This window comes from Micrasema longulum, unplaced genomic scaffold, assembly GCF_059751315.1.
Source record: "Micrasema longulum isolate JH-2025_06_02 unplaced genomic scaffold, ASM5975131v1 h1tg000547l, whole genome shotgun sequence".
Classification (NCBI taxonomy): domain Eukaryota; kingdom Metazoa; phylum Arthropoda; class Insecta; order Trichoptera; family Brachycentridae; genus Micrasema; species Micrasema longulum.
Window position 1 is genome coordinate 1 of NW_028277743.1, and position 144179 is coordinate 144179.

The 144179-nt window shown below is 32.7% G+C and overlaps 3 protein-coding genes and 1 non-coding gene across 11 annotated transcripts; 2 read left to right on the forward strand and 2 right to left on the reverse strand.

The window, feature by feature from the left end:
• Positions 1 to 449: 449 nt before the first annotated feature.
• On the forward strand, positions 450 to 39720 carry LOC148280747 (hemicentin-1-like). Its single transcript, XM_088227871.1, is given in 34 exon segments — positions 450 to 976; positions 2276 to 2453; positions 3182 to 3276; positions 5049 to 5129; positions 5132 to 5198; positions 5783 to 5904; positions 7494 to 7637; positions 9574 to 9708; positions 9880 to 10004; positions 11463 to 11714; positions 11998 to 12148; positions 13357 to 13474; positions 14267 to 14492; positions 15230 to 15446; positions 16456 to 16779; positions 17580 to 17770; positions 19042 to 19287; positions 21222 to 21390; positions 21491 to 21661; positions 22613 to 22779; positions 23029 to 23204; positions 24545 to 24687; positions 24896 to 25014; positions 25411 to 25635; positions 26458 to 26617; positions 28350 to 28497; positions 29493 to 29587; positions 31164 to 31292; positions 31998 to 32123; positions 32849 to 33514; positions 33901 to 34027; positions 35421 to 35608; positions 37527 to 37608; positions 38215 to 39720. Coding segments are annotated over 34 exon segments (5805 nt in total). The 5' UTR covers positions 450 to 825; the 3' UTR covers positions 38306 to 39720.
• A 770-nt stretch (positions 39721 to 40490) lies between these two features.
• LOC148280748 (uncharacterized) lies at positions 40491 to 62812 on the reverse strand. 2 transcript variants are annotated; one of them, XM_088227872.1, is made up of 7 exons: positions 62259 to 62812; positions 57129 to 57247; positions 54606 to 54817; positions 51397 to 51449; positions 47447 to 47545; positions 45230 to 45333; positions 40491 to 40616 (listed from the first exon to the last, which is right to left on the reverse strand). In XM_088227872.1, exons 2-7 carry the CDS (start codon positions 57233 to 57235, stop codon positions 40514 to 40516), a joined length of 678 nt encoding a protein of 225 aa, XP_088083998.1. In that variant the 5' UTR covers positions 57236 to 57247; positions 62259 to 62812; the 3' UTR covers positions 40491 to 40513. The 2 variants fall into 2 exon arrangements, with proteins under 2 accessions (XP_088083998.1, XP_088083999.1); XM_088227873.1 differs by lacking the exon at positions 45230 to 45333.
• On the reverse strand, positions 41759 to 41831 carry TRNAV-AAC (transfer RNA valine (anticodon AAC)). The gene has a single exon. It is a non-coding gene; the product is annotated as a tRNA-Val (tRNA).
• Positions 60137 to 69040, forward strand: REPTOR-BP (REPTOR-binding partner). Of its 7 annotated transcripts, none has more exons than XM_088227875.1 (3): positions 60137 to 60669; positions 66436 to 66657; positions 68338 to 69040. In XM_088227875.1, exons 1-3 carry the CDS (start codon positions 60625 to 60627, stop codon positions 68428 to 68430), a joined length of 360 nt encoding a protein of 119 aa, XP_088084001.1. In that variant the 5' UTR covers positions 60137 to 60624; the 3' UTR covers positions 68431 to 69040. The 7 variants fall into 7 exon arrangements, with proteins under 7 accessions (XP_088084001.1, XP_088084000.1, XP_088084005.1 ...); XM_088227874.1 differs by having other exon boundaries at positions 60364 to 60669; positions 66427 to 66657; XM_088227879.1 differs by lacking the exon at positions 60137 to 60669 and adding an exon at positions 62965 to 63219 and having other exon boundaries at positions 66427 to 66657.
• The last annotated feature ends 75139 nt before the right edge of the window (positions 69041 to 144179 follow it).

Genomic DNA, 144179 nt, shown 5'->3' on the forward strand with positions numbered 1-144179 from the left:
TCTACAAAAGAGAAATTGAGTTTTGAGAGAAAAGTATTTTAACAATATTTATTATTAATATTAAAAGCATTAACTTTGTGGTCAAACATTTCAAACACACACGGTAAGTGGTTATTTACAAATATTTATTAACAATTTTTGTTTATTTATTTATTTATGTGCACAAGTGGTTGGTAAAATATATAAAAATTATTGCAAAAAAATATAAATCTAACACGGCACCAATTTTGTACCCAGCACAATATATTTTTTATTTATTTTTATTATTATTATTTTTTTTTTTTTTGCACCACAACAGGCCAGGAGGCTCAATTGCAGTGGTGAATTACATTACAGAACAACCAGGCTTGAGAAAAATCACAATTAAATTTTTTTTGTGTTCTCAACGGGAATCGAACCCGGAACCTTCCGTGAGTGAGTCAAGCGTCTTGACCACTACACCACGGAGGCCGCCATATTACATAATATAAATTTCTAACAGACAACAAGATGTAATGAGAACATGTTTGTGTGATTGTTTTGTGAGTTTGGAGAATGGTGTGTGGTATGTGGAGTGTGGTACGTGGAATGTAGTATGTGGAATGTGGTGTGTATGTTATATGAGTAGTGCAGATAAAAAACGGCAAATTATTATTAATGCTTCCGTTTGTAGCAGAGAGCTGAGTCGTTGAATACGTCAAAACCGCACATCTTCTAACATTTTAATAACCATGGATGTTTTGTGCACAAAGAACCAGGAAAAAGAATTTTGGATGTAATATCAGCATGAGTTCACTTTTATATTATAAGTTAGTTCACTTTACCTGCAAATGAGTTCAATTGTATATGTTTATATTATATCTAATTTCCAGGCAAACAAATAAGAATAATAATCTTGTAATAACAGAAGTCCGAGAGATAGATCGTGGGACATACAGCTGTGTTGCGACTAATCCCGTAGGATCACTACAAAGAAATTTCACCGTCAACGTTTTAGGTAAACACACTTTTTTTCTTTTCTTTCATACCTCACTTGAGATGCAATGTAACAAGCATAAAAACTTGGCTTAGCTTGGAGACTGCAACCTAAGTTAGATTATTGACATTACTATTATAAATACCTCCCTCCATTGATTCCAGCAAAAGGAAATACAGTATTGTTTTTGATTATTTTATTTATTCATTTTTATCATTTGTGAGGCTTTTACATAAAAGTTATACAGGCGGCCAGACACTCGAGATAGATCACCCTTAGGCATGTAAAATAGAGGTAAATCATATTCAGTAAATTGTTTACTGTTTTAAAGGTATTAATTTTTTCTTTATATTATGTTTATAACTTATAAACCCTCATTTTTGTAAATGTATAATACCTCAAGAGCGCTTTACAGAAGTGAAGTTTAAGTAAAAAAAAATCACTATTTTTATTTTATTTTTTATTATTTATTGGTTGAGGCAACCCATCCTAACAAGGATGATTTGTGCCACATGGCTATGTAGTTCGGTTTAAATGTAAAAAAAAAGTAAAAATATTTTAGTTTAAAAATTTATATAATTTAAAACAATGAATTTGGACAAGTGCTACTTCTGGGGATTAAACTGAAAAGACATCAAAGGATATGTACCAAACAACGCGTGGTCTATGTTTCTTTGAATCCCTTAAAATATGTATGTGTATATTTATGTTTTTCCTTTTTAAAAAATGTTATTATTATTTTATTTTATTTTTACATCTGAGCATGTTTTTCATTCTTTATTTTAATTCTTAACTTTTAATTACTTTCACAAATTTTCTTCATTTTTTTACTTTAATTTTAATTTTTAAACAACTTCTATTTATGTTTTTTTTTCTTCTCTTTTTTGTACTTTAATTAATAACCTTACATATAATTACTTTATAATATGGAAACTTCGCTGGTCCATTAGATTTAAGTCTAACTTGTGTAAAATATAAAACTTTGTAACTGTGCTGTATGTTTCCTAAATAAAAAAATAAATAAAATAAAAGTTCTCATCAAGCTCACACTTACACCAAGAACTGCACTATTTTGATTTTTAAACAAATGTTTATTTACAAAACAGTGGCCAATCCTCAGTCTGATAATATTGGAGACAATTGTTTTAGATTTTTTTGTGTGTATTAAGTTATCTTAAACATCACTTCATTTTCACAGTTTCACACTTCTGCTGGGAGAGCATTCTATGCCATAGGACCTGCGATCGCAATTTTTCACTGAATTTACTGCGCTGTTTGCATACAGGTATAATAACTTTTGCAATGATTTCCTCTTTGCAGTAAGACCTACAATATTGAACGAGACTTCTGACCCCGTATTACAGACAGTAGAAGGACAGTTGGTGGTTTTACCTTGCTCTGTGTATGCAGTCCCTACCCCGCAAGTTACCTGGATGTTCAACAAAGAACTTATCATACCATCCGATCGAATGCAAATGGATTCAGACAACACATTGAGGTATTTAAAACAGATATTATTAAGCTATAGACCCGGGCACAGTGCTTTGATCAAATTAAAGGAGATATGAATTATCCTAGACATGTGTTTTCGATTCAATGACTATAAATCTTTAAAAAATCAAGTAAAGATTAGTCAGCCTCACGGTTAAGTAGTTAGTGTAATTTTCTATCATGCCTGAGGTCCTGGGTTCGATTCTCGGTAAAACTAATTGGTTTTCTCATGGTTTTCACTGCATTTTATTTATTTATGCTTTATTAAGTTAGTTCATAACATCTTAAGAACTAATATAATATTTTAATAACATTACAACTTTTTTATCAGAATTTCTCCAAAACATATTTTTTCAAATTAATTTTAAATATTTAAATCTTTTCAATCTCCTTTATTTCTTCAGGTAACTCATTGTACAGCTTCAATCCCTTGTACAATGAGTTTTGAGATTCTGTTTTTCTCCTCATTTTTTTTATGGTCACCGGACCAACGGCTGAAGTGTAAGACTGATCATTTTACCTTCCTGTATATTACAGATGCTTTAACAATGTTTGAGTATGTCCAAATGCTTGCAGACTGGCTGGATTTCCTCCCTAGGGAGTTATTCATATTTAAATTTATTTCAACAGAAAGAAATAAATTTAAATTACAGATGCTCTTTGTTTGATACGCTGCGATTGGAGTGTCAATGCAGTGGAATGTTGATGAATATTAATAAATTGTTAAATTTTCAGATTTGTGGCAAATTTAACAGACTCGGGAGTATACAAATGTGAAGCAATAAATAAGGCAGGAAATTCAAGTCAGGACTATCTTGTGTTAGTTTTTGGTATGATAATTAATTCAAATTACTAGAAGTACGGAGTTGTTTGCAACTACGAGTACATATGTACGTAGGTACTAACTGTGCACGACACTCTCCGATTCCGCGTTTACATTCCTTAGCCAACAAATTTACTTATGATATAGACATTTTAATTCGACAATTATCCATTTTAAAACGTTCTTAAATGCACTGTTTGAAACTAATTATTAATGTCGTAATAAAACTTTCTTTTTCATACAATTTTTTCTCTGTTTTTGATGTGTATTATTATTTATTATTATCTTTTTCTGAAATTAATGTATCAAATATTTTTGTGTACCAGATATTATGTTACTATCTTATATATACTTACTGTAAACTAATTTTTATTTTTGTTTTTAACAATAATTTGTTAATACCATTTTTTTTATACATATGTAAATGTATGTATTTTTTTCTTTAAATTCTTTACAAGTTATTTACAATTTGCTTTTTAATTCAATTACTTTTCTTATATCCATATATATTTTTTTCCTTTTTACTATGTAAAGTTTCACTTTTATTTTGAATAGCAGTATGCTTTTTATTGTTTCTACATGTATACAAAAAAGCATTGTTTATCTTTTAAATTATTACTTCTATGTTTGTACTTACCTGTATATTTTTTATAAATGCCCCTTGGGCGTAATGTAAAATTAAATAAAAATAAAATAAAATAAATAAAATTAAATTGTATAAGTATATTTTGAGGTGTTTGTGATATCGATGGCAGCTATTTAAACTATTGTATGTTAAATAATTTTTCAGGACAAATAATCAAAGATGTTTAAAAGTGTTCCTAAATCCTAAATTTGGATGAAATGACTTAAAATTACAACAAAAGTCATTTTACTTGTCTAGAATCAGTTCTCCAATTGTGATAATTTCAACGTACAATCTTTTACATAGCTGCCATCTTGATAAACCATTGCATTAACTGTCCCGTATTACTGAATAGAAAGAAAGAAGAACTATTCAAATGAAAACACCTCGATTATTATTTTTTTTACCTTTTACTTTGTTTTATTTAAATTGTAAATTTTGTGACCACTTAAACCACGCCCCTGTGTATAATAAATACTTAACGCGTTATCTATTCGGGATGTTTAGGTATCACTCAAAAATACATTTCCCATTCGGGATGCTTCGGAATCCACTTGAAGTGACTTTCTAAATAGCAGACTTGTTAGATGAAGATACCTGACGCGTTACCCACCCCATTAAAAATCAAAACACACCAATTCTTTTATAAGACCTTATGACCTAGCCGTGATACTATTGGGTGTTAACATTTTTGTCGTTTTTTTCCGAATGAAGAGAATACAAGGACACAACAAAAAAAAGTTCAACAAATTAGTCGATAATTCATAGCATCTTCATTGTATACTGCGCAAATATTGCGAGCTGCTTTGTAGAGCGGGAAATTTCCTTTCAAATTATGTATAACTTTTACCATTTTGTTTTACTTTTGGCGCTCATTTTTAAATTTGTAAAAAACGGACACAACTTATCTTAACATCTAATGCAATGAAAACAATAATGTTTATGTTGGATGACGTTAGCAGGCGCTACTAAGGGGTGGTTTTGTAGCATTACAAAATTGAATAGTGCTAATTAAGAGAGACATAAATTAACAAGCGCTCGAGTGATTCGGAAACATCCTGAATGGATAACACATTCCCTACTCGCAAATGTTCTCCATCTCTGTTAGAACTTCTGCCAACATTATTTAAATATGTTTTTGTTTCATATTTTAGTTCCCCCATACATCTACCCTCCTGGAAATGAAGTGGTCAAGTCAACCAACGGATCTTACATCGTACTGGACTGCCACGCTATCGGTTTCCAGAACCAAATATTCTTTGGACCAAAGATGGGAAGTCAATCGACAATTCCAGCGACATCGTGTAAGAAATATTTTCTAAGCTGGGCCCAGATTGCAACGCCAACATTAACAGAGTTATCTTCTATGATTTAAAAAAAAAACATATTTGTTGATATGCTTTCAAAGTAAACCAAAATTTAAACAAATGTTTTGTATAACGTCGACCAATCAATACATAGGCGCTGAGCGCGAGTAAAATATTATTCAAAAAATTTGTGACACGAAAACGTATCCATAGTCACTGAGTCATGTGGTATGTAATTTTTTTTGTGTTTATCAGCATTAGTGGATTATTTGGTGGATCCCAATCAGACTCTTTTAATTACTAACAATCTCGATCCATTTATTTCTCTTCATATTTTTAAGTTTCTACGTTTTTAACATTTGCATTATCAAAAAAAATAATTTTTGTAACTTGTGGACAGTTACAAAGGATTATTGGCTCAGTTATATTTTGTTTTGCACATGTGTCTTTGTGAATTTGCTAGTAATTTGTTATTGTTTCAAAAAATAAATTTGAACTCAGAAATTATTGCAAATTGTTTCAGCTTATTTTTGCTTTCATTCACCTCAAGTCAGCTTAACTAACACTTCATGTTTTTTTAGATTAAATGACTCTGGCCGTCTGAATATCACCCGAGTAACAAGAAATAATTCTGGAACATTCATTTGCTCAGCTGAAAATTACGCAGGATTCTCTGAGAAGATTTTCTATGTAGTACTCAATGGTAAGTTTTGAAAAATTAAATCACCACCAAATTAGTAAAATTTCCTTGCTGAAAATGGCTGCTGCCCAAAATGTATGGGATAGAATAAAAAAATCTCCAAAAGCTAAGACTCTTAAGCGATGAATAAGGGATAAAAGAAATATAATATGTTAGTGTGCTACTTATCGGGTCCAAACTTCAGACCTTGCCATTCCAATGTGTTCCGTTCTCAAATCATTCTCTTCACAAGTTAGCTGCATTTGTGGACACTGCAGTAGGTGAAAATCTTCCTGCACCTCTCCATAATTGCAGCTCGTGTCATCTTTCTCCAGAAAACCCCACCTCTGTTGATCGCATTTGCATCTAGTCACCCCTACCCGTAGTCTGTTGAGAACTTTCCACACAGGGAAGTCCAAACTGTGGGGGGTGTTTGTGCTTTCGGATGGCATTATCCAGAGCCTACCGCCGAGTTCCTCTCGCTGTAGATTCTCTGGGTTTTTCTGAATTTGAGGAAACTCCTTTTCGATCCCAGTCTCGGAGTCTAGGGTCATGGATCTGTTTGTGGCTGCTACATTTCTTCTGCTGTTGGGTGGAGGGATTCCTATTAAAGGGTAAAGTTTGTGCACCGGTGTGGGCTTAAGGCAGCTGGACACCAGTCGCGCCATATCATTTATAGCAATATCCACTTATTAACTCGTACAAGCGTACTCTGCAGCAGAGACATACAAACCCACGGCAGAAGTGTGGAGTACATGTGGAGATGCTGCTTAAGATGAACCAGTGAGCTTTCGAAATATATTATTCCTGGCGGAGACTTTCTGTTTAGCAATGTTGCTTATAAGGAAGCGTCCTATCAGTGTCAGTCCTTTAGTGTTTCACCCAGATATTTGGGTGTTTGGCAGTCGATTCTCTCTCCCTTCTGCGTGACCTTTTGATTATCATGATAGCCAATGATGGCGGTTTATAAAAATAGTGAATAGTAAATTAATATAATGTGTATTTTGTTTTTTAAGTATTATAAAGAAATACTTGCCTTCTTATGATTTAAGCTCGTATCACATGTGTCCGCCGCTGCTTCGCTGGACGATGCGTATCTGAGAGGTCCAAGATTCGACCCTAGAAATCGGGTTCGGTATCATTGATAGCATTGTTTATATTGACTTTTAAGGGATCAAACGTCTGCGGCTTATTTGCATAGACCAGTGATTTAACATAGCCTCACAAGAAAAAGTCTAATGGCCTTAAATAACACAATCTCGGTTTGCCAGTTAATGTTGCCGAAACGCGAGATAACCATGCCGCAAAAGATGCATTGTTGCATGCCCTGTATTGTGGGTCAAATCTTACACAATATCTTGTACAGTTCTTGTTAGATGTTGATCCAAGTAAGCTTTAGTTTTGTTTTTTGTCTGATTCAAATCAAGTCCCAAGGTTCGCACCCCGCTCTATCACAAATTGGTTCCCATTTTCTAATAGTGAGTTATTTACAACTCGTTGAAAATGGCCTCCGAAATTGAAATCTTTGGGTAAATCATAAGAATGAAGAATGAAAATTTGGCCATGTGAGATGTAGTCAGAGCGAAATCTAAAGGTTCTTAATACATTTTTAGAAGCTCCAAATATATTACCCAGTGAGTTACCGGCAAATGTGCAATTGTTAGCCGGTGAAGATGAGTTTAATATTCCTTGCCGAGGAAGTGGGAATCCTAAACCGTATATTACCTGGATGAAAGATGGCAAATACATAATAAATGGTAAATATCATTCTTTATTTTTACATTAAGGGCTCCATAAACAAATTTACTTTCGATGAAAGTATATTTACCAGTAAAGATAACTCTTAAGTAATGGCTAAAGGATAAATCCAGACCATTTATATCGATTAAAAAATTTAATATTTGATTCCGCGGAGCTATTGACACTTATCAATTTTGAAAAAAGTGCCCAGACTAATTAATGAATTTAAAATTTACGTGTCACTAAAGCACACCAGCCAATTACAATGTAAATTCTTCTTCGTGGTCTCAATCCTAAGGATTAGTTTGCAGCAAAGTCCTGCATCTCATCCTGCACCGCACTCTATTCTCTGCAGCCCCCTTCAGCTCAACATATGAGGCGCAGTCTAAGTCCTCGCACACTTGTTCCAAATACTCCCGCCAGGGGCGCCCTCTGTGATTTGTCCCCTCAGCTATTCCCTCTATGCAGGAGACCCTCATGGCGCGTAATGTGGCCGATCCATTGGGCTCGTCTCTCTGAGATGGTTTTAATTAGGTGCCTCCCTGCTTTGATTCTACTGAGAACCTCGTCATTAGTGATGTGGTTTCCCCTCCATATATTATTCTGTAGCACCACGTCTCAAAGGCCTCTTGTCTTTTTCTATCTTTTTCGGTAAGGCACCATGTCTCACAGCTGTACATCTGTGGGGTTCATAGTCCATTGATCGATAACACACAGACGTGCAACCATTTCACCTAAAATATAGATCGACGATCGATTCGATATTTAATGCAATACTATATATTTGCAAGTCTGGCGGCCTCCGTCGTGTAGTGGTCAAGACGCTTGACTCACGCACGGAAGGTTCCGGGTTCAATTCCCGGTGAGAACACAAAAATTAAAATGTGATTTTTCTCAAGCCTGGGTGCTCTGTGATGTAATTCACCACTGTAATTAGGCCTCCTGGCCTGTTGTAGTGCAAAAAAAAAAAAAATGTAAAAATGTAAGTCTAATGGTATTGCACATAATGACGAGAACAACATCCTGTAGTATATTAAAATCGTTCCAACCATGGAGATATGAAGAACAAAGGAACGTGGCCTATAAAGAGACAACAGGGCGTGGTAATGTCCAGTCAGCCCAACAAGTCAGTTCAACTCAGTCACATAGTTCCAGCATGCAGTCCAAGTGCAGTTACTTCAACACCTCATCGCTATTACAATTCGCCATGCAATAAATACACTTTCAACAGCAACTTCGTGTCTTTTGTCAATCTCTAACTGGGGTAGGAGCTCCAACCCTTAACAGTCTAATTCCTACACATCAATCTGTGTCGCTTAGCTCTTAAGTAGTTGTTTACTAAATATAATAATTTATGCGCTCCAAAATGTTGAGATTATAAATTTACCCATTTAAGATTCGCTCAGCATCTCTATGTTATTACACCAATTCATAAACAGGTTATACTTGTTGTGGGCTACGAGTATGAAAATTATAAACAAAATATTGCTTGTAGAGCAGTGTAAACTTTGAAGGGTTTTCTCAAACGACCCAGTGTATTAAACCAAAAACTCCTGCTTTTGAAAATGCTCTCTAATGTTGACTGCGTCCTGTGGTCTCTTTATATACCATGTTCCTTTGTAGTTCATTTCTTCATGGTAGGGACGATGTGAATGTACTGCAGAACGATGCTCCCGATTTTATGTGCAATACTGTTAGAGTTGCATTATATGTTGTACTGGATTCTATAGAAAATGATGACATTGCTTTCTTCGGTCATCGCACTATTTCAGGTGAAACGTTTTAGCACGTGTGTGTCATCGATTATCAGTAAAATTGTTATTGCTTCGTGTTCATTATTTTTTTATGTGTCTATGTAGGGCCACTGTAAATTGTCTTTAAACTTTAATTGCAAATTTTAAATGCGTCAAAAAAAAATGCAACTGAAAATATCTAAAGTTGTATAAATTCTAGATTTGCATACAAAGGTTCATTCGGACGGTACATTATCGTTGAGATTGGTTACCGAAGATTTGAGTGGAAAATATACTTGCCAAGCTGCCAATACCGAGGGCTCTATAGAAATTGACTACAACATTCAAGTAATCGGTATGTTTACATTTTTCAGTATTATATTATTATTTTGTACAACATAAGTATTACCTAGATAATATTGTGTTTTTCATTATGTAAATCTTCGCGTGCAATTGAAAGCGTGTCCTTTATCATAAAGTGTTATAAAGAAAACTGTATTTTTTATTTAAAACCTTGTATTTTTAGCTCCTCCAAGTTTGATTGATAGTGAGGAGCATAGCAAAACTATTACTGCTGTAGAACATTCTACCGCTAACCTAGAGTGCCCCCTGAAACACTCAACTGTGATGCCGACTATACAATGGTACAAGGTAAATCATTGGAGTTATTTACCACGTAATATTGTAATACCAGTATCAGGCATAGAAGAAACATTCACATTTTATCACTTCTTTACAATATTTTTAAATAATCCCACTTCGCCTGTTTATCTGAGAGAGCACTTGCAACCTCTATCACAACGTGGACGATCTCTTCGTTCTGGTAATGAGAGAACCCTTTTAATACCCTTAAATCGCTCTAATTTTCTTGCCTCTTCTTTTCTAGTTGTAACTGCTCGATTGTGGAATAATCTACCCACTAATGTTAGAGATGCCCTTTTTTTACATTTAAATCAAGATTGAAATGTTGCTATCTAAATATTTGAGTTTTTCCTTTCTCATTCTTCTTTCATTCCCATCTCTTCTCCTCTCTTCGTAGTATAGTGTGAATTTTTTTTTTTTAGTTAATTTTTGCTTATAATTTTGTATAAAATTTTAAGATTCGGTATAATTCCTTAGAATATGTCCTAGTACTAATAATTTTCTCAAACTGAACGGTTTGGGTAGGTAGGAAGAAATTGCCTTAAGCAATATGCCCGCCCTTATATGTATTTGTATATAAAGTGTTAAATAAATAAATAAATAATTGGTGGGGAAAACATTTTTTTTTGCGGGTGCAGGGGCAAAGCCCTACGGCTTCTTTATTAGTATAAGAGCGGAGTGGACTGTAATTTGACTGATTATACTAGCAGCGATGCGGTATGTGGTGTCAATTGTAGGTCACAATCTCTAACAAGGAAGATGGACTAGGAAGGTAAGACTCTTACCTGTTCCAGTCGTTTCTCGTTCCTTTCTGCATATCGAAGCGTTTGAGGAAGAATATTTGTTGAAAAAGGCAAGATTTATGAAAAGATAACCGTCTTACACACCTCTCATTTTACGCGATTATTTGGCCAAAAACAATTGTATCGGGTTGTGGTCCTGTGGCTAGTGTCTCGGACTCACGGACCAAAGGTCCCTGGTTCGAATCCCACTGTACCCCAACTTGATACCCATTTTCTAATAGTGAGTTATTTAAAATTCGTTGAAAATGGGTAAAATATTTGAGTAATTTATATGAACGCAAATATTTCTTTTTTAAAAAAATAAATAAAATGTAAAAGTCGTTGCCCATGCACCAAATTCACTTGATTTGTCTCCGTGTGACTTTTTCCTGTCCCCTAAACTCAAATTACCACTTTGCGGAAAGCATTTGAGGTAATAAAAAAAAAAATTGCAGAGGGAGCTGAAAGCCATTCCGAAATCGGCCTATGATTGGAAGAAACGTTTGCCCGTGTTGCCTCTAATGTGTTGCCTCTAATGGTGATTACTTTTAAGGGAATGAAATAAATATTGATGAATAATTGAGCTAAAGTAGTTTTTTTTTTTAATAAATTCGGGTCATATTTAAACATAAAGTATGCATTTCATAGATTTATTTCTCCATTTTTTATTTAATGTATTTTTTAGAATTCAGATTTGATCAAGGACAACGTAAACAAGACAGTTCTGAAGTTGGTGAATGTCACACGACACGATGCCTCAGAATACTCCTGCCTGGCCTCCAACGCTGGAGGGAAGGTATCCGCAACCTTCAAGCTCGTTGTGCAGTGGCCGCCCTCGTTCTCCGGAGGCAATAGTCCTGACCAGGAACACGTACATTTCATGGAAGGCGATCCGATGAAATTGGCATGCCATGTAGATGCCAATCCAGCGGCTGATGTAAGAACCGTATTTAAAAATCTATTAATTTATTTATAAAAATTCATATTTCAGTTCTACTGAACTGCTTATTTGCAGTTTGTCAATAAATAATTTTATATGTTTTTTTAACTATAACACACCCCACCCTTCTGCTCCCCGCACCCTGTAACCTAGTTGCAAGCAGTCATATTATTTACTTCCTATAATTCATTAAATAATATGCCGAGATCATCAAAAATAGTACACGGTGAAGTTAAAACAATCACTTACGCAGTTATACAATATTGTGACTGATCAACAGGTCCAATGGCTGAGAGATTTGGAAATGATCGGAGACATATCACCCATACTGAGAAGGAATTTTGTAAAAACACACCACGCTGGAGAGCATATGTGTGTTGCTTCCAATCCACATGGACAAATTACCAAGAAGTTTATTGTGCAGGTTTCAGGTAAGAAAGATAAATTATTTATTAACAAATATTTGCGTTCTTGTGTTTCAAATGTTTGAATTTTGAAACCACTTTTGACCAATCTGAAATAATCAAAATATTTTTTAAATGACACAGTGCTGTCTTCTAAAAGAGTGGAAACGGAAGACAGATCCTCGCTGTATCTTAAGTGAATTAAAAAATTAGGCGCCGAAAAGAGTCGTAGACATCATGGATCGTACAGCGTTCAAAATTGCAGTGGGCAGGACACTCGGGGAGACAATATGATGACAGGTGGACACCCAAAATAATAATGTGAAGACCATGGGCAAACAAAAGAGGTGTTGGAAGGCCAAAAGAGGTGTCACAAGTGTGACATCATTATTTACCCCGCAAAGATTAGTTCGTTCAATTATAATAATAATCGAAGCTATAAAACATGCATAAGAAATGTGTTAATTTTTTTTGAAGGTTTTATTTTTGTACATTTTAGAGAGGTCCATGCACAAATCTTTTTTGGGTGATCCCATGTAAGTTGGATTCGTTCCAACATTTCGGCTACCATTGCAAGAGCTATCTTCAGGGTAAACTGTATGTTTAGTAGAAAAAAATGTGTTTATGTACTAGTAGTTTGTACCGTGTCGCAGTCGGCAGTCGGCAGTCACATTCCGTGTCATTTTTGTTGTGTGTTGTGCCAGAAACCTGTGCTGTTTAGTTTAATTTAAGGCCGTCATCTTTGTTTATGTTATTTGGGTGTCTGTGTATTTCAATCGCCTCTTCTATTATTCGTGCTCTGTAATTTATGGGTTTATGCAAAATTTTTGGTTCAAAGGCGAAAAGATGTGTCTATAAAGTGTTCCGTTATTGCGGGTTTTACTTTTACATATATTTTTTCTACATAACACATACTTTACTCTGAAGATATCTCCTGCAATGGTAGCTGAAACATCGGAACAAAAAAATCTACGCACCTATTAAATTAATATTGGTTCATTTTGTTAATGAAATATTTCCAATAAAACCATTTTTCAAATCTGATTTCTGATAGCACCACACCTACTTATTGCGTGCTGACTACAAGAATTTAATATAACAATGCTAGAGTTACCTATGGTTAGACAAACAACTTTTTGTTAAGTTATATGTATGAGATTTTTTATTGTATTACTTTTTTATAAAAAATTATAAAAATTGTCATTGTATTTTGTAATATATGAGTGTGGTTTCAGCGCCTCCCAGAATCGAGGGTCTGGAGAACGTCAGTATGGAAGTGAGGCTGGGTCAGGCGGTCAGATTAGATTGTGCAGTTTCCGGGTATCCAAAACCGGATATCGACTGGACTGTCAAGTAAGCTAGCATTTTCCTATGCTATTTATATGTTTTACTGTAAATTGAGACCTTAATAATATCATCGGTATATTGATAAAATCCTCTAAAGGCATTGTTGCCTGTTTTGAGAAAAATCTTTTTGAATGTTTTGACTTAATTAATTTGATTAAATTGTAAATAGGACCCCTGTCATAGCACGTCTGTATTGTTTATGACTGGCAAAGTAAAGTACAGTTTGGGGACTATAGAACATAATTTTTTTATAAATGAGGTGAATCCAGTAAGTCAATTCCATTTGACGGATTCAAGAAAACAAGTACATATTCAGAAAAAAACTAATATTGTGAAAAGATCTACCGATCTCAAACTATTTTTCTACAAAACTCTTACCATCTTGTAGGCCTTGACATAAGCGACACACGCTTTTGTTTTCTCTCTTCATGACTGTGATGTCAACTGAGTAACAACATGTTCTTTTACCTCGTCATCATTATTGAACTTCCTACCACCGATGTTCGATTCCGAAATTCTAGTTTTTCATTGAGAAGTGATTTTGAAATTTGGGTAAATTTCACCGAGAGAATAGAAATTGTAAATTTTAAGTTTTCTATTTTTTTTTCAACTGCATGAACCAGTTTATCACCACCAACAATCAAATATGGACATTGTCGTGTATAGCCATCGTAACAAGATGATCAGTCTCACAGTTCTTATGGTCTAGGAAGACCATAAACACATTGATCTTCTTGAATGGAACCTCAGATACGGCACTAAGCAGATATCTGATAATGAAACCTTTATCTATTTCAGATATACGCCTGATTGGGATGTGATCGGAGACGGGAGAGTACTAAAGTCATTCAATGTGTCTAGACATTCAGAAGGGATGTATTCCTGTTTGGCTAAGAACAAGGCAGGGAATGCTACTAAGCAGTTCAACATCACCGTAGTGGAGTTACCAAGGACTCCGATAGTTAGAATCAATATTACAGGAATACATGATATCACTGAAGGCGTAGGAAATATTTCTTTGAAGGTAAAAACTAAGATCTATCATAATAAAATAATACTTAGTGTTGCAATGAATGTGGATCATTATTTTAGTGAGTTTGAGAGTTAAGGACCTGAGTTTGGAGAAGGAGATGTAAATACGAGAGCACTCGCCCTCCACCCAGTAGCCCGGCTCTCTAAAGACCTAGGCATGGACGTCAAGAATTGACTTACGGGGACCTGTCACAATAGATTTAGTATGCAGAAATTTTATACATTTTTCGAAATATAACCAAAGTTTTTGTAAGTGTAGGTTTTAATCATATAAATAAAAAGTATAATGCTATTAATCACACTTTTTAAAAGAATTCCAAAATAAGGCTTTGACGAGTGTTATTTAGCGACATAGAAAACGCTTTATCCTTTAATGTATGTAAAAGCACTTTTTATGGAATTGAGATATCGACTTCCTCCACCCATTTCAAGCAAGTATTCAAGACAACACAGAGGTAGGGGGTCATTCGGATTATAGAGGCGTTCGGATTAGCTGGGATTCGGACTTTCGAATCATCGCCATTGTTGAGATGTCTGTCTATATGAAATTCTAAGAGTGTCAAATACAGTATTTGCCCACAAATATTTGGACATACACAAAACACTGTCATGCTGCATCAGCATTCAACAGATAATTCATAATTAAACTAGATAATCCCATGTCACTGCATCTCATAGTGTCTAAAGTTTATCGAGAGTCTGAATTCAAATCTGTCAACTTATTTCCAGGCCGGTACAAATGTTTCCATTCTGTGCGTGTCCTCTGGCAATCCTCCCTCCTCTGTGATGTGGATAAGGAACGGGCTGGTGCTGAACGACTCCGAGGCCCTGAACTCTACGCAACTCGTCTTGGATAATCTCCACTCTCGCGATGCTGGGAAGTACACTTGCATGTCCAAAAATAGAATAGGATCCGAGGAAACGGACATTAACATCGATGTTCTAGGTGAGTTTTCAAAATACTTATTTAAAAACAATTGAAGATTTGACATTTGTAAAATGGGATGGCTTAATCGGATCAATTCTCGCATAGGTATAGGTAAACCAAATGCAGCATATTTCGATAATTTGTTACATGAAGGTAAGGTCATCAGTCCTACGCTTCAGGAATAGTGAAATATTGCAGTTACACAACCTTTAACATCAATATTTCACATCCACACTATTAGTAATCGATCCCTGGATCTTGGAAATGTTAGGGGAAGACGCAACCACTACACTACGAGGCGGACTTATCTCCTCTTGATTTCCTTATTCTGGATTTTTGCCTGAGAGTAGTCATCGAGTTGAAAGCAATTGACCGGGGTTCTGGTTCTATTTTACATGCAGAACTGTATTCTATGTAAATGAAAAAGAAAATATGGTGCTAGATATTTATTTTTATTTTTTAAAAGGAATAACCCACTGAGCCTCTATTTTAGAGGCTTGTCAGCAGGTGGGAAAGAAAGGATATGGAAGTAAGTTATGAATAATACACCACAACACCCAGACCAATTGAGAAAATATCTTTGATGGGTTTTTTCTTGCAACTGGCGGGAATCGAACTTGCGATGCCAGTTTCACAATTACCTGTTTAACCAACTGCGCCACGGCGCCTGTCAATTTTAATTAACCTAGCCGGACCGAAGGGGGGATTCAAATCCCTCATAGACCGATTTGGTCAATTTCACTTTATGTACATAAGCATTTGGCAAACTAACAAAAATGAATAAAATACACAAATGAGTAAAATATGTGTACGCGAAAACATGAATAAATTATTGCACAGTCACAAATACTTCCAACGTTTTATTCTCCTGATGCCATATACAAGTAGGCGCTGGGGTCGTTTGCCCCCCCCGTTCGGATCATGTGTAATTTTTGGATGCTTAGTGAGGGAAGAGTGAACAATTCTAGAACCTCTTTTCCCTCTTAAATTTTGACATGATAAATTTATGTAGAATGAAAAATTTCAGCCTATCCCGAAATTTTGGAAGACGGAAACTTCGAAATAATCCTCAGCAACAGCAACAAAACCAAAAACAAATGGAAGACTATCGAAATCCTGGAGAGACAGTCCATTAGGCTGAACTGCCGCTCGCAGGGAAACCCGGTCCCCGATGTGTACTGGTTTAAGGACAAGAACTACATGAGGTTCTATGACGCCAACGTCATGACGGAGGATCACGGCCAAGTGATGGTGATCAGAAAGGTTTCCAGAGAACACGGCGGGAACTATACTTGCGTGGCGAGAAACAACATAGGAGAGGATAAGATGAACTTTAAGGTTGACGTTTGGGGTAAGATGTTTAAAATTACGTAGGATTTATGCTTGAATGATGCACGGGAGTTCCTATTCAGTTGGAAATTGACAGATGAAAATGATGTTATGCCTCGATGTGTTTTTTACATGTTGAATAATATAGATTAGGCAATGGAGTGTGAGAATTACTGACTGAACTGAGTGTTTAACCGATAGAGTGATTGAGTACTTTTGTACTAATAAATTGTCCGTTGATATCCCTTTACTTTCTAGTGGGTAATGAGGAAGTTCATTAGCTACTAAAAAAAAAAAAGTTAACAGACTGTCAAAACTAAGTTAGAACTTGTGACATCACCGGTGGAGTAATTTCACAATTACAAAACTTTAAAAAATCATAGCGTTGATGATATATTACGATAATAATAAGATAAAGTACTTTTTTTTTTAAATGGCGTAGTTTTATAGTCTATTAACAAATAAAAAAATAAAATGGGAACAGTGAACTTTTTCATTAAAATTGCGATTTATAAAATTAAAAATTTGAAAGAGTAACCTCGTTTACCTCTACCTAATAGCCAGATTCTTTAAGAACCTGGGCATGGGGGAGGAATTTTATGTAGCAATAGAAATGAGAGTACTCGCTCTCCATTACAGACCTAGGCTTGGAGGGCGAGAATCAACTTTCAGGGGTCTGTCACAATAGATCTGCACAGATCGTAGTGACGCCAGGAGCTTATTTAATACTGACCTCCGTATTGAACAATAATAATGGATCGCAGAGAAAAATCTGTGCTATAATATTAATGAAAAAAGAGTTTAAAAGCTTTATATTTCTAGTGAGTCCATTTGTGGAGCAGCAGAAGGACGGAGGAATGATGTACGTGGCCAAGCGAGGAGAGAATGTTCAGCTCGAGTGTCCCATCACCAGCAACCCTAAACCAGTCATTAGATGGCTCAAGCACCCGTACTTTGATATCGTCAAAGATAAATTTCCTAACATTGAAATCAAAGATGCTAACAGCACTCTTGTAAGTCAATAAGCAAACAAATATTATTGTAACAGATGCGGTGGGTCACTTTTCTCTTAGAAATCGCACCACTACAAGCTATTATATCACCACAAGTGTAGGTGTCACCGCAGAATGCCCGGGCCGTATGTAGTGTAATAACAATACTAGGGAGGTTGTCGCTGTCTAGAGACCCCTTGCAGGCTCGTTAGTAGTAGAGGTCTCTATTCTATCTAAGAACTGTGATGAATAAATTTGAGTAGGTGCTTCGTCACATGGTTTTGCACGGGTAACATTCGCCGTTTCTCTATGGTGCAGTACAATCTGTCACAATACACTTTCTTTTTTTCCATGATTTGTCATGCAAAGCGGCCGGACTTGCCAATGCCGAGCAAATTTTATTAAATTTATTTTAAATGCTCTTCTGGAAATTTAAATTCATTGATAATTATTTTGATCTGTATTTATATTTTAAGCTTTATAAATATTTTCCTAAAGGTCATCCAGATGCACGAATGTTTTTCTTAGAGGTTATCTTTTAAAATAAACCTGATAATATATCTGTACCTCAGAGGCAGTCGGATGCAAATCCAGAATTTGATAAAATGACATTTCGATTTTTGTATCTAGTTTATGATCATGTCTATTGATTTTGAAGAAATGAAAGTCTTATAATGAATGAACCAATGTATTAAGATACTAAAAATACAAATTAACGCTATCAATAAGTAGAAATCATTTAGAGAAAAGTTTTTTTTTTTCTTTAGGCTTTTGTTGAACATTTGACGCTAGGATTTGCATCCGTCTGCCTCAGAGGTACAGATATATTCTTTTCACTATATCTTATGATATGCTTTGGTAAATAAAAATATTTGTATTAAGAAAAGCTTTTTATTTAAAGGTTCGTCTTGTGTGCAATTTCACATGTGGTCGGAGAGTATATTTTATTTAAGGGTGGTTTTGGTCTCTTGTTTTACTCGACTAATCTGGTTGGTGGATGAAGAAGCTCGGGTGGGTGCTTCGCCCCCTGAATTTCTCCACCACAATACTGAAATGCGAGATATAAGAGCACCCGCTCTCCACTCAGTAGCCCGGCTCTTTAAAGATCTATGCTCGGAGGGAGAGATAGATCTACTCAGGCCACAGTGACATCAGGAGCTTATTAAGAACAGACCCCCCCCATCTACAAGAATAAGAATTAAAAACTGCGCAAAAGTGTATTGTTGCTCCTGAAAACCTGTAAAGATATGCAATTTTATTACTTTAGTGTATATGACAATACGTAATTTCAGTTACTCCACAATGTGACCGTCGCTGACAACGGCAATTACTCCTGTATCGGCACTAACATGGTGGGGATGGTAGAGATGTTGTTTGTTTTCGAAGTGGTGGAAGCTCCGACCATTCTCGAGGAAGAACAAGATGAGAAGAAGAGTTACATGTTTCCCAATGGAACAGTGGTAGCTAAAATCAGAAGAGGCTTCCAGCTGTCTTGTAATGCCGTGGCTCACCCGGAACCGGAAATCACATGGTATAAGGTAATCGAGCGCATTGAGTTGTAAAGAAAAACATTTCACTAACTCGTATAACACTTTTTACAAATTATGAAGCTACAAAAAATCTGTTTATAATTTATTTGCATTATTCTAATCTCAATGATTTCTTGTGATTAATTGTGATTATATTGTGATTATTAATTGTAAAAATTATTAGTATATATTTTTTTTTATTGGTTAAGGCAACCCATCCTAACACGGATGATTTGTGCCATGTGGTGTGATTGAGACTACACATTGAGATCAGCTCTTTTGGCAGCTTATTCCAACCATCGACAACCCTATTGCTCAGGAAATGCTTCCGTGAATTTAGATTGAATCTCGTTTTCTCCAGCCTGAGACTGTGGCCTCGAAGACGAGCATCTTGTTTAAGCTTAAACGTGGGATCCAAATTTGGGCAGCTATAGTGACTGTTGAGTATCTTGTATGTCTCTATCAGGTCACCCCTTTCTCGCCGTTCCTGCAGCGTTGTGAGATCGAGAGTTTCCAGCCTCTCCACATATGGACGCCGTTTTAGGCTCGGCGACAACTTTGTAGCTCGTCTTTAGACTCTTTCCAAAAAGTTGATATCCTTAACAAAATATGGATTACATATCTGAAACCCGTATTCGAGAGTAGATCTGATATAGGTTTTGTATATTTTTAGTAGCATATTCGTATTGTTATAATTCAGTTAAAAAATTTATATCATTCAAAACAATGAATTTGGACAAGTTCAAAACTACTTCTGGGAATAAGACTGACAAGACATGAGATGAATTTAAGGAAAGGGGAAGGTTTTGTATAAAGGATATGCATATGTAAGATTGGTGTATAAAGGATATGCATCCCGAACAGGGCATCCAAACAATGCGTGGTCTATGCATTCCTCGTCAAGTCGGCAGGCACTCACACCGAGGACTGTCCACAATCTTGATTTTTTAAAAATATTTATTCACAATACAGTGGCCAATCCTCAGTCTGGAAATGATTCTTTTAGACAATTTGTAGACATGATACCAGGGACAGGGTGGGATGAAATTTTGTATATTTTTGTATCGAATTCCCTTGTTTGAATTTGAAGTTTGCCAAAACTAATTCCAACCAACAAAACTGTATTTTTTTAACTGACTGAGTTGATCGCAATTTGAATGTTGAAATTCATTTGAATGTTGAAATTCCATTTAGCAAGACCCCCTTCCCCACTTCATCAGCTATTTTATTTCCTGAGATTCCTCGGTGTGATAGAACCCAAGCAATCATTACCTCCCTTCCGCCGTGAGATTGAGGAGGTCGATAGAATGATAGATTCTTTGATAGAATGTAAATTTGGTTATCAGAGAATCTGGTCAGGTTCCTAGAGATCAATTGATTGGAGCTAAGGTAGTCAGAAAATATAATGACTTTTTGATGTACTAGATTTTCACACAATTATTAATAATGATGAAATATAATATAAAATTTTATAGTTAATTTATTACGAAATTGTTTGGTTCTGAAGTGTGCTGTCAGTTTTTTTATTAGCATAAACATATTTCAATAGGTAACTGACAACTTTAATTACTTTAGTAGTGCAAATGAAATAACACAAAATGAATAAATGTTCTATCACAAAACATCTTATATAAATGATTAAGTGTCACTTTCACGTGGAAAATATTGTCTTGTACCAGCTCCGTGAACAACTTCAACCGCGCTGAACGAATGCTGGGACAAATCGCAAATTTGGCCGCCGCTCAGACGGCGTTTATTGATGTTACACAGCATGTAAAGTGGCCACTTAAACCAGCCAATGACAGGTCATAAGCCCTGTTAATGTCTAGACTTCCATATTACCTTCTCAAAAATGTTTTCACTCTCTAATATAAATTTAGATCTCGATTTTATCCCATTTAATATTCTAATTAAAGATATAATATAGTAAATAATATTTTCAGGATGGTTTCCGTCTCTATAATTCCTATGGAGCTGACCCCCTTCACTTGTCCAGAGATGGGAGATACCTGAACGTTATGGACGCCAGTCTGGGCAGTGCCGGAAAGTATGTGTGCAAGGCTCAAAATAAGGTCGGGGATGTTCAAAAGGAATTCCTCGTTAAAGTTTTAGGTGAGCATCCTCGTCTAATTCGTTTTCTGATTAAGTATAATTAAGAGGATATGCGATAGGTATGAATTTTCTCTACAGACACGTATTTTATTGTCGACAGTTCCTGCAGAGTGGAGTACTTGGTCGCAGTGGAGCGATTGCAGCGCTCCGTGCGGCTCGGGACAGAGCACCAGACGAAGAGAGTGCCATTTCCACGGAGACCTGGAGGCAGTTACTGGATATTCCCACAGCGTCTTGCAAAATGACCAAACAGACTCTGTCAACACCACAGGTATTTGTCCTATCCACAAAATTGACCCTTGAAGGTGATTTATGACAGAAAAACCATTCAGATAAGCCCTGTTAATACGATAGTTTTGTTGGTTTGTTGACCTTTAGTGTTGTGCATATTATAAACAAAATACAGAGTTTTGGAAAAAAAATGAGTCAACTTAAAATATACAAGACCTATGTAAGACCTTTATCGAATTATGGATATCAAGCTTGGAGTCCCTATTTTACTAAATACATCGAGGTACTAGAAAAAGTCCAAAGATGTGCTGTGAAAATCCCCAGATTACTCAAAAGCATGCCTTACCACGGTAAATTAAAAGCACTAGGACTTACATCATTGTAAGAACGATGGAAGAGAGAGGACTTAATAAAAACTTATAAGATACTCAATAATTACTGTGACTGCCCCCTGCATGAGATGTATCAATTGAATCCCAACACAAATTTACGGGGTCATAACTGGAAGCTCTATCGTCCCCGATTCCTCCTCAATCCCAAGAAAAACTTCCTTTCCAGCAGAGTAGTTTCAGATTGAAATAAATTGCTAAGCCTAGGCTTCCATTCCATTTTGGTCAACCAGTTCAAAAACCGTTTGGATGCTTTTTTGAAGGAAGAAGAACTTGGACAAAAAGCTGTACACGAGATATAGGCGCATCAGCAAAGGCTGCCTGCCTATAACGAATAATAATAAAAACACAAACATTGTCAGAATACCAGAGTCTAGGATAAGATCAGACTCCCATTTTCGAAAAAATATAATTTTATAAAAAAATATTTAGGACTAATTATTTATATGTTTGGTAATAATCTAGTTAATATGTAATTCGTTCCGGGCTCAATTATCGTAACTAAACATTGTAATTTTGCCTTTGTGGTTTTTAAAAAACAAACTGTTTTGTCACAGTTTGTTTGAAATTTGTATAAATTAACTGTTTTTATTTTATTTTAGGAAAGACCCTCAATGAAGATAATTCAACGAAGGCTGATGACCAAAGATTGAGAGAGGCTAAATTGACAAATAAAAGTTCTTGGAAAGTTCCTGAAGATATGTTGGACAAGAGTGCGTGTAGGGGAAACCATACAGAATCCAGGGAGTGTTTCATTGTTCCGTGCAAGGTGAAGATGGCGTTGTAAAATAGCATAAGTTTGCAGTTGTGTCATTGTTATAGTGGAACAACGTGGCATTGTATTAGGTGTTAACATAAGTTGTGTCAGTTTTTTTTCAAATTTAAAAATTGGCACCAAAAGTAAAACAAAATGATTAAGGTTTTACGTCATTCGAAAGAAAATTTTCTTCTCTACAAGATATTGTGTTTCCTATTGTGTGCATTTTGAAAACTGATGTAAAAACACACTGATTGCTAGGTGGACGGCGGTTGGAGCAGCTGGGGCGAGTGGACATCCTGCTCTGTGCTGTGTGGGGCGGGCTCGCGCCGCCGCTACCGCAGCTGCTCCGCCCCCCGCCCCCAGTACGGTGGCGCAGGCTGCGCGGGGGCCGACGCCCAGCAGGAGCCCTGCCGGGGGACCAACTGCTCCCGCTGGTCAGTCAACAAACAAGGATACCATATTAATACTATTACAAAAAATCATATCGTGGATGAAATGAAATACCTCTATATTTAGATAGAAGATGGAGTTTTAAAACACATTAACAATTTTATTTTTTATTAGTGGTGTTGGGGAGTGGTTTCGGTGTGCAGAAATACCTAATCCCAGGGGAAGAAAATTTAGAAAGTGGACAGTATTGAAGGGAAAGTTCTGCTGTGTTCTTCTGCTGTGTTACGGCGTGATGTGGTACTGGAACTTTCTGGTGAAGTTGGCAGTCTTGTGACGCTGGCACAGCTCGCTGAGAGCAATTCACTTGTATGATGTTATTTGGGTACTGGTGAAGTAATGTTTTGACCGGCACGCGTGATTATTGTTGCGTGGAGCTGCGTTACGAAAATCGTAAAGTGGGACGGATATGGATACATATGTAGATATTTATTGGAGCAATATAAATATCGTAAAATAGTAAATAAATATGTCAACATGTTTCGGAACACAACCAGTCAGCTTATCAATTTAGTTGTTTTAGACAAAATAAATATGTATTTATTACAAAGTTACTGCTTTAAATGTGAATTTTATTAGAAACACAAATATTACCCTTTGTGCAACATATCCATTCTTCAAAAAACTTGCTTCTTACTCATGCACAAATAATGTATTTTCTTACTATCAAAACATCAGAGGAATGAACACTAGACTTAATGTTCTTATGTGTAATCTATCTGTATACAATTATAGTATTCTATTTTTGACTGAAACTTGGCTACATGATAGTCTCATCTGCAGAATTAGGTCTAACAAACTTTTAAAAATTCCAATGTGATTGTTCTACTTTATATAAGTCAAAATAATCTTTACAGGCTAACACTTTGATTAGTCAAGTCGAAAATGTCTGAAGACAGTTGCCTCATATGGGGCTCTATTTTTCATACTGGCTAAAGATAGTTCCCACTGGGTTTGGATTAAAAGGTTTTAGTATTTATTAAGATGTTATAAACTAATTTAATAAAGTATAAATAAATATGTGGTTCTCAAAGTAGAGGAACAAATAATATGTAATGTTGCAGTTTTTATGCATAAAATAGTTAAGGAGTTACATAAAAAACTGTATAAAATAATACAATTTAAAGAAGTACAGTATAAAGTAAAGAAATACATTATTACGCGCATTTGAAACAGTTGAAATAATTATTAAAAATAATACATGCGTATACTTTAAACTATCAAGTATCCTCAGTGTGGGACATCCCAGCCAGGACGCATCCATTTTAAAATAAATATTGCCTCAACTTATTTCTCTGTTTATTTATAATACTACAATTTCATTTAGGTTATTGTGGTCTTCATGGAGCGAGTGCAGTGTTTCTTGTGGAAAGGGATTGCAAATACGCACGAGAAAATGTGACGGGCCTATAGAGACATGCATGGGGACCGACAGAGAAACTAGGACGTGCCTTTTGGCGAGCTGCCCTGGTAAATATGATATTATGCACTTTATACAAAAAGTTTATGTTTAACGTATGTTACAAAAATTATGCTAGGAATATTTAGGTCATAATTCTGGGATAAAGGCACAGGAAATGCTACCTACAATCTTCATTTGGATAACCAGCTACAATAAAACAAATACAAATTAGTCAAAAATCAATCAAAGACTGATATGATAACCGTTTAATTTTAGTTCGCGCCGTGTGGAGTGAATGGAGTGATTGGAGCCCATGTTCTGTTACTTGCGGAACTGGTCAGCGAAGACGCTGGAGAAAATGCCGCAGTGGAGTTTGCACCGGAGGAAACTTGCAAGTATGTTTCTAATTGAACCTAAATTTTTATTTTGTTATAATCTTTTAAAAGGGTTTTTTTATTTTACGTTATATAAATACAGTGGAATTAGTTTATTGTAATCACTAGGAAATGACGGCTAAAGCTGTTATTCCAAAAGACATTGGTAGCGAAAAGATGTCTATATCCTACGTGAAACTGAAGTAATTATATGGTAGAAGATATTGTGTCCCTATAAAAAACAGTCTGCAACGAAAGTGTCACAACACAATTTTCCTCATCTTTATTTCAAACCATCAACTTATGATACGTATCCATATGGATATGAGTGGATCCCATGAGAAAAATTGTCTTCGAACGAGTTAATTGAAAAATATATTACATTAATAATTTGACCAAACATTATTTTATTTCCAGATTGAGAAGTGTCTAGACATTCACAATTCATGTAATAAATACATCGAGGGCATTAATGACATCTATGGAAGAAATGGGCAGAACAAGCGAAACAAGGCATTGCTAAACATATCTGGAAAGTTGAATGGATTCAAATTACCGTCTAAGTTTGTGGAGGCAGATATATTGGAGAGAAATGGACACAAATATGTTCAGACATCCATTAACGATGTGCTATCGAAGAAGGTATTGGGTTATTCTCTATTATGTATATTCACAGTAAGATATGCGAGATATAAGAATGGATGACTGCTGGGAACTGTATGTTATATGTGAATGATGGATGTAAATGTAAGTCAGAATAATCAATGAAGTATGAGATGAATCAATTAAATCCTAACACAAATTTACGGGGTCATAACTGGAAGCTCTATCGTCCCCAATTCCACCTCAATCCCCAGAAAAACTTCCTTTCCAGCAGGGTAGTTTCAGACTGAAATTAATCGCCAAGCCTAGTTGTCCATTCCATTTCGGTCAACCAGTTCAAAAACCATTTGGATGCTTTTTTGAAGGAAGAAGAATGCAGATAAAAAGCAGTAAACGAAATGTAGGCGCACTCAGCAAAGGCTACCTGCCTATAATGAATACTAATAATAATAATATTATCTTGTGTAGTTTTTCAATGTGTTGTGTGTTATATTTTTTATCTCATTACATGTAATTTTGCTGACTTGTTTATTTATTTCTTCAAGTTAATCCGGTGTTGAGTTATGTACTGAGTGCCGATGTTTGGCCATCATATTGATAGTTTCTTGACTATTTTTTGTCTCTGTGAATTTTTAATAATCGTTGTCTATTTCTCATTGCTTCATACGACTTGCATCTGTCTTGAAAGAGGTATAGATTAATACAATACATACAAGAAAAACCATATTAGATGTTAGTGTACATATGTTGAAGTTTGTTAAATATACAAAAATGTACTTGCTTATTGATTACGTAAATGTAATCATAAATGTTGTATAAAATTGCTTTGCAAACATTACAATTTATTTAATTTTATTGCAGGATGACTATTTGCCGTACATGAGTTTTATGATTTCCCCAAAAGCACTGGAAACGGAGAAGGTGTATCAGAATAATCCACTAGCGAGCAGCAGAATGAGAATGCTGCCATCCCAGTATGAAGATTCTGATCAGGATGATTCTCAAATACAATTTTCAACTGGTAAAAATTATTTTATGTGGACTGAAATTTTTTTATTTTATTATTTAACTCTTTTACCGCTAAGCATAGAGTACATTTGCCGACACCCGTATGCGGCGGCATATTTTCAAGCACTAAAAATCATGGATAAGACTTTTAAATCATCTAGTTATAAGAGACAAAGAAACTCATATTTATGTTATTTTTATTGTTAAAATAAAAATACTTATCCTTATGATTTTAAGATTCTACATATAAAACAATAACAGTGAATCTATCATCGGTTAATATCTGAGTTTTCCGTGGCATATATATGCCACGGAAAATATATATCTAACAAATATGCTCATTACTTTAACATTGGTTGACATGTTGAGATATTATAGTTATTATTTTTTAAATAATGTATATTTTTAGAAAAACAAAACATGAACTAAACAAAATGAGGTTTTTCATGTAATTAAAAATAGTAGTTATTATTTAAAGTCGTTATTATTACAAATACAATTCTTACATCTTGTCAGTACAAAAATAACACAAGGTACTCAATAACACGATCAACACACAGTTCCATAGAGATTACGTAATACGACACTTGAGACAAGGCTTGAGGTCACTGCCGAGCGGGAATTTTAAAACTGTTGGGTTATTTTTTCGCCCGCTTTGATTAAAATCTTTTATAATATAAACAAACATAATCCTAGGAGTTATTTAAAGATGTCACTTAACAAATTTTCAGGAAATATTTCGATACAAACTTTTTGGCCATCTATCGTGCACTTATCAAAGTATCAGCCTGTAAAGTCGAAAATGTCTACAGACAGTTGCCGCGTACGGGGCATGATTTTTCAGACTGTCTAATGATAGTTCCCGCTGAGATTGGGTTAACTGGAAGCTAACAATTTGAATCACTACAGAATTAATTCGAGTGAATTACACTCCTATTATTTTTTTTAATTGTTTTTCTTAAAAATAACTACCAAAACTAAGACAAATTGTCAAAAGATCTGCTCCCATGGACAAATTACGCTTCCTAGATTCAGAAATAAACGCAGCAGAAGAGGGATCTCGCAGAAATGACTCCAAAAAACTATTTAAAATCAGGTGCCAAATATGTGTCAAGACATAACCTTCCCCTGGCCCTGTTCGGAATTCCTTTCAAGATTATTTCTGCTAAAGGTGTGAGAAAATCCTTTAATAGCAGTACCGTCCATTTCAACTCAGGCTTCTTTCAAAATGCATTCTACTCTATCTGGTTTTTATTTGGGCAGTCAAAGATTCTTCTTTCCAAAGAAGCATTTGCAAATCTGGGAGTCAATCATTCGGAGAGGTGTAATTTTATAGAATACTATCTGCATTTGATATAATACAAATTCTGGATGTATACTGGAACATTGGAACTGATATATGCGGTTTTTAAATAACACGTTCTGAGAATAACACTTCTAAACAATGCGTAATAGTAATATAGTTATACTGTTAATTATGGAATGAATGCCCTACATCGCTCTTTTATTTACTTGGCTTATAATATGCATTATGATAGTGAATAATCTTTGTTACGATTTTTTAAGGTTTTTCGATGTCATGTTATACTAAAGAAAAAATTAAGGTACAGTAAATAATTAACCATTTTTTTGTAACGTATCCACCGTTTAAAAAGAGGTTCCAGTGTATTTTTTATTTCATATAAAAAAATTATATCAGTTTTACGATATGTTATATATGTATGTATGATGAAATGTGATTTCAGGAGAACAGGTACATCTATACCACCGGAACCAGGGAGTGTCGGAAAGTGGAGAAATGCTGGTAGACATTATCATTGATGGAGATATCCCAGACTTTGTAAGGACTGACAAAGTGGAGCCTGTCCATCGACAGCCTGCCCCGGCAATGCTGTAAGTTATTTGTATGCATAAATGTAACTAGAAAAGACAAACAGTCAAAGTCCTTGATATTGTCAACCTTTCCAATTATCTTTGATACTACCAAATTTTGAAGAAGTTTTAAAACTCTTCAAATTTAAAAGAAATTTTAAAAATTATGCTTTCATCATCATTTCCCTATCCACAACTAGTGGTGCACAGGGCACTGCATTGACACTTTGACGAGGAAGTTTAGTGGTTTTAAAAAAATTATTTAAAGACTATCAAACTAAGCCAAAAAAAAAAGTACTATATTTTTATGTATTGTATTATTATCGCTATGATTTTTTTTAAGTTTCGTAAATTTTTAATCACTCTGCGCATGTCGTGACTAGTTATCTTTGCTGATTCGTCCTGATTGGTGGGTTGGGTCCTCAGAAACCGGAAATCTATCGCAACACTCTATCATTGGTCTTATTTCGAAGAACTTGTGATGTCATTTAAAGTCGTTCATTTTTATAATTTTTTTCTTACATTTAAAAAAACTTTGCTGTACAATTAATCTTCTAATTTTTAACGCAAATAAGAAAACATTTTTTATATCCGATTTCCCGTAGTGCTGAACTTCCTCATTGCAGTCTATCTAGATAATTTGTATTACTCAGTACTAGGCTTCAAGTCCAGGAACATTAAAATGTTGCATTGTAGAACCATCTTCAAAGCCAATATTTCACATCCACGCTGTCAGGAATCGACCTCAGGACCTCAGGACCTCAATAATGGTAGGCGAATGGCCCAACCACTTTTTTTTTTCTTTTTTTAGGATTTTTATCCGAGAGTAGCCGTGGAGTCAAAAACTCCCATCCTATTTCATACTCCGAACTGTAGTTATTATCCTCTTGGATACAGAATAAACAAATGTCCCAATGATTTTGAAATAACATAAACGGAAAAAAAATACAATTATTTAAGCACAAGGGGGAATGTTTGTTGAGTTAAAGCAACTAATCATAATTTGTTTATTGCAGTATTTCTGAAAGTAAGCAGTCTCCATTGACCGTTCTAACTGTCAATACGTGCACTATTGGTTACGCGTACCATGAAGACAATAAACAATGTCAAGGTTTGTTTTATTTATTTATTTAAACCCCTTGTTTGGCTTTTACATGTTTTACATATATAAGTATAAAGACTGACATGTATTTTACACTAAAGTAGAAAAAAAAATTAATGAAGAAGAATAAGAAAAATAAAAAATAGAAAAAACCATCTCTACATATTAGTAAAATATATATGGGTATACAAATAGTACATACATATATTGCAGTGGAGAGAACAGAAGTAATTTTTTTCAATCAAAAGGCACATAATTTAAATCAACATAGTATTATTTAGGTATTTACATTTGAAGGCAATAAATTGATAAACCGTCTTTTGAAATTAAAAAATGTTATATACAGGTCATCACAAACCCTGTCACATCCGTAACCACGATGATCAGTATGAGAAGAAGACATATTGGCACGTTAAAATAAATTTTTAGAACTAATAAAATTTACAAAAATAAAAATTTAAAAAAAACAAATGGTTGCTTACTTCAGCAGGGGAGAAACGAGAAGGGGGGGGTGTGATATACCGTCAACCGCGCGGCGGGGCCCCCCTCGCTTCTCCCCTGCAGAAGTACGCAACCATTTGTTTTTTTAAATATTTTCTTTTAAAAACATTTGTTTGTTCTAAATATTTTTTTAAATATTCTAATATGTCTTCTTGCCCATACTGATCATCATGGTTTCGGATGTGACAGGGTTTAAAGAACACCCTGTATAATATATATGTATATCATTTGCAAACGCATGAACTCTCCTTATTGGCGAGTGTGCGCTGTAGTTTGTTGTAGATACATTTACATACTATTGTGTATCATAATAACTTCTTCACTGTTTTTTTATTATTATTATTACTTTTAATATTGTTTTTTTACTTTAGTTTCTTGACTTTTAACTTATTTTAATGTTGCCTTCTTTAACTGTTTTTTTTTTTAATTACTTTTAATATTGCTTTTTTAACTTTTATCTTTAAACTGATGATAGTAAATATTAGTACATAACTATTTTCGTATTAAAAAACGCGTTTTAAAATATTATGTTCAAAACAACCAAATGTTTCATTAATGTTAAATACAGAATGTTTAATGCAGTTTTTGTAAGAAACCCTTCAAGTTTGTTCTAGCATTCTACATTTTAAGTTAAATTATTTGGTTTGTGTATAAATTATGTGAAATAATTACTGAAAGAAACATTATTTTATACCCAGAAAAAATAATTATTTATTTTATGATTCACAACTTACAAATAAAATTTAATTTGAGTAAAAATTGAGTTTGCTTTATAATAAATTCACTACATTAAAAAAAAAAAAGAATAACCCTCTAAGCCTCTATTTTAGAGGCTTGTCAGCAGGTGGGAAAGAAAGGATATGGAAGTGAGTTATGAATACCACAACACCCAGACCAATTGAGAAAAAAAAATTCGTTGGATTTTTTTCTTGCAACTGGCAGGAATTTAACCCGCGACGCCAGTTTCACAGTTGGCCATTTAACCAACTGCGCTATGGCGCCTGTTAAAATTCCCAATATCAACAGTTAAAAAGATAACTGCCTGTGTTTATTTTGTTACTAAATCATTTAAATGTAATTGTAGATGTGAACGAGTGTGAACTGCCAACTAACGGCTGTCACTCGACGCAGATGTGTGAAAATCTTCCCGGAAGTTACCGCTGCCTCTGTCAACATGGTTTCATGTCTATGGGAATTGGACAGCGCTGTTTAGGTAGGTAATTGTCCATCACAAATCATTCATATCATAAAACAATAAACTTACATCAAGGATAAATGAGGCAAAAGTAACGGGACCCACAAATATGTGGAACTAAAATTATCACGTTTAAAGTTTATCCATGTTCATAGAGGGCGTTTTAATTGGTAATGGCGTGAGCAGTGTTAACTATCAATGAGTGGAACCACTTCTATTTCATAAAACTTATGGTCAGGAACTTCTTCCAATGGTTAAGTCCGTTTATACCTTTTTGTGGGTTACGTCACTTCCGCGCTGACCACCTAAATAGATCCTACCAAGCTATTTTTTGGTGATTTGTGTGAATAAAAAAAAATGTTACTTTACCCTTTTAATCCAAGCGTATTTTGCGTCTAAAATAAACTGCAACTAAAAAAAACTCTAGTTTTAGAATCAACTTTACAAAATACATAAAGTTTTCAATGTTACAAATTATATTATTCTACACATAACTTGTATAAAATTGAGGCCAATAATCGGCCCCGTGAGATTTTCAGCATCAGGCCAGTTAAGGAATATTCAATAATTAATTAAGATTCTACTTGTGAAAACCTGTAATTGGCTTATTTGTTATTTGTTTTATATATAAGATAATTATAGCTGTTGGTTAACCAAATGAATAAATAAAATTAAATTTTGATAATTATGGCTACCCTTTGTTAATATTGCAAACAACTTCAGATCTTAATGAGTGCCTCCACGACACGGATGGCTGTTCCCACGATTGCGTAAATACTGCCGGAAGTTTCTACTGCACCTGTCCACCTGGTTTGAAGCTAACTGGTGACCGTAAGACGTGTGTCAAAGGTTAGTTCTTTTAATTTATTAATAAAGCAACAATGAAAGTATTAATAGCGTAAAATAGATACACAATAAAAATATAACATGTGCTTACATTTTTTAATTTAAAAAAAAGAATTACTTCGTTCTTATGACCACAATCGGATTCATAAGCATACAATTAATTTGATTTTACTAGAACTATAATGCAATGTCCATGATTCTAAATTAATAAACTGGCAGCAAAATATTTTATTTAGTTTTATGTTTATTTTTACATGTAATGTCTAAACGGCTTTCAAAGAGATTAAATTAAGACGCAAAAGAAAAATATAAGGAAAAAAAAAATACATGAACCGTTTACAAAATAAACTATTAAGATAAAGATGAAACTAAATGTAAATACAATGAAAAAAACAATATAAAAATAGTTACAATTTAGAACAATATGACTTGAACAAATAAACAATTTGTATTAAATAGATCAATATCCTTGATTAAAAAAATTAAATTTTCTTTGGATATGTGTATTTTACATTCCTGGGCATTCTGCAAAATTTTCAGCACGGACTCAATTAACTTATTGAAAAAACAAAACTATTTAAATGATTTAAAAAAAAGAGAACTTTTTGTTTTGTACGGAACCATTTTTCACTTTTTCATTTTGGTTTTTTTGTTATTTTATATTGATTTTTAATTCACATAAAATCTGTGTAGGACAGCAAAATTTAATGTGTAATTTTTTATTGTAGAAGACATAAATGAATGGCTTAAAGGTTTCGAAGATCCAGAGGAATTGAAACCAACTGTACAGTACACCGCTACACCTAAACCTCCAATCAAAGTACTGGGTAGTAATGATCAAATTGATCCGGATGATGAAGAAGAAAACATTCTTCTAACTAGAATCTCCCCTCCCAGGGACAAGTCGAAACCTGTTCACCGCAGAACAAGGCCACACAGGTATCATCCTATCGACGATTACGATTACAAAGCGCTATCACCGATCGACGAAGATGAATATACGGATAATAACGACGGAAAGGGCCAACAAAGAATATCCAAACAGTCCAAGTGGAGTCAACCTCCTGTCACAATAGTCGACGACGATAAAGACACATACGAACCTTTGGAAAAGAAAAAAAATGCCACGGAACAAAAAATCACACATCTCGCTGGACTAGATTCTTTTATCAATTTGAAAAACTCTGATAAAAAACAAAATACATCAGATGGTGATGGCAGGAATGAAAAGCGTAAAGTAGCAGAGATTAAACTTGTTGAAAAAGCATTTAACATTGGGAGTCGGGAGAATTCATACGAAGATGATGACTCATACGAAGATGAAGATAGTTATTCAAAATTGTTCAATGATACGTGTCCGGAAGGATATCACTCAGATAATAACAAGTGTAATGGTGAGTTATTAGTGTCTATATGGATACAAATTTATAAATGCACTATCAAAGTGCCCATTCTTTCGTAAAACTGGTTTATAAAGGCAAGTGTCTTTCTTCAGTTCTGTACGTACATCATCGTTCCATGTCCGCCCCTTAGTTGGAGCATACGGCGTTTATAATCAGCCTCCAGTCGACTTCGAATTCCTGTACGTGTTCCTCAGGTCTGCGTGCCGTAGTTTTGTTATAGACTGCCGATGAACTGTCAGCAGTGGATTCCAAGAACCTGATAGCATCCGCAGTATGTAGCCCAGCAAATTGAGTCGTCTTCGCTTGATGGTAGCACATGTATTGTTTTATTTTAAAAATACAAATATTAAATTAATGTAAATGATGTTTTTTTTCAGATATTGACGAATGTGCCATGAATATGAATTCATGTAACGGAGTGATTAATATGTGTATCAACACTCGCGGGTCATATGCGTGTGTTCCCACTGCATGCCCTGATTCCTATGAGAGGAATGCTAATGGGTAAATGTGTATCATTATATAAATTTAAATTAAAACTTACAATATAAAAATTATATTTGGAGAATCAAAAGTTTAAAATTGTATTAAATATTCATCTTTACGTCCTTTCATTATTTTCTTTAATGTTTATAATAGATTAAATATTAGCTTAATTAAAAACGGCCACAAGAGGCACTGGTTTTATTAAATAGTAAATAGGTAAAGATTTTCAATATTCACTTCTCATTCAACTATTTGTAACATGTATCCATATATTTATGTGCTTGATATTGTAATAATATTATCATATATCGTCGGTTATACTGAAACACTGTGTAGCCGCATTAAAAAAAAACTACATAAATTCATTCTACGGACTAAGAGCCATTAATTTTAAATTATTGAAAAAAAATTCTAGTGAAATTGTTCTAATACTCCAGTGGCATTTTTGGTTGGTGAAAATCGTAAGAAATATATATAAATTAACAGAACAGTTTTTAGATTCCCCTACAAGAAAAAATATATATATTAGTTATGCGGTATTGCAGCAACACTGCCGATATGCTGCATTATTAAAAATAATTATAATGTGCCTAATATTTTTTTCACAATAGGGTATTTTCACATTTCAGGAATAACATTAAAATATAATATTTATTTGGAATGGATTTTTAAAAATTTAATGATAAAATTCGGTAGTCAGGTGGCAGAAAGGACCATCTGTAATTTAAAAAAATGATCAGGAGATCTGAAATAAGACTCAATTTTAAGACTTTAATCCATAAACTAAAAAAAATAGTTTTTTTTTTCAATAATTAATTACAATTTTAAAGAATGCTGTTTTTTTTTATTTTAATTTATGTGTATTAACTGAAAATTAAAACTCTTGACAACTAAAAAACTGAAAAAATTACAGATGGTCCCTTCTGCAATCTGACTACCGAATTATTATCGATGTATTAAAAACAAGTTTTCATTTATAACTTTCGGGTTAAAAAAATGAACATTCAAAACGGCTTGCAGTTTGCGTCGCGTCATTTTGACATCACACGTTATTTATGCCCGCCAACTGCACTTCTAGCAAACATTTTGTACAACCTTAGTGCAATAATGTCATCCATGCCGTTTGTCCCATAGAGTGTGTAATGTCTCGTTTTTGGGTAATTCAAAATATACACATTTTAAACCTTTGAAAATTTGTGGGACGTTGCATTAGAAAAATAATAACTTAACATCATAATTTTTTGCTCATTTAAAAATAATTAAAGAAAAAATGTGTGAAATAACCCTATTACTTAAATTTATGAATTATGATGATTGTAGATACACATATAGAAACCCACTGATAAACATATTTATTATATGGTAGGTGGAATTTATTTATCTTTTTTTTAATATTCATCAAATTTGGTAGGTCCTGTGATCAGCGATGCGATGTCAGGGACATAGTTTGCTCAGAGGGGGCAGCTCTTCGTCAAAACATAGTCTTCATCATAATCTCCACCTCCATACACGAGAGTCCCCTCCCAGGATCTGTTCTGTACCTTAATCATGGAGGGAAAATCAACAATACTGTCTATAAGTTAGAGAGACAGCCCCAGGGTAAGCTATATCTTAATATTATCTTGCGAGTTTGTCACATTTATAATACCTAAACTTTCAAATTCCCAAAGAATGTCTTTATCTTTGTTGAAATATCCGCATACCCCAATTGTTTAAAAATCCAGTACTTGTCGATTTGTAGATTTGGACATCGACTTTTTTAGTGTACCGGTGCGCACTAGACCCACAACTTGTTTCAGATCGACATGAAATTTTCACAGAATATTTTGAAATATTGCAGGTACTTTGAGAAAACACAAAAAAATACAATTAGATTTTTTGAAAATTCTGACTGCCTGTATTCTCTTTACGCATTTTATGCGGGCTTCGCTACAGTGTAAATAAGTCAATGAAATAAAATCATCAAAAACAAAAAATCCCTCCATCTCCTAAAATATCAGTTATTTTTTATGAAATTTTCAATTCACACTTACAATATACTGCATATGATAATCTAATGAGAGATAAGAGTAGAAGTAAAATATATTTATATTACGACATATATGTCTATATTCGCATTTGCAGAACGATGAACAAACAACAATCCATATTATAAAAAATGCAATCCGAGAATGTCGCCATCCTGCTCACCAATCATTTAATAAAAATGTGTGAAAAGAAGGCGGATATAATTTATCAACTCATTATCTAAACAAATCATTTTACGCACAATCTCTCCTGTTTCTCATAAGAGCTGTGCTAGAGTATGTGTGTACGTAAATGAAACCACAGCTTATCTTACTTTTTATAGATGTGTGTGTGTAGTTTGTAAAGCAGTTTGAAGCATTTTGAAAGCATCTTGAATATTACATTATTTAAAAAATGTAAGGTTTTAGGTACAAAATTGCTATATAAAAAGAATTGTTTGCTTCAAATACATAAAGGTAAAATAAATAGTAGTATTTCTAGGTCTCAAAACGTAAGTATGCGACCTAGAGCAGGTGGTAATATCTCAATTCCTAAATTAAAAACAATTACTGCACTGCATCATCATACTTACAGAGGAATATTTTTATTTAATGAAATAAATGAACAAAGATAATAGAAAGTCAGGAATACAATATATTTAAGAAAGAAGTAAAAAATTACATCTACAATTCTTCTTTATGTAACACTGATTGAAAACATCGTCAATATCTTTTTTGTAATTTATATGTTATTTTAAAAATATTATTGATTAAAATAAAATAATCTATTGTAAAGATGTCACTCCTCATTATTTACACAAGAATTGTTTATTTCTTTTACGTAATGGGAAACGTTAGTGTAAATATATGTATTTGATTAATGTAAAAATTGTATTTAGTTGTAATATTGTATTTTAATTTGTTATTAATAAATAAAATTTAAAAAAATATATACTCGGACGAAATAATCAAGTAGATCTACCTTTCTGGATATATTTGAGCCGGCATAGCGGGTATTATACCCTTCCCGCCGATAAACACCATTCGGGCGGTGGGTAGAACTACCCTGCGTTTGAAACTGTTATTACAAATTTATTTCCATTGTTTAATAAATATTATGTATTTTCATGTCATTAAATTGTAGTGTAAATTTCAGATTATGCAGAAAGAATATAGTAAAACTAGATTCAAAATACACATACGTTTTACACAATGTTGTGTTCCTGTTTTGGTATTTTTTGTGATTTATTTTAAAACAGGCTTAAATTCATATTCACAACTTTTTAATTAGCATGCACGTTTTGTACATACAGAACCAGGAAAAAAAGTTTTTGAATTATTCTGATTACAGAAATGTAATAGTTTACTTCACTTTTAAAACATCAGTTCACTTCACCTGCAATGGGCTCATATGTAGTTGTATAATCTGCGGTTTCATGGAATTAAACATTTTGTCATTGCTACCAGTTGTCAATAGAATCGTGGTGAAACTAATGTTTTTATTGTACCAGGTGAAACATTTTACGTCACTTCAGATGATAAAGTTGGCATTCTACATACTCTAATGGTCCCATCTCTGAAGCGGATTAATAGGTATTTCATATCGTTTTTCACATTTTACAAAAAATAAACCAAAATAATTAAATATAATCTATTGTATTGTGCCTTAGGGTTTAAATTATAAAATTCTTCTTTCTTCATGTATGCTTTTTCCCACATCTTAAAAAAAAGCCATTTATGTAATGTAGATATATATTACTTATGTGGTTACGTCAGTAATACTGCGTAACCTTTTTTTAAAAATGAAAATGTTTTACTGAAATAATTTCGCTATACAGACTCGAGTCATTAGTTTTTAATTATTTCTATTTTTGTTCTAAATTATGATAGTTTTTATAATACTCTAGCGGTATTTTTGGTAGATTAAAATGGTAAGTAATATATTAACAGAACGCTTTTTAGGATCCCTTGCCAAAAAAAAAATATGGTTACACGGTATTGCAGTATCACCGACGATATGTAGTCTCGTGGAGTTGGGGATACACAACTTTATTTGTGCTGTATATACCATGTAATTAATAAATAAATAGATTTTAAAATCATCCCTACTTTCTAATTTACTCATAAATAGTTATTTCGTGTGTTGTATAATGTTTTATCTCATAATATGCTGTATTGATTGGTGGATTTATTTTTCAGGATAATCATCAGCGGAAAAGGATTTGATGAAAAAGGAAACAAACTTTTATACTATACTAAATTTATTATTTACCTCTACATTTGGGAATAGAGCTTACACTATAATAACGTTTATGTAGGTTTACCGTATAAATTATTTTAAACAATATTGTCATGACCGTAGAACGACACATGTGATTTTCTTAAATTTTACATGAATTTTTTTTTTTACATTTTTGTCACAACTCGATAATTACAAAAGTTTATCCTTTGACACTTGGGTTAGCTGTGTATATATATATATATTTTTAATCCTAGAATATAAAGCCTTTATAAAACCTTTTCCAGATCAAATTGTCGTGTTTCTGGCAGAAGTTGGTAACTAAAATTTCACTAGTTCTGAGATATTGCACTTTTAAGTTTTTGAAAATTTGTAGTTACCAACTCGTTCCAGAAACCCGACAAAATATAAAAAAGAGTCAATGTAGCATTTTTTGCACATCCGTCGTTGTTCTACGATCACGACGATATGTTTTTGTGTTAAGTGTTATATTATTATGTAAAGCATTATAATAAATATTTGAGAAATAACTAGAATTCCTATTTATTTAAAATTTAATAAAGTAATTCATTTGACAATGCCCTTGTAAGGTGAAAAATTATTCATCATTCTTTTTTCCACACCCAGTGGTGGCCATAGGGCAAAAAATCTATATTTCACACCAGGAATAAAACCCCGGACCTCAAGAATGGTAGGCAAATGCGTCAAGTACTACACACTGAGGCGGACTTGTCTCCTCTCGATATCCTTATTCAGGATTTTTACTCGAGAGCAGCCACCGAGAGGAAGACGCTCGTCCAGGGTTCTGGTTATAATACAACTGTATTCTTTATCCGCCCGGACACAGAGAAAAATTGTCAGGTATAATTAAATAAACACTGTATAATGAGGAAGTTTAGCGCTACAGGAAATAAAAAGTGTTTTCTTACGCGTGTAAGAAACTGCCGCGTGGCGTTTCTCAAAAATGTATGAAAAAATAATTTTAATAAAAATGAACTTTGAACTACGTCACAAGTTCTAACTATCCACCAATGATAGAGTGTTGTGATAGATTTCCGGTTTACGGGAAGCCAACTCACCAATCAGCAGAACTCAATAAAGACAACTTGTGACGTCATAGGCGGGGTAGTTTCAAAACTTTAAAAATCATAGTGCTGATAACATGATACATAATTTATTTATTTTTAATTTGGCTTAGTTTGAAAACCACTGAACTTCCTCATCAAACTCAAAATCTTGTGTTTTGATTTAAGTACCGTTTACAGGACAATACAATAGATAGGACAATATTGTCTTGTTCCAGCACCATGAACAGCCTCAACCGTGTAAGACAGGACGCTTGGACAATACGAAAATTCATTTAAATACATGATGTCATTTGTTATGACTGAATTTGCAAAAAATATTATACCAGATGTATTGAAGTTGTTAAAGAACGAACTAAACAATAAAATGAGTGACACGCACACGGTGAGTAAATCATTATTGTCATAATGTCCTGTCCATGCTGTCCACACGAGGACAATGCGGCCGTGTGCGGCGGTGGGGATAATAGCCTACCTGCTTATCTATCTCCGTGAAAATGTCTTGAAACAATGTCCTGTCGTACAAATTACTGTTTACAGGCAATGGTCGGATCCTGGGACAGAACAATATTGTATTGTCCACGTGTAAACGGTACTTAAAAACTAATTACGTATGTTTAATTTAATAAAAATGGAGTTCTATAAAATAAACACGATCTCTAATTATAATAAACTTATGTACAATGACTTAATTAAAGATTTTTTCAATCTTCAAAACAGTGGCTGTTTGGAATGAATAAAATTATATCTAATTATGATTTCAATCAAACCAATAAGAATTATTGTGCTCTTACTACTTTAGTACTTCATCTTATTTAAATCTTCAATAATTTTTAATTTTTTGGCCAAATCTTGAACATGCGTCTTGTTATATTTATAACACTTTGGTACAGAAAACTAGTCACATTTTCTGCCCCGAAAATGTGCATTTATAATATTACATTGAAGCAATTTTAAGACTATGGTTTTTACCTAAATTTATATTATTTCATTTTCAACACGTTGCTTCCAATTTAGAAAGTCATTATTACTAAAATAATCGATGTAAAAATATTAAAACAAAAGTTTAAAAAAAGGAGAAGGTAGATTCGTAATAGTGTTTGATTTGCTAAAATGTCTAAAAAAAATGGTATAAATTTTTTGATGGATGCTTTTTGTTTTTTAGTAAAATTATTTAAGGTGTTTTTGGCTGTGGTAACTTTTCCCGAGATACTTTCTGGTTAATCGGTCCTTTCTTCAAGTCTAATGTTCGCTTGCTGCCAGATATTCCACCATTTCTACAATTTTAAATTTACAAAATTATTTTTAAATATTGAAACATTAATAATACGGTCGATTGAAATGTTCCACTCCCGACCTGCTTCGAGTTGACCAGTCGCGCTGATTTGTAGGGTTAAGGCGCCGACAGTGGCTCAGGGCTGGTATTACAAATGCGCTTGCGGCCGTATTATCTCGTGTACATACAAAATACGCAAGAAAAACTGTTTTCTCGTGCCCCGAGAGTGGAGAGGTGGTTTGTGATCTACTGTACCCGAATTAGAGTACACAGTGGATCATTTCCCATTTTATAATAAAACCCAACGGAACTCTTTATATTGTTAGTAAATTTAAAAAAATATATTGCAGTTAGAAAATACGATAATCAAATTTTAGCTTTTGTGTTCAAACCATTACAAAACTACAGCCTTCCAAGAAAAAGCTGATCCACTGTCGGGACGCTGACCCTATGCATTATGTAGCCTAATACGCCAGTATGTAAAGTACCAAGCGACAAGTTGAAACCTGCAATTTTGATAACAACAGTCCACTAAATTTTACAAAATGCTGTTCGGTGCTATTTCATGAATAGGTAAAACTCTTTTATTATATCCTCGAAATGTTTTACATATTGCTAGCCCAAAGCAACAGTGAGATATTTCTGAAGAACATTTGGATTTTTAGGTGTGCGAAGTGTCTGACTGAATTAAATTATTTGAAGTAGATTATGAATACTATATTTTCGCCAAGGTTAAATATCTAACTTCAATATTTTATTATTAGAAATCATTAATTTATCAATGAATCAAATCAGTATATCTCAAAATGGGAAATTTCAGCTTTATCTCACTGTAGCCTGTAATAGTAGTGTAGTTTCACTGTAATATTTGATATTTAGTAAGAATTGTAATTTAATATTTATATAGTATTTACATTTTACATATTTCTAAATTAGGCTCAAAATTAAGCAATAAGTTACCCGAGGAAATAAAAGATAAGAATTATCTAATATATTTTAAATAATTTAAAAATATTATGTTTTTGATAAATGTTGATATAATATGTGCTGTAAATAAAGTGTTTATATCAGTTCTCAAAAAAGTATGCATTGATAATAAAGCATAAATAAAAAACAAAGACTAAAAATATCAATAAAAATTCATGTTTCCGCCCGGGATTGAACCGGGGGCCTTCCGCGTGTTAGGCGGATGTGATAACCGCTACACCACGGAAACACATCAGCGGTCGAGATATTTCCTAATAAAAGTGCTTATCACCTGAGTAAATAATAACGTTAATATCTATGTTTGATCAATAGACGATTACTGTAGGTAAACACGATTTGAAGATAAATTGTCGGCATTTTTATTGTCGATATTGATAATACAACTGGCAGACCTGTGGAATGGTCTACCTCAAGAATTGGCCACAACGCCATCTGTTAATGCTTTAATATTTTAATTTGTTGATAAGTGAATTTATGAAATAAATGAGGGTATTACAGTAAAATTTCAACTATCCAGATTAATGAGTGCCGGATTTCATTGCTTTTGAAATAATACAGCGAATAGGAATCGCATTAAAAATTTACTTAAACATGTTCAAACTTCTACTTTATTTTTTATTTCCTGATAAAGATCTGGATATTTGGCAATCCGGATGGCTGGAGTTTGGATAAACGGAGTTCTACTGTACTTGCGAACCTGACAAAATCCAAAATCTCAAAAAAGTGAGATATGAATCGAAACTTATTCAGAACACAATTGTTTACAATAATTATAACATTGTCAGTTCAAAATATGGCTCTATTTGTGAGAATCTGACTTTCAAATTATTGGATTTGTTGCAAAATGGCAACCTCTACTTGATATTGTAAAGTTGGCGATCTCCAAAATTAAATAAATCATTTCTCTATTGTTTCTTGACGTAATTATGATTATTTTATCACTTATATAAAATATTTTCTGGTTGAAAGAAAAATTTTAAATATTAAAAAAAAAGTTGAAGCTATTATTTTATCAGTTTTTTGGGATATGCTTAAAATAAAGAAAGACATATTTTGCCGTGTTTGAAAATGGTACCCTCAAATACGATATCAGCAAATGATGCACACATTCTATTTTATTTTGACAGATGATGTCATTTAAAAAAAGAGTTATAAAATTATTGAACATTAGCCGGATCAAGCTTTTTAAATTAAATTAAATTAATCATTATACTACAATATTTGAGTTTGTCCAAATGTTTGTAGACAAAAGACTAGATTTCACCCCCTCGGAAGTCATTAAGATTAACAAATTACAACAGGGATGGGAGAATACCTTAAGGAAGTGAAGTAAATAGGGAAGTCTAGGCATTTGCAGGGCTTATGACCTGTCATTGGCTGGTTTGAGTGGCCACTTTAAATACTTCATTTATTCACTTCTTTTAGGTATTCTCCATCCCTGTTGTAATTTGGTAATCTTAATGACTCCCGAAGGGGTGAAATCCAGTCTTTTGTCTACAAACATTTGGGCAAACTCAAATATTGTAATATAACTAACTGGTCTAAGAAGTTTAAAAATTGTAAAATTGTTTTCAGGCGTTGCCTAGTATGTGAAATAATTCAGTCAGATGACTCTCTTCACAACAATAAAGGTTTCAGCTATTTAACATTGGCAAAATGGTGAATGTTACACAGTGTGTAAAGTGGCCACTTAAACCAGCCAATGACAGGTAATAAGCCCTGCAAATGCCTAGACTTCCATATTCACTTCTTCAAGGTATTCTCCATCCCTGTTGTAATTGGTTAATCACTATACAGTTTACAAAGATTAACTTTAACTAGATCATGCAAACCTGATAATAAATACTAGTTAGGTACAGTGCGGTGGGATGTTTAATAAGCCGATGTAAATGTGTTAGTGCCTGTCGGTGAACCAAATAAAGATATAGATTTTGTTTGTGTTAGAAGGCACATGCACACATAAGCAAAGCCTATTAAAGATTTTAAATGACAATTTTTTTTTTATCTGTTGTATGTTTTTTTATTGCGATTATTTATTTGACTTATTTTAATAGGTGGATGGATAAATAAATTCTTATAATGAGGAAGTTCAGTGCCATAGAAAATTGGATTTAAAAATGATTTCTTACGCGCAGTAAAAATTATAGCATTTAATTGTATGGTGAAGTTTCTTGAAAATGAATGAAAAAATTAATACAAATGAACTACATACTTTGAACAACGTCTACTAGTTCTTCCGATTCAATCAATAATAGAGTGTTGTGATAGATTTCTGGTTTATTCTTTCTGTGCCATATCTGGTCCCCCTGACGTCGGCGATCTTTCTAGAGTAGGCATTCCAGTCCTGCGCCAACGGAACAGCTCCTTAACCCCGCGCACTCCCTTCCAGTCGCAGGTGTTTCTCAGTCAGGAGTGTCGCCTTCCAACTCCATACTTTCCCTCCATCTTCTCCATTATGATTAGCTGTAGAAGCGCATATTTGCTTCTGCGCCTGATTTGGCCTAGGTATGCGAGTTTTCTCTGTTTTATTGAAGACGGTGCTTCTTTCCGGCAGTGGCTCGTCTCAGCACCTCCACGGTGGTCGCTTAATCTGTCCGCGGGATTCTCAGCATTCTCCGGTGAAGCCAGATTTCAAAAGCCGCTAATCGGTTCATGGAGTACACCTTGAGAGTTCATGTTTCAACCCCGTAGAGCAGTATAGACCGATTTACGTGAAGCTAACCCACCAATCCGGATTACTCACCGAAGAGAACTTGTGACGTCACAGGCAGAGTAATTTAAAAATCACTTAACTTTGAAAAATCATAGTGCTCATAATACGCATAAAAATATATCTTTTTAATTTTAGCCTATTTTGATGTCTATTAACACACTTTAAGCGGGCTTCGCTACAATGTAACAGGTAAACGAAGCGGGTAAAAATCAGAGAAAGATGAAATAAAAACTACTTTTATAAAAATCATTCTATCTCCTAAAGCATCTGTTATTTTTTTACAAAATTTTAAGTATTTATTTAATACTCACCATATACTGCTTACCATGATCTAATAAGAGGAAGTAGAAGTCAAATATATCTATAATACGTCATAAAACATATATTCGCATATGCAGAACAACAAATAAACAACGATCCATTTGGTAAAAAATACAATCCGAAAATGTTACCATTCTACTCACCAATCACATGATAATAATGATTGATAAAAAGACAGATATAATTCATCAACTCATTGACTAAACAAATCATCTTACGCACAATCTCTCATGCAGAAGCTCTCATAAGAATATAAGAGCTGTGAAAAAGTATAAGTGTACGTAAATTAAACGACGGCTCATTTTATTTTTTATAGATGTGTGTGTAATTTGGAACATCGTGAAGCATTGTCAAAAAATACTTGGATGAAATAACCGAGTATAGTATACCTGCTTTTCCTGCCTTTAAAGAGGAGCCAGCGTAGCGGTTATTTCTACTTTTCTCGCCAATAAGCACCAGTCGGGGGCGCTGGTAGAACCTTTCCGGCGTAAAGTGTGTCAACAAATAAAATAATATAAAAGAACTACTCAACTTCCTCACTATGTACATGCTGTGTGTTCGCCTACTAATAAAGTAATTTGTATTTAACTTACTCCCAACGATCTATACCCGATGTCTTTCTTATATTTGGAGAATGGTTTGTTTGGTACAATGCATTTTGTAAATGCACCTTTTGATCCAAAATTCTTTGATAAACCTGCATTATCAATAACATTAAAAAATAAACTGTAATATAAACACCTTAGGTCTAATAAAAGTCGGATAAAAGTATTGTTATTATAAAATTGTAATGAATGAGGCTCTCTTTATTTCTAAATTTGTTGTAACAGAGAGGGAAAACATTTTCGAGAAGGGAATTTATTTATTTATTTGAATGTACAATATAGCTCTACTGCCAATTACAATGAACATAAATGATCCGAGGCATATCCAGAAATTAAGAGTACTGTTTGGCTCTCGTGCTATGAGAATTTTTTTTTCAAAAGTTGGCAACACTGATTGGTAGGGGGGGGTCTCCTGAACACAACGAGCATCGGCGACCCTTGTAAGTACCAAAACTTGCCTCGTAGTGTTCGTTTGAAAGTCAATAAGAAATCCCGCCAAATGCGCGCTGTCATAAGGTTCATTTTTGCGGAAGGAAAAACTCAGACTGAAATTTTTGCACGGATCAAAACTGTTAACCCATTGCAACACAAAGCCGGCGAATCGCCGGCCAAGGTCAATTTTTTTACTGACACACAAAGCCGGCGATTCGCCGGTTTGTCTTTGAAGTGATTTTTTTTAACATTAAAACTGAAAATAACTTTATTCATAAAAATGACATAAATAAGTATATTTCGGTTACTGATTTCATAATAAAATGCAATAATCTCAATTTATTTCACATTATTTATTACAAAATATTAATTTAGTCTGAATGTTATTGTAATAAAAAAATGTGTCTAAATTAAATAGTGTGTTGTATGAACAAATTATGTCATCTTTATTAGTGGTGCAATGGGTTAGTGGCGAAGGTGCTATGAACTGAACAAACGTATTTAAGTGGTGTCATGAGCTTAAGGAAGGAAGAACGAATATTCATGACGAGCAAAGGAGTGGAAGACCTTTAATTGTTTACTCTTACTTTCTGGATTTGCCTCGTTTGATTAGGAAACTAAAAAATTATTTAAAAAAAGCGCAATAGATTATTAGGTCCATAAAAGCAATAGTAAACAAAGATGAATAAGTCACTAATACACATTATGATACATACTAAAACTGGTAATCCCAGCATGGAAAAGATCCACCTCTCTCGGTGCGCTGTTCAACAGACCAATTATTCTCCCCGCAGGCATCATCAACAGTAAATTTGTTGGAATATGGAAGTCTAGGCATTTACAGGGCTTATGACTCGTTATTGGCTGGTTTAAGTGGCTGTTTTTCCTCTCTGTTGCAACAAATAAAGATCTAAATAACCCCCTAGGGAGGAAATCCACCTTGTTTACAAGCATTTGGACATACTCAAAACATTGTCTCTTTAATGCACTCAAAACCTTTTATTTTTTTGTATTTTGATGATATGAGGTTGTATTTTTATTTATTTTTGTATAAATGCTTAAGAATTTTTTTTATTTACATAATCTCAAATTCAATTTCATTCTGACATACTTAATATGTGGTTAATCAAACTAACTAGTATAAAAAGAAGTGTAATAATTGAAAATTATTTTCAAGTGTTCCATAGTAGGTGAAATAATTCAGTCAGATGAATCACACCCACATCGATGGAAAAATTGAGGAAATGTGGATGTTTAAAAATAGGCAGAATGGTAAATGTTACACAGTGTGTAATGTGGCCACTCAAATCAGCTAATGACAGGTCGTGAGCCCTATATAAATGCCTAGATTTCCACTGTCCCTTCTTTAAAATGTTTCCCTTTCTGTTGCAATAGATTTAAATATTGATAACTCCATGGGAGTAAAATCCAGCCTTGTCTACAAACATTTGGACATACTCAAAATATTGCAGAAGTTTTGTATCCATATACATATGAGTAGACACAGTTACACCATAAAATTGGATAATTTGTGATTGGTCGCTAGCCTTTTATATGTTTTTTATTTTACTATTATATATTAAATATTTTTTATATAAAATCAAATTATGAGTTTACTTACTAGCGAAACCTGATCCTACGAGGATTATAAAAAAAAAAATTCCAAACCTTTCTGACTTTTAAAGAAGTCATTCATGAGGAACATTCATTTGCAATTGGATTCATGTCCCGATTCTCCTATTTCATCAATGGTCAATATAAAAGTAAAATTACCTTTGATTCATTATCCAGGTACCACTCCTTGCTAATGAGAGCGCTTTTAAGGTCAGTTCTCATTCTTTCTAATCTTTTTGTCGTCTTAATGAGATCCACCTGTTACGTAAAACATGAATATGAGTATGTACATATATCGCTAAGAACCTCCATAAAAACATTGTGTAAAATAAAATATAAAAAATTGACAGTGTTTTAAATACGAATATTAAAAATGATGATATTTGAAAATAAATAAACGATGAGGAAGTTTAGTGTTACGGGAAATTGGATGTAAAAAATCACGTGGTAAAAATTACAGCGTTTAATTGTTTGGAGAAGTTTCTCAAAAACGGATGAAAAAAATTATTTTTTTTATTTATAAAAATGGACTTCGTCACAAGTCACAACTGATCAACTATAGCGTTGGGTAGATTTCCGATTTCCGGGAAGCCAACTTATCAGTCAGGACAACTACTCACCAACGACAAATGGTGACGTCATGGGCGGAGTATTTTCAAAATTACAAAACATGGACACATTGAAAATAATATAAAAAATGCCTTAGTTTGAAACACAAAAAAACACTGAACTCTTGTTTTTAAAAAAAATAATTTTATAGTTTTTTTAAATAATCAATTTTTGTATCTTGGCAAGTTGAGAATTTGACATTTTCTTTTCGCAGATATCTCGAAAGGGCTAAAGCGCGCTCGGACCATTGATGTATAGTAAATGAACACATTATTTTCGTATTAAATACATTTTAGTTTTAGCAAATAAACATTTTGAAAAAAAAGAGATCGCAAATCACAATATGCATGCAAATATTTGTGCAAGAAAGAGATGCAAGGAAGGAAACTACCCACAAATTGAAATGCCATATATTACGCGCTTGTAAAGTGTGTATTTAATTAAACATCATTGCCTAAGATTGCAATCAACTATGCTAACCGACTGCAGATTAGAGAATCGTAAGTCGGATAGATCTTTAGTCAAAGATTGAAAATGTTACTAATATACTTAAAAGATTAACGTATATATTCAAAACAATTCGAAATATAATTAATGTACATGAACTTTTAAAGATTTATTTTGCATTGTGCCAATCAATTTTGGAGTACGGTATAATCGGTTGGGGTGGTGCGAGTGACAAAGTTTTAAATAGTGTATTTGTTGCACAAAAATCCATCATTAAAATAATATTCATAGTCCCGATACAGACATCTATTGAAGAAATATTCCATAAATCACAACTTATGACACCAAAACAATTATATGCTAAAACAATACTCACTTATAGATTCAAAAACTACTCTTACTCAAATGAAAGACATAACCCCCACAATACATCACATACAAATAATATAATCACTAGATCCTCAACACATAGACAACTTAAACAAATACAAACTAATATCACTTTCGGACAAAGGAATTTTGAGTATTATTCAATTAAAATCTATAACCTACTTCCACTATCTATTAAAGCAAATAGTAATGAGAAAATGTTTAAAAAGGCTATAAAAAATGGATAGTGGAGCAAGGTAGAAGTAAAATGGATTGTCTCATTCGCCCATACCAATACTGAATCAACTGCTCCACAACTGTATGCTTATGTTAGGTTTTTGTTATTTTCATTGTGTGTTTTGTAATATAAATAATATAGATGTACATAAATACCTTGTTTTTTAAACTGTCTAAATATTTGTTAATTATCTTCGTTTTTTTAAGTTAGTCTTTTTTGTTTATTCTCTAATGTAATTTAAAAAAAATATATATTGTTAAGAGTCCTCGGCACGGGAAACCCCAGTGAGGTCACATTATTTTTATTATTAATTATAGTTTGTAAGCGAAAAATATGAATAAATAAATTAAATAAATCTCCACCAAAAATGGAAAATTAGTTATTGATGCCAAAATATACTATACATAAAAACCTACCTACCTAAATAATAGCGTAATTCAAAATCGTCTCAAGCAGATTTCAATTATACTTCTCGACACCGCAAACTTAGCATTCTCCATTGAGTTAGTGAAGCATTATTAGAAATCTCACAATTCTTTTTTCAAAGTTTTTTGTAAATATCTCAGTAACTGTTTCAATGGAGATTTCTAAGTTTGCTTCTAATACCCTCAAGTGTTATAATATAATGTAGGTTATAATAATAAAAATATGTATGTAGTTTTATTCCACATTTATTTATAAATTTTTACCAGTGACCGGGTGTACCATCGTCCGACTGGTGAACTGGTAAAACTGTATACCTATTTTTATTATTATAATGTATGTTTCAAAGGTAAGAAATGAGTTCATAGATTTGATTAATCATTGACATAAAAGCATTGTAAGTTTAATATTATTAACACTTTGTATCCCGGAGCCGTGTAAACACGTGATTATATAACCACGCGTTGTGTCCCGGTCCCGTGTTTTCACGTGGTTTACCAGCTGTCTAAAAAACGCATTTTGTTGACATCTAGAGACTTTCACTAGTACTTTTTCACTGCAGGTAAACCATGTGAAAACACGGGACCGGGACGCAACGCATGGTTATTATAATCACGTGTTTTCACAGCTCCGGGATACAAAGCACAATAAAAGGAGTGAGACCCTGTATATGTGCGAACATTGCAATAGGGCTCTCCATAAAGGCAAATGCTGGCAAAACCATCATACAAAAATGACTGATTAAATTGTTTAAAATAAATATGAGAAGTTTCAATTGATTTAACCCAGTGTTTTCATAACTATGACACTTTTAAGAAACCCTTGACGAAGCATGAAATTTCTTAAAATCGGGCAGGGCACAGGGTAAATTTTATGTGTATTCGGCCGGTGCTCAAAGTGTTGAAGTAAATGTGTTCTGCCGCTACATATTTGCAGAAGCTCAGTACATGGTAATTAGCAGCAACATAAATTGATGCTCTTTGGCCAAACAAATATCGAAATACTAAATGTTATTAAATATTCGTATGTGACCACTTACCGATTTTTCTGTCTACCGGTTTCGAGACGTACCCGTCTCTTTGTCAGGACACCAACTAAACCAACATGCAAACCAACATGCAAAACCCACTATACACCTTCACCATAGTTGTTGCATAAAAATATAATAACCGACACGACATGCATTTTAATAAAACATGCACTGATTAAATCATGAAAATATTCTCTTGTTTGAGAATTAATGAAAAAAGTAGAGAGGATGGAGGAAGGGGATAAGCTTGATAGGTTTTATAGGGTGACCATTACAGTGTAACATTGTATAAAGGACTATATTGGAAGTTTGTTTGATTATTGATCAAAGGAACATTATGTTTTAAAGCTTTCCTAATGTGAAATATTTCCATATTATTTACTTTTAACCCTTTATTATTAGCATGTAAGATTTAAACTCCAGTATTTTTATTAAAGTCATGATTTAAATTGATTAGGTGATTTGCGAATTCAGAGAAACTATTATTGTGAAGACACCTCATATGTTTTTTAACACGAATATCAAAATTTCTTGATGTTCTTCCAACGTAAACTGAAGGACAAAAATAGCATTTTAATTGGTAAACACCTGAATTATTTAATAAACTATTTTTTTCTTTATTATTAAGCAATAATTTAGCAATATTGTTATTTGTATAAAAGCAGGTTTGATATTATTTGGTAAAAGTTTAATAACATTTAGTAAAATGTTTGACCACAAAGTTAATGCTTTAAATATTAATAATAAATATCGAAATATTGCAATGTTTCGGCTTTTAGGCTAATGAATATCTCAGTAAAGGAAAAAGATAGAGCAAGATAGTTGATGGAATATGTCGAAGCCACGTATAGGAATGCACTGAGCTCTGTTATGCTAAACGGCCTTTTATACATTAGTATAGGGGTAGGTAGTAAAAAAAAAAAAATAGTAAACTTCCTTATTAAATTAATATTCAAAAACTTAAAATAATATAATAAAGTAGAATCACATTACCTCACTCATTGCATCCAAATTAATATTGAGATCATCATGTTTCATTTTGCAATCTGCAAAATACAAAAAAAATAAGAAAATATTTTTTAATTCGATTTTGAAAACATATTTATTTATTTGTTTTTTATTTTATTTTATTCAGAAAACATACAGTCATACAAAATAAGTATTAAAAACAACAATTTTTTAACATAAAAAGACCAACTAAGTTTTCATAAATTTAAAAGATACTCGTATTAACATTAAATGTGACAAAAAAAAAAAAAAAAAAATAAGAATTTTAAGTGAGAAAATAATAATTGTTGACATTTGCATTTTCCATGGAGGTAATAAATAAAAATACCGAATGTACACTCCGAGCCATCCACGCACACACATGAACGCACATATAAAACATACACAAACATATATACATTACATGCGGCACATATACATAGCATAAACCACTCAAGATACACATTCAGCAACTATCACAAATAATCGACCCTATGAAGAAATTTTCTGTACAAATGCAACGTGCAGTTAAAAATGTCTACATCAATACTGAGTCCGTTATAATTTCTACAGGTACGTCTAATGAATGAATTCGAGGTATAATTGTTTTTACAAGTTGGTACATAAAAAAGGGAATTTAATCTAGTATAGCGAAGAGGACAACGGAAACCAATATTTTGTAAAAGATACGGCGAATCAACTATATTATTGAGAATTTTGAAAAGAAAAATTAAATCATATGTAAGGCGCCTTTTTTGTAGTGATTCTACATTAAAATTGATCAAAGATGCGTCGTAATCATTTTCAATGTTGCCAAAACGATATTCGATATAAATATGCAAAATAACATTTGTCTCTTGATCGGTGACAGTAGCATGAGTATGGGTGAAGGATTGATCGTTTGGTGGAGGGATTCTCCTTTTTGTTTTGAAACGAGAAAGGAGAGAACTTTCTCGGAACTGTTTAGACTACCTATATTTATGTTGCTTGCAGACCCGACGGTTGGGCCTGGTTGCTGGTAGCGTACTGCGAACCAGTTTGTTTATAAAATAAATCAACATGACATTGGCAAAAGCATCAAATTTATTATGCAACGCCATTTTATTTAAAAAAATATATATTGTCTCTTCATGGTAGGTAAAGTTTAGCGTATTAAGTTACAGTGCATAAAGTAACAGGTTTGATTCCCACAATGATGACATAATATATTTTAACACATTACATAATATCCTAGAAATTATAAAAAAAAATATTTTGCTTAAATTTCACTACAAAACATATATTTTCTTTTTTTTAATCATATCTATAATTAATATATCAATCGAAGCTAAACTGGCAGCGCACAACGGAGCTTTAGTCCCAACACTTATGTATGGAAGTGAAACATGGAACTGGCAGAGGAAGGATGAAAGCCGAGTGAACGCGGTTGAAATGCGATCTCTGGGAAATCTATGTACGACGAATGATGAAATCAGGCGAGAGTGCAAATCTGAGTCAAGTATAATTGATAAGATTAAGAAAGGGTCTCTGAGATGGTTTAGTCATGTAGAACGAATGGACGACGAAACAATGGTAAAACAAGTATATTTGGCGAAAACGAACGGTAACGTGCGATGAGGACGACCAAGGAAGAAGTGACATGATCTGATAAACCAAAATCTTAAATCTGGCCATGTCAAAAGCAGACGGAACCGAAGGGCATGTATGACAAGATGTATGAATGTAGAAGAAGCTAGGAATATATGCCAGGATAGACGTGTGTAGCAGTCCATTCTCAGAGGTAGGCCCCAACGGAGGAATGGCGTGATGGTAGTAGTAGTAGTAATTTATCTTGAGCCTGTTCGGTGAACGAATGTTAAATGATTTCTGGATCTTTAAAAAAAAAACCTTTTGCATTTTGTTCATCAATAATATTTTTTATTGAACAGATATATTTACATGTTACAAGGCATAGTAGGTTTATAATTAAAAAAATAGTCGCTAATGATATTAACAAATGAGGAGTAATAAAAGTGTACTATACGGCGTGTTCTTTAAACCCTGTCACATCCGAAACCACAATGATCAGTATGGGCAAGAAGACATATTAGCATATTTAAAAAAGGATTTAGAACAAAGAATTTGTTTTCAAATAAAACATTTTTAAAAAAATGGTTGCTTACTACTTCTGCAGGGGAGAAGCGAGGGGAGCGAGGCCGCGCAGTCGGTGTATCAGACTCCCCCCTCCCCCTCCTCGTTTCTCCCCTGCAGAAGTAAGGAACCATTGGCTTTTTAAAATATTTTATTTTCAAAATTTTATTAGTTCTAAAAATTTATTTTAATGTGCTAATATGTCTTCTTACTCATACTGATTAATGTATTTTCGGATGTCACAGGGTTTAATGAACACCCTGTATAGGGGTATATGAATCTTTTAGGGCGCTGCCAGTTCGAGGAATTCTGTGGTTTTGTATTATTTTGGAACAAAGCAAAAGCTATGAATTCAAAAATATATTAGAACATTGTTATAATACGAGATTCACACTCAATTTATTTATTTATTTTATTAGGTAAACAAACAGTATGTACACAAATATTACCAATTTCTTTGTATATAGTGTAAGACACTCATGCACACACCAAAAAAATTATTTCCACTTAATACAATAATTTTAATTATGTTCAATATACTAAATGTAAAAGAAACAAAATGAAAAAATATGTATATAATAATAAAGTTTTAACTTTATATCTGCTTCTCTCAAAATATCTATAATTTTTGACCTAAATTTACATAGATTGTCACAAATAATATCAGCCTCGGTAAATATATTGTTATATTGGTCGCATATTCTAGGTATTGTAGATTGTTTAAATAGTTTGTTGACGCGTTTTCTGTGTAAAAGAGAAGATTTTGTCTTGTCGGTCTAGATGGCACACGGAATGGAAGTCTTTCAAGTAGGTTTGGAGAATCAATTTTGTTATTTATTAATTTGAATAAAAATAACTGGTCTAACATTATTCTTCGATTTTTAAGAGAGTTTATTCCATGGTACGGCATACTTTCAGCATGGTTATAGAAGTTAATGTTTAACCGGTAGTCGACCTGCTTAATTTTTTTTTGTTCATAATGATGGTTTAGTGATTCCAGAGACAAAGAGATGGCGAAATTCTTTAAAACTAAATTCAAAAGTTTTTTCTGTAACATAAATAAAAAAATATAGATTATTTCTTACCCTTTCCACAGCTTTTGGCATTTTTGAGCTGGTTTTTTAGTTCAGGCAGTTCATCTTTGAGTTTCTTTATCTCTTCTGTTAAATTTTCGATGTTGGTTAATTCTGTTTTAAGATCGCCATCATACTCCCACGGGTACTCGTCCTTCTGTAGACGTTCTTGAATTTTTAAAACTGCCTTTTCAATTTCAGAGTTCCGCCAAAGTGCGTTGTCTCTGGAATAATTGACTAAAATTTATTATGCAAATTAAATGTCAGAGATTTAGGCTGCGTGCGTGCAGATTTGTATACATATTTAGTGGAGTACTTATCACCACATCATACCCCAATCCGCACCCGATGGTGCATAGGACACTGCACTGGTACACCAAATGCAGTGTATCATGATCCTCAGTTACATGCAGGGTAAGTCTTACGCTTCAGATGTCAGTCCAGGGATAATTAAATATTGCAGCGTAAAATCATTTTAAAATCAATATTTCACGTAGGCTTTGCCAGTAATCGAACCCAGGACAAAAAATTCATTTAGGGACATGCAGATAACAATATTTATTTACAGACGTTTTTATATATTAAACTATAACATTTTTTACAAAAGCAGAATAAAAATTATGAAACACTACAAATCAAAGCTGAACAAGTACGAGAGTGCAAATGTTAAAAAAATTACACGGATGAAAAAGTTTTTAAAATTTACAAAATATATGTACCTAATACAGGTTAAAAAAATATCAAAAGCGTATTAAAATTAAATATACATAATACAAGCTAAAAAAGTATGAAAAAACGTAAATATTATTTCAATATGCTTTTTTTCGTAGGACTTTTTCAATGTACAATACAAAATTTAAAAATATAGATTATACAAACATCACTCTGTCAGATTTAAAATTTACACTAAAAATGTATTATGTAACTTAGTAGACATTATAATAATAAATATGTACATCTCCCCCCCCCCCTCCTTATCCTCTCTTCAAGCATTTTTGTTCTTATCCCGCCCAATTTACAGTAACTTAATGTTCTTAAAATTAATATTTAAAAAATCTTTGATTATTGAGTACTTGAAAATAACATTTTTATATGTATAAATTGTATGTATTTATTTGATATGTAATATATATATTCTTTACTAACTTTGTATACTATGTGGAAATCTGTTATTAGTTCTGAGTTTATACACTATATCTGTTTGTTTACTAAAAATATGTATGTAGAACTGTTGATTTCCCTAATAAAATAAAAATAAAAATAAAATAGTATTAAAAATTTGATAAACAAGTAAAAACGGCAAAATATTAAAAGTTATATATTCAAGATGTGCATTCTCTGGATCAACTAACATTACTCATTCAAAGTACTTCTGGAAAAAATAATTCTTCAATTCGCACATCCTGTTTCTGTATTTTGAAATTGGTACTTTAAATTTTTGTGGCAATTTATTAAATTCCTTGAAACCTATGTATTGTAAAGATCTAATACTATTCATCATCATCATCAGTGGCACTACAGCCCGTTGTGGGCCCTGGCCTCCTCCAGAATTTATCTCCATTCGTCCCTGCACCCTGCGGCTCTTCTCCTGTTCGTCAGGCCAATTGCTCCAAAGCCACTTTTTACATTATCCAGCCATCTTAATGATTCAACATCAGAAATTTGAATCAATGATAGTGAAATGATATTTAAAAAAAAAAAACACTTTATACGCCCTTGTTCTCAAAGAAATGTAGATAAAATTTCAATAAACTTTTTATCTTATTTTTTTATAAGAAAAGAATTCATGTTTTTTACAGAGGCTATGAGAAAACAGTTGACAACTAAAAATACATAATAAATTTGGATTTAGAATACAATATATCATACAGTTTATAATGATGATTTAAGAACTTTTAAAGTAGGTACCTACTTATAGAATTTTTAAAAATTAAGTATGAAATACGATATTATTACCTATATAAAAAGTACTGTTTAAGTTAAAAATAATATTAACTTTAAGCTCGAAAATTGTAAATCTGTATTAGAATACGAATGGAAATGTATTATAATACTTTCAATAGGTAACCATTTTACTTGCTAGTGGAAAAATCCAAGAATTTTTTGCAGAAGTCAGTCTCATCATTTTTTATTTATTTCAGATACATAAAAAGATTTGAACAAAAATTTAGTATTTTCTAAGAGCAGCGAGCTCGTCCCGTTCCAGGGAAATCAGTTTGCAAAAGTTTATTTTTTTATTTTTTATTTTCTTTGATCCTTTAATATATTTACAATCATTTTAATTACTTTACACTAATTTATAACACAACATTTTTACAGTCAACATAACTTTTTTTTAAATTAAAAAGTTTTATTATTTTCAAAATTAGATTTTTTATTTTATTAAGGTAGGCAAACAGTTTATTCATTCAGTAGAGTGGAAAAAAAATATGTTTTGGAAATAAATATGCACCTTGTCTATAATTTAAATCACAATTTTGATCGGGTAAAGGTTCTTTAAGTGTTAAATTCATATTGATATTTTCTGTTACTTACCTAAATATCTTTTCGTTCTCCAATTCTGCTCTAAGAGATTCAATATCATTCTCATGGCTCACGCTGTCATTGGATTTCAAAGAATCGGACCTCACCATCAGTTTCATTTTTGTTTTTTTCTGTAAAATTTTCTACTAAAGAATTAAGAATTTATTGATTAAATACTTATGTAGGCCATAGTGATGGCATTGAGAAGATTTTAAAATTAAAAATATTGAATCAAATAATGTTGTTGTCAAGACAGCAAAGTTATGTAAATTTATTGCTCGACATGGCAAAAGGGACAACCTTGAATTTTTAGCATTCTCGAAATAAACTTTCAAAGTTTCCTTGGTAACAGTAGATATGATAGATGATTAGCATTTGAAATAAAATAAGTGGGGCGATCCATATAAATATGGCATCATAACATAAAGGGCAGGATATTACTTTAAGATTTTATGTAGTAATGAGGAGGTAAAGGGGAGCATAGAGCAAGAGAAACAACAAAATGGATGTTTCAACAAAATTGTGAACTTAAATATTTATAATAAATTGTACAATCATATACTAATCGTCGGCCTCGTGGCGTAATAGTCAATGTGTTTGCCTACCATGCAAGAGGTCTCGAATTTGATTCCCGATATGGTTGAAATGAAATATTTATTTAAAAGGGTGTTTTTACATTTTTTTTTTTTTTTTTTTTTTTATATATTTGGACTCCTGTATTTAGTAGCCTTACGTGTCATGTACAAGGCTAAGGTACTCGGAAAAAAAAAGTTTTTGTTTGTCTTGGAAATGGGATGTTCGATCACTGATTTTGGTTTATTACCTTTATGAGTCCAATCACCATTGTTGCAAAGTTTAAGAACAATGGCGCATGATAACTACTTTTTACTACAGTGTGGATATCTGTTAAGGATATTCCATCTTTCCTGCATTCTGCTTCAAGATTATGGCGTTGCAAACTGAAAAATGGGCACTGAAATAACAGATGTTCTATACTCTGTGAAGAAATATCATCGCATGGACAATAGTCATCATTCCTTAATTTAAACCTATATAGATAACTTCTCATAGCTCCGTGTCCGGTAAAAATTTGAGTCGTTTCGAAAGTACTTTGGTGATGATGACGGAAGTTTGCTGCATCAGCCAGCGTTGGGAAAAACATTTTAGTGATTTTACCTGCAGAAGAAGCGCGGTAATGATCCTCCCAACGCTGCTGCGTATTTTGTTTTATACAGCGTTTGGCAAAGCTAAGGGGAAATTCTGAGAAGAAAGGTGCCGTTCTTTTACAAGTTGCGGATCTTGCTCGTTCATCCGCTCTCTCATTTCCTACGATACCAGCATGTCCTCTTATCCAGCATATTTGAATGTTCATCCCTCTTATTTTTAGATGCTTAATTTTACTCTGAATATCTACAATGAATGGATTTACCGACCGAGTATCTGTTATAGCTTGAACGCCCGAACGACAATCTGATAATATTTTTGCAATAACCCATCTCTCTGGTGGTTTCTTTAATAACCATTCGAGAGCTTCTCGTATTGCGAGTAGTTCAGCCTGGAAAACTGAGCAGAAATTATCTAATTTAAATGTTCTGCCTGGTAATTCTTTATCACTCTCAAAAGGAACGAATGCCGCTCCCACTTTTCCGTCGAGCAGGCTACCATCCGTAAAGATTCTAATTTCGTTGGGAGCATAAGGAGGTATATCTTTGTCAAGTAAAAGAATATTTTCGGGAATCCTTTCGCACGGGTGAGGTAAATCGAAATAGTTTGCAGTTCCTTGATACTTGCGATCATCTGGAATGGAATACAGCTTACCAAATTTCTTAACATTATAAATGTCCTTCCTTTCTTGAATTTTAAGGTCTAACGGTGTAAATCCTGTTAGAGCTTGAGCAGAGATGAGTGAAATGGTTCTGTATCCTCTACAAGATCTTATGGCAAATTGTCTTTGTAAGCTGTCAAGTTTTTTCTTATTGCATTTCTTTTTTACCGCTTCACCCCATAAGCTGGCCGCATATGTAACAAGAGGTTCAATTGCACCATAATATATTTGCTGCATTACCGCAGGAGAGCACCCCCATGTTGGTTTTGCCGCTCTCACAAGCATTCCAGAAAGATTGGCAGCCTTCTTGCAGACGTTATCCACATGTAGTGACCAGTTGAGATGCTTGTCTACAGTTACACCTAATACCCTAATAGAGTCAGCAAGAGCTAGCTTTACACCGTTCATGAATAAATTAGGAAGAGTTTCTTTTCTTTTGGTTACTAACATCGCTTTCGTTTTTTCCTCTGAGAAGTTAAGTTTAACCTTTTTTCCCCAATCAGCTATTGTCGAAAGGGCACAGTTTGTTCTTTCTTCGGCTTCAGACATAAGTTGAGCTCTGACTGTCAGAAAAACATCATCAGCAAACGCTTGTATGTTAATTCCATTTCCACTACTTGTGTTTTTACATTAGAAAATTTCATTGTCCCTGGACTGGCACCTTAAGGCTAAAATTGATCATCTTACCTTAAAAATGATCAAGATACGCCGTGGTTGGTGTACCAATACAAGTGCCCTATGCACCATTAGGTGCGGAAAGGGAGTGATGATGATGAATTATATCATAATTTATTAAATGACAGGTTGATTCTTTAATTCACTTAGTTTATTAGACCAATAACCAATTTCATAGCTCTCGCGACAAATCCAAATAGATTGGTGTTATTGTTACTACCTACCTAAGTAAATGAAAGTTCTAAACTGTCATTATATTCAACAAAAAAATCATGATGAACTTTACCAAGAATTTCACCAAAATTCTAACCGTAGGTATATTTATTTATTGTAAAATATTTCCAAATAAAAATTAATCTTTTCATCCTAAATGAATAATGGAAAATTTAATAACGATTTAATATAGGTAGATAGTTGGAATAATATACAAGGCATTCACTAATAAAGAAACAAAATAAATTAATAAAAATAATACAATTTATGCCATTTTACAGTAAGGGTTGACAGATCCTAGTAATCTGCATTATCATGCATTTTGCAATGCACGTTGTTAGATTATAATACTAAATCGATAAATAGATACCGTTGATACTAAATCCTAAAAAAAAACATTCCAGTAAATACAAATTAGAACGCCAAATAAGTGTTTCACGTAAAATGTATTAATATTTTTTATAGTTTATATTTTTATGAAACTATGATATTTCTTATTTCTCTATGGTGCGGTATACACGTGAATAGTGAGTCGATAATCCACGTAATCAATAAGTAAAATAATTCATTTTATACGGTATGCATTGAATGGTTTCTTTTTACTAATTGCACAGCTTTTATAACCCAGATGTTTTGAAGATTGATCTGTCAAAACAAAACCTATGACGTCAGTTGAATGACCTTGCTAGTTTGTAAACATACACACGTTGTGTCATCCTGTGTTGTCGAGTCGAGTTGCTCTCAGAAGAATAATAATTGTTTTTACCCTTAAATAATATTTAATTGTGGTTCAAAATGAGTTACGAAGCAATGTCTGTCGTCGATGAAGACATCCAAATGGTAAGGACATGTTGTCAAGCAAATCTATATTTTAAAAATGTTATTTCACAATGTGCTAAATATGTCTGCCACAATAACAATGTTTTCGGGGCTAGAATCGATAAGCTTTCTTTGTTGGGTTAAAAATAATTTATTTTACGGTCTCAGGCGTGCATTAGATTTAATAGTTTCATCAAACGGATAAGAAAATTGTAAATCTAATTTCGTAAGGTAGCCATTTGCTATTGTCATGCAATATTTTTATTGTCAATATTTTTGCTCTTCTGTCAAGCGAATTCTATCGCAAAAGCAGATTCCTACATTACCCAAAAATAATATCAATGCGGATTTAATATTTTCCACAAACAGATGGCGCTAGTACTGAGCAAAAAGTGAAATTAGCATATTACACATTGGAGATATATTTGTATTTTACATTGAATTTTACTGAACGTTTGAAATTGAAATATTTTGAAAGCAAAGCATTACAAGTTACAGTTTTTTTAATTCTCAAAACACAATCGATACAAAATGTCCCCCTTTTTTATTTCATAAACGTGTCTTCAATAAATAATATTGACTACTTAAACTATTCGTAGGTTAATCTAATAAGATTCTTGTTGAAATTTAAATTTGTTCATGTTGAAATTCATTCATTGTCTATTTTTTAGTGCATAGTTTAAATAGTTGTCGGCCTCGCGGTGTAATGGTCAGCGCGTTAGCCTGCCATGCAAGAGGTCTCGGGTTTGATTCCCGGCATGGTTGATGTGAAATATGTATTCAAAAGGGTGTTTTAAAACTAGAATATTTCATAGTCCCTGGACTGGTACCTGAAGCGTAAGACTGATCATCTTACCTTCATGTAACAAAAAAAAGATCGAGATACGCTGCGATTGGTGTACCAATGCAGCGCCCTATGCACCATTAGGTGCGGAAAGGGAACGATGACGATGATAGTTTGAATAAGGGGCAACTAATTTGCTCGCAAGATCCCTAAGGACCTACAAATTATTTTTAATTTACGTATTGAATTTGAGGCGTGTAAAACAATGACGGCACCCCCTAGGGGTAGGCAGAGAAGATGGATCGACACTCGCCACACAAGTCTATCCTGACATACATTCCTAGCTTATTTCACAATTATATATCTCGTAATATATGTCCTTCGGTTGTGTCTGCTTAACCAGACTTAAGATTTTGGCTTATCTGATCATGCCACGTCTTTCTTGGTCGTCCTCGTCTTACGTTACCATTCATTCTCGCCATATATATTTGTTTTACCGTTCTTTCGTCGTCCATTCGTTCTATATGACCAAACCATCTCGGTGACCCTTTCTTAATCTTGTCAATTATACTTGTCTCAAATTTGTACTCTCGTCCGATTTCACCATTCGTAACCCTGTCATACATGGATTTCCCAGACATTCGTCTAAGAGATCGCATTTCCTCATTCTGTCAGTTCCATATTTCACTTCTATACATACGTGTTGGTTGGGACTTGTGCACTTTATTTACGAATTAAAAAAATCATCCAGAGAATCTAGTTACCTTCCATTGAAATTATTGTCATCTTCCATTGAAATTATTGTCAAAAATATAATTATGTTTACCGGTTGTATGGCGTCATATTGAGAATTATAAAATAAGTTCGTTATTTGCAAAAAATTAATTCGTCATTATTAATTTAGTTGTCACTCTCAGCGTCTCAGCTCAGCCAAGGTTTGGCCGACCTCAATGCAAGTTGCAAGTTGCAACTAACTTTCAGAAGGGCGAACTATCCGCGCTGTCGTAAAATATTGGATTTAATTTTAGACCGACTCGTGAAAAGGTTTTAATCATTCCAAAAAATCATTTTGGCACTCGAACGCCCGTATACTTCTGTTGCTAAGTGCCCATTGTTGCATTTACTATTTCGATAGGCCTAATATCCCTCAACTACGACGTTATTTTTGTAAAATTGCGTCGCAAAACCCGGCTCCCGGAGCTGCTTCTCTCAACTATAAAAATCTGGCCGTCGTTTTCAGGCATTTTCATGAAAAAGTCGCACTAAAATATAAAGAAGGCCCGCATTGTCGAATACATACATTGACGCTTTTCTATTGTGTTCTGAAAGTTATCAGACAGGCGAGATTCGCGAGTTTTTAAAATGACGCAGGCACGCAGCAAAAAGCATGTTATCTTTTAGGAGTATAATTCAGGTAGGCAGAATCGATGTTTTGAATCTTCTTATTAAATCCATCGCATTAAATTCCAAATGTCTCGCAGATTGTGACTCGGTCGCGTTTTATACTCGCATGTTTGTTGTACGTATTCTTATTTTACGCCGGTTAAAGATCCGTGTACACTGCACCGGCAAAATATTGTTTTTATTTTTTACCGAAAGTTGTCAGTTCATATCGAATGTTGATCATCGGATGGGGTAACCAGTGTAACCCTTAGATCATTTTAAAATAAGTATATAAATAATGTTATATTAGATTTACGCATTTAAAACATTGTACGGCATTCCACAAAAATAATAGTTTTCCTTGATAAATGACGCGCAAATCTACGGATTTAAGTGAATGAAAAGTAAGTTGATTTTTTTTAAAAATGAAAAATTTATTGAAATAAACCTAACTTTTTAATATGATGCCATTTTTTTGCAATGTATAAATCGTATATTGCTCTGGCAAATTTATGTAAAAAAATGTAATAAAAACTGTTTCCACTTTCGGACGTTTTAAAAATTTAAACTGCCCACACAGAAAAAAACATTTGAATGATTTAGAAAATCCTGTACCCAAATTAATTAACTGTTATTATATTTTGAATGCATAATAAAATCTGCAATAAGTACAGCTCACTCGTAAATCGTAAACCGACTTCGTTACTGCTACTGTAGTATTGCAAACACGCACGTATTGCGTCTCTCTCTGGCAGTAGGCGTTTTTACGACGCCGAAGGAGAGAGGTTGGCTGTGGCATGTTCTCGCCGTACGATTGGCGCCTTCGGCGGCCATTTCGCTTCGCACCGTCCGTCTGTAGAGCGCTCGCGCCCGTTGGTTGCAGAGAAGCCGGTAAGCCCTACAAAATTCAATTTGATTTATGAAAAAGACAAATCCTGACAGTAAACGCTGCTTTATTGGGTTTATCGTTTATCCGGTGCAAAAATGGCGTCATTTATTTACCCAAGTCAGATTATCGTCTCGGGCAGTTTATTGGTTCGCATAGGCGGCGTACGTGCCGCTGTTTCCTTTCTACGCAGTAATGTCTGCGAGTTATATTTTACTTTACCGCACCAGTTGAATTCCAGTCAGTTTCCTGACATAAATGTTTTTTTCAAGTTACAAAAACTACAACTCGATTTAATTACCTGAAAAGTTTTTTCTAGTGCATTATGTGCATCCCTATATTATTTTTTCTAGCAGTGAGTTTTTGGGTCAACCTTTGTTTTTATTATTTTCAGATTTGAAAAAAACTGATTTAAGCACATTGTTATTTCGTTTGTTGTTTTTTAGCGGTTTATTTAGATGCCTAATTATTACAGATGTTTATATTATATTGTACAGTTTTTGCAGATAGTGAAATCGGTCGGTATCTGTTGCTAAGTGCTTCGCGAGTATGGCTGTGTTGTGTACCGTATGAAATAACGTTTGTTTTTAAACTAAAAATAAATATTAAATAATGTTATGGGTAAAACTTCTACAGTGTTTGATAAATATGCCCTCCTGTAATGTACGCGCTACTTGAAAGTTTGTTAATTTATTCTGAAGACTTAATGCGTAGATGCTGAACGCAATCGAAAGTTCTGTCGGTATCCGAAATCTTGTATTACATTTGGGTTGTGCCGGCTGTAATAAAATTATTATTTTGACGTGATAAATTAACATTACGCAGAAATTATTGAAAAAAATAATCAATCGAACTAGTGCGCGTGTCATTTCAACGCAATAAACCATATTTTTCGAGTCTAATAATATAAAAATATTACGCACTTTCCTTTTACTAAACCAATCTTAACCATTTATTATCGACTACGATTTAAAACTTTTAAACGAAATAGTCTGATAAATTTCTTCAGTACAAGTTAATTCGGACAATAATATTATATGCTTTTTTTTTTTTTTTAAAAGGTACGTTGATAGTTGACACTTTGGGTGGATAATTTTTTCCTTTGTATTTGCCGCATTTTCAAATGTGCGAACTTTGCCGCGCCTTTAGTCGCGCGCGTGCGTATTACGCCTTGCTTTTTTTAACAAAGGCTGACATTCTACAAAAAATATAATGAGGAAGTTCAGTGGTTTTTAAAAAAAAAAAATTTGTTTTGTTGAAAGACTATTAAAGTAAGACAATTTTTATTTTATTTTTATGTATCGTATTATCTGCGCTCTGATTTTTTAAAGTTTTGTATTTTACTCCGCGTGTGACGTCTCAAATTCTCTCCCCTTCTCGATGAGTTCTGCTGATTAGTCGGTTGATTTACCTTAGACTAGAAATCTATCACAACCCTCTTTTTATTATTATATACAACTTATATAGCGCCTTTTCGTAATATATTACCCCAAGGACGCTTTTCAAAGTGATTCTATAAATAAATCAATAAAATTTTAACTTTTGAAATTTGTAATGTACAACGCGTACGTTACAGTACAACTTTGTTATCACATGCTAGGGATTTATTCAAATGTTTTTTTTTTTTCAAAATTTAATTTTATTATATCAGGTAATTCAACAAAGATACATATTAGAATTCAGTTTTATAAGACCAAAAAAAAAAATTATGATATGGAAAAAAACATTTATGAAAAAAAAAACTATAGTTAAATTCAAACTGAAGGTTTAGAAACATGTGTTAAATAACTTATAAACTAAATATATGTACTGTAACGTACGCGTTACCACGTGTGTGCGCTGGTTCGTCGCCCGCGTCTGCCGCAGTCAGGCTTCCTGGCGTAAACGAGAAGCCGCCCTCACAGACAGTCAAAGACAAAGTCAGAAGGTAGGGGCACAGCTGCGCCGACCGCAAGTCAACCTCAATAGCCCTGAAAAGGACTTTCTACCCGGTCCAAGTGGTGTAGAGAGGCGAAGGCAGTCAGCTGGCAGAGCGAAGCGAAGAGTGAAGCGCAACATGACAATACAATATAGGCCCTTTTCAGAGCCTTACAAACACGATCAAGACACAATATGAAATACATAAATACAGACATAAAAGAGTAATCTCTGGTTATATTCCCCCGGTATTACTGAGGCCAGGCTCGAAAGCGAATCATTTATCTTTATTGGGAGCCTAGCGCTCAGTCATACAAATACCGGGTTCCTAGCTGCGTTTATCAATTCACTCAGTTATCATTTACATATATCACTTTCATTTGTCCAATTCAACGTTATTTGCGTGTCCGGAAAATTTTCATTTTTACTATTTATTATCAATAATTTGAAATAATAAAAAAATACTGTTATCTAGCCCTAAGGACTAATCTCTCCCACCCATTAAATACAAGAGAAGGGCCGCTCTTTAGGTACTAAACTTCACATAGAATGAATCACCACTGTCATTGTACTTATTGCCCAGAGTATGAAGTCTATTGATGACTGCATTTTTCTTAAAGGTTCCAGTAACCTAAAAATTTGATAAATCTGGCTCGGTTTTTACTTATTCGGATTATGGAGACTGCTGTATGTCTATAAATAGTATTTTACTTGTGGCCTGCCATTCATTTTTAATTCTTAATGTGACCATTCATTAAACATTTTTGCCCGGGTCTGCTTTAGTATATGATTGGATAACGATATAAAGTGTTCGCAGGAAGGGCCTCGCGGAGAAGCGCGCAAGGAGGGGGGCAAGCGGGGACGGAGGCCGGGTAGGAAGGCGGGCAGCGAGCGCGTGGACATGCGCGCCCGGCTTGAGCGCAGCCGCCAGAGCGCTCGCGAGTGCCGCGCGCGCAAGAAGCTGCGCTACCAGTACCTCGAGGAGCTGGTCACCGACCGCGAGAAGGCCGTACTGGCGCTGCGCAAGGAGCTGGAGAAGGTAATCATAACCAACTGTAAATAGGGGCTCAAATGAGAAAGTTCAGAGATTGGATATAAAAATATTTTCTTACGCGTGGTAAAAATTGGAGCATTCTTACGGTGAAATTTCTTTAAAATGTAGGAAAATAATAAAAATTACCTGCTTTGCTTCGTCACAGGTTTACGCGAATCTGGACCTCATTCTCGTAATATTCCAATTAGATTTCCAATCAGGTATTACTGTCAACAGCCTCTCTAGTAATTTAATTGAATGTGTTTTTTTTAAAAACATATTTTGAACATTCAGATAATGATCGCGGTAGTTTAGGAAATTAATAAATTTTATGTATTTGCATACACAAGTAAAGAACAAGAGGAAAGTTCTCACACACACAAATGGAAAAATATCTCTGTTTCCGAATTATATATATGTCAATAAACATGAATTTTACCTCATAAAATGTTATTATCAAGTGCTAAAGAACATGTCAAGTGTCCTAGTTAGTACAAACAAAAAATACCTTAGATATGTTTTGTTAAGTGGCACAGTGTTTCAATATTGCTGCTGTAAGGTATCAATCAAATGACAGTCAAGATGGTGGTACGGTATCAAGTGGTAAGTGATTTACTATGAATCGTTTTTGTTATCTTCATAAATCAAGGCACTGTAATGCTCTTCACGCAGTTTAGGTCTTCCCAAGCATGGTCATTAATTTTTAAGTGCCTTATTCATTATACTTCCTTAAAAATAAATATTCATTTAAAAGTGGCCACAGGAATGTTTTGCTGAGAGATTGCGAGACTGTCGCGCCCAGAACGAAGAATATGTGAAAATGTATGTAAATTAACAAAGAATATCTTACAATACAATGAAATTCATTCTTGAAATCAAAATATATGTTGATTTATCGTATACCATTATTTGACTTGGCTAAGACCATACATACGGCGGCCTCTGTGGTGTAGTGGTCAAGACGCTTAAACGCGGAAGTTCCGGGTTTGATTCCCGGTGAGAATACAAAAATTTAATTGTGATTTTTCTCAAGCCTGGGTGTTTTGCGATGTAATTCACAACAGTAATTGGGCCTCCTGACCTGTTGTGATGCAAAAATAAAATAAATAAATATGTAAAACATTCTATTTAAATACCGGGATTGAGTAATTTAAAAGGCCCATGTGAATGATTTTTCAGTTTTTTTTCTTGTTAAGTTGGCACAACTGTACTCTATATTGACGCTAAGTTTGAGCGGGATCTGTCATTTAGTTGGTTGTATGCAGTCTAAAACATTGGTTGTACTCAAATAATAGATAAAAAAATTGAACAAAGAATTTGTCTTAAATTTTGTGTTGCGAATGAAATTTCGGGTTCTGGGTTCAGAAAAGCGCTGAATTTTTTTCAAATGCAGCAATGAACTCAATTGGCTCAAGACATGCTGGAACGAGTCAGAATGGACCCCACATTTATAGAGCGCATCATAACTGGTGACGAGACATGGGTTTATGAGTACGACATGCAAACTAGCCAACAGGCATCGGAATGGTGCTTGCCCGATTAGCCGAAACCGAAGAAACCACATCAAAATTGCTCGAAAATAAAGGTCATGCTTTCTGTTTTCTCCGATATTACGGCAGTGCACTTCTGGAAGTGCGAATCAAATAATAGTGATTTGTAAATTTTAAATCTGTTTTTCTATTTCAGTATCAAATATGGGCCAAAGAGTTGGACGAGGGAAAGGTTCCAGACGGGCTGCAGGATTTGTTAGAAGAAATGGGAGTCCTTAAACAGGAGTAGTTCCAACCTGGATCTGCTCCCCTCTCTTCTCCACTCTCCCAACAAGTATTTAGTCGCCCCTCTGTTGGTCCTAGTCGTAAGATAAACACACTATCTATGGAGAAAAAAAATACACTCGGAAAAATATATGTATCACTCCCAAGTTTTAATAATTCACAATGATGATTTTTAAGCTTCGCTTTTATTCGTTATTTTAATTGAGTTACAAACTTGCTTTTTCATTGTACATATTTCATTTTTGCCTATTTTAATACTGAGGTAACATTAAACCTTCATATTTCAAGTGCACATTACTTTGTTTATTATTTTTTGTAATAAACCTAAAATTGCTTTTATAGTGTTAGTAAATGATAACATTTTAAATGTTTGAGAGTTATACAACGTAATAATTTATGTACATATAAAAACATGTTTGAGAGTTATAAGCACCAATTTAATAATTTATGTACATATAATAACGCTACCACATTGCATCACATTATTAAGGATATTATCAACTGTATTCAGGACAAAGGTTTCAAACTACAATTCTAAAACTCCTATTGGCTCAAATCCGTTTGCTAGGTATAAGACCTACGTAACTGGTTAAAAATACGTCAAAAAAATAAAACTGACTGAAATTGTGTTTTGACACCTTTGTCCAAAATACAATAGTTATATTTACTTAGTTATAAGTAATTTTCTAATTTTAATGAACATAAGTATTAATTGTCTCAGTTTAGACTCAAAAAATATTTTTATTTCACAATCCAATGATTTTCGCCTGGATAAAAATGTCGGATTGCAAAAAATTTAATTCCTTATTTGTCGTTTTTTCTTTGGGAGGCAGGAAAAATATACCATAATGTTTTATTTTAATTATAAAAGAAAATAAATAAGAAAGCATCCCGCACAGGCATAACTCAAATAAATACGTATCCATTTTAATTCATTCTGGTATCATTTAATAAATATGTTTTAATTTCTTTATTGCCTTATTTTACACATCTTAAGAAGGAGCAAAACAGTACTACAGATTATAAAAACAGAGAAATCAGATAAAACCTTAAAAAAATATATTTTATGATAACTGTATCAGAAATATTATTTTCAAAAATTAGTTGCATTCATAATTAAAGCATGTTTTTCGCTTTTATTTCTTTTTAAAGTTTTTTCTAAAATATTTCAAAATTTTAAATTGTAATCAATGTTACATAAAAAGAATTCATATAAAAATTAACAAGGAAATGTATACTGTATTTTTCGTACCATAAGACGCACTTTTTTACTCTGAAGATTTAACCAAAAATTTAAGTGCATCTTATTGTCCAAACCTTTTTTCTTCTGAAAATTGATGGATAAATTTTGGCGTGCGTCTTATCGTCCGCAAAATATGGCAATCACAAAGTTATTCAATCCTTGACAAAAAAATGTGTTGTTATTTAATATTGTAATGACGAGGAGCAAAACATTCTGTGATTAGTTATTAAGTATGATAATTAGAATGTGTAGCATAAAAACAACTTTATTTTAAATTAAACAGTTTGTTTTGAGACCACTTGAATTTATTTTGGAGCATTACATATGCAGGTGGGTTGTATGTTCCAGGCTGATTTTATTTTTTTAACAATTTTCGAATGAAACACTTTCATCATTTGTGTTTTATTTATTGATTATATGGCTTTTAATAATATGTTTGAAATATGATATCGGTCAAATGGCCGCCTCTTGCCGTGGAGCAAATGCCCACTCTTACAAGCATATTTTTCATTTCATTTTTGCAAACTTCTGGTGTTATTTCGGATGTTCGAATGGATTGTGGTAGTTTGCTGGTTTCCTTCAAGTACCCCTCGGGGGCGGTTGAATCAGGGGATCGTGGGGGCCAGTCGACATCACCTTTTTATAAAAAAATTGCATCGTAGCAGGAGCTGTGTATGACATGAGACCACCCCGTTGGAACGTTTTCCAACATGTCACGATAGCGATCACCAGCGACTGTTACGGCGTTACCTCTAGCATTTTCAATGTGCACGATATCGAAGATAGGTGGCCGGACTTCGCAAACACTGCTTTACCGCATCAATAGTGTTGGCTATGTTGTTGCCCAGACTTCGCTTTATGCACCAGTGAATGAAAAATGATTTATTACAAGACAAATAAGTGACTTGCTTGGCAAATGAATAACACCTAAAAATTCAGGCAATTTTCTCTAAGTATTAATGAGGAACTTCAACCCTACGGAAAATTGGATACAATAAATGTTTTCTTGCGTGCGGTAAAAATTGGAGCATTAAATTGTGCGGCAAAGTTTCCTGACAATATACGAACAAAATAATAAAAAAACATTTTAATAAAAACAGACTACTTTGAATGACGTTCATATAAATCAACCTATGAAATGAGAGTTATGGAAGTCGACTAGTCTCTATATGCCTATCTGTTGGTAAAACGATGCATCTATAGATGCGTCGTTTTGCTGTAGTACAGTTCAAAATATTATACTCAGAGATCTATCATATGGTATTTAAAATTACTCATTAGGCTTCCTTGCCGATTGGCAACTTGGTAAAGTTCTGATTTAAATTCCATAAAACATTTTAAAGGCGATTATCTCATTTCCAGATTTTTTGAGATGCATAGTTTTGCCATCAGACGGGCGTACAACTGTCGAATATGAGCCGACAAATGACAACTAAACCAAATACCGGCCAGACAACATCAGCCTGGAACATCAAACACACCCTGTAGTTTCGGAAAGCACGAATCTTTCTATCTGTAATATATATTCCTATAACGAAGTGTTTAATTTAAATAAATGAATCATGTTATTCCACAAAGTAAATGCAGATTCAAAAAATTATATAACTTTACTTAAGCAAAGCTGGTATATTTTTAATCAGAGTAATAATTTCTTCTTTCGCATAGCAATACAATAATTTTAATTTGTATTTAATAAATTAGTGTTTGTGCGTACAAAATCTATATCAGATTATTGTAATTGGGAAACGTATGATCTCTAGAAACATATTACTCATTGAATCATGTATGTATTTTTTTTTCTATGGTTGGTTCATCATTTAATTTTGCAATCTTGCACTACAAATCCAATTCAGGGGATATGAAATATTATTAAACCAATATTTTCAACAACCTAAGCGGAAATGGAACCCAGCACTTCAGGCGTGGTTTGCAAACACGCCACGGGTCGGACAAATCTCTACCCAATTTCATATTTAGCATTTTAGCTGAGCTGCTCTTCATCGAGTGGAAAGTACATGTTCCATTTTTCACACAGATCTTAACCCTTTTTTTCTACCCTCACGGAAATTAATTATGGTTAATTTCTATTTTTTTTATTCGAGTTATGGAAAATCACTATTAAAAAAAATATGAGACTTCTTAGTACAGTAGACTCTCGGTTATCCGACCTTTGGTTATCCGACCTACCGGGGCAATGCCCCCTTCCTTTAACCGACTGCACACATTATATTTGCGCATGATTTGGCGGCCAGAAAACGACAAACGCGGGTAAACAAAAGACAATCACGGGCTTTTTTTACCCAAGCTTAAGTTTAGTTTCGTAGTTCACTGCATTGTATGTATGTATGTGCCTACTGTAAAACCAAGGGATTCATTACTTTGCCGGAAGTGCATTTTGATGTTTTAGTTCGTTACATTCAGCTATGTTACATGTACATATTTGAAAAGTTTTCCATGTGCAAATCAAATTATGTAACACATTTTGAATGTCGTTTTTATAATTTTCCGTGTTATTCGACCTTTTCGCTTATCCGACCTTGCCGCGGCCGGTTTAGGCCGGATAATCGAGACTACTGTACTTTAAATAGTAAAAAATTAATATTGGTGGTTTTTCCAACTCGACAATAAAAATAATAAAATAAAATACACACATGATTCAGCTGCACCTTTAATAATATAAATTGTACGTTAATTTAGAATAATATTTACTATTAATTATTATAAAGCACTGTTTTATGTAAACAATGAATTTATTTGACAAAATTTTCTATTACAAATTTGCAATTATGATTTTTAATTTAAAATACTGTACTTATATTTGGAGCAGCGCCGCTATTTTGAACACTCATCTTCATCAGTACATATCGAGACGGTATAAATTAACATTGATATTTATGTACCAAAATATGCATGTATGAAAATGGTAACACAACATTACAGCACTGTCTTCGGAGTGATTTTTTAGCACAATCTCTTGAGAGTTAACCTGGGAAGCAAATTTTGTTTTGTAAATACCTGCATCATTATGGCAGCCTGTAAGAGGTGGAAATTTCACCATTTTCATAAATCAATATTTTACATAATTTGATTTTGGAATTAGTTCAATGTTTACATAAAATAAATCTTAAGTGAAAAATGACAACATCTAGAAAAAAACAAATACATTTGAGTACTTTATGCACCATTTGCATGAATGAAACCAAAGTATTATTACATTGAATATTTTCTTACTCATACAACCCAATAATACAACCTCAAAAATAGTGTAAGCATATAGTTTTAAAGAAGGTAAATAAGATTATAATATTTAAGGTTTAATATAAAAATATTCTTATTAGTCAGATGGTACCTGTGATTTGCACTATGCAGTCAAGCTAATATTAAATCCTGTAATTAAATTTGAATTTTCTGTGTCTTTAAAATTTGTCAAAGAATATTACAATATTTTTGGAAAAATACATTATATATTACATTACATATTAATACATTACATATTAATACATAGACGCACTCCTATAGAATTTTTTTTTTTTTTTAAGTGACACGATAACGTACCTGTTACTAAGTTTGTTTAAATCAGGTCTGCATTACATACATGTATATGCTACCAAAAAGTGGAGGACACTCATTTTTGGTATATAAAAAAAGTTTGCATTTTAACGTTAATAATCAACATTAGTTTTCAGTGGATCTCAATCAGATTCTTTTCTTAATTTCCTTATAATTTCGACCACTTTTCACTGGATTTTGGGTAATATTAACTCGCATTTGTTATATTTTAAAAACGTATTCCTATCAGTGCAGCCCTGTAAGTAGGAAGAGCTTTGCAATTGCGCCGCTAGGCTTAGTTTGACATTTACAAAAAATAATATTTATATTTGAATATGAATTATTTTAAGCATTGTTAATCACTAGAGTTAGTTAAGTGTCATCATTTTTGATGGCTCAGGGTTTGTCTATGTGTATTAATATGTCAATGGAAAAATTGTAAACACATCTTTCAAAAATAATTTTAGTGCAATTTTTTCTTGCAAATCCAGGTTGTATTACAAAAGCTGATTGTTTATAAAACAGTCACCGGCCTGTGTACTTTAAAACCATATTTTACTTCATACTAAAACAAACATTTATTAATTATTCGCTTTCTGTACCTAATGGTGCATAGGGCACTGCATTGATACACCAACCGCAGTGTATTTTGGTCACTTTTGTTACACAAAGGTAAGATGATCAGTCTTGCGCTTTGGGTCCCACTCTTGGGACTATGAAATATTCTCTTGTAAAAACGCCTTTAAATTAATTTTTTATGTTAACAATGGCCGGAATTGAACCTGAAACCTCTTACATGGTAGGCAAATGCGCTGACCACTATACCACGCGCCCACGTTTTAAAATTAACATCGATTTTAAATGAAACTCGTCGTCTTCTCTTTCATTGTAGCTTTTTACTAATAAAAATATATGTTTTGGCTTATGTCACTGAGGTATTATTGAATAGTAATGATGGTTCATAAAACGATAGGTTCAAATTATGTTCTAAAAATGCGCATTGTCACATCCTGCCGCATCAACATTGCCGCGCAAAATGCGTAGTAGTGTAAAAGGGACTTACTTTCTTTTACGCTGCTTCACATTTACTGACCGCTGCGTGTAAAACACTATTTCCCACCAAACGAAAGATAAGTTCCGGAGCCTCAGTTGAATTAAACACAAGACGGGTGCTTAGTGCCACATCTAGTGTATGTATATACATACGTCGACGGTTAATGTATATAATTTATAATATGTGTATAAATCTGAATAAATTAAGCATATTTTGTAAGCCTAGTATTAGTGGTGGCGAATCGAATGCGGTTCGCCCCTATGAAGTCACATCTAATTGCCATTAGTTTTAAATAATAATTGTACTGTAACAGCTGGTACTAATTTTGAATTTATATTTTAGTTAGATAGTAGGTTTTCTGTAGTTATTACCTACCTTTTGCTGTAAATGTCCAATAATTCATCGTATCACAAAACAATTTTTACATAATTTAGATTTAATATTCAGCATCATCATCAAACCCTTATCCCTACCCAGTGGTGCATAGTTCACTGCATTGTTAATTAAAATGCAGCGTATTTTGTTCATCTGCTACAGGAAGGTAAGGTGATCAGTCTTTCGCTTCAGGTGCCAGTCCTAGGAAAATGAAATACTTCAATTTAAAAACCACCTTAAAAAACTAATATTTCATGGTAACCTTTCGGGGAATCGAACCCTGGACCTCCAGCATGGTTGGAAAATGCGCCAATCACTACACTACGAGGTGGACTTTTCTCTACTAGATTTGCTTTTCTAAGATTTTTCCATCGAGTTAAAAAAAACTTTGTCCAAGGTTCCGGTTCTATTTCACACGCGGAACTTTATTCTTCATCTGCCTGGATACCTTAAGTGTTTAATATTACTGAAACTCAACATTTGCTTCAGCTAAAACTGTATTAATTGACTTTGAAAATATTGTAATTGACGATTAGGTATTATATTAAACTCTAATACAAGTTAGTATAACAATAATCTCAGTGTGCAAATGTAACGACCATCTTGAATTGTGGCGGTGTCTACCGATAGAAGATAGCTGATAGCTAGAGCTTCAGTGCTGCCACATGAGCGCAGATGTTATTAGATTTGTCATTTAATCAGGGTTGCCATTGTTACAATATGTTAAATGGTTTATTTCTTACATTAGTTATAATACAACTAGGTTTAACTCGCTGCTTCGCTTGCACGGTATTAGGGAGAAATAAGTTATGTTTTTTAACTAAAAGAATTTTACTGACGGAACGAGATGTTTTTTCAGGGTAAAAAGTAGCTTATATCGATTGCCATTACTCCAACTATCACTATGAAAAAAATACTACGATCCGTTAGTCTACGGCGATGTAGTGTCTTTATTCTTTTTTAATAATTAATATAATTTAATTTTTTTACTAAGAATTCATTTTTCCTCTAAGAATTCATTTTTCCTCTAAGAATTTTCCTGAAGGAGTGAGATGTTTTTTCGCGATAAAATGAAGCACTTTTCACAAAAAATCATGTCGGTCGGTCGTTCCGTTATATGTAAAAGAAGGTCAAACACACTTTCTCATTTTTAATATGGATTTTATGTTATTCTTAATGAATTTATTGCACTGCGATTATCTGTGATTTGCACTACGCAGTCTGCTTACAATAAAAAAAAAATCTTTAATTAAAAATTTGTTCAAGAATATTAAAATATTTACATAGTACGTTTGGAAAAAAATTGCGTTTAAAGATTACGTTTGGAAAAATAGTAAACACACCTTTTAAAATTAATTTTAGTGTGATTTTTTTTCTTTATCTTGGTACATACATTAATATGAAATTGCGTCTTATATTGCAAACCCAGATGGGTTTTTTTTTAAAATAAATATTTGTGTTCTTATGATTTACTAAAATATTTCATTTTGAGTGTCATTTTCATCGAGTTGTAAATATGTCACTATTAGAAAATGGGAATCAAGTTTGAGTAGAGTGGGATTCCAACCACGGACCTTTGATCCGTGAGTCCGAGACACTAGCCACGGGACCACAACCTGATTATGTATTACAAAAACGTAACGTATTTTATTACACAAACTGTTTGTCTCTTAGATAGTTAGTGTCACCGGCTTGGACTTGTAACCATATTCGGCTTCAGTGTAAATATTATTTTCATATAAGGACTTTTAATTTAACAAAGTTTCAGAAGCAGTATTTTCTGGAATATAATTTAAAACAAACATTGATTTTAAATCGAGCGTAATCACATAAAAAAAAACTGTTACATACGTCTATATAGAATACAAGATTTATTTTCCTATAGCAGGTCAAAATTATATGATTATTTTTACAAATTATGGAAAATAGATTATTAAACAGTACACATGTTTGCTTTTAAATACCTGTGTTTTAAAATATCTCCTCTTTCGCTTAATGTAACACGACATTACAGCACCGTTTCCAGGGGAATTTTTTGAACACGGTCTTTTAAGATTACGTGCAGCCATTTTACAAGAGATACAACATCAAAGAAAAATACATAAAAAGTATTTAATGTAAAACTAAGTTCTAATACAAACATATTATTACTTTTATTAATAAAACAATATTTTGGCTTATATACGTAACTTACAAACTGTATGTAAATCTGAATTGTGTGCTATCTTTAAGTATATTTTGTAAGTCTAGTATTAGTGGTGGCGAATCAAATGCTAGGTTGTTGATTCGCCCCTATGAAGCCACATCTAAATGACAATACCTGTGCTATAACAGCCGGTATTCATTATTATGTATTAATTATAAAATTGTTTTAGTTTAAAAATTTAACTAGATTATTAAGTTGTATCTACATCGATCGTCTATAGTTATTAGCTACCTTCTGTCGTAAATGTTCAATAATTCATCTTATAATTCTCATATTTAATATTGCTGATACTCAATATTTTCTCAAGCTAAAAATGTTACTGAAATAAATTTATTTTGCTACAAAATTAAACATTGAAAATATATATGTTCAAAAAAAATAAAAAAATATTAGCGTTCATATAATTTACTCAAATATTTCAATTTTGGTGGCCATTTTCAACTAGTTATAAATAACTCACTATTAGAAAATGGAAATCAAGTTGGGGTAGAGTAGGGTTTGAACCCCGGACCTCTGGCTCGTGAGTCCGCAACACTAGCCGCGGGACCACAACCCGATTTTAATTGTTAAATTTCTACGTCTCTTATGTTAGATTTACGTTATTTTTAATGCTTTTTTGCACTTAGCATTCTACTAAAATATTGGTCGTTACCTCAGTATATATTTTACACTTTTTAGAAATATATTTTTATTTTTAAGATATTAATGTGACAAATTGTGAATTATTAAAATAAATTATTTTTTATTTAAAAGGAAGACTTTTATTAATGTTCATTATCATTTCGCTTTACACGCCTAGTGGTGCATTGGTAAACCAAATGCAGCATATTTCGATCATCTAACATGTAGATGTATGCTTTAGGTGCCAGACCAGGAACAATATTTAATATTGTACATCCAAATGCCGGTCCTTAAGAATGGTAGGTGAACGCGCCGACCGTGACATAACTAGGCGGACTTATATCCACTCGATTTCCTTATTCAGGATTTTTACCCGAGAGTAGCCATCAAGTTGAAAAAAAAGTGTAGTTCTATTTCACACACAACCACCTGGCCACAGACATAATAGAAATCTTTGAAAAATATAATTGTTATTTTTTGTTATCTACAGGGTGTTCATTAAACCCTGTCACATCTGAAACCACGATGATCAGCATGAGCAAGAAGACATTGGCACATTAAAATATTTTTTAAAACAAATAAAATTTAAAAAAATAAAATATCAAAAAAAGCAAATGGTTGCTTACTTCTGCAGGTGAGAAACGCGGAGGGGGGAGTCTGATACTGCGCCGCGCTCCCCTCAGTTCACCCCTTCAAGAAGTAAGTAAGCAACAAATATTTTATTTAAAAAAAAAATATTTGTTCCAAATGTTTTTTATTCTAAACAAAACCTCTTCCTGAAATTTGTTGCAACACAGGGAAAATGTCTTTGAGAAAGGAATATGGAAGTCTAGGCATTTACAGGGCTTATGACCTATCGTTGAATTTTACGACATTCTTGTAGATGCTGGTAAATAAGCTCCTGACATCACTGCGAACGTCTATTGTGACAGACCTTTAGGACCTATGTCCTAGGATTTAGGTATTTAAGATTTATTTATTTATGTATTTAGGACCTTATCTATGTAAAAAGTTAAAAAAATGTGTTTTAATAGTGCCTTACTCATAAACTTAGTTCAAAGTTACGCCTAGGCGTAGTGGTAGGAATATCATCCTTATAACAGTGGCTCAATAAGGATGATATTCCCATCCTTATTCTACCCCTATACCTAGGCGTAAATTTATACCAGGTTTATAAGTAAGGCCCACAGTGTTATTTATTTATATTAAAAAAATATATATTTAGGAGAGAGAAAAATAAAGAAAGAAAAACGAAAACCCTGTTTATCCGAACTTCAGTTATCCCGATTACCAAATATTAGGAAATAAAAAATAAATGAAATGTTATAATACAGATAGTGTTTTTCTGGGTTATTATGCCGTGTTTGTGGGCTTTGTATTGCCGACGTTTCGGAGCACATTGCAGTGTCCATCTTCAGGGCTGAATGTATGAGTGTAGTTTTTAGTGTGTTGTCTCACAATTAAACACACTAAAAACTACACTCATACATTCAGCCCTGAAGATGGACACTGCAATGTGCTCCGAAACGTCGGCAATACAAAGCCCACAAACACGGCATAATAACCCAGAAAAACACTATCTGTATTCTGAAGGCCGTGAAAACCTACAAACCTAAATGTTATAATAACAAATAAGAAAGTAAATAACTTTGAGTGAGTTTTTAATGTGACTGATATTTGCTGTATTATTTCAAAAGCAATAACAAAGTGATCCTACGAGTGAATTTTGGGTTTTCTTTCTTTCAAACCTTTCCCTTAATTAATTGGGTAATCCAATTATCCGGATTTCTGCCTATCTGGATAACGTCCGGCATGCGTTAATTTAGATGGTTGGAGTTTTCATGTATACAGTTCTTTATTACATTTGCAATAATCATGAACATGAAGGATAAAAACTGGCAGCCACAAATATTTTTAAAAACTGGTAAAAAACGAATAATTTAAATTCGTAAATAGTTTTGAGTACCTATTATAACGTTATACAGATAAATTTTAAATAATAATTTTCATTTATTTCTTTCTGTGTAGAATCAAAACTTCAGATGATAACAGAAGTAGGGGAAAGGTTTTCGGATTAGTTTTGTGAAACGAAAAGCTTCTTAAAATATTGTGTAGATGGTATGCATGGTCCCAAATCAGATTATGAGATTAAAAAAATTAATAATATCATGTATTATTAAAATGTAATTCTCGGAAAATAAATATAACAATAATCACATGAAACAAGTAAAAAAATATTTATTATTTTACAACTGGCTGTGTTTCCTTACCATGGGATTATTGTCCTTTGTTGAGTTGAGACAAATATACAAAAAGAAATTAGTTCGAAAATTGTAAATTACTTAGTAATTATATAAACTCACATACATAGAATTATTCTTAATTCTATGCTCATGTACATAATATTTTTCTAGTAACACTTTGTAAAAAGGTAATTTGGACAAAAAAATAACTTGATTACTATTATACAAATATAATATACCGAGGTAAGCCTCAATGCATTTAGTCATTAAAACAAGTTCCGGAATAATCGCATTAAAAGCTTTTTTATTCTTTCAACGCATTATTTCTCCCACAATTTTCTTTTATTTGAAATATTTTTAAAGCTTTAAAAGAGTAATTTTTATTCTAGGCAAAGCATAAAATTTTTTATCAAAATCTTGCACCTATGTTAAAAAAATATTTAAATATAACGCGGCTATACTGACATAATGCATTAAGTCAAAAGTCTTTATATATTTTGAAGAATTTTTAATATAGGTGCAAGATGTTGATTTCAAATTTTATGCTATGCCTGGAATAAAAATTGCTCTTTTAAAGCTTTAAAAAAATAAAAGAAAATTGTGGGAGAAATAATGCGTAGAAAGAATAAAAAAGCTTTAAATGCGATTATTCCGGAACTTGTTTTAATGATTTAATGCATTCTGTCAGTGAAGCCTCGATATCTTTTTTGATTTTGTATAAATATATTATTATAAATATATATATTATAAAGATATCATAGTCCTAGGTGCATTTATGAAAAAAATCGTAAACGTATTAATGCAAAATTTTGCTGTGATAATGTCGGTATCTAGAAACGATACTATGCTTTTAAATAGGTAGCTAAATAGTAGAAGATATTATAGTAATCGACCGAAACAAGATTTTCAGTCGAAACCGAAACTTATTTAAATACGTTAAAAGGAACTTTAAAACGCCAAAACCTTAGGCGTTTTATTGTTAAACTTTATGATTTCTTTCAAATAAGTGTTAGATAAATACACAATGAAATAAAAGGCATACATTTAACGGGACAACTAACAAAACTCACTGGCCGAAAGCCGAAACAAACCATAGGTCACAGGTCACAGGTCACGCGGCCGAGTCACGAGCCATGAGATGCTCCCGAGTACAGCTGAACGTAATCCGACACACCCCGACTGCAAACTAGGTACTGCAGAAAGGACTGTATGATTGCGTAGTAAACAGTTAAAATATTTTTTGAACAGAGGATGTTTCCTAGCCTAACACATATGTAAATAAATTTTCTAACTCTTTTTACCGTGGCATTTATTTGTGATTTCCATTAATATCATTTTACTATCTAGGATAATACCAAGGTACTTTAATATCATTATTTTTTACTGTCGTACATGTTTGGGGGCACACAATCCGACGTTCAGTTGTCTTTTTCGCACCGTATCGGGGAGGCACTTGTGAGAGAGTGGCGGAAAAACAATGTTCAAATACTGCGGAACCGTCCAATTTTGCCCACTGAGTTTAAAAAAAAATAATATCCCATTTGATTTCGGTAAATTTGGTACATTAAGAAGGAAAGTAGATTTATGTCACTAACTTCACTCAGAAGCTTTGTTTATTTATTTATTTATTCACGCTCTTTATCAAAATACAATTCCATGTTCACTTTGCCCAGCTAACAAGGGTACATACCCCGTTCCAAGCTTGGCAATTACATTTTAATATATTATAATTGTTAACAAATTTATATAGAGCACAGACAAACAAAATATAAACTTATTCGGATACACATTTTGATTCATATACATACAGACATACACATATATATATATATACACATATATACACATGTACATACACACACACGTACATACGCCCATGCGCATACACATACATACATTCATAAAAACATAGACAATTTATTTATGCGAAACTTCATGATTGTCATCTATAAATATATTTTTAAAAAATTATTTTTTATATTTTATTTTTGACATCCAGTAAGATTCTCCAATCCGTGGCATGCATCAATTTTTCTGACTCCCTACGACCAATGTCATGAAAGAGCGAGGTCAACACCTTCCGTAACTTGACAACACTCCCGTCTTTCCACGATTCTGGCAAAAGGTTATGGACCTTTTTGCCTACGTAATAGTGTTGTCTCGATGCCAGAACAGTGTTGACCCCTTCACTTAGTATCAGATCCCTATTAGAGTATCTTGTATTATGGTTGTGGTTGACTTTTGTCACTAACTTTACTCAGTGGCTTGTCAGAACCTGTCAAAGTGCGCGTGTAATTTGTTGCGGGGCAATTAGGACTCGGTGTTTTTAATATACTACTCGATGGCAAAGACAAAGGTAAGTTTTTTTTGTTGCATGACATAGACAAAGGTTTTCAGATCATTTCCTGTTTATATTCTGTGCTGTCAGTAGCTTAAATCAAGAATTATGACGATGGGCAAATTAACCCACATGAGTCTCTGGGGTGTCAATTTTGCCAAAAGGAAAAAAAGTGTTAGGGTTGTGACTTTCTTATTTTCATAATTAGTTTAAATTAAGACTATTATGAAGGTTTTGCACACATTGAGTATTTTAGATTTTCAAAAGTATTATCATTATTGTGGATAACTTCATTGAATTCTTCTTTGCCTTTCTTAATTCATTTGATAATGTGTTTTTATATTTCTTATATTACTTTTTAATAGTTTCTGACGCATTTTTAATTTCTAAGCATGGTATACAATTTGTTTCTATTTTTGATCATTTCCATTATATCTGGAGTTAACCAGTTATTATCCACCCTCAAATGATATTTTTTCACTTTCGCAGCCATGTACTTAGATTCCGAAATAATTTCTATTAATTTTTAAAATTGATGTCGTCTGATTTTAACCTTTTTAGTTGTTCATTAACTATATTCCTGAAACAGTTTTTATTTCTCACAACATAAGTATGTTTGCCATTTCGCAAAATGTGTGTAAAAATTGCCATTTTGGTAATTAAGACTAGGGTTATTAGTATGTGTGGGTACTTAGATAAAATATTTCTATAAATAAAAAAGATTTATTAAATTTTCATAAGTTACCAACCAGATTTTGACAACCCTAAGGCCTATAAGTTGCTTGTATTAAAACAAATAGAGTTCGGCGGCTAAAGTTGCCCACTTGTTTTTAGACGAATCTTTTATTAGTTGGCCATTGAAAATATGTTCCAACGACCATTTTGCCCTTGAATTAATAATTCAATAAAGTAGTTCTTAGACAAGAACGCCATATGAGCTACAGTTCAACAAATAATGGTTGCGGGCAAACATGGACGAAACGTAGGTAATAAATAACTCACACGAGAGGTAGTATCATACATGATAAATATAGCGCAGGAAATCGGTAAAATAAACCAAAGTAGGGAACAAAATGCCGAACACTCCTCTAGTGGAACGGAAGGCCTGTTGGCTACTGCCAACAGGCCGGCTTCTCCTGAAGAGTTTTAAGTGGTTTCCTCTCCACGTGAGCAAATGCTGAGAAGTTCCTGATTAGCCCACATTAATATATCCCTCCTGATTCCAATAGTTTAGATAGATTTTAAGATATTGAATTGCAGAAAAATCCACTTTTTGAATATTATAAGCAAGGTAAATAATAAAGCAACTCCCATAAAAAAAAAAAAAAAACATGGACGAAAATGAAAGTAGTTTTGCACGCCATCAAAATTTTAAATTACTTGGAATCACTTTTAAATATGACTGAAATTATAATTGTAGCCCAATTCAATGATTACCTAGGTTATTCTTAGAAATTAAAAAGTATAGTATAGGTTACATTTTATTTGAGAAAATCACCATAATTGTAAAAAAGCGGGTAAAATTGGACGGTTTCGCGATACCTATTCATTGAAATTTTCAGCCTCCGCATTTCCTCTTAAGATTATTATTTTAAACCTTAACCGAATTTTGGTTTCTGAAAAAATGACAATTATGTACGTAATAAAGAAAACATTTGAAAAAACAATTTCGGGTGGCATTAAACTTTTAACAAGCCAAAAAGATTTCTTCACCAGTTTTGCTTTACGGTCGATCTCTGACTAAAGTGACGGTTGCATTGGAGGAACAATTTTGAATGAACTCCGAGTTGTTATATTATTTATTGTGTGCTCAGTCCCGCAGAGCGCGAGAATAATCTGGAGTAAACCCGACCTTCTGATGCCGATCACGTTTTCATTATGTCGCCAGCTTTTCATCAACTTGACTCCATCTGCACACGGCATATGGCACAAGATGGCGGCGGAAAGAAAACTTCGCTAAACCTTGAAGAGTAAATAAATATATTTAATATTCTCGGGATGAGTTCCAACATTCAATCTACGAGTCAGCGAATAGAACATATTTCAAATGAATGCTTTTCGTTTCCATTTTGTAATACCCACGTCCTACGTATATTTTAAAATGACAATTATCCATTTTAATTAAATGATTTTCAAAACATATTGAGTTTATCCAAATCATTGAAGTCTTGTATTGGATATTGGATGTTTAATGTGTGTGAAACAAAGCCAGAACCCTGGACACATGCTTATGACTCGATGCCTACTCCGCTTCGTAGTGTAGTGATTGGTGCGTTCTCCTTACGCGCTTGGGGTCCTAGGTTCGATTCCTGGCAGAGTACACGTGCTTTTAAATTATTTTACATTTATTTAAAAGAATACGCATTTTTTCTTTAATGAATAGAATGCATGTTTTTTTTAACACCTAGCATGCGTCCTTCTTAAAAAGTATCCAATCAAAAACTCCCGATTCACGATGATACGTGTCTTCAAATGCGGTTTTACACTGCAATATTTCACTGTCCCTAGACTGGAATGTCTGATCGAATATTTAAAAAATGTATTTAAATGCTCTTCTTGAGGCTTGGAAATCGCGATGGGAATCTTTCCCTTCAGGAAAGGTTACCTTTCTTTTTTCCCTTAATCCACCAACGTTTAAAATCTTCTTGGGTTACCCCCGATCACTAGACTAAGCAGTTTTTATCAGGTCATGGTAAATTTAATCAAAAATAATTTGTATTAAAAAATTGTTGATTCCCCTTCGTGCTGCTGCGGATATCCTAATCAATCTTCTGAACACATCCTACGGTCTTGTCCCTTTCCCCCTCTCTATGATTACCAAATGGAGCTTCTCGCTACTATCCGTGCCCCTGCTATAGGTCATGTCGGATATACGGATCTGGTGGCTTCCAAAAAGAATTTCAAGGCTTTTATAAAGTTTTGTAATCATTTTGGCGAACTAATCATGTCCAATCAATTTAATCCCAGTCAGTGAAGAATTCACTTCCCTCTTTTCTCAATCTAATGAAGTACATATTATGTACTTCTGAAGAAAGACTTTCAGCACAAATATGCTAAGGCTTTCAGATTATAGAAAGCTTCTTCGGGCAGCTTTTCTCATTCGAGACTTATATACTCAGATGCGGTGCGCGGTATGTGGTGAGCAAGCTGTCCTTGGACTGGCACCTGAAGTGTAAAACTGATGTCTTTACCTTCAAGTAACAGATGATTGAGATATGCTGCATTTGGTGCACCAATCTAGTGCCCCAATAATATGGAAATATCACGTACTACGAATACCGATAAAAAATATATACAATGGCTTTAGAAAAATTAATTGTATTTTCAAAATCAATATGAATATTGTAGAATTTGTGGAATATTGTGTTTACAAATATAACTTTAAAAAAGAAAATATAAAAAAAAATGTCACTAGAAAAACGCGACACGTTTGGCATTGACAGTTGTTGTGACGGCAAGACCGGTACCGGTACCGATAAGGGCAGGTATGAAGGTAATAAAAACCTAAATAAGATGTTGTTAGAAATTAAATGTTACAACCAGAACAATCTCAATATTATGTATCTTTTTTGGGTGATACCGTGTATGTTGGATTTGATCCGACGTTTCGGCTACCATTGCAGGAGCCATCTTCAGGGAAAACTGAATCAAATCCAACATACACGGTATCACCCAAAAAAGATACATAATATTGATAACAGTGACCGTGAAAACCTTCGCACCTACAGAACAATCTCCTTTAAAAAAAAAAAAAATCCATAAAAAAAAGATTTAATTTTTTAAAAAGTATAACCAAAGGCATAATTTTACGTAGAAATAAAGGAAAATGTCACAAAAATTTATGTGATTTTTAAGCATTTTATGCTTGTATTTCTTTTTAAAAACAAAATATTAAAATTTTCTTTCGGCCACTTTCATGTTCAATTTATTATCGTCAAAATAATTACTACAACAAATTTTACTTCAATACTTATACCCGTAAGCAGAGACAAAACTTAAGGTGAGGAAAATACATTCTAATTTCAAATGCAGAGAATAACCCGAAGGTGAAGACGATAGAATGTACTTTCCTCACCTTAAGGTTTGTCTCTGCATACGGGTATTAGTCTTTATATGAGAATCCAGATACCCAAGTTCAGTCTAAATTTGAAATGGCGTAATCTGCCGGTCTAAAAGTAATTATATTTTAGTTACATAAAACTTTTCAGTATATTTTTTATGAGAAATACCTTCAGCAATTATTGTTTTTATCTAACTTATGATTTTTTATTTTTTATTATTGCGCAATTTAAAAAAAAATTCGTTTTAAAATAGCAAAATCGTACGATTTCCTCATTTTGCGTGCGTTTTACCCGACTACAGTCTTAATTTGCAATCTCAGCGTATCTTGATAATTTTTGTTACATGAAAGTAAGGCGATCAATCTTACGCTTCAAATACCGTCCAGGGACTATGAAATATTCTAGTGTAAAATCACCCCTTTTTAAATAAATATTTCATATCAACCATGTCGGGAATCGAACCCGAGACCTACCTAGTTTGCCCACTATGTCACTTCTGGCATGGAGGCAAACGCGCTGACTATTACACCACGAGGCCGATGACTAAACAATTCACATTTAGTTTTTTTTTACATTTTCAATTCACAATTAGGAAGTTCAGTGTTTTTTTTTAAAATTATTATTTTATTTGTTAATATACTATTAAACTAATCCAAAAATATATTTTTACATTTTTGTGCATCGTATTATAAGCGTTATGATGTTTCAAGTTTTGTATTTTTAAAATTACTTCGAGTGTGACGTCTCAAGTGTTTTGCCCGTGTGTTTTTTGTTTTCCTCGTAAATAAATGCAGTTCATTCGCGAAAAATCGGCGTTTACTATAAAAAATAATACAATTTATTGCATTTGCAAAATAGTAAGGAGTAATATCAAAGATAAAATTATAAACATATTTTATATTGGATTCACTGCATAGCCTGGTATATCATATTTCAACAATACGCTGTTTATTAGGTACTTCTGGGGAGCCATTATTATTTTATCTGCCACATAAATAAGTCAATCCCGGTGTCACAAAAGTTCTTTTAAAAATAGTTGAACTTTCAAAAAGTACAGTTTTAGCAAAGTTTTACTTTGGAAAGTTTGCAAATAGTTTAGTTTTCAATATCCATTTGTTTTACTTGGGAATAGACACTTATTAAAGGAATTTAGTTTTTGTGGAACAAAAACATTTAGTACTGTCATCAGTTTACCTAGTAATATTATTATTTTAAATACCCCATTTGTACACAATGTTTTGAGTATGTCCAAATGTTTGCAGACTAGCTAAGTTTCCTCTCTAGGGAGTTATTTAGATCTAAATTTGTTGCAACAGAGGAAAAACGTTTTCGAGAAGGCATTATTGAAGTCATAAGCCCTGTAAATGCATAGACATAAATGCATAAATGCACCTGGCGGCCTCCGTGGTGTAGTGGTCAAGACGCTTGACTCACGCACGGAAGGTTCCGGGTTCGATTCTCGGTGAGAACACAAAAATTAAAATGTGATTTTTCTCAAGCCTGGGTGCTCTGTGATGTAATCCACCACTGTAATTAGGCCTCCTGGCCTGTTGTGGTGCAAAAAAAAAATGTAAAAAAAATTCGCTGGTTTCAGTGGTTACTTTACACACTGTGTAACATTTACCATTCTGCGCATGTTTAAACATCCACATTTCCTCAACTCTTCAGTATGTTGACTTTTGTGAAGTAAAAGAGCTGAAACCTTCATCTTGTTGGTGAGATTCATCCGGTTGAACCAATTCACCTACTAGGCAACGCCTGAAAACAATTTTCCAATGTTTATACTTCTTTTACCAGTTAGTTAATTCAACAATATTTTGAGTATGTTTGATCTAAATAACTTATTTTTTAATGAATGAATTTATTATTATAAAAATCAAGGTACATACTTACACACGAAACATGAATTTTTAAAACTAAAATTCTACTATGTCACTTTTTGTGGATTGTTGGTGGAGATTTTTAATTGATAATTGCTTTTTTTTTGTGCCACAACAGACCAGAACGAACTTAATAATAACGTTTTCTTAATAACTAAAAAAACAGCAAAGACTTTAGTTTTGACAGCTGTAAATGTCAGTTATATAAATAGAATTAAGAATAGTCCAGAAACCGCATACGCACATCAAACAGAAGGCGAGTAAACTACTCATAAATGAGTAGGTTTACGTTTTCACCCATTACTTTCTTTGTAGACGTCGCTCAGTACGCAACTCCTGATTTGAATTCAACCATGCCGTGTTGTGTAATTTTAAAGTGTAGAAATACTGCTAGGATCTTAAAGAAACAGGATGGTATCACATTTCATGTGTTATTAGCAAACGAATGTTTAAGTAGCAAATGCATTACTTAAAAATTGAATTATTTTTCCATCTGTCAGATTGTCAAAGAAATAAAATAGAAATTTCGTTAATGTTGCCAGGGTAATAATTTTTTTTAAACTCTGCTTTGCTCATCCAATGAAAGAACTAATGAAAATTAGACCTCGGTTTAAACAACGCCGTGGAGGACATTTGAACGACGCTATCTGTAAAACATCAAATATTATTTAAGATGATTTAAAAATATCTGTTTTATGTAAAATAAAATTTGTTTTATATTTTAAGTTCAAAGTGCATTATTTCAATTATTCTTTTTAAATGACTCTTTACTTATCTACTCTGTTATGTCAACCAATGTTTCCGCGTGTACAATAAAATTTTAGAGAAATTAACAGATTGCTTTTTTTTTACCTTACATTTGTGTTAAGATATTTTTTTTCCCATGAAGCAACACGCGGCGACGTCGCGAATGCGCGGGGCGACAGTGGGGCATAATAAGGGAATTATTGGACACAGTCCGATGTATTCAAATAGGATTCTACGCTCCTTCTGGACTATTCTTAATTCTATGGTTATATAATATATCTCTGGTTCGTTCAGTGTTAAGCTCCAGCAGTTTTGCCATATTTGTGTGTTTTTGTGATTGTTTTCGAAGTTTATTTAGTTTTTTAATGGCTGCTGGTAAAGAAGTACTTTCCAGATAAGCCAATCTATCTTTAATGTATTATTTGATCTTAATATAAGTTTTCAAATTTTGTACTATTTAAATTTTCAGTTTCAGTAGTAAATTGTAACAATAACTTTTTTTCTCTCTGTTATACGATTTTATAGTTTCAAATAAATACATTTTGTGGGAATATGGAAAAGATCGAAAATCTTCGTACGGAACCTTCCGATACCCCCTCTACATCTTCATCAAACAGTTCATCATCTTCTTCCACAATTTTACCAAATAAAGTAAGAAAACTATGCAAAAATGATTCTGTTCAAGGTTACAGATATTTCAAAGAATACCTCAAACATCTCAACCCCTATTTCTTAGTTACCGTTAACTTCAAACCAACTTTCGTCTTCAGATGCATTAGATATTATCATTAACAAATATACAGAAAGAGAGTGGACCTATCTGTGTTATTGTCCAAAAAAATGTTCTTCCAAACTAATATTTTTACTGAATTTCATCGAACTTGGTAAACTCCCCATTTTTTAAATATTTCCAATATAATTCCCTGTTCGGAATAAAATGTATTGGCCGAAACCATGTGTAGGTACAATTTGTCTTTTTAGCGGCAAACGCTTTTATAAATGGATAAAATAGCGATAGAATTTTAGTAAATCAGCAGATAGAATTTAAAAACTTACTTGGACCCTGTACATTGTAATAAAACAATAAATTTAGTTTTCTTTGACAATCTGACAGATGGAAAAATTAATAAGTAATGCATTTGCTACTTAAAAATGCATTTGCTACTTACACATGAAATGTGATCTTATCCTGTTTTTCGCAACAGTAGTTCCACACTTTAAAACGACACAACACGGCATAGTTGAATTCAAATTGGGAGTTGTGTGCTGAGCAACGTCTACGAAGAAACTAATGGGTCAAAATGTTAAACTACTCCTTTAAGAGTAGTTTAGTCGCCTTCTGTTTGATGCGCGTATGCGGTTTCTGGACTATTCTTAATTCTATGTATGTAACAATAAAATATTATTACCAAAATTATCGCATTCGCTCAGTAAAAATAATTTCATGGGTTAATATTATATTTTCTTTAGTGATCCATGAAGATCATATTACAAAAGAAAAACGTTTTTAAGAAAATATAAACTGTCATTTGTTATCGCTAAAGGTGCTTGTATTCGACAGAGTTATTATTTTATATATCGAAGTGTTCATACATTCGTATCGACTTGTGCGTTTGACGTTCAGTTTCGAATGTCAAAAACATTAAATATCTGCTAGTTTTCAGTCAATATCTTTGTATAAACGAAGTTATTCTAACAAAATGTACGCAGGTTACGTTGAAAATATTTTCTTGCGCTCGGAAAATGCCAAGAAAAAGTAATCCTGTAAGAGATTATATTTGCCTGCCAAAGCCTCTATAGCAACACGTTCCCACTACTAAATCTGGCAAATATTTGTACTCGGATTATGTGACACTTACGTATCTGATATTTTTGCAAAACAAAAGCAATCTTTCAAATCTGTGACGCTTTTACTTCCGAACATTTTACGTCGCCTTTATTTTATTGGATATCAGTTTCAAATCACATAATGAGAAAGTGTAGTGATTAAAAAAAAGATTTGTTAATGAAACATATTACAACATAGATGAATAACATTTAAGAGAAGGTAATATAGAAGTCTAGGCATCTACAGAGCCTATGACCTGTCAATGGCTGGTTTAAGTGGCCACTTTACACACTGTGTAATATTCACCGTTCTGCCTATATTTGAACATCGATATTCCCTCAATTCTTTCATCTGTTGATGTTTGTGAAGTAAAAGAGCTGAAACCTTTATTTATGCGGGTGAGATTCATCTAATTGAATTATTTCACCTACATACTAGGCAACGCCTGAATTTTTTTTTGTTTCAATTTCCATATTTCTTCATGGAATTGGTGGATTTATCAACAATATTATTATTATCATTCAACTCCCTGGGGAGCTGTTTATATTAACATATTACAACATTTGTTAATGAACTATCAAACTAAGCCAAATTGGTTTAAAAAATATTTTTATGTATCGGCATAGAATGGGGAAATATCACTTTTTTCTTCTTCTATTTTTAAAGTAATAAAGGTCTATGAAATACTGTCCAGTAAAATATGTATTTATTTACTAATTATTAGTAGCATAAAACATACTTTTAAATTTGTAATTTTTAATTCCAGCAAAAACGGTTCCAAATTCCAAAAAAATATTTGTTCCTGCCTTTGAAATTTGTGTAGAATAATTTCACGAATCTTGACGTCACAACAACCAACGCCAAACACGTAGCGTTTTTCTACGAACGTATTTTTATTGAATTTCATTTTTGCATTTATGTATGAAAACTTTTTCCGATAATTTCCATATTGATTTTGAAAATACAATTAACTATTATTAATCCATTTCAAATATTTGAATCGGTATTCGTAGCATGTGATATTTTCCTATTATAATAGTCCAGAAACCGCGTACGTGCATCAAACTACTAAACTACTTATAAATGAATAGTTTTACGTTTTGGCCATTAGTTACTCAGTAGACGTCGCGTCGCTTTGTACTCAACTGCCGATTTAAATTCAATTATGCCGTATTGTGTCGTTTGCAAGTGTCAAAATACTGCTGGGATTAAAAGGAAATACTGTGGGATACATTTCATGAGTAAGTAACAAATTCACAAATAATATTTTTTTTTATATTTTTTTTTTTTATTATATTGAAAACATATTATACATAATTATATACAATATTCCCAAGGAGTTTTTTAAAAAAAAACTCATTTAGGGACATACAGATAATAATTTTTTTAGAGACGTTTTTAAATTTTAAACTATAATATTATTTAACAAAAGCAGAAAAATTAAAATTATGATATACTACAAATTAAAAAGGGTATGAAAAATACTTGAAAATAACAGAATAAACAGAATACTAGGCATGGAAATAAATTCAAAATAATGTTTACATTATGCAATCTGGGAAAGAAAATTGAAAAAGTTTAAAAATTACATGGATGTATATATACATACTGAACTAGTACAAAATAAAATCATTTTTTTTAATTAACAAAATATGCGCACACCCAATACAGGTTAATTTTTTTTATCAAAAACGTTGAAAAAATTGAAATTATGTATACAAGCCAAAAAAAGTATATAAAAAGAAAAAAACACAAATAACATTTAAATAGTATTAAAAATTACATATACAAGCAAAGAAATTATTAAATTATTATTTAAGAATTCGATTATTTTACCGTCTGTCTGTTGCTTAGAGTATATACATCTGTAGAGATAACAAAACATTTTACCAATCCAACGCATGTTGCCGGTTATAGCGGACTCATTGTTTACAATATGTTATAAATGAGAGAAAGGGAGACAAAAAAAAATTGTGTGTACGGTCCTCATTTTTTGTTTTGTAGTTGATTTTAGAATTTTACGATGCTTATTTTTTACGTACGCGGCCAGTATTACTTCGAACTGTCAAACGCTGTGTCGGTATTTTGATGATTGTTTAACATATTTAGTGCTATTTATATAAAAATTAATTATGCCGACTTGTGCCATGAAAGGACGTTCAAATATAACTGGAAAAGGGAGAAAACGCTTCAATTATCACAGGTATTTATCAAATATTTTACATTTTAAAATTAATACGTTTTTTTGTAGTTTTCAATATAAATGCACCACTATTTTTGTACTATCATTTTAACAATTATTATAGCATTTGTTTCTGTGTAATTCAAATAAGGTCTGTTGTTAGTATTGTCAGGGTAATCGATTTTTTACCCGGCTTTCTATTAATAAGCCTTAGTATAATATTAAACGGTATTAATTTACTTAATAACTCATTAATATATTATTTAATGTATTTTTCACGTTTGCCTTATAAAAGTACCTGTTTTTTTTACAGTCCAGTCGTAAAATATTTTTTGTAGCAAAACATAACATAACATTAAACAGAATTGTTTGATATTAGTGTTATGATAATATATTGTTCGCGGTCTGGTAACATTACACGGCCGCTTCAAGCATGCGCGCAGGCGAGATGTCAGACTTTTGGACACAGTACGATGTATGCAAACATGATACTACGCGTCTTCTGGTGTATTATAATTCTATGAGTATCGTATTTATTTATTATTTATTATCATATTATATTACATACACAATATTATAATTTATACAAAGTTGCTAAGACTATCTAACTTTTTACCCCGTTCTATGACAGCCAAAAAAAACATAAAAACAGCAATCAATATATAGAACCAGTTATAAAGATAGTGGACAAAGCGAGAAACATAGTAAAAAATGGAGTAAAAACATTGTAAAAAATGTAGTAAAAACATAGCAAAAACATAGTAAAAACAAAGTAATAAATGGAGTGAAAACATAGACAAAAATGTAGTGAAAACATAGAAGAAAACATTAAATATATATTATAAATATTTTAAAACTCAGTAAAATGCGAATTAAAAACAGAATATATAATAAAAAACATATGTAAAGTCATATTTCAAAAAAATTAACGTGTATAGCAAAAAGCATATTTAAAAAAACATAGCAAAATACCGAGTAGAAGGAGAAAAAAAAAACATTGTAGAAAATAAAGTAAAAGATTTAATAAAAAAAATGTATAAGTATATAGGAAACATCAGTTTAACTAAAGTTTTCTCAATTGGTCTGGGTGTTGTGGTGTATTATTCATAAATTCCTTCCACGTCCTTTCTTTCTAAACTAAAATAGAGCCTTAGCGAGTTATTACTTTTTATGTGCATATAAATAAATCGAATGGATTTTTTTTACTACCTAATAAATGAATATAAAAAATTACAAGCCGATCGGTATTATTCTCATTAAAATCTGTTAAGAAATAAGGGAGATATAAAGGATTAAATTCTAGTAATTTGAATGGTACCAAAAACAAACAATTCGTGACGTCATCGAGTATGACGTCTTCCGATGTTTTGTGACGTCATCGGATTGTTTTTCATCAATGTCTATGGATTTTATAGAGTATTGTAGATAGTTTCATTTTTCTATGTGTCGGTGTTTACATTTACGGCGTCCTGTCACTTATCAAACGCTACGAGTTGTGATTTATAATTTTCATAATAAATTGATAATTCAATTTATCATTATCATAATAAATTAATATTTAGAAGAGGTTAAAATCCATAAAATAATAAAAGAAATTCGAGATGTAAGATGTAATCCGTTTTCACTTTCATCTGTCAGTGCCTGGAGCTGGAGTGGGTAAGGGGGCCTTAAGATAATATGAATAGACAACTCTCCTTATATTTCTATCTGTGGCCTGTGGTTTTACCAACATTAAAATGAATGCATTACTCGTGAATTTCTGTGACAAAATTTATTACCAACTTATGAAACGATCGTTTTCGAAAGACCTTATTTTTGAAATGAAAATAATGAATGAAAATATTCATTATAAGGGTTTATATAAACACTAGGAGAATCTTTTAAAAATCTTTTATTTGTAGAGTAGGTTAAATACGATATTCCTCCCGAGTGATAATACCCTATTGTGGTTAAAATTTAATTGAAAAAATAATATTTTTAATATTTTGAGATGTCCAGCATTTTTGCAATCCGTTTCATTAAAACGAGAGTTATGTAGCTGGAGGAAGTTTTCAAATAAGGCTATTCTCAAACAATTCCTTCCAGTCCATTGGGCGAACTCCACTCTCACTTATTGTCTAACGGTTTTACGATATCGATTCCCCGAGAATATGTAGATGCTTTGTTTGTGTTAAAGACTCTCGATGTCAAACACTGCAGAACAAGCGGCGGCCATTTTACATGAAGCGGGCTTCAAACCAGAAAGAGACATCTTCCAATTGGAGACCTCGTTTTAAAACCACAAATGTCACAAACCAACAATTTTTTAGGAATGTTTTTACTATTGTTTTCATGTTTTTTAACGAAATAAAATCATAGATATACTTCAAGAGCACGGAATAGAAATTGAACATTTCATATTCATTTTATTATATAAATAAAACACGAGTGATACTTTAATCCACAAATTTGGAATATCCAGTGACCGGTTTCATCGCTTTCGCGACATCTTCGAGACTGGTATATTTATTAAAAAGTTAAATGTATTTATACAGAACAGAGGTAAGGATACATAATTCAAAGTTATATGTAAGTAAATTAAATAAAGTTATTTTTATCTTAAGGATCATTATCGACAAATTTTCTATGGGTTAACAAATGAATGGATATAATGTTATTTTAATGAGTTTAAGTATTTTATTTTATTGTTGGTGTCCCATCCTTCGTGAGTGTGGTTTTGTAATGATTTCTGAAAAACAAGGGGTAAAAAGTCATTAGTAAAATTATATTACAATGGGTAAAGTAATGGAGAATGCACATGTGTTATCTGTTCATTAAGTAATTCTACGTCGGGTTTATTTTTTAATCTATTAATTTCGAGAATTTCTAATTTGTCAAGTTTATGGCCTTTGGGTGCAATATGAATTATTTTTACATTATTTTTTAATTCGAAGGAATGTTTGTTTTCTAGTAAATGATTGGCAAAATTTGAATTATCTTTATTATTAGACCATGATTGTATGTGCTCTTTTATGCGTGTTTTAAAGGCTCTACCCGTTTGGCCTACGTAGCATGTATTTTTACAATCGTTACAATTAAGAAGGTAAGTTCCTGAGTTGGAAAACTTATCTTTTTTGTCTTTAGTATTTACCAACAAATTAGCTAAGGAATTATTATTGTAAAAGGCTGCAGTGCATTTATTTTTATTTATTATTTGTCCAATTTTATCACTAGTTTTTCCAATATACGAAAGTTTTGCCCATCGCTTTCGGTCTTTATTATTATTGTTTTTTGGTGTCAAACTTTGGGTTAATGTATTGTTTACGAGACGCTTTTGTTTTTTTCTTATTAGGTTATCAACTAGTGTATTGTTATATCCGTTATTTATCGCGATAGATTTAATTATGTTTAACTCATTGTTATAATTATGTTTGTTAAGCGGTACGAATAACAGTCTATGAATTAAGGAGTGAAATACAGACAATTTATGTGAAATATGATGTCGCGAATTATTATGTATATATATTTAATAAATATACCAGTCTCGAAGATGTCGCGAAAGCGATGAAACCGGTCACTGGATATTCCAAATTTGTGGATTAAAGTATCACTCGTGTTTTATTTATATAATAAATTACAATGAACTTCCATCAAGAATTTTCACTTTCAAACTTAAATGTTTTAGATAACGCAATCATATTCATTTATTTATTTATTTTACTTTATACATTTATTGCATAAATAAGTATACATATTTAATCTAGGGAATATACATATATAAAACTAGTGAACTATAACATTGATGCGGAGCGAACTCTGGTTAGGATAGTCTCCATCTAACATGGCTCAGCCTGTTCTAAGATGCAGATTCATTCTAATTTCAAATGCAGAGAATAACCCGAAGGTGAAGACAATAGAATGTACTCTCCTCACCTTAAGGTTTGTCTCTGCATACGGGTATTAATTTATCATAGAATTTAAGCAATAGGCACCTCATGTACATATATATTTAAATATGGAATAAAATGTTCGTGTGACATTTACCGTTTTAAGACAATATTTGGACCTTTGCGGTTTTTGTGCAAACTAAACAAAAATTAGTATGAATAGTTTAAATAAAAATAGCGATTAAAAAAAACGTATAGTAGTGGAACTCTCAATATTTAGATTTGTAAAAATATTCAGTAAACACTGCTAAAAAACCCATCTAAGAAAATATCCAAAACATCTTTGAACTATCAAACAATGAGTGATCGTGACGCTACATAGTGTTAGAAATGCAAATTAAATGAAATTTTTTGTTAATTCAAACAAATTGGTGTGTATAACTGGTGTTTTCAGAAAAACACCGTGTTTTAAACAGTGAATTTGAGGAACCTACGGTTTTTTTTAATATTTGGAAAGGACGATTGTATAGACAGAGAATAGAAAAATCCAATTATATCGTTTTGGAAAATTTTGGACATTAATTTGATGTTTTTAGAACGAGGTCCTCAATTTATTGTATATAATCCGTTTTGAGGGCATTTAGTCCTTCTTTGCATCTAGTTGTTCTATTTGTATTCTTAAAATATACTGAAATATGTCATACTTAAGTTTTCGTTAACTTCAGTCAAAACTAGGACTACAGTAATGGTAGAGTGACCTTCATACCCCCGATTCGGAGTACGAGAAATTATCTTAACACTTAGATCACCGGCCGTGAATTAAGGATAGAATTTACCCTGTGCCCAACCCATTTTTGTGAAATATCATGCTTCGTAAAGGGCTCCTTAAAAGTGTCATAATTATGAAAATTCTAGGTTAAATCAATTGAAATTTCTCGTATTTATTTGAAAAAATACAATAAGTCATTTTTGTGTGATAGTTTTGCTAACATTGGCCTTTTTGGAGAGCCACATTGCAATGTTTGCACATATACAGTGTCTCACTCCCTTTTTTGTGCTTTATATCCAGAAGCCGCGTAAACACGTGATTATTATAACCACGCGTTGTGTCCCAGTTTTCACGTATTGTTATGGTTGGATAATTTATATAGCGCCATTTTTGTGAAAATCACCTTAAGGTTGTTTACCAACAGTGAAAAAGTACTAATAAAAGTCACCAGATGTCAATAAAGTGCACTTTTTTGGACAGCTGGTAAACCACGTGAAAACACGGGACCGGGACACAACGCGTGGTTATATAATCACGTGTTTACACGGCTCTGGGATACAAAATGGTAAAACCTCAACCCGATTTTCAATGCTTTAACAATACACTTTTTAACTTCATAGATATTTCGCCCTGTGCTGAATTAAAAAATATACTCGTAACTCATAAATAGTTTGAAAAGATATGCACGCACTATTTCTGCAAAAAATAGTAATAATTATAATAGGTATATTATACATATTTCAGTAGCTTTATTTAATTCAAATTAATTGTTAAATATATCTGATCGCGCCACTTGCGAGTTAGCAGTTGCACGCTCGAAAATTGTTGATACGCGGGATGCGTTATCCTTTGTTCACTTTGCTACAGAACCCCAAATACAATGATTGCAATTCCTACCTTATTCTGGGTTCTGGCACCTCTATTGCTGGTACTTCTGTTGCGGCAGTCAGGATCAGATCCAATCTTGCTGTCAGGAAGGAAGGGCACTTGACGAATTACACACTTTATTGATTTAATACTTATTGATGGCAAAATATCTTTTTGCGATCGCGGTAAGAATATGAGAAATCACATGTGCACACGGTCGGTTCAGTCGTTGTTCTGGCACCGGAACAATATAGGTACCCACGGTAGGAAAAATGCAACATCTTAACCAGGGTCCCGTAGGTATTAAACAAATCCGAATGCCTCATCCTAGCAAATATGCTAGATATATAATATATATCAATGTGTGCACATGTGGCGTAACCAATATAAAATATTTTTAAACTTTCTGATGGAAAAAAATTAACTGACCTATGACCACTTTATAAAATAATCAACTCATTCATGGACTGTTCAGATTTGGTGGAGTTAGTATATATCCGTGTACCTGGTCGACATACCCGCCACAGATTTCCCTTTTTTTGTTCTAGAACCAATGCACATGCACTCGCCTATCCCCAGGCTTGTGCCTATCCCCAGGCGTGTCAAATTATGGTTTGACACGGGCATAGCCTAAAAAGCCTTAATAAGTTCATTAATATTTGAACTAGTGTAATTTTGAATAAATAAATAAATCTTAATTTCTGTTTTCAAGCGCAGTTTTCTGACTAGTTAAAAATGATCTCAGAACTGAAATACATAATATAATAAATCATATAAATGAAAATATTTTTTTTAAATGTTAAATTAATATAAATTGCAAAGATAACAAGCTCTTATCATTCTTTTTAATGTTTTAATTTATGCGGAAAGGATGGGGACACTTATCAAGTTCGTAATAAAAAAAGATAAAGCTTCACTTTCCTTTTCATTTTATCAGCTAAAAACATTACTCACCGTAGAATGCCATAAAAAACGTTACATAAAAATGAATACTTTTATGTATATAGGGCTTGTGAATGACAATGCCTTTTTCATAAAGTCAGTTAAGAATATTATTACTCTTGAAACTTTTTAAGATAGGTCATTTTACTCCTAAGACAAGATGTCCTGTTTTCTCGAGCAAGCGTTCTTTTTACAAAATTTAAAAACGTTCCTTTCGGTTTATCGCAGAGCAGAATTCCCTTTTCTATGGTCGAGCGTTGATTCTTGTTTTTATGTAGACTTATTTATGGTCTGCAGTACTTGTTTAGCTGTTTGCCGAAATCTGTTTGTGTAAAACGATAAGAAATTTATATGCATAGATAAAGGATTTCGGATGCAAAAGTCATAGATACAACGTTGTCTCCTAGTTTTTATTATTATTTTTATAAGAATTCAGTTCTGTAAGTAAAACAGAACTAGCAATGGCGGTTTTGTTTCTAAATTTATAGTGAGGCCACAATATATTTTATACTACAATGCTGCTATTCTTTAATAATCAATATTGATTACCTTACATACGTACTAAATTTAACGATGAAAATAAAACAGTGATAAAAAAAAGCGTGAGTACGTCTTTTAAAATTTTGATAAAATTATTTATTTAAACACTTATGTTAAACAATTAAGTATGAAATAAACAATAAACTTATACGTGCAGTATAATCTCTCTATGAGGAGAGTTCAGCGTGTGTAAGAGTTAATGGGGGATTCACATCTTGGTTTGCGATCGCAAAAGGCGTGAAACAGAGATGTGTAATGTCACCATGGTTGTTTAGTCTATCCATAGACAACTGTATGAAAGAGATAGAATGTATAGGTATTGGAGCAAAAATGGATGGTAAACTGCTTGTTGTATGCTGATGATGCAGTTCTGTTAGCAAGCAGCAAGGATGATTTGCAACAAATTGAGCGAATTGGTGATGAACGAAAGTAAGTCAAAAGTAATGGTATTTGAAAGGGGAAGTGAGGTTACTGACTGCATGATAAATGTAAACAACGAATGTCTCGAACAAGTAAAATAATTTGTGTATCTGGGAAGCATGTTTTCAAGAGATGGAAGAGTAGAAAAAGATGTTGAAAGGAGAGTGAATGCGGGCAACAAAATGAACAGCGAACTAAGCACAGTAATTGCTAATAAAAATGTGTCAATCGAAGCTAAACTGGCAGTGCACAACGGAGTTTTAGTCCCAACACTCATGTATGGAAGTGAAACATGGAACTGGTAGAGAAAGGATGAAAGCCGAGTGAACGCGGTTGAAATGCGATCTCTTAGACGAATGTGCGGGAAATCAATGTATGACAGGGTTACTAATTATGAAATCAGGCAAGAGTGAAAATCTGAGTCAGGTAAAATTGATAAGATTAAGAAAGGGTCTCTATTTTGCTTTGGTCACGTAGAACGAATGGACGACGAAAAAATTGTAAAACAAGTAATATATAGCGAAAATGAACGGTAATGTGAGACGAGGACGACCAAAGAAAACGTGGCATGATCAGATAAACCAAAATCTTAAGTCTGGTCATGTCAAAAGCTGACAGAACCAAATTGCATATATGACTAGATCAATGTGGAAGAAGCTAGGTATATATGCCAGGATAGACGTGTGTGGGGGACCATTTTCTCTGCCTACCCCTACGGGAAAATGGCGTGATGTTAGTAGTAGTAGTAGTAGTAGAAGAGCCTGAAGCAAGATCAAAAAGATTTGCGATTCAAGGACTCAAAATCATCCGGGTCGTCCTGAGTTTTATTCACTGATATTTTTATATGAATTGTTATAATTACTAAATAAATAAAAAATGTTTTATTGACGTTTTTTTTACTAATATAAATTAGACAACCTAAAAAATAAGTTAAGTTTTCGGGATTTGCCATAATCCGGGGAGAAAATACGGAAATATTATTGTATGAAGAAAACTCAAACCGCGGTTTTAAGCATTCAGTCTACTTTCATTCTTTGTGCCTGCTTTTAAAATACTGATCAAAAAATTTAGGCTGTTGGCGTATTATGTTTGCATGTACGTAGGTAAATATTAAAATTGTATGGTTAACAAATTTAAGAGGTTATATAATAATTAATAAGGGAAAATAATATTCAACGTTAGTTCAGTTGGTATTATATTTGATTGGTAGAATTATTATATTGCTTCTATCAATATAACATGTGCTTAAGGACGCCAACTCAAATTGTAATAATGGAAATTTTAGTCTTCTTTTTAATTACGTATTGATTTTTATATTTTTTAAAACGATATCCGAGATCTTAGAATTACTTTCGACTCACGTTTAACTTTTTCCAATTATTTCAATATTGTTAAAGATATATCTTTTAAAATGTTAGGCTTCATACATAGAATATTCATTCATTAGCTCTTCAGGCACCCCAGCATCAAATTATTTGAGGAATTTGTGATTTTAGATATAGGGAAATTATATATTTTTTGAAGAATAATGTTTGTGAAATCAAATTATTCTACCAAATCCCAAAAGGAACACTCCCACACTACCAGAAGTCAAACTAGAGGATGGGTCATGGGGTCTATCACAAACTCTGAATTCGGGCAAAGAAATTTCAGGTTTCTGGGCCCCAAAATATTTTATGTTACCCAAACATTGTAAAACCATGACCCGGATTCGATTAAAAAAAATGTAAAGAAATGGTTACTGGGTTTTAGGTCGAGAAAAATCGGAAAATTTACTCAAAATACATTCTTAAATAATAAATGGTATAACTTAATATTGTATAACTGAATAGTAAATTAACTAGAAGGTAGTAATGCTATTGTTTATTTTTGCATAAAAATGTCTGCCTTAAAACAGGTTGTACCTAGTTAGGCAGACTAGACATAATCCAGAGAAAACTAATACCTAAGTATATATGTAGTAAATAAAGTAATTGGTATTTTGTTAATAAACTATGATTATTATTATTATTTTAGCCATTTAAAAATGTCGGCCTCGTGGTGTAATGGTCAGCGCATTAGCCTGCCATCTCGGGTTCGATTCCCGACATGGTTGATATAAAATATTTATTTAAAAGGGTGTTTTCACACTAGAATATTTCATAGTCCCTGGACTGGTACCTGAAGCGTAAGACTGATCATGCCTTCATGTAACAAAAAGGATCAAGATACGCTGCGATCGGTGTATCAATGCAGTGCCCAATGCACCATTAGGTGCGGAAAGGGAACGATGATAAAAATGCAGCATCACTAATTTGTTTGTATAATTCTCTGGTTTGTAGCAATTTGGAATTCGGATGTATTGTTAGGTCACCTCATTATATGTTTTATAAAAATATAATTGAAACTGTACATAAAAAAATCATTCGTTCTTTGTCATTTAAGTGTAATATGATCAAAATACTTTGATGTGATGAAGAGCGCTTGGAGTATTTTAAAATTGAAAAGTTTGAAACTAGGAGACAAATTAAAAATACGATGTACTTGTATAATATAATTCACAAAAATGTCGATTCAGTGTTTTATGTTGAAAAACTGTCATTCTACGTTCCCCGTAGGGGTCTGAGATCACCCTTTTATATTTCAATTTTTACAAACAATAAGGCACATTTTAATCCTCTTGCAAAAATGTTAGGTCTCCATAACATAATATAAAATAAAGTTGATATCGACATTTATAGGGACATTTTTAGGAACATTTGTATGCATAGAAAATTATTGTAAAATAAAGTAGAAAGACATAATGGTATATAGTAGACTAGGTGGGAGTGGAAGCGGGAGAGAGGTGTTTATAATTGAATTTGATTCAGTGATTTTATGAAAGAAGACAACTTGTTTTCAAAGAAATCAAGATTGGTATGTTTGTTGACAGACCTAAGAATTCTGGGTATAGGGGAATGAAAACCATTGTTAGTTCTATGGTTATCGGTATTATTTTGTATTTAGTTTTACTATCAATTAATTACCGAATTGAATTATAAAATTACCATAAATTATTAATAACATAATGCCATGTGTTATTGTATAAATTTTCTGCATCCCATTTTTCGACATGTATATACTTTTATTATTTATATTTTTCTATTATTATTTTGTGTACTGTTTAGATTATTTTGTATATTGTTTAATATGTTAATAAATGGTTTTGATTTATATATAGAAGAGTCCCGACTTAACACGGAATTTTCCAACAAGCGGGGACATAAAAAAATATAATTGTGCTCTATAATAAAATTGTGTATTTTGTGGATTAAATAAATAAAAAATAAATAAAACATATTTTTATTAGCAATTACTGGGCTTAGTGCGCCGTTCATTTTGTTGCCCGCATTCACTATCCTTTCAACATCTTTTTGTACTCTATCTACTATCTCTTGAAAACAAGCTTTCCAGATACACAAATTCTTCTACTTGTTTAAGACATTCGTTGTTTATATTTATTATGCAGTCAGTAACCTCACTTCCCCTTTCAAATACCATCATTTTTGACTTACTTTCGTTCATCACCAATTCTCTCTCCAGGCATATATCATACATTCTAGAGACTATTTGTTGCAAATCCTCCTTGCGTTTGCTAACAGAACTGCATCATCAGCGTACAACAAGCAGCTTACTGAAAAATAATAAATTTTTGCTCCAATACCTATACATTTTAACTCTTTCATACAGTGGTCCATGTATAGATTAAACAATCATGGTGACATTTGGAGCGAAGCATGAAATAGGATTAACAAGGATTAAAGTAGGCTGAATGCAGTCTAAAGGCAATCTCCATGTGGTCAAACAATGTAAAAATTAATGTCGAGATCCGCGCATTATGTAAGGCTTAAACAAGCATTATAAACTAAATCAAGAAAGTAGTGCTGCATTGATTTTGGTATGTAGAGCGAATGGACAGTGAAAGAACGACTAAAAAGATTAACGATGCGAATGTTGATGAATGCAGAAAACGAGGAAGACCGAAAAGGACATTGCATTACCAAATCTAACAAATACTTTTTTTTTTTTTTTTTTAGTGAAAAGAAATATTTGCGTTCTTATGATTTACCCAAATATTTAATTTTGAGGGCCATTTTCAACGAGTTGTAAATAACTCACTATTAGAAAATGGAATCGAGTTGGGGTAGAGTGGGATTCGAACCGCGGACCTTCGGTCCGTGAGTCCGAGACACTAGCCACAGGACCACAACCCGATAATACTTGATGATGAACATGTCAAAAGTCGGAATAATTGGCGTGCATGCATGAGAGTGGAGTTTTATCCTCTCTGCTTGTCCTTAAATAGAAACGGCGTGATGGTATGTTTATTTTTTTCTGTAAATGATATGAATTTCATATCATTTACAAGTCCACGGAATATTAAATATTCTACTCTAAAACACATTTTAAAATAAATGTTTCACATCACCCATGTCAGGAATCGAACTCGAGACCTCTCGCATGGTATGCAAACGCGCGGACCACTACTAAAATTATGAGTGAATAAAACTCTCGACCACTCGGATGATTTTGAGTTTTTGAATCGCAAATCTTTTTGATATCAGGCTCTTTGTGAGTTGAATTCCTAAATATCTATTGATTGATTTGGTGTTTATTTTGTAGAACTCCATATTTTAACTTATAATAAGAAATCAAACACTGATTTGAGTCTACTGAATACTTTATTTTATTTTTACAAATATAAACATATAAAAATAAAACTTCGTGACAATTGTTTCGCCTTATTAGGGCATTTCGTTCGACATTCGTTTGAAAATGCCCTAATAAGGCGAAACAATTGTCACGAAGTTTTATTTTTATATGTTTATATTTGTAAAAATAAAATAAAGTATTCAGTAGACTCAAATCAGTGTTTGATTTCTAGTTATAAGTTATATCCTAAATATCTGTTTTAACATCAAGCCTGTTTCTGCACTTTGACTTTTAAACTAAACCAAAAAAAAATTTATTCAATTTTTATATATCATATTATTAGCGCTATGATTTTTCAAAGATTTGTATTTCAGAAATAACTCCACGTATGACGTCACAGGTTTTTTTTCCGCTTATTCTCGATCAGTTTTGCGAGCAAATTTTCGGCACGCAAACCAGAATCTTCCATAGCTCTCATATCATTGGTTCATTCATATGAACCAGTGACGTAGTTCAAAGTAGTTCGTTTTTATTAAAGTATAAATATTTTTTTTTTGGTACTTTTTAAAGAAATTTTGCCGTACAATTTAATGCTTTAATTTTTCCGCGCATAAGAAAACGTTTTTTGTATCCAATTTTCCGTAGGGCTAAAGTTCCTTATTAGCAAATCCCACTTCGCATAAATACGTTTTGAAAACGGAGGTAAAACAATGATAGGTGGTTTTGACACATTGGTGGACTCTCCTAACAAACTCTTCTTGATATTTTAATCTTTATGTATTTTTTTCAAATTAGAGTCACTGATTAAATCAATTAGATTTTCAAAATCACTTGCGCTTAAGCCTACTTTGTCTGTCATGGAAAATAGATTCCAAACCCAGGATTTGCCCTTACTAGTTTTAAAAATATATTGCGAAAGAGTTGTTTTCGAATTTGGAATTACTCCAATTTTTTTGCATAACACCTATTCAGTCTTCGTGAAACATTGGTGTTCCGCGGAATATAGTTTGGGGAACCCTGATTTAAAATAACAATAAACTTTTTAATAGGGTATTTTCACTCTTTTCCTTTTTAGAAGACTCTTTTAGTGTTTATAAAAGCCCAAATAATAAAGAGTTTCATTTTTAAATTTCGTTAAACCAAAAACGTCATATTAGTATGTTGGTAATGCATTAAGTCACACAAATTCACCCAGCAGTCAACCACAAGTAATGCATTTATTTTAATGTTAATAATGCCATAGATACTCGTTGTTTATGCTTCTTTCGTCCTCTCTCCAATCCAGTAGCTAGTAGCTACCGTCAAATAGGGCAACATTTGAACCATGGCGAACATCTTGTTCACATTTTTCTCCATAACTTCTCTCACAATTTTTAACTGTCACGGTAATATGAAACATGCACTGTGACCTGTGAAGATCTATTGTGATGGGTCCTTGTGAATAGTTCTCACCCTCCAAGCCCAAGTCTATAAAGACCTGGCTACTGTGTGGAAGGCGAGAGTTTATATTTTTCTAAATCTCCCCCTTCAAGCCCAGATCCGTAAAGTATCGGGCTTAAGGGTAGGGAGCGAGTTCTATAACATCCTCAGGTTTAACCAGTGGTCCCCCGAAGATGAGCTTCCTTTTATCATGTAAAGCATCACATTCACATATAATGTGTATAGAAGTTCCTCATCTGTACTGCAGAATCTACATTTAGAAGTTTTGGAAAGGTTAATTCTAGCAAGGTGTTTGTTCAATCTACAGTACCCTGGGCGGGCTCTAGTGATAATCCTCACTTGATTTTGGGTGAGATTAGGTAAAAAGCAAAACTTTGCGATTACCCTTTTGTCAGTTCCTTCACATGGTGCCGACCAGCTGACCCATGACGTCATACAGAATCCGCAAACGTCATATTTTATAACGTCACGGATTGCTTGTTTTTAGTTTTGTTCAAATGACTTGACTTTAATCCTTTATATATCAAGAGATATTAACAAGAATAGTACCGATTGTCTTGTGATTTTTCACACTGTTTATAAGAAAATCTGTGAGAATAGGAAAATATCACATACTATGAATACCGATAAAAATATATGAAATGGATTTGGATAATCAATTGTATTTTCAAAATCAAAAAGGATATTGTGAAGAAATGTTTTCATACATAAATGTAAAAAATTAATTTAATAAAAATACGTTGCTAGAAAAACGCGACGTGTTTGGCGTTGGTTGTTGTGACGTCAAAATTTGTGATAATTTCCTAGACAAATTTCAATCGCCAGGAACAAATAAACATGAATCGTGACGTATTAGGAACGTGGCCAATAGAATGACCGTTTTCGCGCGAATTCAAAATTACAAATTTATAAATATTTTTTATGCTATTAGTAAAATTATTTTTTTTACAGGACAGTATTTCATAGACCTTTATTTATTGAAAAATGTAAAAAAAGGTGATATTTCCCTATTGCCCATTAATCTCAGTACAAATAATAAAAATATAAATAAACGCACGTTACGTAAATAGAAGCGACGCCGACGTTTGACAGTTTGGTATGTGTCTGAAGATGGATATAAAAATAAAAGAATAATAAAATGTACAGGATTCACCGGGATTTGCATCAGACGATAAAATATAAAGTCCCTCGAATCTCTTCATTGTGTTTCATCTGCTTCATTGACATTTTCACAAGACGTGATGTGTTTATCTATGGAAAATGTCGTTTCGGCTGCACTACGCGGCGTTTACTTTTCGAAATAATGGTCTTTCATCGTCTTTCTCATCTTTTCATGCTATGGCGAGCATAATATATTGGTAATAAAAGTGTACGTTTATTTTAAACTTAAAAATAATGTATAATACCTTAAGGGCGGTTTACTAAGTATTTCTACAAATAAATTTAATTTTAAGTGTTTGAATTTGTAAGTAAAAAAAATTACCTTTTTTTTCATAGAAAAAAATTACAAATGTTTTGTACGTACAAAATTAAAACTAATGTTTTTTCCTCCTCAATAGGTGAAAACTCGTGTTTTGAGAGGCAGTTCGTTTTAAATTTTGTTATCACATGCTACGGATTTATTAAAATGATTTAGAGAATCGGATGGGGTGGTGCTTTTAAAACAAATATTTTACCGGTTGAAGAAATACAAAAATTAATTATAAAAGTTATTTTGAAAAATCGTCTTCTTTTCCCACTGTTCAATTATTTAAAAAAATTAAGGTATTAGATAAAAAAATGCCATTTAAAGAAAAAAAAGAATTGTTTGCTTCAAATACATAAAGATAAAATAAGTAGTAGTATTTCTAGGTCTCAAAACGTAAGTACGCGACCTAGAACAGGTGGTAATATCGTAATTCCTAAATTAAAAACAACTACTGCACATCATCATTATATACTTACAGAGGAATATTTTTATTTAATGAAATGAACAAAGATAATAAAAAGTACAGTCAGAAATACAATATATTTAAGAATGAAGTGAAAAATTACATCTATAATTCTTCTTTATGTAACTCTGTTTGAAAACATCGTTTATATCTTTTTTGTAATTTATTTATGTTATTCTAAAAATATTATTAATTAAAATAAAATAAACTATTGTGAGACGTCACTCCCCATTATGTACACAAGAATTGTTTATTTCTTTTACGTAATGGGAAACGTTAATGTAAATACATGTATTTGATTAATGTAAAAAAATGTATTTAGTTGTAATATTGTATTTTTATTTGTTATTAATAAAAATAAAAAACTAAAAATAAGATAAGATAAGATACTCTAATAGGGATCTGATACTGAGTGAAGGGGTCAACACTGTTCTGGCATCGAGACAACACTATAACGTAGGCAAAAAGGTCCATAACCTTTTGCCAGAATCGTGGAAAGACGGGAGTGTTGTCAAGTTACGGAAGGTGTTGACCTCGCTCTTTCATGACATTGGTCGTAGGGAGTCAGAGAAGTTGATGCATGCCACGGATTGGAGAACCTTACTGGATGTCAAAAATAAAATATAAAAAAATAAGGAATAATTTAAAAAATATATATTTATAGATGACAACCATGAAGTTTCGCATAAATAAATTGTCTATGTTTTTATGAATGTATATACGTGTATGCGCATGGGTGTATGTACGTGTGTGTGTATGTACATGTGTATATATGTGTATATTTACATATACATGTGTGTATATATGTGTATGTCTGTATGTATATGAATCAAAATGTGTATCCGAATAAGTTTATATTTTGTTTGTCTGTGCTCTATATTAATTTGTTAAGTATTATAATATATTAAAATGTAATTGCCTAGCTTGGAACGGGGTATGTACCCTTGTTAGCTGGGCAAAGTGAATATGGAATTGTATTTTGATAAAGAGTGTGAATAAATAAATAAATAAATAAATATAAAAAAAAGAACAAGAGGGTTTAAGTTTTTTACGAAACATCACTTCACTGTCACAGATTCTTACTTCTGCTCAGAGAGCACCCATAGGGCATGCATAAGGCCTGCGACCGCAAAGGCGCGTTCACCGCATTTAGTGCGCTGTTGGAGTAGACGTATAATAACTTTTCCTCTCACCGAAGATGTAGCTGATCTAAGCGTAAGACGTCTGTCAGCTAGTTCATCTGGAATGCAAAGTTCCTTTAAAAGAAAGGTTTTTAGGTTGTATTTATATGCACTTGCCCGCGTCCACCGAATTTAATTTCTCAGCTTGGGGAACTGGCCCTTTTAATTTGAGAACTTGAGAATTTGAGAATAACGAGACCCTCCTTAAACAGGCTACAGCCGCAACATCCCACCAGATCCTTACATATAAAAAACATATTTATTTAAAAATAAATTAAGACTGATTCTTTCAGGCTGCGATACGATCCCACTTGCTGTTTAATGATGCTCACACTTACACACCCAAACACTTAATTCCACATACACACAAACACACCCTTTTGTTGTACCGCAATTTAATATGTATAATTTTTATTTAGAAATTTCGCTGGTCTGTCTTTAAGCCGTACCTTTTTTATGTTATTATATTATTGTCGACTGTTTGTTTCTGTAAAATAAATTATTATCAATATTTTCACGATAAGTTTTTCAATTAAATAAATAAATAAACATTTGAGTAACTTAAAAAGAAATATTTTTTGAAGTAAGTAACTAAGTAACGTCTAAAGAGTAACTAATGGCCAAAACGTAAAACTACTCATTTAAGAGAAGTCTTTTCGGCTTCAGTTTGATGTGCGTACGCGGTTTCTAGACTATTATAATCCTGTGATTTTAATTTTGATTTTGCTTTGCAGTATGCTTTTTATTATTATTTAAATAAATATTAGCGCTCTTATAGTTTACCCAAATATTTCAATTTTGGTGGCTATTTTCAACGAGTTGTAAATAACTCACAATTAGAAAATAGAAATCAAGTTGGGGTAGAGTGGGGCTCGAACCTCGGACCTCTGATCCGCGAGTCCGCAATGCTAGCCACGGGACCACAACCCGACTCTAGTTTCTACATGTCTTTAAAAAAAAAAGTGTTATTGTTTATTTATTTTTTTTTACTATGTTCACACTTACCTGTTTTTTTTAAAATACCCCTTAGACGTACTGTTAACTTAAATCAATTACGTACCATTTACGTACTATGTAAAAAATAAAATGGTACGTAATTGATTTAAGTTAACAGTACGTCTAAGGGGTATTTAAAAAAAAACAGGTAAGTGTGAACATAGTAAATAAAATTTAAATAAACAACAACACATTTTTTATTAAAGACATGTAGAAACTAGAGTCGGGTTGTGGTCCCGTGGCTAGCATTGCGGACTCACGGATCAGAGGTCCAAGGTTCGAGCCCACTCTACCCCAACTTGATTTCTATTTTCTAATAGTGAGTTATTTACAACTCGTTGAAAATGGCAAACCGTCCCTTTATTTTTTTACAATTAAGTGAATATACGTTATTGGATGTAAATTTGTTTGGATTCTAAATAAAAAAAAAACATAATTAAGTTTTTAATAATCAGTTTGACAACAATATTATAAAGCGAGGTAAATTATTGTAATAATTAAAAAAAAAACTATACTGTTGTGTTCATTTTAGCGACTAGTTTTATTCTCAGCTTTATTGATCTTGCATTCATTGTCAGGCAACTTCCTGTCTCATCGACTTCTCGAAATAATAATGGAAAATGATGAGAAAAGAATAGACGAGGACCTTAGTGCATATAAAAAAATAATGATGCCACCCTATCGCAATACGTCTACCCCCAAAGTTATATAGAAAAAGTAACGATGAATTCTGTTATTTATAGTGACCGCCCGAAACAAAATATTCAGCCGAAACTAAAACGGAATTTCGGCTTCTGTTGTAGTTGACATATTACAACAAACATAAATAACATTTTACAGAAGGGAATATAGAAGTTAAGGCATTGACAGCAATAAAGGTTTCAGCCGTTTAACTTCAAAATTGTCAATAGATGGAAGAGTCGAAGGAATATAGATGTTTAAATGTTGACAGAATAGTGAATGTTACACAGCGTGTAAATTGGCCATTTAAACCGGCCAATGACAGGTCATAAGCCTTGTGGATGCCTAGACTTCCATATTCCCTTCTGTAAAAAGTTCTTCATGTCTGTTGTAATATGTTAATATAGCTAATACAGCTCCCCAGTGAGTTCAATCTAGTCGTTGTCTACAGAATTTGGACAAACTCAAAATATTGTTGATCATATAAATTATTTGATTTTCATCATCATCACTCCCTTTCGGCAGCTAATGGTGCATAGAGCACTGCTTAGTTACACCAATCGCAGCGTAGGGGGTTGAATCCAGTCCTTGTCTACAAATATTTGAACAAATTAAAAACATTGTTTCTGTTGTAGTTTATAGTAACGTTAAGTTTGAAATAACTTCAAAACGCCTAAAATAAGACGTTTTTGATTTGGTTCAGCTGGATGAATCTCATCCACATGATTAAGGTTTCAGCTCTTTTACTTCACAAAAGTCAACACATGGAAGAGTTGAGGAAATATAAATGTTTTAACATAGGCAGAATGGTGATTGTTACACAGTGTGTAAAATGGCCACTTAAACCAGATAATGACAAGTAATAAACCCAGTAAATGCCAAGACTTCCATATTCTTTTCTCAAAAATGTTGTCCCTCTCTGTTGCAACAATTTAAAATAAAATAATTAAAATAAGTGTTTAATAAAATTAGAGATCTAAATTTAATGAGTCAATTTGTTGATTTTTATACACGTAACTTATGTATGAAACATTTCTTCAATAGTCGCTGTATAGGGACTTTATCTTAGTTACTATAATGGAGTTACAAAAATAATAATATCAAAGATCTTAGAACTACTTTCTATATTATGTAAGACAATGGCAATACAATAAATAATTACTTGAATGGACAACAATCTAATATCTGTAATATTGTGCTTATTTTCCACTGGATAACATTCGTGGGTAATTCGACAAATCCCGACAATTTTTGGGCGAAACCGCCAAAACTCGCTTTTTTGACCGAAACTGGACGAAACTGAATCTTCAATCTGTCTTCTTCAGGCTTCCATCCTCCACTGCTGGAGATAGGCCTCTTCCATACCCTTCCATTTCTTTCGGTTGGTTGCTGCTTGCAGCTTATTTTTACCCCCCACAGCGCAGCGGCTATGTCGTCGGACAATATTTTTTGAGGTCTTCCGACGCTTCTCTTATTCTCCCAAGGTTTACATCTTAATGGGCCTGCCACACACTCGACGAGTGGCATGGGAAGAAGCGAGGAAAGGAGGCAGAGACGTAGTGTGGCAACACAACTCGTCATGCCGCACGTCATGCTCCTCGTCGTGCCCACCGCTTCCCATTTTGTCGGTTTTCGAGCGCGAGTCAAAGGACCGGCAATATGATCGCGAGTGGATGGCCACACAATCGCGCGGTCGCAGTACGCATCAAGCGCTCACACTAGACCCACGCGTCATTTTTGAATGATGTATATTTTTTGGGGCTATGTATAGCGTGTGAGCTCGCCAATATATGACAGTAAAAATTTTATTGTCTTTGAATTTCCTAGAGTTTTAACCATCGAAAAAAAAGAAGATTGCAAATCAAATCAACAGACAATGGAAATTTGATGTGTATTATTTTAATAGATTGTTTATAACAGAAAAACACATAGAGAAATATGCATTTTTATTTTTTGTAATAAAAACAGTCTAGTAAATTCGAATAAATAAAAATACGCTTTATATTAACAATATTAATTAAAATGCAAAAATAACATTGAATACTTGAAAAATAAATATTATTGAGTGTTACAAACATAATTTTTAAAACGGATAGCGATTAAAAGTTAAAACTATCTTTAGTTTAATTCTTATAGCGATAAATACATAAACATTATAAAACAGGAGTTATACAAATACAAAAATAATATTGTAACTAGGCGGCTACCTACAGGGTTAAATTTTGAAACTCCACGCAATTTCTTATCTCGGCTACGCTATGTAAAATGAAAAAAAAATATTTAAATTAATAATTTCATCACGTCATGAAGTCACCCCTGGGTAGCGCCTGCTAACGTCAATCAACAAAAACATCCTCGTTTTAATTACAATATTTCGGCTACGCCATGAATCTCTTTTTTTAAATAATTTCTCACGTCACAAAGCCGCCCCTGGGTAGCGCCTGCTAACGTCAATCAACAAAAACATCCTCGTTTTAATTACAATATTTCGGCTACGCCATGAATCTCTTTTTTTAAATAATTTCTCACGTCACAAAGTCGCCCCTGGGTAGCGCCTGCTAACGTCAATCAACAAAAACATCCTCGTTTTTATAACAGTATTTCGGCTACGCCATGAATTTCTTATAAAAAATGTCAAAATGTCAAAACGTCACAAAGCCACTCTCTGAGTGTCGCTACTGACATCATTTACAAAAACATAATTATTTGTGCTTTTTTCAGGTACGCAACATTTTTTTTAAATACACCTACCTAACCGATAAAATACTATTAGTAATTAAACCAAGGTGTGCTTTAAAGTTCCGTATGGCCAAATAATATTATTTATTATTAGAATATTATTGACATGTAGTTCAAGCATTGCTGCATTCACGTTGCTTTACTTCTGAGAGCTCAACTGCTATGTTTTTCTATGGTTATGTTTACTGTCATCTGTCATGTATTGGCGAGCTCACAGGCTATACTTATGCCATTTTTTGTATGACATTGAAATAATAAGCTTTACTAAAAATGCAAAGCGCGCATGCTGACACAGTTTCATCGTCCATTGTTGTAGCAAAGGCAAATGACAAGAGCGGAGCGACGCGATTAATTGCGCGAGTAGAGCCGTATGTGGGAGAGAGGGCAACATCGGGCGAGAGGGCGACAGCGCGAGGAGCATGAACATCAGCAGCGCAAGGAGCAGTGTGGCGGGGCTATAAAATTTTAGGGGCCCATCTTGTGGGGTCTTGTCTCGCAACATGTCCTGCCCATTGCTGCTTCAGTCCTGCCACGCGATCCATGATATCTGCTATTCTGGTTATGTTCCTTATATCTTCATTTCTTATCTCGGTTGGTCACTAATTATTTATGTCAATATTACCTATTTCTAGAATTCTCCGAACAAATTTTCGTTCCCACTATGGAATCATTTAATGAAATCAATCATTAAGATTGATGAATGTTTCTTCAACAATAAACAAAACACACTGGAGAAATAAAATACGATTAATAATAAATTAAACAGGTAATTTTTCATCATGAAAAATGTGTTAGACTATTTTTTTTTCTATATTTGGAATTTCGAAAGAACATTTCAAGATCATATACATTAACATATTACAACAGAGATGAATAACATTTTAGAGAAGGTAATATAGAAGTCTAGGCATCTACAGGGCTTCTGACCTGTCATTGGCTGGTTTGAGTAGCCACTTTACACACTGTGTAATATTCACCATTCTGACCATATTTGAACATCCATATTCCCTTAATTCTTTCATATATTGATGTTTGTGAAGTTAAAGAGCTAAAACTCATATCATTGAATTATTTCACCTACGTACTTACTAGGCAACGCCTGAAATTTTTTTTTTAAATTTCTGTAGTTCTTCATGGACCAGTTTGATTTATCAACAATACATTTTAACAAACTTTAACAACAATAAATAATATAAATAATATAAATAATATAAATAATAAATATCTATTTATATATATAATTCTTCTGTACGTGCGATGTCACTGAACTCCTCCAAAACGGATTAACTGGTTGTAATATGTTATTTATTTTGTAAAATGAATGTCCGTCAAGGTTTATAAATTAATTTCAAATAAAAAAATACATAAGGTATAAGTGAAAAAAAAAAGCGGTTAAAAATAATTATAGGCATTTACATAGCTTATGATCTGTCACCGGCTGGGTTAATCTATCATGCTAAGACCGTCATAAGGACATATTATTGACTTACAAAAAAAAAATCCTTACCGTCTGTTTATTTTCATTCATTTTACATTTTTGCGATTTTCCAAAAAAATCGTTAGTATGTTTTCAAAAGTATTAGGTATTAACATAAGTTGAGTCCGTTTTTTTCGAATTTTACAAAGTAAAACAAAATGGTAAAGGTTATAGGTACGTTGTTTGAAAGTAAATTCTCTGCTCTGTAGAGTAAGATATTGTGTTTGCTTTTACGTTACATATATTAGTATATTTTATAACAAGTCTTTAAAATTGAATTTCAAGTATACAAAAGTGAGCATTTCCGACACCCCCTTTGTTTGCGTTCAATCGAGGGAATAAAGCTGAAAAACCTGCTCGTAATATTTGCTCAGTGAAGATGCTATGATTTTTCATTTATTTATTTAATCCAATATAAAATACAAATACATAGTTAACAAAAATGTTTATACAATAGGTACGGTACATTCAATATATATTTATTTTGATTTATGGATGTAGCCACTCCACTGACCCACAGGCACGTTCCGGAGTGTCATTGTATTATTTATTTTATACTTCTTCCAAGTCGGTCCCTCAATGCTGAGGATTGTGATCTCCATGAACACTTCTAATTAGTCCGTTCCACTCCAGTCTGTCCTCAGCCCGACGTACTGACTCATCAAATTTTAGCCCCGTAGCCACCTTTATTTGGTCAGTCCAAATATATGGGATTCTACCCCGGCTTCTCCTAACTTCAACTCGGCCAGACATTATTGCCTTTTCTAGATTGTCTGGCTCACGTCTAGCAATATGTCCAAAGAAAGACAGTATCCTTCTCAAACACACCACTGATAGACGAGTTGTAATATGGAGCTCTTCCAGTATCGATGCATTCTGGCTGAAATTTAATGCTTATTTTATACATCATTTTGTAAAAATTCAAAAGAAAAAAAAAATTAAAACATACCTACAGCAATAAAACGAAAAAGGATTTCACAAAACTAAAATTATATTCTTAAATATGAAACATATTCCTCAGCTTCCTGTCTAGTCTTTTTAGCAATCCATTTATGGACTCTAGCTTTGAAAATATTGTTTTTCATTTTGTTTACCAATATGTCCTTACTTAAAAAGTTGTATAGCTCCTAAGCTATACAAATTACAGACAAAGGCATTATAATTTTCTGGCCCTTAGGCCAGAAAATAATAATGCCTTTGTCCGTAATTTGTTTTTTTCTTTGAGAGCAGAAGTATTGTCTTTTGTCTTTGCCTAGTGTCGTAAATTTGTTGTCCGTCATTATGTCTGTCAGGATTTTGATAAATATCTCTTAAAATTGTCTTTATGTATATTTGTCTTATGTCTTGTATTGGAAATTCTGTAAATTATTGACTAATTTGTTGTAAAATATTGAAGGAGAATATATTATTGACTAATTTGTTGTATTTTTTTTATTGTGTCCAACAGAACAACAGTTCTTTGGAAAAAAATGAACAAACGTACATTAACCGCGTTAGCCCCAAAACAATACATCATAAAAATGTTCTTTTTAAATAAAAAATATGGACGTACTTTACTTTTGTACTCAGTAACTTGTAGTTTGCATCCGCTGTGTGGAGCCCACGATACACAACAAACATTGAAAGGATTGAAAATGTTCAACGAAAATATTTTAAATTCCTAGATTATAAAAACAATAAAACGCTTTGCACTTACAGCCAATTAACTAAATAAAATGGATTTTTTACCCTTGAAAATACATGCACTATATTTGAATTATGATATTCATAGAAATTATTAAATAATAAAATAGACTTTTTTAACCTACTCTCCAAAATTGATTTTAATATCCCCTTTCGCATGACAAGAAATAAGTATGTATTCCATCTGCCAGTCTGTAGCACTAACTATGCACAACACTCATTCCTCTATCGTTTTTGCTTAAACTTTAATTTTTTTTTGTAATCTATTGATATATTTTACATGCCCCTTAATTTTTTGAAAAATAAAGTAAGACTCATTTTTCTGGCTGCGATACGCTCTCACTTGCTTTTTAATTATGCTCACGCTTACACACACCCGAACACTTACTCCCACACAAATAAACACAAACACATCTCTAAATATACTCTCATACAAATACACACAAACAAACCCTTTTGTTGTACCTATCATAACTTAATATGTATGATTTTTATTTAGAAACTTCGTTGGTCTGTCTTCAGACCTTATTTTTATTAATATCATAGATTTAGTTGTTTTACTGACTTTTCTTGGTGGAACTGCATTTCAATTATAATAATAAAAATACGTTAATAATTTTATTACACTTTTATTTATAATTTTTACCAGTGACCGGGTTTCGTCGTGACCGACATTGTCAGACTGGTCTAACAATGACGGTCACGACGAAACCTGGTCACTGGTAAAATTTTTAAATAAAAGTGGAATTAAACTACATAGTATTTTTATTAATATAATTATCATTATTATGTTTAAAAAAACAATGTAAAAATAACTTATATTGCACCCAAAGGCCATAAACTTGACAAACAGGAAATTATTGAAATCAATAGATTAAAAAATAAACCCGACATAGAATTACCTAATAAACAGCTAAAACACGTATATTCCCCATTACTATACCCATTGCAATAATTTTACCAATGACTTTTTACCCTTTTGTTTTTCAGAAATCTTAATTGACAGAAATCAAACTCACGAAGTATGGGACAATTTAAAATAATATATTTACTAATTATCTTTAGGACAAAAATAATTTAATGAAATTTACTCTCATATGATTTTAAATTCTCTATCCTAACCTCTGTTTTGCATAAACACATTAAATTTCTTAAAAATACAGTGTCGAAGATGTCGCGAAAGCGATGAAACCGGTCTATGGATATTCCAAATTTGTGGATTAAAGTATCACTCGTCTTTTATTTCTATAATAAATTTATTATGTGATTTAATCATTGTTGTACTGTTTGTTTTCTTAAGTAAATAAATACATTAGTTAATATGCTAATCAAGTGCAATGAATTCGAATTATTACATACATACGCATTTGGTTTTCTGAATTCCGTTCATTGAAATAACTTTTGAATTTGATAAAATAAATCACAACTGCGGACATTCAAATAAAAAACAACTTATCGTACAAACATTTGAAGTACTCTGAATACTTTTATATTTTATTCCGAAATGCATTCAGAACTATTCGATCTCCGTGATTGCATATCCTGCCGTGAATTTATAAAGTTATTTCACGATAGTTGATTTTGTTTAATTGAATCGTTCAGAGGGAGATTACAAAACTTTATTTGGCACGTTAATTCAAGGGTTGTTCTATGGCGGAGTGAAAGGTCAGTTGGCGTAAGATCGGCACACAAATTAAACAGTACGATTCTAAATAAATACAACAAATTAAGATTTGATCATTGTTCAAACAGTATTTTAGGTTCTTAAAAGTATTTTATCAAAACACTTTACATAATTACATAATATATATAAATACTCTGTTTTTTTTCTTTCATAAATGTCAATTTTTCCAAACAATTATCTAATTCCCTACCATCAAACATTAAACCTGCATTCATATGAATATTATAGTAACCATTCACAACTTTTTTTATTATGTTCTCTGATGATAACCTTAATTCCATTAACTAGATATTTTTTTCGAAATTTCATCCATTGAAACAATTTACATAAACTAGGATGGTTTTATTAGTAGTATAGTATTACCATGTCAAAAATATGATGAAAAATTTGTTGTCGAGTAAAACATTCAAAGGGATTTTTCTCAATATAGTAAATAATGCATTTAGAAGGTTTTATCAGTATGTATGGGGTTCGAACCATCAGTAGGGTCGCAGTGAGTCACATATTGCTGGAGGGCGTAATTCTATTAAATGTTGCAAATGCCCAGTTGAATTCCACCGGCAACACTACTGACTAGTCCAACTCGTTAGCGTCCACGTCGCGAACCCTGGGCAATGGGATCACACTCATGACGGTGATGGAAGGCGAGTTTCTGGCGCCTCCAAACCAGAACCGACCAGCTAAGGGAAGGTAACCCCGACAGAAAAATCCACCAGAGAAGGCGTCGGGAAATCACTCTGGTTATCTTTTCCCAGGAATCACGATGGCGAGTACATCCAACAAGCAGTTTTCCTGTCCTCGGAGTAGCGCAGGACCAAGATACTTTCGCTGGAGTGATCGTCAACGTCGGGGGGACCCGATAAGGCACCGGCCAGGAGTTCAGTATGCCGACAATATGTTAAATTTCAAAACCTTATTTTGAAAAAAAAAAAAAAATTGGTTCATATAGAAGTAACAATGAACTTAAGGCACCCTTGACGGCTTGTCTTATTTTTTGCCCCCTTTGATAAAGATACGAGTATATCAAATTTCATTTATTTCAAATCATGAATTGTTGTTTATCCGTCGGCATTTGGATTCCGATTGAATTATTCGGGTTCTCTATAAAATAAAAAGCTAAGCGGTATCGGGTTACTATGCCGTGCGTGAAACCACTCGAATAATCTGCAAATATTATATTATGTACACAGATATCTCGCGATCACTTCATCATATTTTGACAGGTAAAAATATGTATGCGGTTCAATAAAATTGATTAAGAATATCTTATAAAAGCATATACCCGCATTTTAGGGTAGTATTTTAATACAAATCATCATCGTTATCCCTATTTTTGCACCTAGTGGTGCATAGGGCATTGGTAAACCAAATGCAGCATAGTTCGATAATTTGTCACATAACTGTAGCAGGAAGCATTGAGATATAATATATAGAGATGACACTCCATACATATCCGAGCTAAAAGGTCATCACCGAAGAAAAAAGGATGACCAGCGAAGTGTCACACGTCATATCACGTCGACTTTGGCAAGCAAAACACGCAGTACAGTAAAAAGCACTCACTGTTTACATCGGTCTACTGTAAGTTCTATTAAGTATGTAGCCTCCTTCCGCATACGCGTCGCCTTTGTTTATCGTTTCACTGTACGTCCGTCTAACTGAGCAGGACAGAGACAGAAGATAGCTGGTAACATATTAATAAAACGTTTTTAAACATTAAAACAGCTATGTTAAACAAGTATTGATTAAGATAAACACATCAAATACCGGTGAATGGTTATACCATCGCTTTTCCCGATCAATTTGTGCAGTATCTTAGCGTACATATAGACATTTTAGTAATTGCGAGGAGAAAACAGTTCAAAAGTAGCCGGGGACTGCTCATAATAGACCAAAGTCCGTTCTATCAAACATATGCCAATTGTCCGCAGGTTGAGGAACCAAATTTCAAACGCTCATACTTACTTTAGTTATATACCTCAATGGAAGGAAGCTAGACTTTATATTCATTTTCAAAATACTTAATGCTGTAAGTGATGTCCCATCTCTGTTGTTATAAATTTATTTTCATGTTTCCAACTATGTCACGAGAAGTCAAAGTCTGCTGTTTATCAAATAATCTTCTAAGAAAAACTTTTGTTTTTATGTCCCAATGTCCAAAATGTATAAGGTAGCCAATTCATCATACAATTTGGAATTCTTTGGGATAGATCTTCTGACTTTTCGTAAATCTCTTCGCCACTAAATTGCATACCATTATTTTATTTCCGTTGTTTGTCTTTGCTGCATATTTTTATGTTCTTTTTGTTCAGTTTCTTGGGCATAAGTTTTTTCACATAACTGTTGTTATAGACTTAAGCCCCTATATATAATAAATAAATATTAATGCTTGACATAATGTTTTTTTTCTTCTTTTTAAACAAATACTCTTGTATAATGCCAGTACTCCTATATGGATGCGAATTTTGGCACCTTACCAAAGCTCAGAACGCCAAACTTCTGAGTTTTAAGGGTAAGTGCTTTAGGAGAATATTAGGCATAAGGTGATTCACTTTCATAACTGTGATTGAAGTCTGAAAACGGACGCAACAGCCTCCTATAACAAGAGTTTTGAAGATGCGGTGGTGGACCTGGCTTGGATACGTGCTACACATGCCTCAAGAGAACCTGAACCCAAGTTGCCTGTTCTGTAAACTTGTGGGCTAACGCCGTCCTGGAAGGCCGTCGATGACAACCTTTCGACTTTATTCGGCGGAACTAAGGGGCGCTGGATTGATGCGGGAGGAGGCAAGGGTGCTGGCTTGCAATAAAGTCTCCCGGAGGCAGCTGGTGATTTCCACATGCTCTTCTTAAAAAATGTGAAAAAGAAGAAGATATATAAAAAAGTCCAGAAATAAGCTTTGCTGGACAGTTTATAAATATTTTCATGAAATGGCACCTATTGAACCTCAGTATTAGGGATAACAGAGGTAAAATAAAATCTACTATTAGGTCAGCATTGATTTACGCAGAGGAAAACTTGCCGAACTCTGGCGCTGCCCGAAGAAGTAATGATTTTGCCGTTGCCAGCCCCTCAGCCTAGAACCAATTGCTTAACACACTTGCAAATCATCGACAGTCCCAGTCAGTCTTAAGAACCGCATGCGACTTGTGTAAATTGACGAGTGACGGTATTCTTGAACTACCCATGCGAATGAAGTCGATCAAAAACAGTCGAATTTGTCTCGAGGTTTGAACCCCACTCTACTCTAACTTGATTTCAATTTTCTAATCGTGAGCTATTTACCACTCGCTTAAAATGATCGCTTAAAATGATCGCTTAAAATTGTTCGATAGGTATTTCATTAAAATATTTGTAAAAATTACAGCAAACTTTGCGATTTTTAACAATCTTTTTCTTTTATCAGCCCATTTATCTCCACTGCTGGATATAGACCTCTTCCAATTTTTTCCATGTTCTTCTTTCTTGGGCACTCTGTTTCCATCCATGGCCCACGAGTTTGACGACGGCGTCAGTACATCTCCTCTGTGGTCTCCCTACTTTCCTTTTACTTCCGTAGGGTCTCAAGTTTAGTATTCTGGGGGTCCACCTATCGACTTCTTGTCTCGCCACATGACCCGCCCGCTGCCATTTTTGTCTTCCCACTCTTTCTGCGATATCGGTCACCTTTGTACGGCGTCTTATCTCCTCATTCCTTATTCGGTCTTTTAAGGGGACGCCCAACATTTGTCTTTCCATAGACCGCTGAGTGCACTTAATTTAGTGAACACTTCTAGCAGTGAGTGACATAGTTTTAAGTCCGTATGTTGCCACCGGCAGAACACAAGAGTTGCAGAATTTGGCCTTCAGATTATTTGGGATTTTCTCATTTCTGAAAACGTGTTTCAGCTTTCCAAACGCAGCCCAACTTAACCCGATTCGTCTAGGCAGTTCCACTATTTGATTATATTTTCCCAATTTGTTTTTGTGCCCAAGGTAAATGTGCTTGTCAACAGCACCGATAGTTTTTTAACTATAGCAAAACTAAAAGATGTGAGATGTAAGAATATTGGGTAAATTATAAAAGTCCTAATGTTTATCTTCATATGAAAAATACGTATTTGTTAGTGTTACCACTTTTCCATTCGCTTTGTAATTTTTCATGAATACTGATTTAAAAAAGCAATCGAGATAACCACTCGACTATTGTCGAGTAGGTGACAAAATGTCACGTCTTTCCAGCGTCAGATCCCAAGGCTGGTATTTCAAACGCTGTCATGGCCGTATTATCTCGTGTATTTACATACAAAATACACGAGAAAAACTGTTTTTTTGTGCCACGAGAGTGGTTTAGAATAGCCCCCCGATTAACTGAAATCTCACTTTTTTCGATTATCATACCCTCAATTTTAAAATCAGAAAGTTTAATATCTCTAGATGTTAAACTTAGTTTAGTTAGAATGTTACTTTAAGTACCTAAATAATTGTATCAGGCTGTCAAACTTAGCCTAAATAAAAAATAAAAATTAGAATAAAAATATGTATCGTGTTGTTTTGAATGTTGAAATTACTCCACCCGTGAGGTCACAAACTCTCGCCGCTGAGTTCTGCTGATTGGTGAGTTGGCTTCTCAGAAACCAGAAATCTATCACAATTTTCTCGTACATTTTTGATACACTGCCGTACAATTAATAGCTCTTATTTTTACCGCGTGTAAAAAAAACTTTTTTGTATTAAATTTTCCGCAACACTAAACGTTCTTATTGAAAAGCGCTCTCGAGGTGATTTTTCACAAAAATGGCGTCATGTAAATGAGTCAAATATTATTAATAATAACAAATTATTATGATTTTTAACTATGCACTTGTACTTCTTTACAGTTTCATATCTATTTAAAAAATATCACAAAATATTGTTCAAAATATACGTTTCATGTAAAGCTTGCCAAAGAATCAGACAAAAGTATAATATATCATATACTACATACTATGTTCTGTAAGTCTGCGTCACTGTCAGTTTCACACAATCTCTTCAACCTACAATCATTTTTACACAGGCCCTTGTGTGCTGGTCAGGCACCCTTTCACCGTATTGTACACCCGTTACAACCCTTGAAATAAAGTCAAAAGGGCGCAAATAATATTTGCACTAACTTGTACAAATAACGTTGAGCGGTTTATGGATTTTGATATTAATTTGAACTCTCATAGACCTTTTTCAAATATTTTAGAAATAAACAGCTATGAAACATTTTAAATCAATTTGAATAAACATTTTCTTGATCAAATAGATTTAAAAAAGATGTTATGCTAATTAAATCAAGCATAAATATACTACAACAGAGACGGAGAACATATTAAATAAAAGAATGTGGAGATCTAGGCTTACAACCAGTTATTGGCTGGTTCACGTCGCCAATTTATGCACTGTGTAACATTCACCTTTCTACCTGTGTTAAAACATCCATATTTCTCCAATTCTTCCACCTGTTGATTTTTGTGTTTTGTTGATGCTCTTCTTGATGCAATCGCCATGGAAATCTTCCCCTTCAGGGAGGGTCACCTTTTTTTTTTCCTTCAATCCGTCAGCGCTTAAAATCTTGTTAGGTTAACACCGATCACTGGACTACGCAGTTTTTATCAGGTCATGGTAAATTTAATAAAAAAATATATTTTTATAAATATTGTTGACTCTCCTTCGTGCTGCTGCGGATATCCTAACCAATCTTCTGAACACATCCTGTGGTCTTATCCCTTTCCTCCTCTCTATGATTTCCGAATGGAGCTTCTCGCTACTATCTGTGGCCCTGTTAAAGGTCCTGTTGGATGTAAAGATCTGGTGGCTTCCGAAAAGTATTTTAAGGCTTTTAAAAAGTTTTGTAGTCATTTCGGCGAATTGATCATGTCCAACCAATCTAATCCCAGTCAGTGAAAAATTCACTTCCCTCTTTTCTAAATCCAATGAAGTACATATTATGTACTTCTAGATTACTTTCTTTCAGCACAAAGATGCTAAAGCTACCAGATTACAGAGAGCTCTTTCAGGCAGCTTTTCTCGATTGACAACGAGAAAAATTTCCGTGTACACCGCCAAGGAGGCTTATGTCCTCAGATGCGGTGTGCGGTATGTGCTGGGCTAGCTGTTGATTTTTGAGTGGGTGCGCTGCCGGTCACCGGCCTTGACGGTCACCCGGGGGCGTTCTGGTGCTCCAGAGAGAACGTACTAACATTTCCTATCACTGTCGACATGAAGGGGTTTGAACTGGGTGATGGATTTATTTATACTTTCCCTTGTCCCTACCTTGTAGACGATGAGGGGGGTTATAGAGCGACAGTTAAAGGGACATTAAAAGTTTGTAAATATAAATATTTGTTCACGGTTTTCTGAATTTGGTTAGTAGAGGAAGAAATATAATCAATTCGTATTGAAAAAACAAAAGAAAATGCTTGCTTGTACGAGTGAATCCGAAGAAAGATATTTAGTCTTTAAAACCGATTCGGGTATGTGGTAGATGCTTCCTACGTCGATTTTTGTGAAGTTAGGGATTGGTATTTTACACTTAGAAGACTATAATAATTCTTACCCATTAGTACCAAATGCTCACTCACTCTTACATGCTATTCCATTATTATTCCAGATTACGCTGATTTTCCCACATATGGTTTGAGATGTAAACTACTTGAAAAACGACTTTAGAATACATGCATTAAGTACATATTTGGTCTGACAACACATCTGATTATCGTATGTAACTAAACAGAGAAATATCACATACTACGAATACCGATAATAGAATATAAAATGGATTAAGAATAAATAAATACATTTTTAAATCAATATGGATATTGTGGAGAAATGTTTTCGAAAAGAAATACGCGACGTGTTTGGCCTTGGTTGTTGTGACATCAAGATTTGTGATAATATTCAATGGCCAGGAACAAATAAACATGAACCGTGACGTATTAGGGGCGTGGCCAATAAAATGACAGTTTTTGTGGAAATTCAAAATTACGAGTTTAAAAATATTTTTATGCTACTAATAATTATCAAATTTTTTTTTTTTACTGAACAGTATTTATATCCCTTTGTTACTTTAGAAATGTAAAAAAACCTAATTTTTACTTGAAAATTTATTTATTAACCCTTACGGATTGTTACTTTCATTTTACAAAAATAATACTTAATTTTTTATTCATACTCGGTTGTTGATAATAATATTTTTTACATCTTTTGAAAAGTTTGTCTGAGTCTTTTGTTTAGTTTTATCTGGTAGTTGATTGAATAATTTCAGTCCCTGCTTCATTAGTCTCGACTGTCCTTGTCTCGTTTTAGAAAGTTGAGTATGATATTTTTCTGATATTCTCGTATTGTGTCCATGTTTATTACAATTTTTTCAAGTTTTAGTGCTTCGTCTACAATTACATCAGTTTTTTTCCCTAGTGCCTCAAAAAAAGACATCGGGCGGCGGCGGAGAGGCTATCGTACACTCTGTCTTCTGCTCACTGTAATTCATAGCCTCCACTATACCTCATAGTCGCCGGGTAGTTTTCCCTAGAAATAATTTTTAAAGAATTTTATTAACTAGTGTGTTAGATAGAACTGAGAGTTGCTAATAAGCTAATCTGTTTGCGACCTTGAATTCTTCGATGAAGTTTTTTTTTAAATGCGAAATATGCTTGAAATTTCGTTTTTTTAAGCATATCACGATTTTGGCTGATACCAGACTACAAAAATAAATAGCAGTAATTAAGCAACAATTTATTCTTACTCAAATTTTTGCTAAAACTAATAATTTGCAGTATAAGCAGTTCTATACAAATATTTTTTTTATTAATTTATTTATAAAAATACATATTATATATTACAAAAATAATAATAACGTAGGTATCCCTAAATCTGTTTATTTATTTATTTATTAACGGACATTGTAAATGTTTAAAATTTATAGGGTTTAAATATTACAATTAAAGAATAGTAAAAAAAAACATTTAAAGAAAACTTAATTTATTTAGTGCTCGTTTAAATTGTTGTAAACTTAAACCAAAAAAGTCCAAATCTTGTCTCTAGTTAACAATACGACAAAGACGGGTCATTGGAGAATTAAGGCCATAGTTTGTTATATGCTGATCTATAAACAGTACTTCATTGTTTCTATTTATTTATTTGACACTTTATATACATATACAATATATATATACATATAAGGGCGGGCATATTGCCTAAAGCCAATTTCTTCCTACCTACCCAAACCGTTCAGTTTGAGAAAATTATAAATACATGGACATATTGAATCTTACAATTTTATACAAAAATTAAAAGCAAAGATTAACAAAAATAGGTATATATATTTAAAATAAAATAACACTATACTATGAAGAGAGGAGAGGGGATGGGAAGGAATGAAGAAGGATAAAGGAACAATTTAAATATTTAGATAGTGACATTTCAATCTTGACTTAAATGTAAATAAAGAAGGTTTCTCAACCTACGAGTCGAAATATTGAATTTTACTTGTGCCAGTAATGATGGAACATAGATTATACTATTTAGTATGCCGAACATATATATGGAATCAATATTAGTTATACGTTTTTGTAGACTAAAAATATTTAACATTGACTATATCAGCATAAGAATAATTACCACTCTCTAGTCCAAGCATGACGCCAAGAACCCTTTGTTGAGTAGGGATACAACAAAATGGAAAGTGAAAGCATGCACATCATTAAACAATAGCAAAAATAAGAATTAAAAAATGCGCGTGGGCCAAAATACATCAGGTGGCACTTCTTACCCGCGGCACTTTTCTCCCTACTTTACTCTACCTCCAGAATTCTTCTTGATTTAAGAACGGAGAAATTTTAATGAAATATTTTATGTCCTCTATTACTTTGGATGCAGTTTTAATATTTGCTTTAAGAAGCTTATTTCAGTTACCGTGGATTTCCCTCAGCGGATTTTCATGTAAATAGAATTCAACGCACAAACTCCTAGAAAATACAACATTTTATGATACAGAAAATGGTTGGATTTAGAGATGGGGTTGCAGATAACAAGCTGGTTTAACTGGTTTGAAGCGAGTTTCTCATCTATAAAATAGTACAAAAAAAACTCAAAGATAGACGTTAAAAAAACAGATTTTGATAGGGCAATATTGAAGTTTATGCATTTACTTAATTTATTCAAATTCGTTGCGTCACGAACGTAGAGCGATGACGCATGTGATTTTCTTCAACTTTACATGCGAGTGGTTTGGAGTTTTATTTATTTATTTATTAACGGAAATTGTCCATGTATACAATTTAAAGGGTTTAAATATTACAATAAAGAATAGTTTAAAACATTAAAAAAAGAAAATAAAGCATTGACAAACATAAGGGACATCGAGACAAGATCTGGACTATTTATTTAGTGCTCGTTTAAATCGTTGTAAACATAAACCAAAAAAGTCCAGATCTTGTCTTGAGTTACAAATACGACAAAGACGGGTCGGGTCATTGGAGAATTAAGGCCATAGTTTGTTCTATGCTGATCGATGGACAGTACTTCATTGTTTTTTAATCTACGAGTCGGAATATTGAATTTTACTTGTCCTAGTAATGTTGGAACATCGATTATACCATTTAGTATGCCGAACACATATATTTTATTTTATTTTATTTGGGAAATCAACAGTTCTACATACATATTTTGAGTAAACAAACAGATATAGTGTATAAACTCAGAACTAATAACAGATTTCCACATAGTATACAAAGTTAGTAAAGAAAATATATTACATGTCAAATAAATACATATAATTTATACATATAAAAATGTTATTTTCATGTACTCAATAATCAAAAAATTTTTAAATATTTATTTTAAGAACATTAAGTTACTGTAAATTGGGCAGGATAAGGACAAGAATGCTTGAAGAGAGGTTAAGGAGAGGAGGGGAGATGTACATGTTTATTATTATAATGTCTACTAAGTTACATAGTACTGTTCATCGATCAGCATAGAACAAACTATGGCCTAAATTCTCCAATGACCCGCCTTTGTCGTATTGTTAACTCAAGACAGGATCTGGACTTTTTTGGTTTAAGTTTACAACGATTTGAACGAGCACTAAATAAATAGTCCAGATCTTGTCTCGATGTCCCTTATGTTTGTCAATGGTTCTTTCTTTTTTCTTTAAATGTTTTAAACTATTATTTTATTGTAATATTTAAACCTTGTAAATTGTATACATGGACAATGTCCGTTAATAAATAAATAAATAAATAAATAAATAAATAATGCATTTTTAGTGTAAATTTTAAATCTGACAGAGTGATGTTTGTGTAATCTATATTTTTAAATTTTGTATTGCACATTGAAAAAGTCCTACGAAAAAAGGCATTTTTAACATACGATGTTTTACTTATTGGTACATGAAACAGGTGGTACCGTCTACAAATCCTGGCTGGCACATGTATTGTTATTAAACCAAGAAGCTCTGTACAGTCAACCATTCCTGTCATAATTTTGTAAAGCAGTAGTTGGTCCGCACACACTCTGCGGTATTGTAGAGAAATGATTCCATGGAAGGTGGAGGCAGTGAGAGTAGATACATAAGAAATACCGGTTTTGTATTTAAGGTACTTTATAAATTTATTTTAAATATTTTCTATTCTACTTATATATATGGCATACTGGGGATTTCATATCTGAGAGGCGTTTTCCAAATGGCTTCTGACAAATGTATAATATAATGAAATTAAGGCCTTTGGATTATCAAAGTGTTTACTCATTCGAATTATGAAACCTAACATGCTCAATGCTTTGGAGGTAATTTTATTGATATGCGATTCAAAAAGTAGTTTTGAGTCTAAAACAATCCCAAGATCTTTAATTTCGTGCTTTCTCATTAGTACATTATTGTTTAGTTTGTAATCAAAATTAAGAATTTTTCTTTTCCTTGTGAATGTAATAGAGACACATTGATTTATATTCAAAAACAGTTTATTTTTAATACAATAGTCAGTAAGACGATTAAGATCGTCTTGAATCATGAGGCAATCTTCTCGAGATTTAACTTTAGCAGGAGTCAATATTAGTTTTTTGACTCTTTGTCACAACTCTTTAAGTTCAAAAGAATATTCCTTGATACTTTACTTTTAGAATTTGAGGTTTTCAGAATTTCCTGTCTTAACTATTAATTAAATGTTCAATAAATGTAAACTTGCATTTACACACAAAACCATACACACGCAGAAGTATGCAGACCACTCACTTCACACTTCAGTCAGTTCATTATTACTAGAACTCCCAAATAAACAAACCAGCCGCGTGATACCCGACGGAAAATGGACTATTTTACACTTATCATCTTAATCCAAACGGCACGGTAAAATTACAGCGGATTGACATTTATTAGATTCGTTAGAATCACGTTAGAACCTATTTAAATTTGATGATATTTATTTTTTTTATTTTTTTTATACAACTTCATAATTAATGACTTTGATAAAAATATCAATAAAAACGCATCGGTTAATATATTATTTAAAAAATATATAATTAAAAGCATTCTTATAAATTACCCAAACATTTAAATTTTGGTGGCAATTTTTAACAAGGTGTATATAACTCATATTATTTATTGTTTCAGTATTTACTTAGTGGAAAAACATTTAAAATTAATTTAAAATAAAACACTTTGTAAATTTACCACACAAGAGTTTAATATTACCGAGTATTACCCATTCTCAGGTGTAAATATAAACTAAGTTTATGTATGGGTAATCTGATTACCCGAAACTAGTCGTGTTTTAATGCATTAAACTCTTGTGTGGTAAATTTACAAAGTGCTTATTTTAAATAAATTGTATATAACTCACTTGTAGAAAATGGAAAACAAGTTGGGGCAGAACGGGGTTTGGTTCTCGGACCTCTGATCCGTGAGTCTGCAACATTAGCCACGAGACCACAACCTGATTCAAAAAATTTAGTAAAACGTAACAAAAGAGATTTTAATGAAAATTTTATCTAAATTATTATTTAAATTTAGCGAGTACTCTCAGGTAAAACTCCTGCAAAAGAAGATCGACTGGAGATTAGTCGGTCTTATGGTGTACTGGTTATTGCGTTTGCCAGGCATAAAATAAATAGAATCCACAGGATTGTATTTTATCACGCTGCCGTCGCGCCGTATAGATTTTTGCTGTTGTGTGAAATGGGACAATCATGCGATATAACGCAGTGGGCTCGTGGTTTGCACGTGCATAGCGGTCCAATCTCCGTGAATGTATGGTAGAGCCTACACAAACAAATCCCTCATTGTTCCCGAACTAATGATCGCAACGGCCCAGCGCTACCACTACTGTATTTTCACTTCAATTCAATACAATTAATTTATTAAACAGTAATACATACATTACAAACTAAAATTTAAGACGTACATACGAGTATTATAAAAAGACAAAATATACGTAAAAAGACTCTCGTCAAAATAGTAGGAGAATCCTGCTTCGGAAAACCCCTTCGGATACATGAAACAGATCAATATCTAGAGCGATGGTAGCCCTTCTAACAGGCAGGGTGGTCCTGTATATCAGAATATGAAATAATCTATGCTGACGCTGTTTTAGGTAATTATCAGGAACATACTCGTACAAACCAATGCTCATCATAATCTCAGAATTATCGATCAAACCGCGCAACAATCGATAACAATGTGTAGTGAAATACACATTCCTTCTAGTCTTACTGTTGTAGCCAAGTATACTGTTATGTTTTTTATGAATACTTTTGTTAATTATAATTAGGTTAATTGGATTAATTACGTTTTATTTTATTGTTATTATTATGTTAACTTTGTTAAATAGCTAATCTTAGATATGTTTCTCATTTTGTAAAATGTTTTCCTCGGCACGGGACACCCCAGTGAGGGAACATTATTCTGTATAAAAAAAGAATACAATCAATGTAAAAGTATAAATAAATAAAAAATACCCCGGAGAATCTCCATCGAGTAGAGCCAAGAATAATACCCGCACTTTCTCATGTAGAAAGAGTACTTCAGTTCATGTAGCTCCCAAATCATCGAGCCACTCTCGAGTCTACTTCGCACCGAAGAGTTGAAAAGAGTTCTCAGTACGCGGGTATTTTTGAAAACCCTGGCAGTACGCAGAACAAATCCTAACATCTTCAATGCATTACCACTGACTGTCTGAAATGAAATGTCTGATGTGTTCATGAAATGTCAGATCCGACGCTCAGATCCTTAATTTAAAAATAACCGCTATTTTGTAAACACAGCTCGTATATTTGTTTTTTTTTTCAAATGTTCGAATTTCAGAATATTATGTCTTTTGCTTGTGGTAACACGATTTTACATCACCGCGCGTAATGGATTTTTTTTACCACAGCCTTTTAAGAGTGAAAAACTCGAAACAATATTAAAAAAGAGCACCTTTATGTTTTTAACGGTTATTTTATGTATTTTGCATCATATTATTTTCTGCAGTGAGGTTTAAATGAGCGGGAAGCTGCAAGGAGGAAATTGCAAGCGAAAAGCCAGAGCTGGTTTCCTAATGCAATTAGCGCGAAAGTCAACACTTTTCCGTCGGCCATTTGCTGAAAACTGTGTGAAGTGGACTTATTTAGTTTATGCACTTTTTAAACTACACAAAGCGTTGTTTGTTTAAAAATTGCACATTTAAAACAACCCGTTATGAGTTCAGTAAACAACACTTAAATAAAATACATGTGTGTGTTTGTCCGCTTCTTTGTTTGGCAAAAGAACTCTTCCTAAACTTTATGCCGCAGATATAGGCACGTGAAATTATTTGAACACATCATTACATTTTTATTTTTTATTTATTAATAAATTTCATAAATATTACACGATTTTTAAATTGTATACATATCTACTTTTGCACATCTAGAAAATGTTACCACTGTAACTCTCCAAAAAAAGAGTCTAACTCTTGTGCTTGAAGAGTGACTTACACTGTTATAGTTGTTTATTCATTCGAGTTTATATAATTTTGAATTATTATTATTATTTTTAATAACTTATATAGCGCCATAATAATAACTTACATAGTGATTCTATAGATTAATAAACTTATTTGAAGCTTTTAAATTCGTAATTTAATTAAAACAATTTATTTTGTTACCACATGCTACGGATTTATTCAAATGATTTAGAGAACAAGTGGGTTTTAAGTTTTTTCCGAAACGTCACTTCACTTTCACAGCCTCGCACCTCTGTTGGGAGAGCATTCCATGTTATAAGACCTGCGACCGCAAATGCGCGTTTACTAAATTTAGTGTAGTTATATACGAGTATATGATAAAAAAACAAAAACATATTTTTATTTAATTATTTATACCTTTTCATTGTTTGTATTCTTTTTTTATACAGAATAATGTTCTCTCACTGGGGTGTCCCGTGCCAAGGGAAACATTAAAAAAAAAAGTGAACTTTTTTTCGGTAAGTCGTAGCGACGTGAAATTAAGAATAATCAGGAATACCGTTTAAAAATCGAATTTTATTGATTTTCTTTGTAGAATCAAACTTTTTGTTATAAAATTTAAAAATTTCATCGTTAAAAGTAAATATTTTGGGACGAAATCACAGTATTTCACATTTTGTAAAATGTTTCCCTCGTGACGGGACACCCCAGTGAGCATTATTCTGTATAAAAAAATAATACAAACAATGTAAAAGTATAAATAAATAAATATCATCAGTCGACGTGGAATCTATATTAGCATTTGTGATAAATACCTTCCAACCCCGATTTAAATTAGAATGTCTGGCTTCAGGGTGTTGTAAAGTAAAGCAAAATAAACTTTAAATCAAAAGTGTACTAAATAGCAAAACTCTTAGTTTGTGGCTATTGTAAAAACTTGAATTTTATTATTGAAAGATTTAAAATGTCCATGTATTTATAATTTTCTCAAACTGAACGATTTGGGTAGGTAGGAAGAAGTTGCCTTAAGGGAATATGCCCTCCCTTATATGTATATATATATTGTATATGTATATAAAGTGTCAAATAAATAAATAAATATGTATCTTTTGATATATATTTATGGTTTTTTATAAGAAAATTTTGACCAATCTCTTATTTTGACCAGTCTGTATTTGGTTGGCTGGAAAATGTTGCTTTCAGCAATAAATCCGCCAACATACTTATTCTTTGTACTACTTTTAAATAACGCCTTTCGTTGTTTTATGGTCAAGACGACAAATGTATTTTAATTTGTGTGGAATTCTCTGTAAGTTGCAAATCAACACGTGGCTTATTCTCAGAAAGGATTCAACGGAATCCTCTTAATTGCATAGCGGGATAAAGTAAGACTAGATTTGTGCTGTTTTGCGATAGTCGAATTACTTCAGATAAGCCTGTTGCCATAAGTTGAAGGCGTCTTTTAATCCATTTAAAAGTTCATTTTGAATAAGCCTAATCCACAGGGTTGGAATTAATCAAATGGGAAATTCTAAATAATGTCGTTAGTCAGTTTTCAGGATTTCTGACAGGAAAGGGAAGAGGGTAGGGGAAAGGATGTGTGTTTAGTGCGGGGAATATAAATGAGATAGATGATCAGTCAGCTGGATAAAGTGAAGAGAAGTTGAGTTTACTTTCCCGAGGGAATACGTTATTACTATTATTATTATTCTGGATAACCTCAAAAGCGCCGTTTTTTTTTTAATCACCTCAAGGGCGCTGTACAATAAACATCTCAACACGTTTTACAGCTACAGGCGGTTGGGATTCAGTTCCTTGTTTCTTTCGGTACGACATTCGCTCAGAGAATTTTTTTCTTTTGTACCCACAAAAGTGTTCGATATCCCGGATGAACATATTTAGTTCTCTAAAACGAAAGCCATTTTCAGGAGAAGTGTACACTTTCAAAAAAAAATTCTCAGAAAAAAATCAAACTTGTACAAGCTTGATTTTTTTCTAAGAGAAGAGAGACCGTTGCAGGAGACTGCTGCTAGACATGGCATAGATTTATGTTTATTTATTTATTCATATTTTTTGCTTACAAACAATCGTTAATAATAAAAATAATGTTGCCTCACTGGGTTTCCCGTGCCGAGGACAATTAACATATAATTTTTAAAAAATTACATTTGCGAATGAACAAAGAAGATTAACTTAAAAAAACGAAGATAATTAACAAATATTCAGACAGTTTTAAAAACAAGGTATTTATTTACATCTATATTATTTATATTATAAAACACACACTGAAAATAACAAAAACCTAACCTAAGCTGTACACTTGGAGAGCAGTTAGTTCAATATTGGCATGGGCGAATGAGACAATCCATTTTACTTCTACCTAACTCCACTATCCATTTTTTATAGCCCTTTTAAACATTTTCTCATTACTAATTGTTTTTATAGATAGTGGAGGTAGGTTATAGATTTTAATCGAATAATACTCAAAATCCCTTTGTCCGAAAGTGGTATTAGTTTGTATTTGTTTAAGTTGTCTATGTGTTGAGGATCTAGTGATTATATTATTTGTATGTGATGTATTGTAGGGGTTATGTCTCTCAATATATAGTATAGTACTATTAGGCGTGTTATTAAAATTTATGTTCATGTAATAATTTTTATTTATTTATTTATCTATACGCCCAATGGGTATTTTTAAGGACATTTTCATACATAGAAAATTATTATAAAGGAAAGTAGAAAGACACAATGGTATATAGTAGACTTGGTTCCTACCAAGAAGGGAACAGAGGTGTTTGTAATTGAATTCGATTCAGTGATCCTTTTAAAGAAGGCAATTTGTTAGCAAAGAAATCAAGACTGTTGTATTTGTTGGCAGACCTAAGTATTCTGGGCATAGGGGAATGAAAACCATAGTAAGTTCTATGGTTATCGGAATGAAATAGTAAGTTTTGTCTGAGGTTTCTAGTTGGGATATTTAATTTGATTGAGCTCAATAGTTCAGGCCCATCAAAGAGTGAGTTGAGAATTTAAAAAAGAACTAGAAGGTCGTACTCTTTAATAATATGCATATTTCCACTTTCTATTATGTTGTATCCCAATTCAACACAGGGCTCTTGGCCTTATAGAGTTAGGGATGCGTAATTATTTTTTGTAATATGTCTATTTATATGAATAAATAATACAAACAATTTTAATAAAATACAGAAGCAAGATTACAACACGTCTTGCAGCTACAGAGCGCACAGACGCTGTACCGTCTAGAGTCTAGACGGTATAAAATCTAGCCCCCATTTACATTTTACAAACAATGTGACTGACGTGTTTACCAAAATTAAAGATAAATTCTAGATTACAACATGTCCTGCACTGTTTGAAATCTAGACCCTATTTTTTTTAATTTGAAGCTTATGTTAGAAGAGTGTCAGTGTGAAGTTTATGTTAATTAATTAGTTAATTTACATTTCAAAGTAAATATTACCAAACGTTACAAAGCGAAGGATGGATGAAATTCTAGAAACTAAAATGATTTAAATATACTTCTTCTTCTTCATTTCCTTTACGCACCTAATGGTGAATAGGGCACTGCATTAGTATACCAATCGCAGCGTATGTTGATCATTTTTCTTACTTATTTATTTATTTTATTTTTGCACCACAACAGGCCAGGAGGCCCAATTACAGTTGTGAATTACATCACTGAACACCCAGGCTTGAGAAAAATCACATTTAATTTTTACGTTCTCACCGGGAATCGAACCCGGAACCTTCCGTGTGTGAGTCAAGCGTCTTAACCACGTCTTAACTTACATGAAGGTAATATGATTAGCCCTGCGTTTCAGGAGCCAGTCCAGAGATTATAAAATATTCAAACGTAAAGAACATAAATAAATGATTTAATATTAAATACATCGACCAACGTAATTAGTTTGGCAATTGTAAATATAAATACATCGGCGCAAAAAGTAAACAGTAAATGAAACTAAACAGAAAGAGCATTCCTTAACATAATTTATCGTTGGAAAGATAACTAAAAATAAGAAAAAAGCTATGATCAATAAGAGTGACTATTGTTAGTGGTCCAGAGTCCGGTATCCTCTGCTCATTTGCCAACATCTGGCTAGCAGCTTAGACTGGTGTTTTAGGTTTATCACCCCTTTCGCCCTTAGTGCGCTGGTTGATTCCCGGTAAATGTAGATACACAAACGTTGTGTGGGTAGGTACTGTCGACATCGCGTCCTTTTTTGATATTTAAATGTCTGATTCTAATTGTTTTATATATTTCATTTTATTTTATTTTATTTCATTTTATTTCATTTTATTTCATTTTATTTCATTTTATTTCATTTTATTTCATTTTATTTTATTTAATTTTGTTTTATTTTATTTTGTTTTATTTTATTTTATTTTATTTTATTTTATTTTATTTTATTTTATTTTATTTTATTTTATTTTATTTTATTTTATTTTATTTTATTGTATTTTATTGTATTTTATTTTATTTTATTTTATTTTATTTTATTTTATTTTATTTTATTTTATTTTATTTTATTTTATTTTATTTTATTTTATTTTATTTTATTTTATTTTATTTTATTTTATTTTATTTTATTTTATTTTATTTTATTTTATTTTATTTTATTTTATTTTATTTTATTTTATTTTATTTTATTTTGTTTTATTTTATTTTATTTTATTTGGGAAATCAACAGTTCTACATACATATTTATAGTAAACAAACATATATATTGTATAAACTAGAAACTAATAACAGATTTCCACAAAGTTCCATATTTTAAGTTTATTTTTTATTTTCTGTAATAGCCAAACCTCCTCTAGGTGAAAACAACGTCACGAGCGACCCTTTATGGAGCTGTCGAGAGGACGCAGAGCCGCGAAGAGTGGAGACGCTTTGTCAACGGAATGGCTGGAGACAGTATGAATATATATATATTTGATATTTTGCGTATATTCTATTACAGTATTATTATATGTATTTAAATATTTTAAAACTCAGTTAAATGCGAAGTAAAAACAGAATACATTGTAAGAAACATATTTAAAGTCATAGTTAAAAAAATGTATGTGTATAGCAAAAAGGATATTTAAAAAAACATAGCAAAATACTGAGTAGAAAGAGAAAAAAAACATAGTAAAAAATAAAGTTAATTAAAAGATTAAATATAAAAGTAAAGTAATGAAAAATTAGATTAACGGTGGATTTTTCTAATTGGCTGTAGTATTGTTGATATTCTACTTCATTCAATATCACTCATTTTATAAACGAGTGATATTTTAGTAATTTTGCGTGATGGGAAAAATTGTATTTTTAAATAAAACTTTTAGTAGCGCTGTTATAACATTACATGTGTATTATTCGAGATGAGATTGTTAAATTTGAGTACTTGCTTGTCACAAATAAACATATTCTAACAGGAGCACATTTATAAAATCTGTTTCAGAGTTTCCATATATTATGGTTAGAATAAAGTATCCAATATAATAAGGTGTCGAAACGATGCCCCAAATTCATAGTCTCTTTTTTAACATTACATTACTCATTTTGTGCATGCAAAATATTAACAAAAAAATATTATTATCATCGTCAAATCCTTATCCGCACCTGATGGTAAGGTATTGCATTTTTTTTAGATGGGAGTTTTATTAATAATAATATTTGGCTGATTTATATAGCGCCAATTTAGTAAAAAATCATCTTTATAATTGTTTACATAAACTTACATTCTAACTAAACTAAAGTGACGTATTATATTTTTTGATTTAAAATTAAGGGTATTATGATCTAAAGAAGTGAGATTTTAGTTGGGATCTAAACTAACTATGACTGTCTATGATTGGTAAGTTTGAAGGCAATTGCTTCCAGGCAGAGGGGCCAGCAACGGCAAAAGCACGATCTCCAAATCTAGTGTTTGGAGAGCGTCGGATTTCGACAAGTTTTCCTCTTCCTGAATCAAATGATGACTTAAGAGCAGATTTTCTTTGACATGTATTTTCCCTAATACAAAGGTCCGATAGGTATTTTGGAGGCATTTAATGAAGGGATTTAAATCCTGTCCAGCGAAGCTTGTATTTTATTCTCTTTGGGGTTTTTAACCAGTGCAAATCTCGAAGATATTGTGAGATGTGAGAATATTTTTTTACTCCCGTAATAAGCTTTGCTGCTGCATTGAAAACAGATTGAAGTTTATTAGTTTGATATTTTAAGAGATTTGCGTATATTCTATTACAGTAATCTGCATTTACAAGTGCTTTAGTTGCGTCTATAGGAATTTTTCTCCGCGCGGATTTGATCTGTCGGAGATGGAAGAAACGAGCACTTACCATTTTATTGACCAGAAACTGAAGAGAAAGATTTGAATCTAAATGATCACCCAGTAGTTTAAAATTTATACTAGGGGTAAGATCACAACCCGGGATTGAAATTGGAGATCGGTCTAAAAGGTGTTGTCGCTTTTTTGCCGCTGTCAATAGAAGCTCAGTTTTAGATGGATTGAGTTTGAGTCTGTTTAAAAACATCCGGTTATTGACGGTTTAGATGTATAGAGACACGCGATTTTTCAAATTGTTTATATCTTGAGGAGAGCAGTAAAATAGATTTGTTGATCATTATTTGATCAGCATAACAGTGAGAAAGTAACCCGAATGAGTGAATAATTTTGGACACATCGTTAATGAATAGTGTGAGGATCAATGGACCAAGCACGGAAGTTTGGTCCTATGCTCTTCTATTATTGTAATAACAAAAAGAATAAACCATCACGCCGTTTCCCCGTAGGGGTAGGCAGAGAAAAACGCTATATCACTCTGTCTTTGGATACCGACCTTGCTTCCTCTACATTAATATATTTATTCATTTAAATAATTTATGAACATATACAGTTTACATACATATGCATAACGGTGGCCACATTGCCTTAAGGCAAATTCTTCCTACCTACCCAAACCTTTCAATTTGAGAAAATCAGTGATATATTGAATTGATTAATTTTAGAGTACCTGCTGTCAACACCAGGAGTACTTTATTGTTTCATTTCTCCAGTACTTCTTCCAACCAACAAAACAATTCATTGATACCGAGACTGCATAGGTTAGGTAACACTTATGGAACGGCTGCAGACATTCTGTCCAATTCTTTATTATCTTATATTCAGTTTATTTGTAGCTGCTTGTCAAACTATTGTTGCCAATTCAATTCCATAAATTAAAAAAATACTTATAATATTAGAAATCAAACACTGATTTGAGTCTACTGAACACTTTATTTAATTTTTACAAATATAAAAAATATAAAACCAAAATTTCGTGACAATTGTTTCGCCTTGTTAGGACATTTTCAAACGAATAAATGCCCTAACAAGGCGAAACAATTGTCACGAAATTTTTGTTTTTATATTTTTATATTTGTAAAAATAAAATAAAGTGTTCAGTAGACTCAAATCAGTGTTTGATTTCTAATATTATAAGTTTAAATATGAAGTTCTACAAAATAAACACCAAATCAATCAATAAAAAAATACTTACATGTTTATTTTTATTACCTTATACTTGTTTTTTTATTTTTTGCGATTATATCAAATTGCATTGTAGTATTGGCAAATACGCATTTCATGTATACATATTTTTATTTCTTCTTTTTTCGTGATAATATATGCTTGCTTGTTTATTAGTTTAACTTAAATTTGTCTTTCTTGCTTACCGTAACATTTTTTTATTATTGTATTTTTAAAAAAAAATTTTTTTTTTGTTTTTTTACAATAAACATAATAATAAAACAAAGTATTAAAAAAAAGCAAAATTACATATCAATGAAATACATATTAATAGAAAAAATATTATAACTCTATTTACTTTGTTTGCTTTACAGAATTTATTTCATAAGCTTGCATTTTTTGTTTATATGCTAAAGCTAGGGTTTCCTAGGACAGCGGTGCCCGTATTTTAACGGCCGTAGTGAACGGTGATGCAGTGGACAGCCGTCGTAACGTCGACTAGAGAGTGGTTTCCTAGGAAAACGGTGTTAAATGGTGTTGATAACACCGTTTTCCTAGAAGACCACACTCAAGTCACCGTTACGACGGCTGTCCACTGCATCACCGTTCACTACGGCCGTTAAAATACGGGCACCGCTGTCCTAGGAAACCCTAGCTTTACTGTTTTTTCTTGCATACCTTTGTTATTATTGTTTTATTTTTTTTACTTTGCAAAACTTTTTATTATATCCTTTCTAACTAATATCACATATTTTTTCTGTATATTCTGTGTTTACTATTTAGTATGTTAGCATGTATTTTAGTTTATTTTATTTTTATTTTTTGTAAATGCCTTTTGGGCGTTAATGAACAAAATAAATCAATATGAATTTATTGCTGGTTTACTAATACTTTCATTATAAGCAAAATATTGATAAACATACATATTTTTAAGAAGCGAAAATAAACTATATATCTACATTATACTATTTTATTTTATTTATTTATTTGACACTTTATATACATATACAATATATATATACATATAAGGGCGGGCATATTGCCTTAAGGCAATTTCTACCTACCTACCCAAACCGTTTAGTTTGAGAAAATTATAAATACATGGACATATTGAAACTTACAATTTTATAAAAAAAATAAAAGCAAAGATCAACAAAAATAAATATATATTTAAAAAATTCCAAAAAATAATTTACACTATACTATGAAGAGAGGAGAGGGGATGGGAAGGAAAGAAGAAGGATGAAATAACAATTTAAATATTTAGATAGTGACATTTCAATCGTGACTTAAATGTAAATAAAGAAGGGGCGTCTCAAACATTGGTGGGTAGATTATTCTACAATCGAGTGGCTACTACTGTGAAAGAGGAGGCAAGGTACTATGAAGGGAGGAGTGGGTAAAGTAGGAAGGAAAGAGGGAGGGGAAAGGAAAAACTGAAATATTCAGAAAGTATAATTTTATACGTGATTACTGTGAAAGAGGAGGCAAGAAAATTATTCCTAATTCAAAAGAAAAATAGCTTATGATATTTGAATCACGCAACGCACATGAAAGTTAGACTATTAATTATAGTTTTAATAAGCTTGGCGTCGTATAATTTATTCTGAATGTAAAAGAACACGTGCATAATAATATATCTACATACGTTTAAAATAGTTATCTACTGCGGTAAAACCTTATGTTATCTTATCTTTGCTTCATTTTTCATTATTGCGGGATTTCGAGATAGCAATTTATGCCTCAAAAACAAAAATGTAGTTAAATAACTCATTCTGCTTTTATAAAATATCTACTTAATTTTGTTCGAGAGACAAAAGTTTTTAATAAGTGAATAATTTTGATTTAGAAAAAAATAGATACAGGCTATTCATACGGTATTATTGTTATTATGCTACTATTTATTATTTATTTAAATTTTCAAGTATAAAAAAAGTACTTGAGCGGACTTATTGCTTAAACCAATACCTTCTTCTTCTCTTCTTCTTCTTCTTTTCCACATCCGCTCCTAAGTGGAGCATGTGGACATCACCAGTTGCCTCCAGGAGACCCCTATTGCCAGCCAGCACTCTCGCTTCTTTCCATGTCAATTCAGCGCCCCTTAATTCCGCCGAATAAAGCCTAAAGATCGTCATTGACGGCCTTCCAGGACGGCGTGAGCCCGCAGGTTTAAAGAAGAGGCAACTAGGGTTTAGGTTCTCCTGAGGCATGCGCAGCACGTGTCCAAGCCAGGTCCACCGTCGCATCCTCAAGACGCAAGACGCTTAAAGCAATATCTTCCAGCTAACCAAAAAACAGATTGGTCAAAAGAAGAGTTGGTCGAAGTTTTGTGATAAAAAACCATAAATATAAATCAAAAGACACATTAAAATTAAAATAACCTAATTAATTTAAACTTACAGCTGTTTTTTAATTGGGGATACGGCCTGCACATATTAACTTTTTTTTAAAGTACATAATGTTATACATATTTATAAGGGTTTAAAAATGTATGATGAGATGCCTGAATGTATGAAGAATGAAAAGTGTCTGAAAGAATTTAAAAATAAATGTATAAGTTACTGTAAGGAAATGTAAATATATATAGATGATGTAAATGTACATAATAGTTTATGTTAGTTTTAATATAAGCTAACTTAAGAAATAAATAAAAAAATATAAAAAAATAGATAAAGAATGTGGAAACAGATAATGAGTTTGGAAGGAGAGAGAAAGAAGAATCGAGGAAGGAAAAGGTTTAAAAATATATTTGAAAAAAAAGAAGTTTTACTTTTTAAAAAAAATTTATTCAGGGAATTCAGTATTCTGGGGATATACAATAATGTTTCAGGCGTTTCTTAAAGGTGGCTATTACGATATGATATTACTTTGTAGAGTTAAAACAAGTTGTATTCATTTTTTTTCTTCGTTTAAAAAAATGAACACTTTTTAGTGTTTTCAGTAGTACTTTTGTAAATAAAAAAGTAAAAATTATACAAGCTTTAATAGAAAATTTTATTTTCTATTATTTGCTTTTAAGTTACGTTTATTATTTTATTTGATTACGAGCCTTCAAAGTGGAATATCAAATATGCGAAAGTAAGCATTTTCAATACCTTCACTTGTCCGCGTTTCGCGTTCAATAAACAGGATCGTCAGGACACCAAATAAACCAACATGCAAAACCCACTATACACCTTCACCATAGTTGTTGAACAAAAATATAAAATCAACATGCCATGCATTTTAATAAGCACATGCACTGATTAGGACAAACAAGTACTGATTAGGTTATAAAAATATTTTATGTAGTAGGAGAAAAAGTTGTAGAAAAAAGGAGAGGATGAAGGGAGGTGCGTGAGTTTAATAGGTGGTGACCATTACAATGGAACATCGTCAATTGGGCTATATTGAAAGGTTATTTAATTATTGATCAAAGTAATATTATTTTTGGAAGCTTTCCCAATATGAAATATTTCAGTATTATTTACTTTTCATCCGTTTTTATTTATATGTAGGACTTTAACTCCTGTATTTTTGTTTAAGTCACGATTAAAATTGATTACGTGATTGGCAAATTTGGAGAAAAAGTAATTGTGCAGACACCTCATATGTTCTTTAACACGAATATCAAAATTTCTTGATGTTCTTCCAACGTAAACTGAAGGAAAAAAATGGCATTTTATTTGGTAAACACCTGAATAATTTAATAAACTATTTTTATCTTTATTATAAAGTAATATTTAGAAAAGTCGGCATGTGGTTGTAAATAACCATATTAAATAATAATAGTTAAATGTTTATTACTTTGTTTTTATTATGGTATTGCAATGTTTTTTTACTACATTTTTACTATGTTTTTACTACATTTTTATGATGTTTTTATTAGATTTTTACTATGTTTTTACAGCAATTTTACTATGTTTTTACTACATTTTTTACCATGTTTTTACTCCATTTTTTACTTTGTTTTTCACTTTGTCCTGTATCTTTATAACTGTTTCTATATATTGATTACTGTTTTTTATAGTTTTTTGACTGTCTTAGAACGGGGTAAATAACCCTAGTTAGACAGTCAAAGCAATTTTGCATAAATTATAATTTTGTGTATGTAATATAATGA

Bases quoted from the DNA above. Each gene is read 5' to 3' on its own strand.
- LOC148280748 (XM_088227872.1), bottom strand. From the start codon at position 57,235: ATGAAACTGATGGTGAGGTCCGATTCTTTGAAATCCAATGACAGCGTG. The intron at 51,450-54,605 runs GTAAGAAATAAT...TGTATTTTGCAG, and splicing joins TGCCAAAAGCTGTGGAAAGG to ATTGCAAAATGAAACATGAT. The intron at 47,546-51,396 runs GTAATGTGATTC...TTTACGTAACAG, and splicing joins ATTTGGATGCAATGAGTGAG to GTGGATCTCATTAAGACGAC.
- REPTOR-BP (XM_088227874.1), top strand. From the start codon at position 60,625: ATGAGTTACGAAGCAATGTCTGTCGTCGATGAAGACATCCAAATG. The intron at 60,670-66,426 runs GTAAGGACATGT...AACGATATAAAG, and splicing joins TCGATGAAGACATCCAAATG to TGTTCGCAGGAAGGGCCTCG. The intron at 66,658-68,337 runs GTAATCATAACC...TTTCTATTTCAG, and splicing joins TGCGCAAGGAGCTGGAGAAG to TATCAAATATGGGCCAAAGA.